General features: G+C 33.5%; 13 protein-coding genes across 14 annotated transcripts; 10 read left to right on the top strand and 3 right to left on the bottom strand.

The window, feature by feature from the left end:
• The first annotated feature begins 7,084 nt into the window (after nt 1–7,084).
• LOC106770782 (histidine kinase 4) lies at nt 7,085–15,618 on the top strand. Its single transcript, XM_014656584.2, has 12 exons — nt 7,085–7,870; nt 8,622–8,982; nt 9,136–9,369; nt 9,458–9,627; nt 10,160–10,378; nt 10,453–10,639; nt 10,738–10,789; nt 10,893–11,122; nt 11,305–11,403; nt 11,603–12,318; nt 12,715–13,212; nt 14,136–15,618. Exons 2-12 carry the CDS (start codon nt 8,686–8,688, stop codon nt 14,431–14,433), a joined length of 3,000 nt encoding a protein of 999 aa, XP_014512070.1. The 5' UTR covers nt 7,085–7,870; nt 8,622–8,685; the 3' UTR covers nt 14,434–15,618.
• A 1,275-nt stretch (nt 15,619–16,893) lies between these two features.
• Nucleotides 16,894–23,702, bottom strand: LOC106770706 (26S proteasome non-ATPase regulatory subunit 1 homolog A). The gene is made up of 13 exons (XM_014656505.2): nt 23,377–23,702; nt 22,809–22,878; nt 22,416–22,521; nt 22,155–22,266; nt 21,892–22,060; nt 21,030–21,502; nt 20,790–20,925; nt 20,438–20,686; nt 20,133–20,353; nt 19,804–20,062; nt 19,466–19,698; nt 18,877–19,393; nt 16,894–17,622 (listed from the first exon to the last, which is right to left on the bottom strand). The coding sequence occupies exons 1-13, from the start codon at nt 23,520–23,522 to the stop codon at nt 17,293–17,295; spliced, it is 3,021 nt and encodes a 1,006-aa protein (XP_014511991.1). The 5' UTR covers nt 23,523–23,702; the 3' UTR covers nt 16,894–17,292.
• A 1,423-nt stretch (nt 23,703–25,125) lies between these two features.
• On the top strand, nt 25,126–27,887 carry LOC106756134 (receptor protein kinase TMK1-like). The gene is made up of 2 exons (XM_014638414.2): nt 25,126–27,268; nt 27,400–27,887. The coding sequence occupies exons 1-2, from the start codon at nt 25,153–25,155 to the stop codon at nt 27,885–27,887; spliced, it is 2,604 nt and encodes an 867-aa protein (XP_014493900.2). The 5' UTR covers nt 25,126–25,152.
• A 2,535-nt stretch (nt 27,888–30,422) lies between these two features.
• Nucleotides 30,423–50,977, top strand: LOC106769610 (THO complex subunit 2). The gene is made up of 32 exons (XM_014655297.2): nt 30,423–30,753; nt 30,898–31,023; nt 32,879–32,920; nt 33,052–33,111; nt 33,252–33,314; nt 34,218–34,298; nt 34,504–34,575; nt 34,665–34,712; nt 34,813–34,881; nt 34,975–35,108; nt 35,747–35,822; nt 36,197–36,390; nt 36,900–36,980; nt 38,801–39,008; nt 39,107–39,343; nt 39,420–39,500; nt 39,594–39,713; nt 39,814–39,873; nt 40,615–40,742; nt 43,260–43,356; nt 43,460–43,588; nt 44,182–44,285; nt 44,358–44,538; nt 44,711–44,892; nt 45,052–45,658; nt 45,755–45,859; nt 46,755–46,910; nt 46,989–47,069; nt 47,142–47,564; nt 48,039–49,202; nt 49,703–50,007; nt 50,393–50,977. The coding sequence occupies exons 1-32, from the start codon at nt 30,619–30,621 to the stop codon at nt 50,460–50,462; spliced, it is 5,619 nt and encodes a 1,872-aa protein (XP_014510783.1). The 5' UTR covers nt 30,423–30,618; the 3' UTR covers nt 50,463–50,977.
• A 139-nt stretch (nt 50,978–51,116) lies between these two features.
• On the top strand, nt 51,117–53,396 carry LOC111241851. Its single transcript, XM_022782159.1, has 2 exons — nt 51,117–52,302; nt 52,398–53,396. Exons 1-2 carry the CDS (start codon nt 52,250–52,252, stop codon nt 52,891–52,893), a joined length of 549 nt encoding a protein of 182 aa, XP_022637880.1. The 5' UTR covers nt 51,117–52,249; the 3' UTR covers nt 52,894–53,396.
• Nucleotides 53,397–55,421: 2,025 nt separating this feature from the next.
• On the top strand, nt 55,422–56,341 carry LOC106765327 (40S ribosomal protein S16-like). Its single transcript, XM_014649910.2, has one exon. The coding sequence runs from the start codon at nt 55,495–55,497 to the stop codon at nt 55,939–55,941; it is 447 nt and encodes a 148-aa protein (XP_014505396.1). The 5' UTR covers nt 55,422–55,494; the 3' UTR covers nt 55,942–56,341.
• A 3,238-nt stretch (nt 56,342–59,579) lies between these two features.
• LOC106764513 (40S ribosomal protein S16) lies at nt 59,580–60,286 on the top strand. Its single transcript, XM_014648795.2, has one exon. It carries the CDS (start codon nt 59,649–59,651, stop codon nt 60,090–60,092), a length of 444 nt encoding a protein of 147 aa, XP_014504281.1. The 5' UTR covers nt 59,580–59,648; the 3' UTR covers nt 60,093–60,286.
• A 2,529-nt stretch (nt 60,287–62,815) lies between these two features.
• On the top strand, nt 62,816–68,103 carry LOC106766578 (mitochondrial import receptor subunit TOM40-1). The gene is made up of 11 exons (XM_014651326.2): nt 62,816–63,066; nt 63,152–63,233; nt 63,319–63,421; nt 63,510–63,605; nt 63,951–64,001; nt 64,188–64,253; nt 65,650–65,751; nt 66,066–66,134; nt 66,213–66,296; nt 67,461–67,556; nt 67,729–68,103. Exons 1-11 carry the CDS (start codon nt 62,958–62,960, stop codon nt 67,783–67,785), a joined length of 915 nt encoding a protein of 304 aa, XP_014506812.1. The 5' UTR covers nt 62,816–62,957; the 3' UTR covers nt 67,786–68,103.
• A 3,840-nt stretch (nt 68,104–71,943) lies between these two features.
• On the bottom strand, nt 71,944–74,085 carry LOC106765986. Its single transcript, XM_014650750.2, has 4 exons — nt 73,955–74,085; nt 73,238–73,501; nt 72,406–72,597; nt 71,944–72,318 (listed from the first exon to the last, which is right to left on the bottom strand). Exons 1-4 carry the CDS (start codon nt 73,955–73,957, stop codon nt 72,100–72,102), a joined length of 678 nt encoding a protein of 225 aa, XP_014506236.1. The 5' UTR covers nt 73,958–74,085; the 3' UTR covers nt 71,944–72,099.
• Nucleotides 74,086–77,663: 3,578 nt separating this feature from the next.
• Nucleotides 77,664–83,267, top strand: LOC106763791 (vacuolar fusion protein CCZ1 homolog B-like). Of its 2 annotated transcripts, XM_022782131.1 has the most exons (10): nt 77,664–78,037; nt 78,137–78,230; nt 79,144–79,327; nt 79,428–79,466; nt 79,577–79,686; nt 80,864–80,959; nt 81,058–81,516; nt 81,888–82,043; nt 82,260–82,489; nt 82,966–83,267. In XM_022782131.1, exons 1-10 carry the CDS (start codon nt 77,868–77,870, stop codon nt 82,994–82,996), a joined length of 1,569 nt encoding a protein of 522 aa, XP_022637852.1. In that variant the 5' UTR covers nt 77,664–77,867; the 3' UTR covers nt 82,997–83,267. The 2 variants fall into 2 exon arrangements, with proteins under 2 accessions (XP_022637852.1, XP_014503435.1); XM_014647949.2 differs by lacking the exon at nt 79,428–79,466.
• Nucleotides 83,268–84,627: 1,360 nt separating this feature from the next.
• LOC106763873 (small nuclear ribonucleoprotein Sm D2) lies at nt 84,628–87,408 on the top strand. The gene is made up of 6 exons (XM_014648041.2): nt 84,628–84,763; nt 86,048–86,097; nt 86,220–86,238; nt 86,684–86,764; nt 86,847–86,951; nt 87,026–87,408. Exons 2-6 carry the CDS (start codon nt 86,093–86,095, stop codon nt 87,140–87,142), a joined length of 327 nt encoding a protein of 108 aa, XP_014503527.1. The 5' UTR covers nt 84,628–84,763; nt 86,048–86,092; the 3' UTR covers nt 87,143–87,408.
• A 569-nt stretch (nt 87,409–87,977) lies between these two features.
• On the bottom strand, nt 87,978–91,240 carry LOC106763748 (aspartate-semialdehyde dehydrogenase). Its single transcript, XM_014647912.2, has 7 exons — nt 90,594–91,240; nt 90,261–90,347; nt 90,081–90,125; nt 89,908–90,003; nt 89,707–89,808; nt 88,442–88,596; nt 87,978–88,349 (listed from the first exon to the last, which is right to left on the bottom strand). Exons 1-7 carry the CDS (start codon nt 91,152–91,154, stop codon nt 88,268–88,270), a joined length of 1,128 nt encoding a protein of 375 aa, XP_014503398.1. The 5' UTR covers nt 91,155–91,240; the 3' UTR covers nt 87,978–88,267.
• Nucleotides 91,241–96,911: 5,671 nt separating this feature from the next.
• LOC106772846 (TMV resistance protein N) lies at nt 96,912–104,210 on the top strand. Its single transcript, XM_022782114.1, has 5 exons — nt 96,912–97,458; nt 97,928–99,005; nt 99,155–99,451; nt 101,521–103,743; nt 103,868–104,210. Exons 1-4 carry the CDS (start codon nt 96,968–96,970, stop codon nt 103,660–103,662), a joined length of 4,008 nt encoding a protein of 1,335 aa, XP_022637835.1. The 5' UTR covers nt 96,912–96,967; the 3' UTR covers nt 103,663–103,743; nt 103,868–104,210.
• The last annotated feature ends 2,141 nt before the right edge of the window (nt 104,211–106,351 follow it).

Raw genomic sequence — 106,351 nt, 5'->3', positions numbered from 1 at the left:
TTTCTTCTTCTGAATCTCCAGTAACAATGAGATCATCCACGTATAGGCATACAAGAAGCTTCTTCTGTGATGCGGTGCCTTTCACATACACACCAAACTCAACAGAACTCTTTTGAAAACCAAGCTTAATCAACAAACAATTGATGTGGTTGTTCCAAGCTCGTGGCGCTTGCTTGAGTCCGTAGAGAGCCTTATTTAGCTTATATACCTTGTGTTCTTCACCTTGTTTCTCGAACCCAGGTGGCTGCATCACGTAGACCTCTTCTTCTAAAGGGCCATTAAGAAAGGCAGATTTTACATCTAGCTGCTGAATCTTCCAGTTGTTCTGACTTGCAACCGCTACCACGAGTCTCACTGTCTCAAGCCTTGCCACTGGTGCATAGACATCTGTGTAGTCCACTCCTTGCTGCTGCAGAAACCCCTTGGCAACTAGTCTGGCCTTTAGCTTAGCAATCTCACCACTCGGTTTATACTTTGTCTTGAAGACCCATTTTACATCAATTGCTTGCTTATGCTGAGGTAATTCAACCATGTTCCATGTTTTGTTCCTCTCGATGGACCTTAGTTCTTCAATCATTGCTTCCTTCCACTCTTTCATGTTGATGGCTTGTCTCCAAGTGATAGGCTCTGCATCTGCCAAGAATGCAAAATGAACCAAGTCTCCAGAATCCAATACCTCACTGTCTGCAAACACTTCGTGCCCTGACAACCTCGTTGAAGGAAATCTAGCTCTCTGTGATCTTCTGTTGTTGTTTTCATTGTCTCTAACTACTTGTTTTTCTTTATCATGGCTGTCTTCTAGAATGCCCTGCACAACGTCTGGTTCGGTTTCTATAGTCTTCCAATTAAACGTGCTTTCTTCATCTACTAAAACATCTCTGCTTACAATTATCTGATTTTTCCTCGGACAATACATTCTATATGCCCCTGTTGAATGATACCCGACGAGGATGAGTTTCTCACTTCTATCATCTAATTTCTTCCTTCTTTCATCTGGTGTGTGTCTATAACATACAGATCCAAAAATACGCAAATTCTTCACTGTAGGTTTCACTCCTGACCAAGCTTCCTCTGGAGTGCAGTTGGGCAAAGACCTGGTTGGGCTTCTATTCAACAAATGGGCTGCAGTAGAAACAGCTTCTCCCCACAAACAATGTGGCAACCTTTTAGCTTTGAGCATGCATCTTGTCATATCGAGCAACATTCGGTTTCGTCTTTCAGCAAGACCATTATGTTGGGGTGTGTACGGTGCCACAACTTCATGCGTGATACCTTTGCCAATGCAAAACTCATTCATTTCAAGTGAGTTAAATTCTCCACCACCGTCTGTTCGAAAGATCCTGATCTGCAAACCAGACTCTCTCTCCACCAAAGCGCAAAATTTAACAAAGTATGAGTATACATTCCTTTTCTCTTTAATCAAATAAACCCACATCTTCCTAGTCCACTCATCTACAAAGAGAAGAAAGTATTTATTACCTCCTATCGTCTCCACATCGAATGGGCCGCATACGTCTGAGTAAATGACAGCAAGGGGTTGCTTTGCTCTCTTATACATGGTTTGCTTGAACTTTGATCTGGTTTGCTTCCCAATAGCGCATCCTTCACATATTTTGTCGGGAATTTGTATTTCAGGAGCTCCTTTTACCATGTTCTTACTCTTCAACAGCTTCAGACTTCTAAAGTTCAAATGCCCGAACCGGTAATGCCATAGCCAAGCATCTTCCCTGAAATCAACAGCAGTCAAACATTGAACAGCAATGGCATTGAGATTTACCTTAAAAGTTCTGTTTCTTGCAAGCGGAGCTCTAAGAATAAGCCGTTGTCTTTCATCAAAGACATCTATGTGTTTCTGACGCATCGTCATAGTATAATCCTTTTCAAGCAGCTGCCCTAAACTCAACAAATTACTTTTCATATTAGGAACGTATAAAACGTTATTCATGTAGGCAGGTTGTCCATCCTTTCTTTTAATCAGAATTCTTCCAGCTCCTTCAGCCATGATCACACTGTCATCTGCGAATCGCACGCTGCTTTTGATACTCGGATCCAAGTCTAATAAAAGATCCTTCCTCCCGGTCATGTGATTGGAGCAACCTGTGTCAAGGTACCAGCAGGATTCGTCTTCTACATGGTTCGCTTCATCAGCTAACGACACGCGTTCAATCTTGCAACATCTGTCCCGTGCGGAATCACCATTCTTGCTACACGTGTTGTTACATGCAGAATCTCTGGTCTTGTACCCACTGCACCTGTTATTGCTGTATGCAGAAACACCAACTTTGCATTTGTCTCCAGTACCCTCGACTGTGCTCATCAGTAACACGTGGTCAGAGTCAGAGTTATCAGCATCTTGTGCAAGATTAGCCTCCTCTTTGCCTTTATCCTTCTTTACATCCTCGTTATACCAACATTCGCTTGCATAATGTCCGAATTTACTGCATGTAAAACATTGGATATTTCTTTTATCTATTTTACCTCTTCCTCGTCCTCTCGGAGGTCTTCCACCTCTCTTGCTTCCGTTCTTGTTTTCACCATTTTCATCTTCATCGTTTTGGTCTGAAGTACTTGAGTTTCTTCCCCCTGTTCGACCTCCACGAGCGCGGCCTCTGCCTCTTCCATTACCACGACCTTTAGATTTGTAACTGCTCTTGGCCTGTAGGGCTTGGTTTGTACCTAGACCCACTTCTTTCTCTGGATTTCTCCTTTCAATTAGTCTCTGTTCGTGTGCCTCTAACGAATTTTGTAGCTCCTCTACCTTCATTTCCTCAAGATTCTTGCTTTCTTCTATCGCAACGACGATATGATCAAACTGGGGCGTCAAGGTTCTGAGGATCTTCTGAATTAGTTTCCTGTCTTTCACAACTTTGTCGCAGGATCTCATCGCATTTACAACAACTTGAATCCTTCCAATGTATTCTACAATGGTTTCTTGGTTGTTCATACTAAGAAGTTCGTATTGACGCTGCAAAGATTGTAAACGAACCTTCTTTACCTTGCCAGAATTACCGTAACCCTCCTGCAAGATGTCCCATGCTTCTTTTGCTGTTTTCGCTTTCGAAATCTTCTGGAAAATGGCAGCCGACACACACTGATGTATAAGCATTCGTGCCTTGCAGTCCAAACGTTTACTTTCTTTATACCGCTTTGTTTCTTCAGAGTCGCCTTTCACTGATTCAATCTTTGCTGGCTCTTTGAAACCCTTTTTTACAATCTCGTCAACTTCTTGATAGCCAAGAATGGCTTCCATTTTGACGCACCAATCGTCAAATCCTTTGCCGTCGAACACCGGAAGGTTGCTGTGCACTACGCTGGCCATTTCTTTAAAAAAGCCCTAATTTCCCAGTTTCGAACCTTGCTCACTGATACCACTTGTTAGCGCAGCTGTGATGAGAAGGTGCAGAGGGGTAAACGTGTAAATCAGAGAATGAGAGTGAGTGAGAGAGAGAGAGATGAAAGTGAAAACTGAGTATTGTAATATTATTAAGAGGTGATACAAATCAGAGTATTTAAAGAGTACAGGATGACTGACTTTAAGTCAGTTTAGTAGTTATGTTTATAACAACAAGGCATTCAAGTCCAATTTATTTGAATGCGATGCAATAAATGGTGGCTTTTGAAGAGGGAAATGTGACAGAAAAAGTACACTGAAGTGAAGAAAATGAAATATCAAAGTATATATGTATAATAATAAATAAAAAGGTCCTTTGGTGACAGATATTGGAGGTTCATGCACATGTTTAGTCAAAAACTACTTCTGCTGTTGTACTTATAACTTCTTTTAAACAGTAATAGATAACTTATATCTTAAAAAGTAATTTTCGTAAAAAAAAAATTGGTGTGGTTCCAATTAATGGATAATTATAATTGATAATTATTTAACAAATTTAAATTTTGAGAAATGATATTTTTAAATAGTATTAATATTAATTTAAAAAAATATCATATATTTTCTATAAAAACAAGAACTTAATTAAAAAAAGGTATAATAATCAAAATAAATCAAAAGTATAAATGTAAAAACTAGATTGTTAATTAAACTTTAAACTTTATATAACATTATTTTATAGAGATTAGAAGAAGTAAAAAAAAAAGGTATTTGTTTGGATATTTTTTGTTTAAGTAAAAGGGAGGAAATAAATTAAATTAAAAATAAACAAAAATTACTTTATTCTTGTATATATTGTGTAACACTAACCCGTATCATATGTTAAAAAAACCATAGATTGATTATGTAATAATGGTTATTAATTAACATGATGAATCATATCAACCAATATAATTTAATACTTTTAAATTATTTTCACGCACTTGTTTTTCTCAAATTTTCTTTTAATCATAAATTTTCGAATATTAAAGGATTAGACTGATCAAGTTGCAAGTCTAAATTAAATGTATTACGCAGAATAAATTAGTGGATAGAATCACGTCTATCTATTTTAACGTGTTTTTACACTTAAAATGTATTTTTTATTTGTTCGCATCTTCCAAATTCATTGTAACCAGTTTATATACAGTTAATAATGAAATGACAAAGACAGTATAGAAACAAATTAATCCAATTATTAAATTCTATCCAAAACAAGTTATAAGCATTTGCTGTTAACATATTTTTTTTTCCTTTTTTATTAAAAAAAATTGCATTTTCATATACCAATTGTAACCATGTTATACATTTTTGGTATTTTTTTTTCTACAATGGTATGCACTAGTTAATGTTTTTAAGGTTAAATATGTTTTTAGTCTCCATACTTTGAGACGATTTTGATTTTAGTTTCTCTTTCAAAATAAGGTACAATTTAGTCCTTCAACTTTAGAAAACTCTGATTTTAGTCTTTTTTATCAAATTTTTTAAATTTTATTTGCTCTTTCAAAGAGCGTTTCTCAGTTAACATTAAAGCAAAAATGTGTAAAACAGTTTAAACAATCCAAATGCTTCAATGTTAAGCTTGAAACAATAAATAAAGTTAAAAAAATTTGGTAAAAAAAAGGCTAAAACCAGAGTTTTCTAAAGTTGAAGAACTAAATTGTAAGTTTGAAAGAGTGACTAAAACCAAAATCACCCCAAAGTACATGGACTAAAAACATATTTAACCCATATTTTTATAATGATTTACTATTTTTTTTATACTTGTATTTATTTATACACGTGAGTCATAGATTTTTAAACTCATGATGGAACATATAATTTTAATGTCAACTCTTAAATTTATATTTTAATCACAGCTCTTAAAAATTAAACTATAATTTTATTACAAAAATGTAAAAGTAAATTACACAGTGAAAATTGATCCCAAATTTTTCCAAGAAAATCAATAAAGAATAATGATTTTATTAATTATTATTATTATTATGTGAAATGAGATTGTTGCCAGCTAGTATCTGCATTTAGAAAGGGATATAACATGCTAATTTGGTCGTATTAGAGGCACATGCACGAGAAGATCAGAACAATAAAAAAACTATAAAGTTCTGTAAAGTAACATGTAACCAAGCTTCTATTAAGGAGATGAGAAAATTAAAAACTAATTAACAACCTTATAATTATCATTGTTAATCATGTGAATCATTTTGCTTTGGTGAGACATGCTTTTATTATTTATAAGCTTCCCATACTTGTTTACAACTCATTCTCAATAATATTTAACTATAATAACTATCATTAATTTTTGTAATTTTGTTAAATATGAATTAAATAAATAATTGAAACACAAAAGAAACTTAAACTCAGATCACGATGACTATAAAATGTTTTCAGACGAAGAAATTGTGTACAAATATTTATATGAAATATCTAATACTAGTATTAATCTAAAACTTTATAATAATAAATTTATGCATTGTTTTACTTTATAAAAAAAATAATCCAGAGTTTCGATACCAATAAATCGTCTATATAAAGAAATAAGATGTCATTTTAATTTAAAACTTTAAAAAGTTAGTATATAAGTAATTTAACTATTTTTATTTTTATCTGATGTAAAATTTTCAATTCCTAACATAAAAGCTTAAAGGGACTTTATATTTTATTTTTGATAGAGGTTTTGCAATTATGTTAAAGAATTTGATCTCCTTTATTCTTAACTTGTTTTAAGATTAAAAAAACAATGAAAAAATGAGAAAAAAGAGAGAAAAACAAGCAAAATAAACGCTTAATAAAACTTAAAAGAAACATAATTCATGTGTTAAATTTCTAAAAAAAGAACGAAAAAAATTTTATGCAGAAAAATATAATTAATTAATTAGTGCTCTCAACAATATTTTAATAAATTTTAATTAATATTTACGTTTTTTATTATGATAAGATAAATAAACTAAAAAATAAATGTATTTAGTTTTTTTTTTTTAATTTTCATTCACATTTCTTAATCTAAATAATTTTATTTAATATTTTTCTTTTGAAGTCTTTTACTTTCTGTCCTCTGGTCAAAATAAAAATAAAAAAAAATCGAATTTCATAATTTTATTATTTTATTAATGAATTAAAATTATGATTCATTAATAAAATTATGATTCAAATAACAACAACCATATTAGTTGACTTTGAGAAAGTTGATAGTGTAACACAGTGGTGGAAAAAGTACATATTGTACCAACCAATTAAACCGATGTTCACGGGTAAAGACTCTTTTATTTTGATTATTAGTTTTAAAAAATAAAAATATTATTTAAAACAAAATAAATTTTTGACAAACATACAATTTTAATGTAAAAAGAAGGAAATAAATATTACTGCGCCTTTGATTTATTTTTCAAACAATGGCATTTAAGCAAAAAGTTAAATCAAATAATGGGCAAAGTAGAAATTTAGCAAAAGTAGAAGGAGGTAAGGGCAACACATTTTCATAATGAAACATTAACTAATGTAGTGTTAGTTTGAGAAAGAAAACCTAAAAAAATAACTAAAATAACTGCTTGTACTGTGTGAAGGTAACATTGGCTTATTAGTCTTCAAAGTCACAATAAGAGCAAAGACAAGCGAACTAATTAATTAATTAAGTAATTAATATGGTGAGGGTATTTCCGGTAATTCAGGCGGGAATAAGATCCGCGCCTTGTCGCCATGTCATTATCGCTCAGATTTGTGATTGCGATTTCCAGTTTCTGGTTTTTCTCTCTCCTCCTTTTTGTTTCTCTCTCTCTCTTTGCCGTTTCAATTTCTAACGTTGGAACGCAAAAGAAGTACAAGAAAATGGTGAACTGAGAAAGACCCAGGTGAGGGAAAAAATGAAAATGATTCGGGTTGCATGAAAGTGTCGTGCTTGAAGTGAAGATAGTGTGGAGACTGTAAAGTTTCAATCTTTTCTGTCATACAGGTTCCAAAGTTGGAAAAAACACCAAAAAGGTAATTAGTTAGCACTTCATTCACTCACTGGTCCACGATCCATAATAGTTCATACCAAACGCTTCGTGCTTCGTGGTTCTTTGAATTGGGAGGTTGAGTTTCTGCTAAGCCTGTTGAAAAAGATTACCAACTTGGGGAGCAGACAGCGAGACACAGATGGTGTGAAAAGAAATTCATTAGCATTGTTGCAAAGAATGAATGAGTGAGAGAGAGAGAGAGAGAGAGAGAAAAAGGTCTTAACTTGACTGATGTACTATATTTTTTGTGTTGTGTGTGTGAACTGTGAAGTGGAAGGGGGACAACAGCGTATCTGGGAAAATCGGGAAAATTCGATTTAGTTTTGTTATGTGCTTAAATTAAGCCAAGAAAAAAAGTAAACAAGAGAAAAGAATAAAAAAGGGTATAAAAATTGAACAAGTACATGGTGTGAGAGAGAGAAGGGGGGCACACTCAGATCAAGACCAAACCAAATTGGTTCCAATTGTTCATTGTACAGCCACCTTGTTCTCTTTCCTGTACAGACAGGTAAACATGGTTTTTTATTTTCTTTCTTGCTCTCAAGTCTCAACAACCCTCTTTACCATCTCTATCCCTTTCTCATTGGGTTGTGTGCTTCGCTGTGTGTGTATGGTATTTTTGAGGTCAATCTCTGGCTTTGATTATTATATAGAGGAAAGAAGGTGAACGTGCTGTTCTTTGTCCTTAAGCAAACACTAGTTTCACGCCTACTCAGCATGATTATTGATTATAGTTCACTTTCATTTTTTTTATTCTGATCCTTAAATCCTAAAACGCTGTTGAAACACAAATATTGGCTGTTGGGGGAGGGGAAGGTGGTTCTTTGGAAATTGAGCTTCTTCTTTTTTTTTTTTTTAACAGCTTTTGAGACTCGTGCTTGTTTATCAGATATTTTTCTTTTAAATTCTGGGTCTGTGTGTGACATTTTTTTCTTTTTCCTTTTTTGGATGGTGGATTTTGAAATAGACTTGGTTTCTTTAATAAGAGATAAAACAAAGAAAATAATTTACCCAATTGGTCAATCATTCATTGTGCTTGGTTTGCTTTTGCGTCTTCTTTCTGAGTTTTGAATCGCGCAAAACAATGCCGCAATGATGCCGTACATAGAGTTTTGATCTGTGACCTTTTTGTTGCAACCATCAGAGAAAAGTGTATGATTTTTTGCCAGCACTTTCAGCTTTCAGCTTTAAACAAAGTGTAGTCCTCCTACATAAGCACTAACCACAATTATTTTTGGGTTTCTTCCAAATTTTTATAGATAATGAATAGGAAAGAAAGATAGGGGCAGAGAGAAATTGTTGGTGATAGGTCTTGGTTTGAAGATGAAGAGTGAGCAAGCAGGGAGCAATGGAAAGAACACTTTCATTCAGGCACATAGGGCATGGCTTCCCAAGCTTTTGATGCTGTGGATCCTTCTCATGGCTCTAATTGGTTGGTGCATCTATACTAAAATGGATGCTGACACTAAAGTCAGAAGAAAAGAGGTGCTCGGCAGCCTCTGTGATCAAAGGGCAAGAATGCTGCAAGATCAATTCAGTGTCAGTGTCAACCATGTCCATGCCCTTGCCATCCTTGTTTCAACCTTCCATTACTACAGAACACCTTCTGCAATTGACCAGGTTTGTGTTTGATCTTTCATTGTGCTCTGTGCTTGGAACTAGTTATGACATGTTGGGTTTGTTTTTTTCTTATTTCTGATTTCTTCTAATGCAATCTTGTGGTTTTTCTACTCAGATTTTTACATATCTTGACTATTGTTTGTTGCTCACCAGGAAACCTTTGCAGAGTATACAGCCAGGACAGCATTTGAAAGACCATTGCTCAGTGGAGTGGCCTATGCACAAAGAGTGGTTAACTCCGAGAGAGAATCATTTGAGAAGCAACATGGATGGGTTATAAAGACAATGGAAAGAAAGCCTTCTCAGGTTAGAGATGAGTATGCACCGGTGATATTTGCACAAGAAACTCTTTCTTACCTCGAATCTCTTGATATGATGTCCGGGGAGGTAAATTGCAAACCTTTTCAACATTTTTTTTTGCTTATATAATCAGTCTATAACTTTCTGACTTTAGTTTATCTGATGTGTGATGCAGGAGGACCGAGAGAATATTTTGAGGGCTAGGGCCACTGGGAAAGCGGTTCTCACTAGCCCTTTTAAGCTGTTGGGTTCTCATCATCTTGGTGTGGTTTTGACATTTCCTGTTTATAAATCTAAGCTCCCTACAAAGCCAACAATGGAAGAGCGCATTAAAGCAACAGCAGGGTATGTCCTTGTGAATTCTTTTATGGCTTGTGCCAAGTTTGTTTTCACAACATTTTGCTGTTTGTCATGTGGCTCATATGAGTAGTAAGAGGATGAGGGATGGTTAAAATCTGAGGTGGATTAATGCCTAAGTGATACATTTTTCTTTATATAGTTGATAATAATTATAATTCTACTGAATATCTCACCTATTTCAAGTTCAAGACTCAGTTTGTAACCCTTATAATTCCTCTAAATGTCAATACATGATAAAGGACAGACTTACTCCGGCTACTGTGTCCATTACTACTGCATTTACCTGTAATGAAGACCTAAGACATGATACTCACTTCTGTTTCATATCCATTGTAACAGTTACTTTTGTGCTACTGGTCTTTTTTTTTTTTTTTCTTTTCTGGTTTGTGGTTGGATTTCCATAATTCCTCTGTAGAAAACCTGTAGAATTTGTTAGTTTTGGTTCAATCTGATGGCTTTATGTTATCCACAAGCTTCTGAATTCCATGGTGGTGCTGAAACTTTTAATTGGAAGCAGATATGTTGGAGGATCCTTTGATGTTGAGTCCCTCGTGGAGAATTTACTTGGTCAACTTGCTGGGAACCAAGCAATTTTGGTGAACGTATATGACATCACAAACTTTACTGATCCCTTAATCATGTATGGGAAGCAAGATGAAGAAGGTGACATGTCTCTTGTCCATGAAAGTAAGCTTGATTTTGGAGATCCATACAGGAAACATAAAATGATATGTAGGTAGGTGCCTCTGGCTGTTGTACCTTTTGTAAAATGTTTGGTCAGCAGATGCTTATCATCAAGTTTTTAAACAGGTATCACCAGAAGGCACCGACAAACTGGATAGCACTTACCACGGCATTCTTATTTTTTGTGATTCTTTTATTAGTGGGTTATATTTTGTATAGTGCTGGAAATCGTATTGTCAAAGTAGAGGATGATTTTCATAAAATGGCAGAACTAAAAGTCCGTGCAGAATCAGCTGATATTGCCAAGTCACAGGTTCTTTTCCTTGCTTAAGTTAGCACAGTTTATTAGTTCCTTTTATGGCTCCATGATCACTAAAATTGTTTTTATTTTTTATTTTTCTATAATATCAGTTTCTAGCCACTGTTTCTCATGAAATCAGAACACCCATGAATGGCATTTTAGGTAACATCCGAATTTTCTCTGCCCCTAAAAAGTAACATTTCTTTTTTTACCAACTTTCTCATTACTATTAGTGATGCTATCTTCAAACTCCATGTTACTGTAGGAATGCTCGGTCTGCTTCTAGGCACAGAATTGAGTTCCACTCAACTAGATTATGCTCAGACTGCTCAAGCATGTGGGATGGCTCTGATAGCATTGATAAATGAGGTGCTTGACCGTGCCAAAATTGAAGCTGGCAAGTTAGAGCTGGAAACAGTTCCATTTGACATTCGATCCATACTTGATGATGTGCTTTCTCTTTTCTCTGAGAAGTCTCGGCACAAAGGTTTAGAGGTATGTCTAGTTGCTAAATTGTTGTGAAGGTCATTTAACTTTATGAGTTGCAGAATTTCATAATCTATTTTTGTATTGAACTAATGATCTCATTTCGTATGTCTTTCGGTGGCAATGTGGCTACTGGGGTTCCTATTCACAATTCTTCTGGCTTGGACATAATATGGTTTTGGGAACCATAGCTGGCAGTATTTGTTTCTGATAAAGTTCCAGATATTGTCATGGGAGATCCTGGAAGATTCAGACAAATAGTAACAAACCTTGTTGGCAATTCAGTTAAAGTAAGTGAATTTTTCAAAGTTAACTTCTCTAATGTTATGTGCATATTTGCATTACTAACATGTATGTGTGTTCGGAATGTGTTTCTAGCATAACTTTGTTCAATTTTTTAACTGTAGGGAGGATGTTTGAATCGTTATTGTAACAAGTAATTTATTAACACGGTAATTTGCTGTAACATTACTGATTATAATCTTGCAGTTCACTGAGCGAGGACATATATTGGTAAAAGTCCATCTAGCTGAAAATAGGATGTCCACAATGAATGGGAAAATGGAGACTTTTCTCAATGGAAGATCAGATGAAGTTGTGCATGTGTCTAGCGGTGGTTATAATTTCAAAACTCTAAGCGGACATGAAGCAGCTGATGAACGGAACAGCTGGGACAATTTTAAGCATCTGATTGCCGATGAAGAATTTTTCTTTGATGATTCAGTTAAAAAGGTGGCCAGTGAATCCTATGAGCAAGTCACCTTGATGGTGAGTGTGGAGGACACTGGGAATGGAATTCCTTTCATAGCTCAAGATAAGATTTTCATGCCATTTGTACAGGCAGACAGCTCAACCTCAAGACATTATGGTGGTACTGGGATTGGCTTGAGTATAAGCAAGTGCCTGGTTGAACTGATGGGTGGTGAGATCAGTTTTATAAGCCGACCCCAGGTTGGGAGCACGTTTTCATTTACTGCAGATTTTGGAACAATTAAGAAAAATTCAATAACTGACATGAAGAAACATAACTTGGAAGATCTACGTTCCAGTTTTAGAGGGTTTAAAGCCATTGTGGTTGATGGAAAACCTGTTAGAGCAGCCGTTACTAGATACCATCTCAAGAGACTAGGGATTCAGGCCAAAGTTGCAAATAGCATCAACAAGGCTGTTTCTTTATGTGGGAAAAATTGGTCTTTGACCTCAGGGTAAGATTTTAGTTTCTGTTATAGTTGTCAATTATGAATGAACTGAATATGAACAGAAACAGCAGTATCAACATTTTAGTAATTCTCATTAGCTTTATAGCATGTGCTTATGAATAGTGAGTTTTCAATTGTCATGGATGTTTTTACAAGCTTAACGTGAATTTTAACATTTCAAACATTCTATTTCAAGTTTCACATGCACTTGTTCTGTGTTGTTTTAAGCTCTAATTTCATAAAGAAAATAAGAAACTGCATGGACTGGTTTTCTTTAATTACTCAAAGATAGTGATGTGGTTTTCTCTAGTCAATAAATGTTGTTCTAGCTAGATTGCAGTTTTGTTTAAGATATTGATGTTGTTCAGTTCATTCACTGCGTAAACTGGTTGTATATGGCAGAATATTTCAGCCTGATATGATTTTTGTTGAGAAAGACTCGTGGATTTGTGGAGAGGATGGGATCTTCAACGTGTGGCAACTGGACTGGAAACAGAACGGGCACATGTTTAAGATACCTCAAATGATCCTTCTTGCAACCAACATTACTAACACTGAATTTGATAAAGCTAAAGCAGCAGGTTTCAGTGATACAGTGATCATGAAGCCTCTGAGAGCCAGCATGGTGGCTGCATGTCTTCAACAAGTTCTGGGAACGGGGAAGAAGAGACAGCTAGGAAAGGACACGGGTTCATCTTTTGCACGAAGCCTTCTTTGTGGGAAAAAAATACTTGTGGTTGATGACAATAGGGTAAATAGAAGGGTCGCAGCAGGTGCATTACAAAATTTTGGAGCTCATGTAACATGTGCAGAAAGTGGCAAAATTGCTCTTGAAATGCTTCAATTGCCTCACAATTTTGATGCTTGCTTCATGGATATTCAAATGCCAGAAATGGACGGGTACGTTTCTTATCATTTCCCTTATAGTTACATATAATGTATACTCAGGGGCCAAAAAATATAGTGCTTTTACATCATCGGTTTTAATTTCGTAGCAGTGTTAAAACAATTATAGTTAAGCAAGATACTAGACAACTGAACTACAGTTAGAACAAAAAATGTTTCTGTGAAGACTAAAACACAGTTTCTTGGTATAGGGACTAAAGCAACACATTTGGCAAGTGTAAAGACCCTAATATTAAAAAAGAAAGTTGTTCTTGTATAGACTGAAACATAAACTTCTATTTCGTAGGATCTTAAATAAAAAGGGTTGTGTTAAATACATGGACTGACTGAGAATTAAATCTGCTTATAGTCATGCAGCATATGTTGTATGATACTATTTTGATATTTTTTGTTGTATTATGAGCAGATAACCTAAACTAGATTGTGTACATTTTCTTTTATCAGACACTAACCAATTAAAAGTGTTAACATGATAGCTGCTGCATTAACATGAAATCTTTTTTACGATTTATATGCATTCAACTTTTCTAGTTGAGGCATCTTGACTGACTGACTATCATATCTTATACACATGCCGAAGAGTATCATATCTTGATCCAGTATACCATCAAGCACGATCTATATTCAGGGTTGAGTTTAAGTTATAAAAAAGATGCATAACATGAGCCAGGTTTTGATATGGTATGAGATTTAGGTACCAAACTCAACTCAATAATACTAGACGTAGGAGATTTATTAAGAAAAATTCAAATCTTATAGTATATATAAGTGGGGTAATTCTCATAAGCCAAGCGTGGAGACTTAACTTTTGTGTAGCATGTGATGAAACTTGTTATTGAATCTTCCATCACCAACTCTTGATATTGAGAAGGATTTGATGAAGCATCTAAATATTTATATCATCAAATTATTTGCAGGTTTCAAGCAACTGGGAAAATTCGGGAAATGGAGAGAAAGGCAAATGAGCTTCTGATGAATGGTGAATGTGGTGAAGGAAATGGCTGGAAAAAGGAGTACCATTTACCTATATTGGCCATGACAGCAGATGTAATTCAAGCAACGTACGAGAAGTGTGTGGAATGTGGAATGGATGGTTACGTAACAAAGCCTTTTGAGGAAGAAAATCTGTATCAAGCAGTTGCAAAGTTTTTCAACCCCAAGCCTACATCAGACAACTCATTACAGAATGGCAACAGAACTGGGAAAGCACCTTAATTGAATTGGACACACTCTCACTACTGGCATTTTTCATAGTTTGCTAGTGATCTGAATGTGCTTCAACATACAGAAGAAGAGCTTCAGTTGGTTTGAAGACATCTGAGATTATGCAGCATGCATGCAACATTATACACCCATATGCAGTGATCATTTCTAACCACCAGCTGAACATGATTTCAACCCAAAAAGATGCATACCACTACTACCCCAACTAGTGTACAGATCTCCCAAGGGATGAGAAAAATCATGTAAATTCAATATTTTTCTTTGGCATCTCGATACTCCCTATCAGAAGGGTTTCACTATAGTCTCTATTTTTAGTTTTGAAATCCTTTTTTTCTGTAAAATTGTCTTGTATAAGATTTGGTTAGTCACTACTGTTATTGTTCAGAAGGAAAAGGTTGCCATATGCTTTTTCCTACACTTCCAATTCCTTCCAATGACGTTCGAATAACTCACTTCATTCACACAATGGAATTATTCATCTCCTATAGTAACTTCGAGAAGCAAACTTGAGAAAGTTTATATGTATTGTTTTGTGAGGAAAGAGAAGGAAAAATGTACACGTTCAGCATGGTGATGGTGGTGGTAGCCACGTGGCAACCACAGAAACAATGTGAAGCAACATTTGTCAAGAGCTTGTAGCAAGCATAGTGAGGTGGCGACCTCTCTATATGACATGACATGCATATAGAAGGAATGAGTTAATGTCTGTTATCAACTGCATACATATATATAAATTAGGTAGGTAGGTATGAAAATGGCAGAAGTTTGAAGAAAGAAATAAAAGAAATGAATATGGAACAGTATCAGAATCAGTACGGTGCAGCTCCTACCAGTCAGGATCCTCTCCAGCGGGAAATGGAGACCACCGGAGACACCACCGGAGTTGGCTTTGGTGGTGGTGGCGGTGGTGGCAGTACACAAGTCATAGCTGAAGATTATGTTACCAGCAACAGCGACAGCAGTGGAGAGAAGCAGAAGAAAGGAATCATAGAGAAAATAAAAGAGAAGCTTCCTGGGACTGGATCACATCAACACAAGTAGCTCTCGCAATCATCAAAACTGTAAAATCATGTGACAAATGTTACGCATGTTGTCTTTCCTACATAATGCTAAATACGATTATGTCCTTCCTTCTCTCACCAAATTAATAATTATGTTCTGTTCTGTTCTGGTTCATTAGTCTTTATGGTAACGTGATTAAGTAAATAACAGTTATATCAGTCACTTAATAATTACATTACACAGTTAAATGAATATTTTGTACATCATAAAAATTTTGTTTAGATTATTGAATACAGACTATAAAATTAAAACCTCGATTAAAACTTTTTATCTTTATTTATTAGATACCTAAACTTTAGTTAAACTTATTGTTTACTATAACTTTGATGAAAAGAAGGTTTTTAAAATTAAAATTAATAAAATGTTGAGTTAAAAAAAAAGGATTACAGAATTCTCACACAGTATATTTTGAGTTTAGAAGATGAGAAATTGAAATGTATACACATTTGTTTTGGAAAATGATGACATTGTTTATAAGACTTTAAATTTTTTAAAACAAAAAAAAAAAGTTTAGTTTTTCTATATTCTCAATATTGTATTATCATAAATACAAAAACTTTTGTTTTTTTCTTTAGAAACCAGAAGCACTCATAGAAACATTAAGAAAATACTGCAAACATCTAAAGTTTAAATGTTATATAAAACAGATAAATAATTTTGGTATAAACACTGTAAACATATTTAAATTAATATTTATTAAAATTATATTATTGTCTATCATTTATTTTTTATTTATGAAAAAACACGTCTGGATAAATATCTACTTATTTTAGCATAACAGTAAAAAAAATTGAAACAATTCAAATTTCAAAATGGATTACTTTAAATTCTTGAAATATCTCAATTAAATTTTATTGAGTTAACATGAATGGTATATTTTCTATAGTCTTAATTTATTTGAAATATTATTTGTGCTTTTATTTTATTTTATTAAGTACTCTAAATATTTTATGATCAATTACGTGTTAGTGTTACAATGAATAAAAAATGTGACACTTTCTATGAATATTACGACCCTTTAATGTGTGAACTTTTTGCGAGATTTAGATTCTTGTGGCCATTCTGGAAACTCTTTTTCTTTTTAATTTCTTAATAAAACATTCCATAATGTGTATTTTTAAAATGGTTACAGAAATCTTATTTCCTAATTATAAAATTTATTATAGAATGTTCTTAGTTTGATCAATCTTATTAAAGAACGTTCTAAAAGGTTTTTAATAAATTCCAAGTTGCATTTAAAGGGTCATTCATATTAGTCGATTTACTGAACTATAAAAAAAGTTAAAGAGTAGGACTTGATCCGATAGATTTATTAGCCGTTTAAAAATTCTAATTAATTCTAATTCCTTCTCTAATCTCACAACTATATGGAGTACAATTAAGAAGAGATAAGAGAACTTAAATCAATTTTCAGAAATTCGTAATCTCGTGTTCTTGATAGTAAATATTAAAGTTTAAGAGAAAAAAACAGAGCCACTACTCTAGAAATTGGAGTTCGTCGAAAACAAATCGGAGAGGATAAAAAACAAATTAACACATCAGGTTGGCCGCACGCTGCTTCTGCGCCCCACTTTAGTATGAACTGGTTCAGATATTAACTACATATTTGGAGCAAATACCACAAAATAGTGCATTAAGGAAAATTGAAATTTATAGCCCCAGAAATCGACTTAAAACAGGCAACAGTGCAGTTGAGCTGAACCATTCAGGTACCTACTCTTCTCGGAAGAACCAATTTATCACAAGCACCATGATGAATATTTGAACTTTGCGGAATCAGGATCAAACTCATGAGCTGTATTCAAATGGTTGAGGAGGTTGGGGTTCCTCATCCACAGCCATGGCTGATGAAGAACTCTGCAATCCAGTTGCTGACCCACCAGCAGCTGAAGTGGTGGTTGATGAGGGCGTATCAGTGAGAGCAAGCACTTCTGGCTCAGTAGGACGCAAGTCTTTGAGAAGCACAAATCCTGAAGGTGCCAACTTAACTGGAACATATCTGCTGTCCTGCAAAAATTTAATAACCTTCTCCTGCGCAGGAACCACCCTTGCAGGATTAGTCAGAATCTCAAAAGATGACTCTGGTTCTGATTTCTTCTCCGTCGTTGGGCTATCAACCTACAGAAAAGTGAAATTTTAAAAGGTCATCAAGCAAACATATATAAATGTGATATGATAAGTCATGGATCTAACATTTTCAAATCAACATTTTAACAAGAATTTCAAGTATTCGTAAAATATAGATTTTAAGTCATATTTGTAGGACTTGTAAGGTCATTTTATATTATAAATTAGTAATATATCTAATTGATGTGAGCTGTCAAACATGTAGAATATTGCCTTTGCAATGAAGAAAAATTTATGCTAAACTCTGCCTACACAAAAAATAAAAAGACTCCAGCCAAGAGCTTTCAGGGTCCATTGGATCTCCAGGACCAATCATAGTCCAATCATTTCCTAATAGCAATTTAGCTACATTCCCCATCCTTATATACCAAGTTCTAGACCTACTTCATAACCACCAAATAAATAAAAGCAGTTTCATAACTGCAATCCACAATCCCTATTCCCTTTACTCAAAAGCTACGAAACACGGATAATGACCCAGATACCGGACACGACACACACCCGGACACCACAACGTGTCATCTCCAAAGTGTAGAACTAGGGGACACGGATCATTATGAATTATTTAAATTGACAATCAATATTTATGTACTCAAAATTACCTATAAACATGATTAGTTACATATAATAATCTAAACATATTGTCACCTAATACAAAAATGAATTTAATTCATCTATATAACATCGAAAAAGTGAAAAGAGGATATAATTTATAATTTAAGATATTTCATCCCCTTCTTGGTCATCATTATTGGAAAAAAAAAACACTTTAGTCGAGATGCATTTAAAGACAAATTAACAACTTTAAAACCCCACATTGTATGGAGATATGGTAGGAGATTAAATAAAAACATTCTCTATAATGCATATTTGTGATCATATATAATTTGTTCTTATTAAAATTGTTATGGAACCATGTCAAAATTATGTCAAGGACAAAAAAAAATGTCTATCGAATTAAACACTTCACCGATATAAGTGTCGCATGAGTGACATACATGTGTCGGTGTCAGACATGAGGACATACCATTTGAGAGGTGTGTCCTAGACGTGTTAAACATAAGGACATACCATTTGAAAGGTGTGTCCGGGCTTCATAGCTCAAAACTGTTAACTTAATGCTAGTAAAGAAAACTTCTACTAAGTCCGCACACAATAAAAAATAAGTTACAAATAGTCAAATAATGCTTTGAATTCAGAAATATGAAAGGAAGGCCTTCAATAATTAATTAAAAAATGCATTACCTGCATTGAATCTCCATCCTTTTCACTGGATGACTTCCCTTTTCCACCACTCGGTGCAGATGAAGAGTCAGTAGCAGATGAAATTTCAGCATTTGCCTTCTGCTCTTCAGCTTTCTTAGCCCTTGCTTTAGCCTTAGCTGATGTTGACAGAACAGCAGTGGGAAGCTTCACCGTTGAAGTAGTGGTAGGAACGGTAGTAGGCTTAGGATATTCAAAAAGTGAAGGCTTTGCATGTGACAAGAACTCAAATTTAGGAGATTTCAGGTCATAGTTCAGACCAATAAAGGCCGTGGGCGAAAAAGCCAGGCTTACAAAATAGATAAGAGGGTACCAATACCAAAATTGGCTAAAAACTGCAAGACCAACCACTGCAGTAATTTTATCATGTTTTGTCTTAGAAAGTAGCCTTATGGTCACATTTCTGCCACCAGCATCAAGGATTCCTGAGGCCAAAATTGCTCCCATCTTGCTCATGGTATCCTCGTGCTTGTCAAGGATAATTTTCTCCAACTGTCGCCTAGAGTGCAGGGTATGTCAGAAAACCACAAAATTATTGCCTTGCTGTACAAAATAAATAGGGTGGACTTACCTAAATGTTCCAACTCGTGAGTCACTAGCTTCACTGATCTGAACCATGACCATAGCCATTGCTATAAGAGCACCTTGACGAACAAAATCAACAACATCCGAAGTTAAAGGCTCCAATAAAGAGATAGCCTCACTGAGACCAGTACCAGCACAGGAAATACCCACAGCAAGTGCTGCCCCATATCGAACATGTGGATTGTAAGACTCTGATAGGAGGGAAACAATTCGTGGAGTCTGAAGTAGATAGACATTGCAAATATCAAAAAGATATCCAAAACAACAATAAAGCCACAAAAAAGCAATTCAGAACAAGGGAAAATCCAAAGATATAGAACTAACCTGTTCCGGATCAGAGTACAAAACAAAACCTAAGGCTAGAACTGCAGTCCTCCTAACATCATCACTCACATCAGATACAGCGAAATGCAGTAACTGGCGAATTGCCTTATTGTTTGCTGTTCCCCTGTACGCCAAGGCCAATGCATACATGCCACCATAACGCAATATTGGATCCTGATCACGAGTCATCTGCTCGATCAAAGTATCTGCTTCCTCTTCTCTCCCATAAACAGTAAGTGCTATTCCCAAAGCTAGCCCCCTGAAATTATTGAACAATCATAAGCAAGAGAACCCACAATTTCACACCTTGTCATGCAAAAACCATTTACCTAATAATCTTTTCATGCTGGGTCTCATGTGCATAAGTGAGCATCTCATTTGCCTTGTCACTACCAGTTCCAACCATGAGTAAACCCATACTGATACCAGCAGCCTCACCAGCAACAGCACTATCAGTGTAGAGAACGTTCTTTATTTCTTCATAGATATCCTCATCAGCAGTTCCCAAAGATGCCAATCCAAGACCTAAACATGCACCATGTTGAATGACCTGCCCATGAAGCTTGTGTTAATTATAACCACAGGTTATTTCTTATTCTACCAAAAGTACATCATAGGTTTTATTAATGAGCACCTCAACACTGGTACTGCGCAGGCTATCACGAAGAAATTGTTTGATGCCCTCTCCATGGTTAGCATGAATAAGACCAAGGGCATACAGAGCACCGCCTTCTGAATATGGACTACCACCACCTCCAGTCCCACCCTGAGGTAAGTAGGGTGCCATCAGTGACCTTCCCTGCTGCAAATGGCCTCTATGGATAACACCAAGACCAGCAGTTGCACTAAATTTGGCCCAGTTAGTAGCTCTGCTCAACCAATCCTACAATTTTCAAGGGACGATATTCTTAGGGATGGGAAGCAATAAAGATATATGGAAAACACAAGGAGAGGGGATAAAGAGAAAATTAGCCATAATAACCAACCAGATTTTCCCTGAGGAAAGTATCCACAGTTGTTCCAGCATGCATAATTGCATTGGCATAAATTGTGGCACTGTGACAGACACTATTCCTCATCTCCACAGACTGCTTTATTGTCTTAAGAATAAGCAGGTCAGACCTAAATGCAGATTACATAAAAAACAGAATAAGAACAAAGAACAATAATTCAGTGAGACTAAAACCAACCACAAAATGAAGATATGACCATACAAACTGCCTCACTTGTTATGACTGTAAAGGAACTGCAGAGTCAGTTGTATTGAAGTCTCCCCAGACAAAATTCCCTTTATTTTGTTTAACCTCTCAGCATACAGGGTTTCAATTGGATCCTCTGGCACATCAACTATAGGCGCAGAATCACCATCCGTCATTTGAACATCATCCTGTCCATTTGCACTAGCATTTTGAGCAGAATCTGCGTCACTGGGTTTTGGCTGTGCAGCTTCTGAAGGCTGAGACTTAGGTGGTGATAGGCGATCTCTAACATTTAGAAGAAAAGCTTGGTGCTCATTCTCTACCAAATCAAAAGCAATTTGAAATGCCAAAAGGGCATCATCTTTGCTTTCAGAACGTAAAAGTTTCTCTAGTATGCTTGCAACACCCTCCGGCTCATCCAAGAACATAAGACACTGACAAATACTCAGATAATCTGGTGAAGGAAGCTTTTGAAACACCTTAACAAGTAGACGAAGAACCTAGACAACAAGAACAAGGAATCAATATAACCCTTCCATCGTAAAAACTATTATTCACATTTTTACGAGTTGGGGGTCATGCCACAAAGCAACTAGTCGTTAAAGAATAAATTTGATCAACTCAACAACTTTTTCAGTTCATTTTCAAGTACTATTCAGCTGATCTTCCTCTTACTTGACCATATAAATTCATGCAGGAGCAAATATTCATCCCATTTGAGTACACAAATCATAAAGATGTAAAATTCAAATTATGAAACATAGCCCAGAGAGATATTTCAAAGATAACTAAAACCATAATCCATCTCAATGAAATACAACCCTCCAAATTCACCAGATACATACAGTGCTTAGTACTTAACAAAGCAGAAAACTTTCAATTCCCTTACCTCCTGTCTGTATTCCCTAAGGTTAACAAAGGAATGAGAGACATAAATGCAATATGATAGAGTTCCTTGAACATTGTCACTCCTTGTAATTGCCTCCTCTAGTTTATCCAATCTCCTGCATTCAATAGCAGTTCCCATAGCTTGCTGGTATTTTCCATCCACGATACACCTAAATTAGACAAAGCAACAAAAAGTGAGGGATTCCCAAGGGTTAAGATACATTTGATTTACAGAAACCAGAAGAATGATTATGGCTCGCATACTTATCCAACAGTCTCTCCACAATGGCTTCCAACCTTGGGTCCACTTTGACAGATTCATCACTTGACTCAGCTGCCTTCGACTTTAGACTAGCATATTCATCTATGGCCTTAGCTGAAGATAGACGAAAATAAACAAAACATACATTGGAACTTAGGATGGCATGATTAATCATCGTTAGTTATATTCACAGACCACACTTTATATGTTGCCTGCCGAGGGCCATACAGTTGTCTTATAAAAATAAAGATTATAACTCTCACCAAGAAGTGTGTGAACATAATCAGAATCCTCTGAGACATCAAAAAGAGGACCAGCTCCGAGGGCATAGGATAACGAGTCATTAAGTTCACCCAAGTAATAAAAGACCTGAAGAATATGGAGTGATGCATACATAGATCATTAAGATAGGCAATGAAACTGACTTCAGTATCTAGGGATGAAATTTTCCAGATAGGAGAATGAAAGCGTGTCCTTTTGGTGACTGCTTTAAAAATTGAGAAAGATAATAAAGAGATGAAAGCCAATACTTATTTTTTACATCTCAAATATTGTGAAAAGTTATCCATTTCAAAGAAAAGAATTTTGCAGAAAAATTGGTGTCCCGCTAATTTTCCATTCGAAGTTGGTTCAAGATATTAACAGATCACAGATACCTTTGACACCAGAAGAGCAGCAAGTTGCCTTTGATGTTGATCAAACTCCTCATCTTCATGCAAACTCTCTCTGTTCGACACCCATTACAAACAAACAGTTAAATCTTCTACATTCCCACTTCTAACCACGCACACTAAATATTCAATTCAAGCAAACAACAGCAAAGCAAACAACTTAGATCTTTGAGCAAAATAAGGACCATAAGCATCAATAACAAAGTCTACAAATTGCAGCACTAAGAAGATGCAGCTAAAAACATTCCCCTTCCTAGAGAAGCCACGCTTTCAGGACCACGTTGACTCATGGATTTTATCACTATATAAGGAAAGGGGGAGCAAAAAAAAATACCCCTTTGACTACTAAACCGCAATTAATTATAATACGATTGAATTACTACGATTAACCAGTTTTTTGTTCTTCTTTATTGGTCAATACACTAAGAGAAACTAAAAGCGCGCAGCAATTGAAACCATATTACTTTCGTGTAAACAAAAAGCACACGAAAAACCCAAATCCAAATTCGCAAAAAAAAAACAGAGATCGAAGGAAAAAAAGGAGAATGCTCACATCTTAGGCAGACTAGTGGAGATCTCGGGCCAGAAGGTGTCGACCAAATTGTTGAGGTTGGAGAGCGCGTGAAGCTTGAGCGAGAGATGGGGCTCGTTGAGCATCGCCAGCATCCCACCTGCGGAACTCACCAAAGTCGTAGCCATGGTTGCGCGAATAGGAGCTGAATTGATGAATAATTGCAACAGCTAGGGTTAGGGTTAGGGCTTGAGAATGGTACTTAACGGAACGAGCGATCTGAGAGGGTTGCAGAAGCAATTGCGAAAGGGTTTGGGTTTGGGTAGTTTTGGGAGTGAAATTGAAATCTGTACTATGCTTTGTTATATTAGGAGCATCTTCAATTCTTATTCAACACGAAATGGATCAATTAGTCATTTTTTTCTGTAAAATTTCAATTATTTTTTATCTTTTTATTCGAAAAACACCTAATTAGTTAATTTCAGTATATGAGACGAAATTTTGAAAAAGTGAGTTAGGCCGTTATATACATTTCGTGATTTAATTTACTGATAATTTTTTTTTTCAAATTTCCTGATAAATAAATATTTTAAAATTCATTATAAATATCTTAATATCTTAAAACTAAAAAATGAATGAGGAAAAGAAAAAAGATATGTTATTATAAACTAATTCACAAAAATATTGTATACCCAACACGTGTAATATAATTTAACAGACATTTTTAATAAATGGATCTCCTGTTTAATAATTTCAATTTATAAATATGCATTATAAAACATAAAACGTAAATTTAAAAATATGTAATCAAAAGTATGAATTAGAATATAAATATATAGAGTACTTTTAATAAGAGATTCTTAGAAGTATTTAGTCTGTTTAATACAGAATATATATTATTTTATTTTCAAGTATATAAACACCTTTTTTTTTCAAATATTGTATATAATCATCAAAAAAAATATACGAGAAAAGTGAAAGGATTAAAAGTAAAAAACTGTTTCACAATAATTTATAAATGATTTGGAAAGTTTTTATATTGCATCATTGAATTTAAGCTCAAAAACTGATATACTCATCAATGAATGTCCTATTTAAAGTGTTAAAAATAGAATAATTTTACTTTAAACATAAATATTATTTAATCTCCACTTTTTGTAACAAAAGAAAATAGAATAAGCATATTTAATAATTATCTATAAACTGTTATCTTAAATATAAATATAGGTATATTAATTGAAAACCGATCTGTTTGTTCATTTTTTTTGTTATACTTTAGTTTAACAAAATTAAGTATTTAACATCCAAATTAGCTTATGTGTATAATAATAATAAAATAATAATTAAAAAAAGAAATATATAAAAATATGATTTAATTTATTTTTTTTAATGTGGGAATAATTTACTACAAACATTACGTACAGTCGGAAGAGTGGAATTAAAACACATGCAATGCAAACCACTGATTTTTGAAACTTCCAGAGAATAGGTATCCACACATGCATGAGTCTTCCACCATTTTCTCCATTACCTAAACAAAACTTCGTCTGCAATTTCTTTCCTTCTGCATTTCGCTTCTTTCTTTGGAGGGCTTCTCCTCCTTGTCCTTATCAGATGCAATGTGATAAAGTCCCCCTTAAACCCTTTTGGGATTCTCCATTATCATTCCCACCCAGCTTTCTTTTTCTTCATATGATTTGAAAAAGGTGATTAGATATGAGGAAGCATGAACTGGGTTTTGGAGGTCTCTTCTTTTATGATCTTCTTTTTCTTCTCTCTTTCTTTGTTATCTCGATTACATGTCAAGAAGCAAACGTAATGGGAATTTTAAAGAGCACCATCAATGCCCCTCTTAGCTTTGAATGGATTGGTCAAGATATATGCAAATGGAAACATGTTGTGTGTGATTCATCAAAACGTGTGAAAGCTATTCAGATTGGGAATCAAAACCTCCAAGGGACTCTCCCCAAAGAGCTTGCCATGTTAACGGCATTGACCCGTTTTGAGTGTCAAGACAATAATCTTACAGGGGTATTCCCTTACCTCTCAAAATCCTTGCAGAGGTTGGTAATCCATGACAACAACTTCAACTTATTTCCCAGTGATTTCTTCAAGGGCATGAGCAGTTTGCAAGAGGTGACAATTGACAACAACCCCTTCTCTCAATGGAACATTCCTGACAGTCTCAAGGACTGTGTCGCACTCCAAACTTTTAGTGCTCAGAGTGCTGGCCTTGCTGGGACAATCCCAGATTTTTTTGGCAGAGATGGTCCCTTTGCAGGTTTGGTTTTCTTAGATTTGTCTGATAATTTTCTAGAAGGTGGATTGCCTGCAAGCCTTTCAGGTAGTTCAATAGAGAATCTTTTGGTGAATGGACAAAACGGCAACTCTAAACTCAATGGCACCCTCGAGGTGTTAGGCAAAATGAAATCTTTGAAGCAAATATGGGCTAATGGGAATTCCTTCACTGGTCCTATACCAGATTTGTCACACCATGATCAACTTTATGATGTTAACTTGAGGGATAATCAATTGACTGGTGTTGTTCCACCCTCTTTAGTTGCTTTACCAAGTTTGAAGTCTGTGAACTTAACAAATAACCTTCTTCAAGGATCCCCTCCTAGGTTCAAAGATGGTGTAGCAGTGGACAACAACATGGATAAGGGGAGAAATCAGTATTGCACAGACGTGGTGGGGCAATCGTGTAGTCCCCTTGTAAATGCTTTACTATCTATTGTACAACCTTTGGGGTATCCTTTAAATTTTGCTCAAAGTTGGCAGGGTAATGATCCGTGTGCAAATGGATGGACAGGTGTAATCTGTTCTGGGGGAAATGTTTCGGTCATCAACTTTCAAAACATGGGTTTGTCTGGCACTATCTGTCCATGTTTTGCTGCTCTTACTTCGGTGACAAAAGTACTTCTTGCTAACAATAATCTCACAGGTACTATACCAAATGAACTTGCTAGTTTGCCTCATTTACAAGAGTTAGATGTTTCCAACAATCATATATACGGCAAAGTGCCATCATTTCGTGAAGGTGTGGATGTTAAATATGAAGGGAATCCTGACATTGGAAAGAATGAACAAACTAATCCAGGTCATGTAGGTAAGGTAAACAACAATAATACTGCAATAATTGTTGGAGTTACGGTAATGGTTGTTGTTTTACTTGTTGCTGGGGTTTTGATACTTGTTATGTTTAGAAGAAAGGCAAAGCGTAAGCTTCAAAACCAAAGCACAATTGTGGTACCTCCTCGTTATGGGGATGGAAGTGTTGCAAAGATAATCAGTGGAAATATTAGTTCATTATTAAGTCCTTCACAGAGTGTTTATAAAGGAGAAGCAAGTAACATGTTAATTCCAATTCAAATTTTGAGAGAAGCAACTAACAACTTTAGCGAGGGAAACATTTTGGGAAAAGGGGGATTTGGCACAGTATACAAAGGGGAATTGCATGATGGGACAAAGATTGCAGTGAAAAGGATGCAATCAACAGGATTTGTAGATCAAAAAGGGCAGAGTGAGTTCACGTCTGAAATTGCTGTGCTCACCAGGGTTCGACACAGAAATTTGGTTGCACTCTTGGGGTTTTGCTTAGATGGTAGTGAAAGACTTCTTGTGTATGAATGCATGCCTCAAGGTGCTCTTAGTAGACATTTGGTAAACTGGAAACAAGAGGGGCTAAAACCACTTGAATGGAAGACAAGACTTGGTATTGCATTGGATGTTGCTAGAGGTGTTGAATATCTTCATGGTTTGGCACAACAGATTTTTATTCACAGAGATCTTAAACCATCCAACATTTTGCTTGGAGATGATATGCGAGCCAAAGTATCAGACTTTGGACTCGTTCGACTTGCTCCTGAAGGGAAAACCTCGTTTCAAACTAGACTGGCTGGAACTTTTGGGTACATGGCACCAGAATATGCAGGTTGATTTACACACTTGTTAAACATAACTTTGTTTCTCATGCATCAAAATACAACTAAAAGATACTCAAAATGTCTTTCATGTGTAAATATTCAATGCACTAATATGAGAATATCATGAATAATTATGCAGCTACTGGGCGACTTACAACAAAGGTTGATGTGTATAGTTTTGGAGTTATTCTTATGGAGATGATAACAGGAAGAAAGGCACTTGATGACAGTCTACCAGAAGAAAACATCCACCTCGTTACATGGTTTCGCAAGATGTTAATAAATAAGGATTCATTCCGAACAATCATTGACCCAACAATTAAGGTTGATGAGGAAATGTTACTGAGTATTAGCACTGTTGCAGGGTTAGCAGGACATTGTTGTGCAAGGGAGCCTCACCAACGCCCTGACATGAGTCATGTGGTGAATGTGTTGTCTTCTCTTGTTCAAGTGTGGAAGCCTTCGGAAACAAATGTTGATGAAGCATATGAAATTGACTTTGATATGACATTACCAGAAGCACTCCAAAGGTGGAAACAATTTGAGGGGAATAGCCACACCATTGACATTGATGTAACTTCTTCAACAAGACATCTTAACGCAAACAACTCATACTCAGATCCATAAACTCACTCTTTTGTAACTGCAACTTTTAAGAGTGATCTCAAATAAGCTGTAATATCAACTTTGACTTTAATGTAGTTACTCACTTTTTTCTAACCTATTGTTTCTCTCCTCTCACTCTCTCCTTATCACATTCGAGAAACGATATGTTAAGATAAATATGTTCTTTTTTTCAATTCAAATATCTTAGAACTTTTAAAGTACACTTTTTGTTTTCATTTTATATCTCGCAGTAACTTCATACAATGCATTACACATTGTTTTGTATTTTAAGGTTTTTAAAAGTTCACTGTGTGACATTCCATTTTAATACTACACAACTACTAAAAGAAACATTACACACAAACTATTACATAAAAACCATTGAAAGACAAACAATTTCCAAAAAAAGTATACATAAAACTATTCCAGTTATCTCATGTATAACTATAACAACAAATATATACACATACCATTGAGAGTTCTCATACACTAAAACCAAGAGCGTGATACTAGAGTTTTACAGAGGTCAAATCTACAAGGAAACTGGAATGTCATACTTTAAGCTTCTACTGCGTCACCAACTACCATTTGATCCACCTAAGATATGATTTTTTACTCATACCATTCAAGTGATTATTGTAAAAAAAAAACACAAACACACAGACACACAAGAAAAAATGATAAGCTAATATACCAAAAAGAATCATATAATTTATATCAATAATATATCAATTTCATTTTCACCAAAACAACACACTGTAGGGTTTTATTTACCCATATAACATGCTTTTACTGTGCTAGTTTAGAAATTGAGTTTTGAACATGTTCTTGAAGTTTTTGTTGAAAAATATCTAATGCAAAAACATGTTCAAAATTGATCTGAATTATGATCTAGAAAAGTAAAAGTGTGCTATTTTGGTTTGGTAAAATAAAGTTGCCAGTGTGCTATCTGTGTGAACAATTCACAAAGGTAGCCTTGTGTGGTCTCCCTTTTCAAGATGTTATCTTTTCCACTCAAAATGTGTCCTTTTAGCAAAAATAGGGGTGTGATGAGCACACTCCCTCGAGTTAGGCCCTTCATTCTTATATAAACTAACAACCTAAAAAAGGGGGTGTCATCAGTAAATCCACGAATTAAACACCAAACTAGAAACTAATCACAAGGGGAGATGGTGAAAAAACTCAAAGAATGTGAGAAAGAGGTCCTCCTTCTAGTCATGCTCACAATGATCCTCCTAAGAATAATGTCTCTAGCCTCATGAAGTGTCATTAACTTATCAATAAGCAAATATGGATTGTTGAGGTAATCTATTAGCAATATCATTGATCGAGGGATTATGCCATCACCATACCATTGATTGGCAAATTATGCCTCGTAACATCATCATTTAGCATATCATAATTCATTTATGATTATGTCAATTTTGTTATTTATCCTATATTTTGATTGCGTATTTTGTTGTCCACACTAAGTCCTGAACTTTGTTAGGATAAAACGTGTATCAGTTCTATGTAGTAAATGATAAATATCATTATCTTTTAAGAGACTTATATAACACATGTCACCCTTCACAATTTACAACTCAACTAAACAACAAAATTCATCAAAACACAAAAACTTTTTTTTCATCAAACAATTGAAATGCAACAAAAAAGTTAACATTGAGTATGTACAAATGTCAAAACTACATTTCAATCACTTCATTTTTATGTATTCACAAACACTTAAATTCCGTATTCAAGTCAAAATCAACTTGCAAATATATTCAAAATACTATTCCTTGTTATTTTGAGCAGGTGACAACTCATCAAGTTCCAACTCCTTAAATTCTTAAAAAAGAAAACATACATAAAGTTCTATAATCTTAAGATTACTAATGAATTATGTTTTATACCAAGATACAAACTTCATTAAGTATTCAATTTTAGTTTTGGTTCAAAATGTATTTTCCAACACCTCAAGAACCAAAAACGAAGTAATGAGATCAAACCACAACAAACATTAAACACATAAATCAAATACTAACTTGAATTGAAAAAAACATCTACTTGTGACTAGTTATGTTAATACTTCAATCTTGATATACAAAATGATTAAGAGAAATCAAGATAGATTTCATGTATCAAAAGAGTAATTACATTTTAAGAAAAAAAATAAAATTTTACATCAAAGAGTTTTTTTACATAAACACCTCCTTAAATTATATTTTCTTGTATAACATTCAATTTGATTTTAAAACATATATATTTAAAAAAAATTTAAAAATAAATTTTGAGAACACCAAGATGAAAAATCCTTTATATATAGACATGTATAGATATAGATACATTTTGAAATGGACGCCTATAACATGTTCTCATTGATTCTTTTTGCTTTTTTGGAAGAAATGGACGTCATATAATTATATAAATTAATTATAACTTTAATTTTATTTTTAACAATATTTCGCTAAACTAGTTTAAATGACAATGGTCGAATTAAAAAAACGCGAAAGTTTAACCGAAATTATATAAATTCATAGTTAGTTTTTTTTTTTTTTTTTCCTTTTGGTAAAATAAAATTTCAATCACAATCCACGTTGTTGTCCCAAAGGCTAACCCCTTCTTCCTTCTTTCTTCTTTCTTCTCTCTTCTCTGAAAACCCTAAAATGGTCTCAATTTGCATTTGGTCCATGGAAGCATGATTCTCTCTTAAACCCTCCCTCTCGATTCATTCCCGAACCTCAAATCTCACGCTTCCACCTTCGTCCAAATGTCTCTTCCATCCATAGAGTGTGTATACGTAACAGAGGAGTGTGTTCGCGAATGGAGGAGTGGCAACCCTGCCCTCAAGGTCTCCCAAGCTGTCCCCATGCTGCGCTTCCTCTACGAGCTCTGTTGGACTATGGTACTAACTAATCACGATTTTCGTTGTTTCTTTATTATTTTATTTGGGGTTTACATTGAAATTTTGAAATTCGGGTGGCGACTTCAATGCTACGATTGCTTCATTTTGGGATAATGGACTGATTTTTTGTTCTGGTTCTACCAGGTTAGGGGTGAACTGCCGTTTCCCAAGTGTAAAGTTGCGTTGGATTCTGTCATATTTTCAGAACAAGCTTCCAATGACAAAATAGCTTCGAATTTTGCTGATATAGTGACCCAGATGGCTCAAGATGTGAGTTATGCTGCTGCTTTGCTCTTGTGATATAGTTGATTGTCAGTCTTCATTTTTTTTTTATCTTCCTTCTTTTTTCCTCCTAGCCATGTCTTATAGCTTATATTCTCTCTCTCCCTCTCTCTCTCTCTCTCACACACACACACACACACTTTTCTTTTCCGTATCAATAAACTAATAGTATATTAACAAAGAAACGTGGAAACATCTGAATAGTAGCCGTGTGATGAGCAACACGAAATCTGCAGGGACACTTTGAAAGTTTTTTGTTTTATAATTATGTACTTATACATTTTAAACTTTTATAACTCTAGGATTGAATGCTGTAATAACTAAGAAGCAAACAGTAGCGGCTTGTATTGCTTATATGTTGCTTGGAAAGGTCAAATACACCTTTGGAAATGTCAAATACACCTTTGTTGCATTTTATAAGTTTTTGTTTAATATATATTTTAACTTTTGTGTCAATAAGATTGAATGGCATAATAACCAAGAAACACAAACCCAAGGTTTCATTGTGATCCTTATCTTGCGGGATATTGTGGACAAATGTGACCGAAGTCTGGTCACCAAGATCCCCAAATGTGAATGAATTTATTGTAACTGCGGTCATGGAGAATTCAAAAATCATGATGCTGGGTCACAGCTTTTTTGAAATGTTACATATGTTACATTAACCTTTTTTTTATAGTAGCTGTGTTGTGTTGGACTTGTCAATTGCTTTAGTTTTGCTTTTGTATGTTTTTTCCTTTTATTTATATTTAAACTTTTGTGTCAGTAACACTAAATGCTATATTAATTAAATAACTGTTACCATTTTATTATGTTTACTATGTCTAGTTCTATTTCAAAATATAAATTCTCTCCTGATTAAAATATTCTTTTCTATGTTAAATTTACATTGATTTTAGTCTATAGCTTTTAAATTTGCCCCATTATTTGGTCCATGTTGCATCTGAATCATGTGTTGTATTTGTGCCTCCTATAGAATTTAGGTGGTTATAACAAAAATGGTATCAAGGGTAATTTGTAACCCAAATTACTAATCAAATTCAAAGGGAAGTTTTATAGTATTGCTATACAACCAATTAAATTCTGATAGTAAATGATTGACTTTTGAAAGGTGAGGGTTGTAGAAATTAAAATGTTAAATGGATTTTGGCCCACTTGAAAAGGGCATGATGTTGAATGGCTCTATACAAAAAGATATTGGTATGACAAGTATCGGGTAAAGATGATAAGAACTTGGTTAAAATGGTTTGACCACATGCAGAGTAGGTCACTGGTTGAGAGTTCAGTGTACTTGGTTCTTGGCATTAATGGTGTCGAAGGAGACTAGGAATAACAATGGTAGAATTATTGAGCAGGGGATCTCATGGTGAATACTATTTGTAGGAAGTTGGTTTTCATCTCTGGCCAATGATGTAATGTAATACGTTTAGCTGATTTGCCTTAACGGGATAAGGCTATTGTTATTGCTGTTTCATGTTTACTGTGACTTATTTTCATTTTTAAAACCTTAATTCACACCTGTATCAAGGAGAGTAACAAAATTGCAATGAAAAAAATTTCCCTGAAAATACCAATTCTTGTTATGAAATCGCAGTTGTGTCTTAGATATATTATATATTATATATTATTCAAGATTTTGAACGTTTAGTTGTGACAATGACTTTTCTTACTTTTGATTAATGCCTTTGATTTTGAATGTTTGTAAATGTACGAGCTCTTTATGTGTATTGTCGGTGTCATTTGTGACTGGAGGGAGACAATGAATACTGTTTCAATTTCTTACTGTATTGTTTGTAGTAAACCCACTTATTGTAATTATGTGCTACTGTCTCCTTGGTTACAGCATACAATGCCAGGAGATTTGCGTTCTCGTCTCATCAAGCTGGTCAGTATTTGATCCTGTATACTTTATTTGATGAAAACATTAATTTGTAAATTTTCATCTTTTTGGAGTAAACATTATGCCTCTCTTTCCTTTATAATTTACTATTGATTTTAAAATTTTCATTTTTCCAGGCAAGATGGCTTGTGGAATCTGAAATGGTTCCAGTTAGGCTACTTCAAGAACGTTGTGAGGTTGGCTCCATGTATCTTCTGTTTTTCCTGGCTTCTGCTTAGTTTGTGAGAAACTGAGCATAGGCAGAATATTTAGTGCATAGGTAACTTATGTTTCTTGCATTTGCAAAATATTATTTATATGTGTTGTGCATTTGTAGGAAGAATTCTTGGGGGAGGCTGAATTGATCAAAATTAAGGCTCAGGACTTGAAGGGTAAAGAGGTTAGCTATTAACTTCTTTATATGATTGCTATAATACCAGAGACTTCTCTTTCTTTCCTTCTATTATTCCTATTTCTTGTGTTTCGTTTTTATTCTTAGACACTCAAATTTATTTTTAAAAGATGGGAATACATTTGGCCACAAGAAAAGGTGGAAGCTATTAATCTTCACAAAAGGAGAGGAGGTTATCCAATATGTAGATGGAAAAAAATGTTATAATTAATGAAGCATCATTTGAAAAAACATCAAAGGAAAATAATGATAGCAAAAAAGAAAGAACTAACTCTCTGCATGACAAAACAGCTACATTTGTAGTCACACTCTTGAACAATCATGGACAGAAAGCAGGAGATATGCTAAAAATGCGATCCTATTTGAAAATATATTTAAAACCATGGCAACAGTCCCTGATGTATTTTTTTCAAATACCACCCAAGCTATGCACAGAATATTATCAACTGTATGCTGCTTGGAAATTTGCCATCTTTCTTTTCATTAAACCAAATATAATTAATAACCCAGCAAGAACTTCTACGTAGTAGCACAAACCCCTAGTTAAGAACCCCAACAGATTATTCTATCATAATTTAGCTGACTTGTATTTCATAAATAAGTTTTAAAGAGTGTTATACAAAGTCCTCTGTCTGTATCAATGTAAGTAGCATGTCAAAGTTATCTGCACATCTATAAATTCTCATAACACAGCTGAGGAGAGCAGTAAGGAAAAGCCATATATATACAGGTGCAAGTAAGGCATCCAATTGCATAAAATGCACCCACATAGTTGATCTTATGTTTATTTGTATTTGGTACTTTATGTTACTTGCATCAAACATCAATAATCATGTATCACCTTGAATTTCAATTCAAATGTATTTAATTAATTTGTGCTGCTGATTTCAGGTCAGAGTTAATACTCGACTTCTCTATCAGCAAACCAAATTCAACCTTCTCAGAGAAGAGAGTGAGGGTTATGCAAAGCTGGTATAATCATAGTCACCAATATCTGGAATTTTTAGGATATTTTCTATGAATTATTGATCACTTATTACAGCCATAGTGATTTTTGACTGAAGACCATGCCATCTTCAACAATTGTTTTTTAGTTGCATGAATTTATTTTACATACGTTGCATTGATCCAGTCAGATGCTTTTGTATGTTTTTATTGAATTTAGTTAATTGTGTAGGTGACTCTTCTTTGCCGGGACTCTGAAGCAACTACACAAAAATCATCTGCAGCAACCATTGGCATTATTAAGGTTTTGATGATTTTAAGTACTATGACTACTCCAGTATTGTTTTTTTCCCATAAGGATGATCATGGTACTGATTTATATTACTTCTGCAGTCATTAATTGGCCATTTTGATCTGGATCCAAATCGTGTTTTTGATATTGTAAGTTGGATGTTTTTAGTTGATTTTTTTTTATTAATTCACATTCTTATGTATGTTTCATTTCATGTTTTATCTAGCTACTGATGTATATTTTTCTCAGGTCCTAGAGTGTTTTGAACTGCAGCCTGATGATGATGTGTTTATAGAGTTGATTCCTATATTTCCAAAGGTGGACAATATAAAGTCCTAGGTGATTCCTTTATTTAGTTTGTGAAATTTAAGGGACAAATTTTTGTGTGATGGTTTTCTCTCTTCTATGCAGTCTCATGCATCACAGATTCTTGGGTTCAAATTTCAATATTATCAACGCATGGAAGTTGTCAGTTCTGTTCCATTTGGGCTCTATAGACTCACAGCCTTGCTGGTGAAGCAGGATTTTATTGATCTTGATAGCATGTAAGATGTGTTAATGCACCACTTCAAAATCACATATAGCATTCTTGTATAGAAGTTTATACTAACAGTAATTCAACACTTAATCAATTTTGTCATCAGGCTGCATCCGAGGTTATTTGTAGTTTCCCTTCTGGTGATCTTGTAATTGACAAACAATAATTACCGCTCTTTAATTGGAGTTGTGCTTTTAATTTTTCTGGGAAAATGTTGATGTATAAAATGGTTGTACCATACAATAGTGCCAAAGTCTAAGTGGTAAGTTGTAGTTGGTTGGTTGGGATCTTTTGGGGCATTAAGTTTTTTAATAGCATATAAGTTCTTATGTTTTTTTGGTTATTTTATCTATCTCAAAAATAAATAATGCATTTGTTTTCCTAGCTGTTGTGATCGTTTGATACTTTCTCTGTTCATGCATACTGTTATGGTATATTTTTCAGGTTGGTATTCCTTTTGTTTAGAAATGGAGATGTTTGTATTTGGATATTTAGGAATGGGAGAACTAAGCTTGTTGTTTGGGAACTAAGTCATGCTTTAATTAATCTTATTTGTTTGAGTTACTAGGGCACATGATGATTTCTGGACTGGAGCTATATATCATGTAATATTTGAGGAATTTTCTGATTATCATTTTAATGCAGATACACTCATCTACTTCCCAGAGATGTTGAGGCATTTGAGCATTACAATACTTTCTCTTCCAAGCGACTTGATGAGGTATTCATGCTTTTATTGAATACATGGTCAACTTTAATTACTTGAATTTTATTATTATTTCGGGATGAAAAATGTTTCTTGTTAAGTATTTCTGGCTCAAGAGTGTGAAATTTGTTCTATAAGGAAAAGTGGAAGGAAATGAGCCAAACTGTCTCGAGATTTCAACAAGGCTGTCTATTTTCCTTTATGCTTCTGGTTCAGAACACTATTTTTCTGGTGTTTTGAACTACTTGGTTTTGGTATTTGAGGAAAATAATTTTCACAAGCATAGTAATTTCGTTGCTTGAATTGAAACATGTCAGTGTTGAGTGTTGATCTTGTATAATATCAAAATATATGCGGCATTTTTAAGAGGTTGTCAATGTTAACTATAGGCTAATAAAATTGGAAGAATAAACCTTGCTGCGACTGGAAAAGATCTAATGGATGATGAGAAACAGGGGGATGTCAGTATAGATCTCTTTGCTGCCCTAGACCTTGAAACAGAAGCAACTGAAGAGCGGACAACTGAGCTTCAAACCAGTCAGACTTTGGGCTTGCTCACTGGCTTTCTTTCGGTTGATGACTGGTATGCTTGATTTATGCATCTACTATAGCATGTGATGGGAAAGACTCTTATTACCTCTAGCTATCTTGTTTTTTCTCTTTTGACCTGGTTTGCTAATTGATGTCTTCACAGTGGATAAATTTCCACCTTCTATCTTAGTGATTAATGTTCAAACTGCTTTGTATGGTGTGCCAAAGCATACTAAATATATAAATCTATTTGGACAATGAAAATAATGGAATTTCTTAACAATGAAATTTGGTTCCGTGTGGTGGAGATATTTACCATTCTTCTATAACATCACCTATTTATCAGTATGTTTTCTTACATGGTAACTTTGTCAATATCAGCTACACTTATTAAGATATATTGCAGCTCTCAAACTATATAGTTTTTACTGAAGTTTTGATTTCACTAGTCCATAAATATTGATTTATGGCTCAAATAGTTTATGTATAATATAACGTGTTCATATAATTGCTTTCTAGCAAATGTATGTTTTTGAAATTTTCTGCTTTTCCCCTCCCTAGGTATCATGCATATCTATTATTTGAGCGCCTTTCACCACTCAATGCTGTGGAACATATTCAAATATGTGATAGTTTGTTCAGGTAAAGCTGATGTATACTATTTCTCTTTCCCTTTCCCTTTACATTGAAAAACTTCTATTTGGGTACATTTTTGGATTTGTGTTTCCAATTTCCATTGAATGTATTTTTTAGAAAGTGAACTTTAAGTCTTAGTCTCACAAAATCAATTATGCATGGTAAGGCTTGCAATTACTTATAAACTATAATTTGACTTTATCTCTATTTGATGTGGGATGTTTGACACACCCCTTCTTGTTGAGGACTGGACATCTCAAACGTAAAACTAAATATTTATTGATAGTTTGATGACTGTCGAAACCTTACTAGGATAGATTTTGATACCATCATACTAATGAGTTTTAAATCTAATTTAACCTTTAAAATCGATTTGTTAGGTGAAGTTTGTACTTATATACTATAATTTGGCTTTATGTCTAATGAGATTTCCAACAGTATTGATGATAAAGTGTTCTTTTGGGATATTGGATTTTCTTAAAAATGTGAACCCAGTTGAGGATGTTATTTTTAACAGGGACCCGAAGTCTAAAAGAAAAAAAGGATAAGTAAGCCATAGGGTCTGAAAGACCAATGCTATCATCCCAAAATTGCATCCTTGCTGTCTAATGCCTCTGCATATTAGAAACTTAAAATATGCTGTCAAAATTGTAATCCTCTCTAGGATCAGAGGTGTAGAAGAAACAAAATTCATGGGATCATAACATGGATAGTAAAATGATACTAAAATACAAAATTATACTTAAAACACACATGGATATAAAGTAACATACAAGAAATTAATCATTAAATCTCAATCAACACTTAAGGTTGTGCATAAAATTGTCTAGTACAAGTGCAAGCATTGAAAATTATGGATTAAAACTCCAAGCAAATGGGGTATCAAATGTCTCGAACAACTTTCCATTTTTTGGACAGTAATCAATGAAGTTTCAATGGAAAGTGAGAGATCAGGAGAAAAAATTACACGACTTTGGCATGGGATAAGAACCACAACATAGGTATGGCCTTGTGGGAATTAACAACCTATACCCAAGAGAGGACACAAAAATGTTGGGAGAGAAGAGAGAGAAGTCTGGTATAAGTTGAGTGAGGGAAAATGTGAATTGTGTAGAGAGTGATGAAAGAGGAATTTTTGGGGAGACCTTTTTTGCTCTTTTCCTTCATTAAGTCATGTGATCCAGATCTGATTTGCCAAAAAGCATGAACGCTGGTTAGAGGAGAGTGGCAATCATGTGTTTTAGCTAGTGAAATCAATAATCCTACACTTATCTTATTTCCACTGGATCCTGCTTAAACTTGAGGACCCTCTAGCTCCTAAACTTATCGGACCGTTTGTATGATCCTATGAGTAAATGCTCAATCTACAACCTTGGGAAACCTCATTTGAAACTGCTATGAATACTGTGCACTTAACGGAAGCCAGAAAATCTATCTTATCCTGAAGTGAGGCCAAATGGGATACCCTTGAAGATGTTATCTTGCATACCGATAACTTATACCATTGAGTTACATAACAGAAATGTCATTACTTTCTTCCGAAGCTTTCTGAACTGGACCATGAGACAGCATATTTGGAACTGTGATTAAGCCAATGTCAGTGAGTGTTGGATGTTGAAACTGACTGGAGATATTAAACCATTGTCAAACACATGACCTATTCCAAATTTACGTCCAATGTTCATGGGAGGCTTAGGTGTTTATGCGTGTGTGTGCATTTAATGCCCTCTATTATTAGGCCATTTACGTTTGAACTTTTTTGCGGCTAACAATTTTTCTGAATGCCCGTATTTTCTCTGATCTTATAATATTGGGATCTCATCCAGGCTTATCGAGAAGACCATCTGTTCAGCATATGATGTTGTCCGTCAGACACATCTTCAAAATCCTGGATCATCGTCAGGAGGCACTGATGTTATGGATGTTGATAACACTTCAGGATATAATTCTTTCATAGATCTTCCTAAGGAACTTTTTCAGATGCTTTCTTGTACTGGACCTTATCTCTACCGTGATACTGTACTGTTGCAGAAGGTGTGTTAAGTTCTGTTAATTTGTGAACTTTGTCCTTGCTATTTTTTTTAATGCTGATAGGACTTCTCCTCTTCCATTTTCTCTTAAAATATGAGTAGGTTTGTAGGGTCTTGAGAGGTTATTACCTTTCTGCTCTTGAGCTTGTCAGTCGTGGCAATGGTGACTTGAATCCTCAATTGCATTTTCCCGAAAACCCTAACTTACATCTTAAGGAGGCACGGCTAAGGGTGGAGGATGCTTTAGGAGCATGTGTACTTCCTTCTCTGCAGTTAATTCCTGCCAATCCTGCTGTTGGGCAGGAGATATGGGAACTAATGAGTCTTCTTCCTTATGAGGTTCTTTTTATTAATGTTTATCCTTTTACATGTTTTGTTTTTAGCGAAACTTGGTTGATGAATGTTATGTATTTAGGTGCGATATCGATTGTATGGTGAATGGGAAAAAGATGACGAGCGCATTCCTATGCTCTTAGCTGCAAGACAAACTGCCAAGGTGTGCAGATCTATACATGTTATGTACCATCTGCACTGAATGTTGCAAGCTTGATTCTTTGTTATTCTCATTTTCTTTATTCTTTCTGTACAGTTGGATACTAGACGTATTTTGAAAAGGCTGGCAAAGGAAAATTTGAAGCAGCTAGGTCGGATGGTTGCAAAATTAGCTCATGCCAACCCAATGACTGTCCTCCGAACAATTGTTCATCAGGTGCTAATTTATTAGGACGTTTATACTTTGAGATGACCTGATTGCTTTCAATGATTTCCATTCTATGGTTGTAATTTTTTTCAAATTATGTGATGTGCAGATTGAGGCTTACAGAGACATGATTACTCCTGTAGTGGATGCATTTAAGTACCTGACTCAGGTGTGCACATGTTTTTGCGTTTTTCTTTCCTTTGTGTTTGCTGAATCCATTAGTGACGTCTTAATCTGTGACCTCATAATAAGCAGTAGGACACGAAACCTATATTCTATTTGTGGTAACTAAGTTCCATTAGTGAGTATTTAGAATTTTATGGCCCTCAACTGATGAATTAAATCTTTGGAAATTGATTGTATTGTATTTCTGTACTCTTGCATCCAATGTAGATTCAGATTTCTTTTGTTAAATTTTCTTACTACCTTTTTAAGTGTAGATACTAAGATGTTAGGAGTTTCTAAGGACACGAAACGGTGTCTTGGGGAAGATAGTTAGTTGTAGTTTGCTCCTTTTTTTCGAATGTTCTTTTCTAATTTAATCATTTAAATTGAGCTGTTATGCTTTTGTTTTGTTGTGGTCTTTTTTCTAAATATTTTTTAATAGACAACAGGAAAAATCAGTGGTCAAAACTGACTGACAGAAGTGACAAATGGTGAAAATAAGGACACTATTATTATCCTTTTGACACGTCCATTAGAAAATTTCACAATGACTAGAGTGAATAATATTTGTAAAAGTTTTGTTTTTAGTTGAACATAGGACGAAATAGTATTATGTGATCCATATAGCCGATTTCACTTGGGTGGATAAGGTTTTTGTGCATTCAGTATTTTCTATCGTTTGAAGTTGATTTGAAATTGGAAGATAGTTCTCCACCTGGAACCTTATTTACTTTTTTCTTAACAGCTTGAGTATGATATATTGGAATATGTTGTGATTGAGCGCTTAGCACTTGGTGGACGTGATAAGTTAAAGGACGATGGCCTTAATTTGTCAGACTGGCTTCAATCTCTAGCCTCATTTTGGGGCCATCTGTAAGTTATTTGTTTCCTTGCCACTTTTATTATAGAATATTGAAATTTGTGGTTTGGTTTCTCTTTTTCTTCACATTTTTTCCTGTGTATCTGGATAATTAAAGGAAATACGCATGATCCTTCTGGAGTTGGCTATTTTGTTGGCATGTGCATATTATTCTGCTGATTAAACCATCAATTTAATAGCAACGTGTTGTCTTTGCAACAAATTTAGGCAGTCTACAATCTGTTAGATGATTGTGTCTTTCTTTCTCTTCCATTTTGTGCAGACTCTTATATAATTGGAATTATGTATGATGCTTAAGTAATAATGTTGATAATAACATTTATTAGTCATATTTGTACATTTATGTCTTCCTATAGAATTTAGATATATGCGGGATGCCTTCTATCAAATTCCAGGTTGCAGATCAACCTTAGCAGATGCCGGATTACTGGACATAGCAGCATTTTTATGTCCCTGAGTGGTACTGTCAGATCAAATTCGAACCATTTGCTAGTTGGTGGGCGTGCACAGACAGCTTTATGGTGTTCAATTTCTGGTATCTGCTGACAGATTTTTCAGAATGGTTATCTATTGGATGAAAGGGGTGGACATTCTGTGTTGTGGTTCATTTGTTACGTATAATTTGGTAAAGGAGACTGACAAGGTTAAGAAGTGTCATTTATGATATAGAAGTGACATGTGAGCTGCGGTCACTGTACCATGATTGATGGAGAATTATCTCATTTGAATGAGTTGTTCATTAAGTTGGATCTTGGTCTTCCATATGTATCTTGGAATGGTCCGTACTGATGCCATGTACAATTAGTTGATGGAGATGAAACAATGGGTACTTACAGAATGCAATGACATCAGTCGGAAGTGTTCAAGGTTTATTATGTGAAGATGGCCTGTGTTGTATGCACGATAGGTTTGCTGCACAATGATTTTTGGATCATTTCTAATGTTAATGGCGGGATGGTCAGTTTAGTTGCATTTACGCAGTATGATGTGAAGGAGGGGGGCTGGTGCGTGTAACTATACATTACCGTTTTGTCTACACATAGTTCATGATGATTTTCAAAGTAATAAGGATACAGATTCATAAGTTGTTGCCCATGTACGGAACCTGAACTGTTTACCGAGTGATTGCAATATGATGACTAGTCTTTCTTGCTTAAATCCTACTGTTAGACACGAATGGTTGGTCCTTGTTGCTGGGCTGATAACATGTAGGTTTGGATCCTTCTGATGAGCCTTCGGTTGTAGTAGCATTCTTCTAAGTTGTCCTCTCCATTAGTTTACTTTCCTCTTGTGATGCAAATGGTGATGACAAGATGTCAAGGAAACCATTTACTCTTGTGGAAACTGTTCACTTCACAAATGAACCCAATGGACGACTAATATTGATAGATAGTGTATTCTTTCTTCAGAAAAGAGGATGATTGAAATTACGGCTTTTCATTTGACCTAATCACCAGTAGTTTACTTGATTGGTCAACAATAGTTCATTGCATCAGGATGTTTGATTATCATATTGACTGTATAGCACCGAGATACCCATCTTCTGATGAACGGATAGCATGACATTTCTAATATCTGGTCTTACTTTGCCATATACCTCAGTAATGAAGAATGATATGCCTGTGGCCACACTATTTTTGCTGGGCATACTTGTTAAACCCTGACCAACTTTGGGTGCAAATATTCTGCTAGGAATTTGTTTTGCCTTGGAGGGATGGGGATTGAAATGCCTGGAGCAGTTTGGTTTGGTTGTTCTCTTTCTCTCTCTACAGTGTTCCCTTTTGTTGAATATTATATTGAGTGTGTAATAATATAACAAAAAATTTGTGTGTTTATATTATGTATTAGCTTTTCTGAGTTCTTCTTGAATTAAGTATGGTTTTAATGGTCATCTCCTTCAAAAGGTGCCTTAATTATGTAATTAGTGTGTCTCTCAGCTGGAGCTGTTTCCTACTGTGAGCAACACTTGGAAATTGGAGGAATGTCTCCAATCTTTGACAATGCAGAAAAAAATGCAAGCGATCAAAGAAATAATTAGCAACATTTTTTCTAGTTAAAATAATAATCAAATTATATAAACTTAATCAAGTAGCGTACAAACAAGAAAAGACGAAAAATTAATTTGTTGATGTTACTGTTAAAAAATGCGAAGAAATGTAGGATCCAATTAGGATAACGTCTTGAGTGAATATGTCATAGGTTACATTGTTGAGTTCATTCATCTTTTGTGGGTCGTAAGAGAACTTGATTTCCTTGACATATGATTCTGCAATTTCATCCTATATGTTGGTATAATTGTCTGGTCTGTGTGGAAATTGATATATACTGACAGATATATGAAATTGTGCTTTCATTTTACTTTAAATTGTTTTCTGTTGATGTTGGTGTTAACTTGTACTTGTTAGTTTGCCTATGATTGCTTTTATGTTCTATATTGAGTAGGATTTGTGTGATTACTGCTTGAAGAACAATTTTCTTTGAATGTTTTCATAGTCATTTTTTCATTATAGGTGTAAGAAGTACCCATCAATGGAATTACGGGGCCTCTTCCAGTATCTTGTGAATCAGTTAAAAAAGGGGCAAGGAATTGAGCTTGTTCTACTGCAGGTGTTTCTTCTGTCTCTTTTTCTAATAATGTATAATCTGAGCTATGGCTCGCAAGAAAAATCAAATGCTGGCTGCTAATGAATACTTTTGTGGGTTTGTTTAGGAGCTTATTCAACAAATGGCAAATGTCCAGTACACAGAGAACTTGACTGAGGAGCAGCTTGATGCAATGGCAGGGAGTGACACTCTCAGATATCAAGCAACTTCTTTTGGTGTAACTCGGAATAATAAGGTACAAAATCTATGTCTTAGAAGATTCTCTAAAGCAAGACATTAGTGACATTGCTGTTTGTATGGATTGAAATTCTACTCCATATAATGGACAGTTTTTAAGTGTGGCAAATGTCAATTCCCTCTGTTAATTTGCATTGGCCTAGTTTTTTTGCATGTACTGATCAGGCTGGTTAGTTAACATATCAGATTATATTTTGGTTTTTAGAAAATTGTGAGACGTATGCTGAATGAAAATCACTTGATTTATCCATGATAATTGGAGGTTTATAGATTTAACTTCCTGAAGTAGAGAAGTGTGAATTAGTTGGATGATCTCTTTTCATTAATTTCCTGTAAAGAAAGCAAACTAGTGCAGTATTTTATTTAGAAGTATGCTTATGATCTCTTTATATTATTTTAGTGTACAGAAAGCAAAACCAGTGCAACTGCTCTTGTTTGAATGTTTTTTTGATTGCATTGATTTTGCTTTCGTTACAGCAAAATAATGAATTTTCTAGTGTTAATTAATTTTAGTTACTACTTATTTATAAGTTTCAACTCTGACTTGGGGTTGGCATAGTAAGTTGCTTAAGTTTCGGCTAATAAGTGCAGGCATTGATAAAGTCAACTAGCAGACTGAGAGACGCATTACTTCCAAAAGATGAACCAAAGTTGGCAATCCCACTGTTACTACTTCTTGCTCAACATCGATCTCTGTAAGCTTGTAAACTTAAAAAATGTTATAATTGTCTATCAAAATTCTTTTCTCAAAATTCAATGTTTTGCAGAGCTGTCGTAAATGCAGATGCACCCTACATTAAGATGGTTAGCGAGCAGTTTGATAGATGTCATGGAACTCTGCTTCAGTATGTGGAATTTCTTGGTAGTGCAGTCACCCCATCATCAAGTTATGGCATTCTTATTCCCTCCCTCAATGACCTGGTCCACCTTTACCACCTGGACCCCGAGGTTTTGTTTCCCCTCTACCTCTATTATATGAACTTCCTACATGTTCTATGGTAGTTGCTACATTTTTTTTTTTCTGCTCTTGTGTCATGATTTTCTCTTTATCTGCATCGGTCTTCCTACATCATTCTTCACTTGAATCTGTATTTACTGCCATTCTTTACCCCTGGACTAGGTTGCTTTCTTGATATATCGTCCCATAATGAGGCTTTTCAAGTCTCAGAGAGATCCTGATATTTATTGGCCCTTGGATGATAAACGTGGTGCTAGTGATGCATCTTCTAACTTTGAGTCTGATCCTCTAGATAATTCCGGTAGTATGGTACTAAATCTTGGCTCTGCCCAAAATCCTATAAGGTTATGACCCTAACCTTTTCATTGCAAGATGTTTTAGATTCCATAATAGTTAAATCTGAAAATGTAAATTACTATCTGTTTCTGATATGCAATAAGATGTGCAAAGTTTATTTTCTCTATGTTGTGGATTAGTATTTACTATTTTATTATTGTATCCAGTTGGTCGTATCTTCTTGATACTGTTAAAACCATGTTACCTCCAAAAGCATGGAATAGCTTATCTCCCGATCTTTATGCAACATTTTGGGGTCTTACGTTATATGATCTGTATGTCCCGAAAAATCGATACGAGTCAGAAATAGGCAAGCTGCATGCAAATCTTAAATCATTGGAGGAGCTTTCTGACAATTCTAGCTCAGCAATTACAAAGAGGAAGAAAGAAAAGGAAAGAATTCAAGAATCTCTTGATCGGCTGATTAGTGAACTTCATAAACACGAGGAGAATGTTGCATCTGTTCATAGACGTCTTTCTCGTGAAAAAAAAATATGGTTAAGTTCCTGTCCTGACACCTTAAAGATCAACATGGAGTTTCTTCAGCGCTGTATTTTTCCACGCTGTACTTTCAGTATGCCAGATGCTGTTTATTGTGCTATGTTTGTCCACACACTTCATTCCCTTGGAACCCCTTTTTTTAACACAGTCAATCATATCGATGTTTTGATTTGTAAGACCCTACAACCTATGATATGCTGCTGCACTGAATACGAGGCAGGCAGGCTTGGTAGGTTTCTGTACGAGACTTTGAAGATTGCTTACTATTGGAAGGTACTTTTGTTTTTTTTACCGTTTTATTTTTCTAATATAATTTTAAGGAGTTAATTTTTTTAATGTTTGCTATGTTTTCAATTCCTTCTTTTTCAGAGTGATGAATCTATTTATGAACGTGAGTGTGGAAACATGCCAGGCTTTGCCGTTTACTATAGATATCCAGATAGTCAACGAGTTACATATGGGCAGTTCATTAAAGTAAGTTCTAGTCTGTACTGGTTTTAACTGCGATGAATCTCTTTGCTTCCTTTAAGTAGATCTACTTGCTTTTCCACTCTATCTCAACTTGCATATCACCTGCGCATTATACGGTAGAAATAATTACAAATATAAAATATTATTAGAAAGTCATTTTAATTGTGGACGCTCTTAGCCCACTCGTACTTGAGGATCGTAACTCAACTGGTAAGAGTTACGACTAAATAAAAAATTATAATCATAAATAGTTGCATCATTTAAAATAATATAAATCATAAAAATAACTCATACATAATTCATAAAATGAATTCATAACAATTAAAATAGGTTCATAAGTTTGGAGAAGCATAAAAAATCTAATAAATTGTTCAACGTTTAATGTAAACTATCCAAGGAAATCTTTTTATCAAAAGCAGGATAATCATTGCTGTCCTCTCTACATGGTCTTCATTTTCATCGATATTCTCTCCTCCATGACCTTCTTCATTATCAATAATTTGAGGAATCTCCAAATCATCCATAGGTGCAACAACACCACTTCTACTATTGTATTCATTCTCTCCAACTTGAAAATAAGATGTCTTCATATGGAATAGATATGTATAAAAACAATTATAAGATATTTTAATTTTTACTAATTATTAGTATAATTATACAATTAAATTATGCGTAATTTGTTTTAGATGGGTCATTGAAGATAATGAGGGGTAAAAGAGGTAAAATAAATATGTACACGAAAAAACAGTTGCAAAATCCAATTCCCATTATTAATTGTTATATGTTATATAGATTCTTTCTTAAGGCTTTGACTTATTTAATTGTGATCTATTATTAGTCTACCGAATGTTAGATGATGCTAAATGATAGATTTTGGTATTTGCTTTTTGGCGGATAGGTACACTGGAAGTGGAGTCAAAGAATCACACGTTTACTAATTCAGTGTTTGGAATCTAGCGAGTACATGGAAATTAGAAATGCACTTATAATGTTGACAAAAATTTCTAGTGTTTTCCCAGTTACCCGGAAGAGTGGGATAAACCTTGAGAAGCGAGTAAGATATCCTTATTGTAAATTTGCTTGTACTAGTAATTTATAATATTACATTTAAGTCATTGCATCTTCCATGCAGGTAGCTAAGATTAAAAGTGATGAAAGAGAGGATCTTAAGGTGTTGGCAACTGGGGTTGCAGCAGCATTGGCTGCTAGGAAGGTATGTGTGTCACTTATTACAGGTTTACCTTTATATTTTGTTCCAACATACTAATTCTAACTCCTTTTGCAGCCTTCTTGGGTAACTGATGAAGAATTTGGTATGGGTTATCTTGAGTTGAAACCTGCACCAACTGTGACTAAATCTTCAGCTGGAAATTCAGCAACTGTGCATGGTGGGATGAATCTCAATGTTTCACAAAATGAATCTGCCAGTGGCAAACATGTGGACTCTGGAAACACTGCCAAAGATCAGGTAATAAGAACAAAATCTGCAGATGGAAAGTCTGAAAGAACTGAAAGCATGACTGTGACAAAATCTGATTCTGGCCATACAAAAGTCAAGAGTGGTTCAATGGTAAATGGATTAGATGCCCAAACATCCTCGATCTTACCTTCTATACAATCTGGGGTGTCAAAGTCTATGGAAAACTCAAAGCAAGTGGAAGAATCGATGAATAGATCATCAGATGAACATGGAACAAGAAATGCTGAGGTAGCAATTAGTATTTCAGTTTTAATAGTTTAGTGGCAAGGTTTCTTGCATGGATTTTGGGATTAAAAGTATAATATCGTTGGGTTGAAGAGTAACATTTAGGACCGAAGTTGGATGTAAGTATTGATTGGTTGGCCAAATTGTCCAATAGTCAGCGAGAATTATTAAGCTCAAGAATTTTTAATACTGTATTGCAAGAAAATTGGGCCAGAAGGTGATAATAATGTTATCATCATAAAGACTTGATTAATTTAGCCCCAAGTTTTATTACATGATAAGAAATCTAGGACTGAAGTTTAATATTGAATAAAATAATCAATCATTTGCTAAACCTAATTGTTTTAAAACAATCTGTTTCTTAAATTATATGATAACAGAAGATTCCATTTTATCCTTTCTCTTCTAATCTTCAATATTATTATAGTTTTCCAATTTTATATTTTATCCAGAATAATTTGGTTCCCATATTTTCAGTCAAGAGCTTCAGCAAAGCGTTCGGCGCCTACTGGTTCACTTTCAAAACCATCAAAACAAGACCCTGTAAAAGAAGATAGTAGGTCTGGAAAACCTGTTGCTAGAACTTCAGGCTCCTTGAGTAGTGACAAGGATCTACAAACCCATGCGTTGGAGGGAAGACACAGTGGAACTACCAATGTAACTTCTTTAGTCAGTGCTAATGGTAACACCATTTCAGGTTCTACTAAAGGTTCAAACCCACCAGTAAGGATTTCATTGGATGGTCCTGGTAATGAATCAAAGGCCGAGGCTGGAGTTGCCAAGTCTTCTGATAGTAGAGCATCTGTGGTGAAGGATGAAGGAAATGATACTACTGATTTCACTAGAGGATCCTCTTCTCGCGTAGTTCATTCCCCCAGGCATGAAAACACAGGAATCACTTCAAAATCAAATGAAAAAGTTCAGAAGAGAGCCAGTTCTGCTGAAGAACCAGACAGACTAGGTAAACGACGAAAAGGAGATGTTGAGGTAAGAGATTTTGAAAGTGAAGTTCGATTCTCTGAAAGAGATAAGTTGATGGATCCTCGCTTTTCTGATGACAAATTGGGACCAGAGGAACATGGTCTGTACAGGGCAGGTGATAAGTCACTGGAACGGCCAAAAGACAAGGGCAATGAAAGATATGAGAGGGACCACAGGGAAAGATTAGACCGTATGGACAAGTCTCGGGGTGATGACTCTGTAGCAGAAAAACCTAGAGATAGGTCCCTTGAAAGATATGGAAGAGAACGATCTGTTGAGAGATTGCAAGAGAGGGGTAGTGAGAGGAGTTTTAATAGACTCCCTGAGAAAGCTAAGGATGAAAGAAGCAAGGATGATAGAAATAAGTTACGATACAGTGATGCATCAGTAGAAAAATCACATGCTGATGATCGCTTCCATGGTCAAAACTTGCCTCCACCACCCCCTTTACCTCCTAATATGGTTCCTCAATCTTTGGGAGCTGGTAGGCGTGATGAAGATGCTGATAGGAGGTATGGAGCTACGAGGCACTCTCAAAGACTTTCTCCAAGGCATGAAGAAAAGGAACGGAGACGATCAGAAGAGACTGTGGTTTCTCAGGATGATTCAAAACGCCGAAAAGAAGATGATTTTCGAGATCGAAAACGTGAAGAGATTAAGGTATGGATAAATATTGGTTATCAATTCTCACTCTACATTATCTGCTACTAAACAAGGATTTGTACTTTGTGACTTATACACGTTGTAGCCCTATGTATTAGTGTGAACGTTATAATAGTTTTGTCAATTCGATAACAAATAACTGACTGTTATATTTTTAACAATCATGGGTTTCTATGAAGAACTATCGATTTCTTTGTTGAAGTCTTAATGGGTAATATATTAATTATCACTGGAAGCTGAAAGGGAGTGAAACAAATGAAAACATAACTCATTTTGAAAGAGATTATGATGATTTTGAAAGAAAACATAACTCATGTCTTGCATTGGCAGGTTTTTGCCCTTTTCTATTTGACTTGATATTTTGCTAACTAGTACTAGATTGTGCTTTTCAACACCATTTAGTCTCTTCTGGTGTTTGGAAAGACTGGATAAATGTCAGGTGATTAGCCGTTCTTTGTTCTTAAGATGTTAAATAGTCTTTGTGATCTCTAATGCAGGTTGAAGAGAGGGAGAGAGAAAGAGAGAAAGCTAATGTGCTAAAGGAAGACTTGGATTTAAATGCCGCATCCAAGAGACGGAAACTTAAGAGGGAGCATCTAGCAACTGGTGAACCTGGGGAGTACTCACCAGTGGCTCCTCCACCTCCTCCCCCTGGTATTGGTATGTCACTGGGGTATGATGGAAGGGACAGGGGAGACAGAAAGGGACCCGTCATCCAGCATCCAAACTACATAGATGAACCAAATATCAGGATTCACGGTAAAGAGGTGGCCAGCAAGTTGAATCGCCGTGATTCAGACCCGTATCCTTCACCTGTTGATATGCACGCTTATTATTTTAATTCATGATTACGTGTCTTTCAATATATCTTTTGGTGGAGGACATCACTAGACTGTTTACTTATGTGCCCTTCCTTTGCATGTATTATGTCCACTACGTTTTACATCCTTCACTTAGGGAATCGTGGTATGGAGTCCTTGTTTGATGAATTGCCTAAACATGCATTATATTTTATCATTTATGCGTGTTTGAATTGCTTAATGTCCATTCACATTTTCATAGAAAAGGAGAGCTAATTTGAAATCCTTGAGTTTTTTGCGTTACTTTAGTTAAAATAGATGTTTTGGTTGGATGTTGTATTTCCATTATTATATTTGTTCAGTACTGTGACCTTAATTGAGTATTAGCTTGTATGATCGTGAATGGGATGATGAGAAGAGACAAAGAGCTGATCAAAAGCGGAGGCACCGGAAGTAGCAAATCAAAAGGAGCGATTTCGCAACTAAACTTTTTTGAAGGTTGTTTCATTTCATGCACGTGCTATAATGCTAACTTTGTGCGTGAGTTGAGGTGGTGGGTTCACAACACTTTTCACTGTCAGCCCTCACTTTTTTGGTAACTTTTGCCAGATTTCGGCAGAGTTGGAATTGTTTAGTCTTTCGAAAATGAGCATGAAATGTTATGAATTCTCTTATAGACTTGTATATAGTGTTGTATATTCTCGATAGCCGGTGGTCGTCAAATGTACTTCAGAAAATGTGATTATTTCTTTTAAACCTTCATTTACATCAATAGACAAAAGTAGGAAACATAGATGTTGTAGACTTGGTGCAGCTGTTCGGTGGTCTTTCATGAAGATGGTTTCGTTGCACCTGTGGTTACATATCCATGCATTTAAATTGTTGAACCCCCAATACCGGATGTTTGTTTGGTTATTAAAACCAAGCTTCGGAAATTGAGCCTCTTAACATGATTATTCTGTTAGCAAGTTCTATGGATGTGTTATATATATTATCTATATTTATACATTCGTATTTGTTACTACACATTATTATTAAATTAAAATTTATTGACATAAACGCAACATGTTTTAATCAATGCGAGTATATGTATGATGAATTCATAAATACATCTCTACTCAAATTATAGTTTCCTTTGTCAAATTTATTTTAGACCCCCTATTTTTTTAGAAGGTACACTTAAATACATGATTATTTATAGTTATCATGGAGTTTGTTCTCTATATAATTAAACACTACTAATATAGTAGAGTTGCTTTGTGAAAGTGACTGATTTTAGGTTTGCTTGCCATTTGTTAGTAGGTTTTCAACTTCGCTCAAAAAAAATATTATATATAACCATCCTTATTTACCTAGTCAATATAGAGGATGATGTCTGAAGTACCTCTATTACCGAAGATAACTGATTTTTTTTAAATTGAATGCATGGCAGACCCTGAACGAAAGGTAAATCCAATGATAATGGAACTGCGATTTTAATTTCATGAATACAGGACATGTAATGCATTATGGACTTCATGTATTGCCAAGGGCTAGAGTAATCTCTAAAAAATATCTCATTAAACTTGAGGGGAACAGCAATATAGTTCGGAGAATGGGTTGTGAGTAGCTGTAGGAGACTTAAGAACTGCGATATTTATTGTGTCATATGCATGCTCGTGCTTGTGATCTTCCTTCGCATTAAAGCTATGTTGCTCGATGCCATATCCACCTTCCCATCCCAGCTGATAGAAGGAGCTGCATAGGTCCCTCTGATAAGCATGGCTAAAACTAACAGAGGATTCCAAAAGTGTCTCCCAGCTATGGTTCTCGTCATCTTCTATTTCTGGTTCAATCAAAGGCTTCTCTTCGGCCTCGATCACTTTTCCTTTGATGTCATCAGTATCTCTTCTCGTCACTACTTGTCTTTCAGTGAAATCCGAAGGAGATGCCGCAGAAGATGATGAATGGCTAGTTATTGGGGACGAAGACTCCGTTAACTGCCACATTCCACTCAGAAAACTTTCCAAAGCCTTGATTTGTATGTATGGAATTGGCTCCACCGAGGGATACTCGTACAGTCCACACATACCCTTTACCTTGCACCACTCATAAAACTCGTAAAGTTCATTAGTTTGAACTGCAGCTTTCTTGTATATATTGAAAGCGGCTATGCAGTTTCTATACGGCATCTCAAGCAGATTGTCCAAAACCCCAACTATTTCTCTTCTGAATTTTGTGTAACAAACGAAGCTGTCACGAAGTATGAGTTTCATGGCACACTGCACAATAAAACTTCGTGATGCAACCCCTACTGGGTAACATTGCATCACCCTATCTATAAGGCTTTGTAATTGTGGCAATATTTCAAGCATTTCACTCAGTCCCTTCATTTTCTCTTGAAAACTTTCAGTTGCAGCCGTAGGTTCCTCTTTCTCATCTACTTCCTGTCCTTCCATTGTGTTGTCATCAAAAGCAACGCAGTTAAGGGCTTCATCCAGAAGGTGTGCGTAGGATGTGACAAAGTTTGTGAAGGAAACCGGACAAGAGGAAGATTCATCCCTGAAATGGCAAGGGTGGAGAGAAATCAAGGCATTGGAACGTGTCCACAAGAGTTCATTCCAGAGGGTGCTTTTTCCCGGGACAGAACGAAGCAAACGGTGAAGAAGAATGAGACATTTGAGTGCAACACGCCAGCTACGAGTGGTTCCAAATCGACGAGTGAAGCTAACTGCGAAGGAGTTGCAGGTAGTCGGAGAAATGGAGAAGAGTTTCAAAAGCTGCTGTATGTACTTTTCTTGCAGAGGCACGTCATCTGGGGTTGTTGCTTTTATGATGATGATGTTCATGTCAGAGAAGCCACCCACTGCAACAAACTTTGCATAGCTCATGAAGCTGCGTTCTTTTAAAGAAGTGCAAACTTTCCTGAACCGCCTCTGCATTGTTTTTTTTTTCTTTATAAGCTTTTTTGGTGTATGAGATGAGACGGTGATGTGGGGGTGGAAGAAGAGAAGAGAAGAGAAGAGAGAAAGATGATCGTTTTCAAGGGTAAACCTTAAAAATGGTGTCCCAAGATTATTGTGTTTTGTTGTCACTCTGTACTAAATTGACCTTTTTTTGGAGTGGGGTTTGGTCTTTGGTCCTGTCGGGGCTACAACTACGAGGGAAATTGTTGTGTAGCAGTTCACAAATGCCGGATGGAGATGTAAACTAATACCTCTCGAAAGAGACAGAAAGCCTGCAAAATTTTAGCCTTATGCTCAAGGTAATTTGGGTCAGTTTAGGAGTTATGCTATGGAAATTCGACGAGGGCCCAAATTGAAGAACAATTACAAAAGTCGAAATAAAATCCTAATACTTTTTGGTATCTTTTATGGGAAATATATTCATTCCTGTTCGAAAATTTACTGAAGTGGTGCAAGTTTCTTTTCAAATGGTTTTTTTTTTAACTATTTATTTTCACACAAAAATTATGTATGTATGATACGACTTTCGTACAATTTTTTTAAAATATAAATCATGTTTCAAATGCACGAATGCTTAATTATACTTTTACTTTGATTATAAATATGAACATTGTTGTGTTATCTGTTAAGGAGAGTGTTACTGCCAATCTTGATATCCTTCACAATCCCATCATGATGCCAATAAGTTAAAGATATGTGATAATTGTTTGAACCGATTGAGTTATTGATATTTGTATGTGTTTTGTAAGTGACAACAAATTGAATGAAAGTAATAATGATAATAGTGACTGCGAAAAGTAAACTAGATTCATTGAGTGACTAAATTAGTGACTCGAGTGAGGTTGAGAATAGTCTAGTTTAGTTACTAGTAAAGATGTTGTGTTAACTTTTTAACAAGAATAACAAGTCGTTTATGTGATAATCACAAATATGAAATATAAATTTTTCAAGGTTCACGTAATATTAAATAATTATACAATTAATAACATGCTTAGATTAAATAATTTATATTTTATTTTGATTTTATGAAGAAAAAAAAGTAAATTTGTGCTCAAAAGATTAAAACACTTTGGAGTTAAATATGTTTAGATAATGAACAAAATTATAAATGATATGAAATGTTACTATTAGTTATACACACATGCATATGCATATGTTCACACACAAACATACACACACTCACTCACAGATACAAGAAATGATTATTTTCACAAGCTCTAACACATCTTCAAGCTTTCATAAGAGTATTTTTGCGTCCTAAAATATCAATGATGTATTTAAAATTGACTTATCATGTAAATATAAATGGTGTCCAACTTATTCAAAATTAGAAAAAAGAATTGTTTGTCAAAAACTGATGCTCAACACCTCGTGTGTAGGGACAACAACAGGTCGAGTTGGACACGGATAGTGTTTATCCGCTATCCAACCCGACAGAAAAAAATTCACCCGTAACCCGATCCGTTACTCACACGGATATCTGCTTAAAAAATATTCGCAGATATTTTAAAACTCGCGGATATCTGCGGATACCCGTAAATATTTAAATATATATATATATATATATATATATATATATATATATATTTATAAATTATTAAAATAAAACTTAAATAGAATTACAAAAAAATATAAAATATAATATAAATATATATTAAAATTTAATTTTTGTTTCGGTTGAATTGGTCCGCGGGTTAGTCGTCCTTCTTTGTTTTGTTCTCTTTTGATCTTCAATCCTTCATGAGAAGGTCATCCACTCCAATGGGTTGTTGATGTGCAGAAGATGCTTCGACGCTCAAGATATAAAAATGTCTAAATTTTATTAAGATAAAAGAGGAACATTGTACCTAGACATTGTACATTTATATAACTAGTGACAAACAAGTCTATTGATTTAGTACATTTTTAGGCAATCAAACCCAATAGTCAATACCATATATTTGGTAAAGAAGAAAGCAATCTGACCTATCAATACCTGTTAATTGTCCACAAATGACAATCCGATCGATATCCTTCTTATAGTACAATTTTAATTAAATTTAACCTTGTAAAATATAAATTAATGTTAATTCTAATTAAATTTAACTTAATAAAATAAAAATAAAAATTTTCTTTTTATTTTTTGCGAGTAGCGGATATATGTAAAAAATTTTAATGATATAAACTATACCATAATGATAACAATTTTTTAATTTGTAAAATAACTTTGTAATTGTTTCTTTAATTGTAAATTCATAAACTCCTAGTCTTTTTTTATAAAAAGATATATTACAAATTTTTTTTTTTTATTATTATCAAGGGGCAACATTAAACCAATATATAGAATATATTAATATTTTTACATAATTAAAGCATACATTATATGACCTATTAATATATTTATTTTATTTCTTCCATAACGAGATGATGTGGAGGGGGATAACGAGGGTATTTCCGCAGCCTAAAAAACCTTCGATGAATATATAAAGCCATAAACATTAGAAAATTGCAGATAGGTTACCTGAGTGAGGCGCTGTGAGAGAAACCCAAACCCTAATTGCGAAGATGGCGCAGCAGACACCACCAGCATTAGAGCAGGTCCAGTGTTTCGGCCGCAAGAAGACGGCGGTGGCAGTTACTTACTGCAAACGCGGCCGCGGCCTAATCAAGATCAACGGATGTCCTATTGAGCTCGTCGAGCCGGAGATCCTCCGCTTCAAGGCTTTCGAGCCCATCCTCCTCCTCGGCCGCCACCGTTTTGCCGGAGTTGACATGCGCATCCGTGTCAAGGGCGGTGGACATACCTCCCAGATCTACGCCATCCGTCAAAGCATCGCCAAGGCTCTCGTCGCCTACTACCAGAAGTACGTCGATGAGCAGTCCAAGAAGGAGATCAAAGACATCCTCGTCAGGTACGACCGCACACTCCTCGTTGCTGATCCTCGCCGCTGCGAGCCCAAGAAGTTCGGTGGTCGCGGTGCTCGCGCCAGGTTCCAGAAATCCTACCGTTGATTTCAGTCCCTTTTCCCCTTTCTTTATATTTTATCGAAATGTCTTGATAGTACTCTCTGCTTTTTGTGTTTCGCAGAGTTTTTAATCAGATTTTGGATACTCTTATATAATGTTTTAGCTAAATTTTAGTTCTGTCGTTAATTTCAATATAATTGTTTGAACTTAGTGAGTTATCGATATTTGTAGTGTTTTGTGAGGAACAGTAAATTGAATGAAAGTTGCAATAGTAATAGTGATGGGGAAAAATAAATCAGATTTGTTGAGTGACCAAAATTAGTGAGTCAAGTAAGGTTGCGGACAATTTAGTTCAGTCTTTAGTGAAAGAGATTCATCTGGTTCTGATTCTGATTCGTTTATAAGTGAGTTTGAGGAAGAGAATGGAATTGTCGTATTAATATAATAATTGTGTGATATGTTGGGTTGGGTGTGATGAAAATATTCTTACAATGGATGAGCTGTTATAAGCAATGCAATACTTTAAGAGTAGTGGTTGGAATTAATGCGAAATGGACATCAGGATTGTCATATAGTTGTTATTGACCACCTTGATGATGATGATGTTAATTAGACCTCTAATGAGTTGTTCTTGAGAAGCTTGATGATGTTAATTAGACCTTTAATGTTGTGTTTTTTCTACATTACTTTGACAACAACACCAAAATCGTGATTAAGAACTATAATTTCTATATAATTTTTATTCTAATTTCAAATTGACTTAGGTACTAATATACTTACAAAATGATGAATTAGTACTTTACGTTGATGATACGATATGGTAAATTGAAAAGTAAATTTGTACGAATTTTGGAGTCTTTTTACCTATTTGATATCACTATGCCACTAAACTCTTCTGTAGACGATGTGATAACTTCTTACTAAGTGTACCAAGTCCTGTATGTAGTAATTGGAAATATTAGATATCACTTTTTAAGGTTTTTGTAATACTAAATAATTGTACAAGTAATCATATGTGTAGATTAAATAATTTATTTATAATTTTGATTTTATGCGACAAAAGAAGAAGAGATTTGGAAGTTAAACACGCTTAAAAATGAAAAAAATTTTTAAATTATATAGAATGTTATTAGTGGGATTAGATTTTGCTTACTTCCTTCTCATAAGAGTCAATTTCTTAAACTACTAATAAATAAATATATTTTATGAAAACTCCTAATAAACAAATATATTTTATGAACTAGGGTTTACGATAATTAATGAGTTAATCCTATTTCTTAAATACAAGTTTTATCATTTATATAATTTACAAGAAAGTTTAGTGATTATATTTTCTTTCAACAAAAATGTGTTTAGTTCTTCATTATCTTGTAAAACCTAATAAAGTGGGTTTAGTTTTTCATTATCATAAAAATTCTAAGATTCTAAAATAAAATATGAAAGAAGATAAAGATACAAAGAAGAATAAATAATTGCTTTCTCGAGTTCTAACACACCTTTAAGCTCTTGTAAAAGTATTTTTTTCATCCCAAACTGCCAATGATATATTTACCTTAATCAAACACGAAGAAATATGACTAATTTGGCACGTCAGAATAAGTTATGTCTAACTTGCTAAAAATTAGGAAAATGAGTCATTTGTCAAAACTGGTGTCCAATGCCTCTGAATGACGTCGGACAATAAACTGTCACGTATATGTTATAAAAAAATTGTAAAAAATTGTAAAAAAAAAAATTGTTTAAGAGACTTTTCTCTTATTATATTTCATATTCTTCTTGCTTCTAAAGGATGCAAAGCATGTTTAAATCAAGACAAAAATATCATGTTACGAAGTTACATATAAAATAATAAGATTGGTATTATAATTATACTAGTAAATCCTAAATATAATTATGTACAAAAGCGAAACAAAATTGAAAATTAAGAAAGTTGAAAATTAGAAAATAGTTGATTTTGTTAATAAAAGATAACTAGCATAATAGTAAAAATTATCATGTTAAAAACAACATTTTTTTGCTATAAAATAAAAAGTTCAAAAGAATAAGTATTATATAATGACTCTTAAACGTTCCTTCAAAGAGATTCTTTTAAACATTATGGCAAAATTAACAAATTAGGTTACCAAATGACACATGTCTAATTGCATAGTTCATAGTCCCAATTCTATATAGTCATTCAACATTTCAATCCACAATAAAATAGTAAAAGTTAAATTTAATTCAATCAATTTCAACTATTAACACTTGAAATTATTTCATAAATTATATCAGTTTGTTTTATCATGTCTAAGTAATAGATATGATTTTTAAGAATATATTCTTAAAACATATTCACCTTGTGAATTTATTAACAAATGTGATTCTCTAACTCATTAGAATTTTGTGTCTATTATTTTAAGCAATTTATATTTCGATTGATACTTTTTTTTAATGTATTAAAGGACACGATCGTTAAAAAGTTTGTTTTAACCTTAATATTTACCAACTAGGACATTGTGTAGCTACTTAAGTGCTATTATCATAATTCGTTAATTTTTTGTTTAAAGGTATCATTACTTATGCTTCAATTTTAAATTAAAGAAAACTGAATTAATTTACCGCCTATGTATTCCCAAATCAATATTTATACTATGAACATTTAAAGTATTTTTATCAAGTAATGGTGATTTTTATTTTTTTATTGACCCAATTTACTTTGTTCTTATACTTTTCCCTTTCACTCAACAAACGAGATATTTGAACTCTGCATTATTATTTTATTTTGTTTAATATTTATCTAATAAAAAGTCTACAATTGTCAATTTATCACATCCAATTGGTTTGGATTAAATAATATTTTAAATTTAGGCCAAATTATTTAGATAATGATTTAAGAATTAAAATATTTGTATTGATTTTTCTTTTCAATTAATCCAATTCAACCATAACTTATTTGTTGTACATATCAATGCAAGAAATTTAAATTTTTTAAGTATTCAATACTTTGATTCAATATTTATCTGGTCAAGATTATTTATGGTGGTTAACACAGATTCCATTATATACAGAAGCAAAAAAATTACATATATTTTCGTTAATAATTAAATTTATATTTTTAAATTAATAAATTTGGATGTCAATTCAAAGTAATATTATGAAAGGTAATAATTCCAAATTAATATGGAAGTGCGATTGATCATTTTCATTTTCATGATTTTCTTTTATATATTTTAAATGATTCTCTTAATGAGTGATTAGAATAAACAAATTTTATTTTCATTCCACATGATATACCTAATAATCTAGCTACGGTGTCTAGATAATCAAATTTAGTTTCCATGTTAACTAAATTTTTATATGGTTCAAATATGACAAATTTTATAAGAAATTTTTAACTATATCAACTATATGATAATAATAACAATTTTTTAACTTGTAAAATAACTTTATAATTGTTTCTTTAATTGTAAATTTATATAAACTCTTACTCTTTTTTTTTTTGTTTATAAAAAAATATAAATTTAGTTTTTTTTTTCTTTTTTTATCAAGGGTAAGATTAAACCAATATATAGAATATATTAATATTTTTGCATAATTGTAATATATATTATTTCTTTTATAGTGATGATGTGGAGGGGGGCAATGAGGGTATTTCCGCATCCTCAAAAACCCTAATCGTGGATGAATATATAAAGCCATAAACATTAGAGAATCACAGATAGGTTTCCTGAGTGAGGCGCATTGAGTGAAACCCCCAAACCCTAATTGAGAAGATGGCGCAGACACCACCAGCATTAGAGCAGGTCCAGTGCTTTGGCCGGAAGAAGACGGCGGTGGCAGTCACGTACTGCAAGCGCGGCCGCGGCCTTATCAAGATCAATGGATGTCCTATTGAGCTTGTCGAGCCGGAGATCCTCCGCTTCAAGGCTTTCGAACCCATCCTCCTCCTCGGCCGCCACCGTTTCGCCGGCGTTGACATGCGCATCCGAGTCAAGGGCGGTGGTCATACCTCCCAGATCTATGCCATCCGTCAAAGCATCGCCAAGGCTCTCGTCGCCTATTACCAGAAGTACGTGGATGAGCAGTCGAAGAAGGAGATCAAAGACATCCTCGTCAGGTACGACCGCACACTCCTCGTTGCTGATCCTCGCCGCTGCGAGCCCAAGAAGTTCGGTGGTCGCGGTGCTCGCGCCAGGTTCCAGAAATCCTACCGTTGATTTCAGTCCATTTTCCCTTTTCTTTATATTTTATCGAGATGTCTTGATAGTACTCTCTGCCTTTTCTGTTTCGCTGAGTTTTTAATCGGATTTTGGAAACTCTTATAATGTTTTAGTTAAGTTTTAGTTCTGTCGTTAATTTAAATACAATTGTTTGGATGCTCTATTTTATATTGTTTATTTTTGATTGGAAATAGCTTTGTTTGTTTGCGTTTCTGCTTCTATTTGGATGCCTCCGCTCTACCGGTTCCCAGGGATTACGAGTTTGGGCTAGTGTTTACGTTTTCTCTAGTTTTGTATGACTTATGTTTAAATTGTTTTGGATTTTGATCGATTTGCGTACATTTGGTTCTTGTGTCATGAACAATTTCGTTGTGTCTTGACCAATATTTCATATAAATTGATGCAATACATAATGCCCTGAGTTTCGATTTGGAGATGATGTGGCATGCGATTATGCCCTTGTTTAATTCTATTGGGAATCAAGCGTGTGTTACTATGGTTTATAAATGTGGTTTCTCCCAAGATGAACGTTGTAGTTTTGGGCATGATTGTCTCAAGTACCACTTTTTTATGAATACTACATAGCATAGACAACAGCAATATTCGATGGGATATTTTTTTTTTGTTGTTTTTGTATTTGTTTCTCCGAACAAATTTCAGATAACATGGTTTTTAACCGATTTTGATTTTAAACAAATTGGATTTTAAATTATGAAATTTATATTACTAATGTTTTTTAGTATTTGAAATATAAAGATATTCATTTCATTTCAAAATTACAGTTTCTTCTCATTGTTTGTAAAATTCTTGTTAGTTTTGAGTTTTTTGTACCAGTGCGTCTCCAAAAACAGTGTAGATCATTCGATGAAATAAATACTACTGATGTGCTATCAATGTTTAACCACGATTCATTTAGAAAATTAATTGTTGAGGTTATTTCAATGTTTTTTTAATAAAAAATGATTGGATTTAATATAAGTTACCGCACCAATTTCTTGAACCATTTGCTACTAAATACCAGGCTTTTACTGCTACATTGTTGTGGAAGAATATAAAACTCCAGGGGAACGAAATCTTTAAAGCGAGAAATTATGCCTAGTATAAGCCACCATCGAATTCAAGGTAGAGAAATTATGCCTGTTTTAGCCACCATCGAATTCAAGGTAGAAATGGATCCGTTCTCTTAAATATTTACAGGGTAAATGGAAGGTAAATAGAGGTGCTTAATTTTAAATTTTGAAATGTCTACAAATTGTCAGGTTGCGATTTTCATGTTTATATTTTTTGAATGTGATATACTTCAGTTGGGCATTCGCATATTTTGATAATAGATAAAGTTTTAAGAGTTTGTTAATTTGGGAACTATTTTTTGTTATTATTTAGAACCTGTTTTTAATCCAGAATCCTAATTTGGGGTTCTAAACCAGTTTCGCACTTTTTACTTCATATTTTTTCAAAACTTGAAACCATTATTTTCACAGAAAGGGAATTTTGATAAGGTTTTGCAATTCCTCCTTATATGTAATGGTTAATGGCAGACCAATGTTCATTACAGTGAATCCGTTAAATCGAAGGAAGTCGTTTTAAAGCATATATTGTTTAAAAAAAAATATAGGAAGGATACGAAGAGATTGAGAAGGAAAGAGAATTTTTTACGTTATTAAGATATATTAATTTTAGTAGAAAAATATTTTAAACGAAAATATTTATTTAATTTGGTAAGTCACTAAATTATATTTGATACTTGTGTATTATAAATAATTAAACAATAATTTGAGAGTTTTTAATATGAATTAGAGTTGTGTGGAGTTATACCTACATAGAGACATATACATGGAAATGGATTTTGGTTTCTTACTATTAGAAATGCTAAATTCTGACTGAATCGTAAAAGAGGAAGAGATTTTCAAGTTTGCAGTTTTCCATTCAATTAGATTTAAATTAGATTATCTGTCGTACATATTATTCACCATCAATAGTGCTTTCAGAAGTGCAAAAATTTTAGTATTTGCTGACAATGACTAACTGAGTGATTTTTAACATGGCTCTATTTTGTAAAAAAAAAAAACACGAGCTTTGAGTAATTGTAAAACCAATCCTGAAAAAACTCGATATTCGAAATTAAGTTGCCTAACTTAAAGTATGAAACATGCAAGATAATGTTAAAGACTTTAAAATAACGAAAAATTATAAGCGTCTTCAAATGTAAAGACTATTTCAAATGTAAACTAAAAAAATAAAGGAAATAAAATATAAAAGAATAACTATAGTTGTATGTGTAAGTGTCACAATGATTTTGTATAAGAAATGGAATGAGAACTTTTCTAATTAACTCTTTATAGTTTGTAATATTAAATGTTATTTTTTACATTTAAGTGTAACAATAATTTAAATTAAATTATTATTACAATATTTCCATTACATCAATAACGCCGAATGAATAATTTTACATTACCAAGTTAACCTGTGAGTCATCTTGCTGAAAAAATAAAAAACATAAAAATAACAGAATAAAAAAATGCCCATACACTACTGGACCAAAGAGTTAATTAAGTAAAAAAGATAGTTATTGGTAATTTGAAAATGGGTTAGTAATTCGGGTCAACCGTGAATAATGGCGTGTTTCGGAGGAAGTAAACTGCTAGGTATGATTGAAAATAGGTCGGGTCGGTTCGGGTCGGGTTAAAGTTTGAGATGAAACACAATGTAGTGTAGTGTGAGTATAAGCTTGTCCTACTCGGAAAGTGAATTAGGGTTTTAGCAGTGGTGGAAGGTTGTTGAGGACTGAGGAGGGTTTTAGAATCAGATTTGTTCGTTCCTTCTCTCTCTCTCACTTTCTTTCACTCTCTCTCTGTGATTCCAATGGAGATTCCTGTTCCTCCTCCTCCTGCCGCCGCCGTCGACAAAGTGGTGGATTACTTCAATCTTCCATGTCCAATTCCCTTCGAGGAGCTTCATCGCGAAGCTATGAGTTAGTTCCTTTCTTCGTTTCAATCTGCCGGCTCAGTTTTCTTTTTACTAGTTTGTAATGTTTTAGTTTCTTCGTTTTCCGACAGTGTCGTTGAAGCCAGATCTTTTTGAGGGCATGCGTTTTGATTTCACCAAGATGCTCAATCAGAAGTTCACTCTCAATCACAGGTTTCTTTACTTTTCTCTTCTTTCTTTATATTTTTATTTTAATTCGATTTAGTTGTGTAAAGCCTGTTTGTTGTTGGGTGATCAGCGTGTTGATGGGACCTACTGAGATTCCCTCTCAGTCGACGGAGACAATTAAGATTCCAACTGCTCACTATGAGTTTGGCTCAACCTTCATTGATCATCCTAGGGTAATTGGGTTTCGTTCAAATGGCCTTTCAGCTTGTTTTTTTTTTTTTTCTGGTATGGTACTTTTTCATTGATGACGCTGTTCTGCAGTTGTTGCTTTGGGGGAGGATTTTGACTGATGGGAGGCTCAATGCTAGAGTCAAGTGTGATTTGTCTGAAAATCTCACCTTTAAAGCCAATGCTCAGGTACGTCTGTGATCCTTTCAAGTATGAGTAATGCTGCCTGTAATTTTCCTGTTTTTCGCATCCTTTGTGCTTTGCTACTTCTTTGGTTAGTTAACATATATTTTTTAGATTCTATCGTGAAAACAAGAGCTTGTAGTATTTTCTGATTTCTACTTTCGAGCGGTGCTACTTGTGACTTATTAGTGCCTGGAAAAGTATGTAGAAGTGCCGTTGAAATTCGTTCTATTTATTTGCGAAGTATTTGGTTTATTCGACCTCTTACTCCTGCCCATTCTCATGTTTTTTCACTTTTTCTTTCCTTTCGTCTTTTCTCACTATAATCTTCTCTCTTGATTGCATGTACAGCTTACGAATGAACCACATATGTCTCATGGGATGTTCAACTTTGATTACAAGGTCAGCTAGTTTACCATTTCTTGACTAAGTCATTCACTGCCTCCCTACTCTCCTAGCCATTTTTTTGCACGTTCTTTTCGTTAAATTTTGTCATTTGATAGACATTCATTGTGACCTAGTTTCTAAATAGATGTTCTATGTATATCTTTTCCCTGTTTTAAAGATTCATTTTATTATATTTTCCAGGGAAAAGACTATAGGACACAGTTTCAACTCGGGAATGGAGCCTTACTTGGAGCAAGTTATATTCAGGTGTGGAATCTCTATACCTTTTGCAGTATTTTTTTCTAACAAATAAATTGTGAAGTATTTGTTTATTCTGGTAAATACACTGATTTGGTTCTTATACTATTCTCTTGTTTAAATGCATATGGTGAAGTATGTGCTCCGTGTTGTCTTTTTTATCTTGTTTCTGAAAATTCAACTTTTTGCAAGCAAAATGGTTGGTGAGGCTAGGTATATTTTAGCTTTCCGAGTGATCCTGAATTGGGTTAGTCTCCACCCTAAACAATACCACAATTGGGAGGTTTATTTTATCAGACATATTATCATGCATTATGCTGTTATAATAGTATCAAAGAAGTACTGTACAAGACTTAGGAAATATTGGAAATATATTAATATGTAATTGTTGTGTATTATATTACAAGCCAAATATCACATAATATTTAAAAAATTATGAACACAATGTTACAAATAAAACACTATAATTATTAAATCAATTAGTATGTATATTAGAGTTTGGCTATATTGCTATTCTGCTAACCACTACAGCAATTTTTGGAGGTGGCTGCCCATGTAGCTGCCTACTATTAACTTTGGGAAATTGGCAATCAGTCATCAACATTTCTTCTAAAAAAGTGCGTTAACATTTCCTTTGAAATGGTTTTCTTGTTTAGATCTTTAGTTTCATTCAGTTCCTGTGGACATTATATGCTTCCTTGGAAATAATTTTGCTTGTCATTTTTTATTTTATTTTTTTTGTTTCCGGGGAAGGGGAGGGGTTAGATAATCTATAGTTAGTGACATTAGATTTAACTAGCTATTAATATCATCTGGGTTTTAAGTAGCACCTCAATAGCACCGTAGCAATCCCTGGCTCCTATTGGTGCTGCTGTAGTGAAGCTGTTCCTTCCTGCAGATGCTTTGGGGATAGTAGAAATTGTTTGCGATAGCTCCATTCCCACAAGTGCCGTGCCTCGCACTTGTGCTGTTTTATTTGCCTCAATTTTACTTTCTCTATTTTGCATTTTCGTTTAAAGCATAGTATAGTAAAATAATAAGGATTGTAATAAAAAAATTCAGAGTAACTACTATATTGCTAACAAGATTTTGGGAAGACCACTCCGCACTGCTTCTCCTGATTTGACACTGATCGATATTTAATATTTGACAGTTGTTGCATTTCTCTCATCTAATTGGCCTATTGTTGTGTGAGATGCATTTGCTATTGTGATCAGTTTCCTTCCTTCTGCTTTGCATTTATGCAATATTTACATTAGGTCTGCTTTTGAGCATTATTCTTCTAAGAAATTGCTGAGCATTACTCTTTTAATTTCCTTAACCACCTTCTATTTTATAAGTGCTACAATTGATACATGTCTGTGAACTTGTTTAAATCATTACTGAAAACATCATCTTTGTGCAGAGTGTGACACAGCACTTATCATTGGGTGGGGAGGTATTTTGGGCTGGTCAGCATAGGAAGTCCGGTGTTGGTTATGCTGCTCGCTACAACACTGATAAAATGGTATGCTTGTGCAAGACTTAGCCCCGTGTACAATATTGCTTGCGTGCCCATTTTCCTGTTCAAACTCTTTCATATTTGCTTATTGATCCTTAAATTGCTATATTATATTGGCAAATTTTAATAGTTTGTTATTACAAGCTGCCTGGACAAAAACACCTATACACTTGCACAAATTATTTGGAGGATATGCTATGTTTTTATTTGTCTACGTGTGAACCATTGGATATATTGCATTGTATCTTATTCTATTTTTCAGTGATTCCTTTTCCCTTAGTGATTACTACCAATTCTTTCGTTTGCTTTCCTACATTTAGGTTGCTACAGGCCAAGTTGCTAGCACTGGAATGGTTCTTCTAAGCTATGTTCAGAAGGTATCTGAGAAGGTAAGTTGATAATCACATTGTAGATTTGTGTTGTTTTCAATTCAAATTTTTAGTTTTTACACAAAATCTTCCTTTCAGGTTTCTCTAGCATCTGAATTTATGTGCAACTACTTGTCAAGAGATGTCACGGCTAGCTTTGGTTATGACTACATCCTTAGACAGGTAGTTTTCTCTTTCATGAATTCAATCATAGATTGGTATTTGAATGTAATACAGCATGAATGTGATTATGTTAACTTGTGAACCCGTTAGATGTTATATTTGACATTGGTTATAATAGAGATTTCTTGTGCATCTATATCCGTGCATTTGGGATTAAAACTTGCAGGAATGGAAGGGCTTAAGGAAAAATTGATATTTACCAACCCCTACATCACATCTAGATACCTTTTCAAGTTTCACCCTCCCTTGCTGTTCGATTCAATTTAACAGCAGACATAATAACACCATCAAAACTTGCAAACTTAATATATGCCTCATTTCATTCTCCAATTGTCAAGAGGCAAATTTTCCACTTGAACAAGTGGCCATTAGCAGTAGGTAGTGCACTAAATGTGAAACTTTCCATATTATTAGTTTACTTTTTGATTCTATCATCAGTCCATTCTTTTTTGCATCTTTAAAATATTTACTATATAGAGTCAAGGCCTAACGTTTTTTGCATTGTTTTCTCATTCCCTGTATATTGTGTTGAGAATTAGTTTTCGGGTTTTGTACTTGTCAACAATTTTACATCATGATTTTTATCGGGCAAGATGGAGCTTTGCACTCGGGTATTTGCTAACTTGAGACATAACTAGTCTTGAATTATTAATTTCTTGTATTAGTTCACCTATTGTATTTAGAACATTGCTAATTTTTCATGTTATAGTCGCTACAAATGTTTGAACTATGCAATGAACGACATGTTTGTTTTCCTTGGCCAATTTTAATGAGCCCAAAACTTGTGTCTTTTATGAAATTTGATGGGAGTTTATTACTATTCTTTTTCAAGTTTGAAGAAGAGGAAAAGGGAAGAAAATGTTGAGCTGAATTTCAGAATATGCAGAAAAAGAAAGTGAATTATAAAACGAAAAAGAAATTGAATTTTTTTTTCTGATGCTTCCCCGCTTCAAAGGTGATTAGGATTATACTGTGACAAAAATGTTTCTTACAAGAAATCATGTGGATTATTTTGGATTAGTGAGTTGATTACTTGACTGTAAAGCCATTTAAAGTTCTACTTTTGAACTTCGATAAGAATGATGCCTTGGTAATTGATATTGTCCACTTTTAAGGTAATCAGGTTACTTATCTACTTTGCACATCTTGCCTTGGTTATTGTAGTGCCGCCTTAGGGGAAAGATAGATTCCAACGGCTGTGTTGCTGCTTTTTTGGAGGAGCGATTAAATATGGGTCTGAATTTTATTCTTTCTGCAGAGGTTAGCCTTTTTCTGTACTCGTTTTTCCACTGCTCTTTTGTTCATGTTTGTGCGTAGGGATATATGTAGTAGTAGTATGCATGATAATTTAGTTTGGTAGGGATGTTTCATTAACTGCTCGTTTCAGATTTTTCATTTTGTCTTGACATGGTTTCATATGCATTCATTTCAGCTTGACCACAGGAAAAAAGACTACAAATTTGGGTTTGGTTTGACCGTTGGAGAATAAATAAGCAGGACTAGAGTTGTGTTTCATTGCTTTAGGCAGCTTAGCAAGCTTCCTTGCATCTTTTTCCTTGTTGGAGATTTTTCTTTCCAAAAAAGAAAAGAGGAAATATCGTTTGTGTCGGGAAACACTATTTTCAATCCACAAGTAGCTGCAGAATTTTCAGTAGTCATCAATTTATTTGGAACTTGGGCTGAAACAACTTCATTTATTTGGAAATATTGCCCTGTTTTCCCTTGAGGGGGATGTAGAGTGAACCAGATTAATGCATATTGTGAGATTCAATTTCAATAATGATTCTAGTGCTCGTGTCCATTTCAATATTGTGACATTCTTGTCCATTTCTTATACTTATGTTTAAATGACCCATGCATTGGTGCGCCATTTTCAAGGTAAAGTCATTGCATAATTAACCTAATTTGCCATTTACATCTTATGGAATAAAACTGTATATTTATTAGGCGTTTGAATGTAATTTTAGATGAGTGATTCTTTAGATTTAAAGTTGCTATGGTTGATATTTTCTTTTTTGTATGATTTAGGAGAAAAAACTTACGGGATATCTTATCTTTAGTTTATCCCATTACTATTATGTTTATTCTATTTTGTAAAGCTTCTATAACATAGTTTATTCTTAGCCGAAGATGCCAGTTATATACGAGAATTTAGGAGAGTATTAAGCCATAATTTTTAGGCTAAATCTAAGAATATTGTGAAAATACACTCATATTTCTTATCATTATTACTAAATAATTTTTTACGTATTTATTTAAACCCTAAACATGTTTACTTTTTTTTTTCAGTGCTTTTATTTTCACAACGGTTTTGATTTAAGTTTAGACTTTTTGATAAGAAACAAACACATATTTAAGTAGTGTTGTCATTTCTCTTTAACTTCAAAAAATCATTTAAAAAGCAATGATTAACTAAAAAAATCATTTCCAATCAAAATATCTATAAGCCTTTTCTAAAAACATGTTTCAAAACATAATTGTTTTCACAAATTTTACACAAATAGAAGTCTAACACATTTAAAAAAACTGAAAAATTATTTATATATTTATTTCGTTTTTTCTTTAAAAATATTAATATTTGAAGTCAAAATACAGTAACTCCTTCCGTATTCACCTTAAGCAAATTAAGAGATAGACTTTGACATATCACGTTCATAAATGAAGTTACTTTTCACTTTCGATTAGTTTAAATATTAATAATTTAAAAACAAAATAATTAGATATAATATTACTTTTGATATTAAATTTATTCTTGGCCAAACATATTACCTTTTCAAATGAAAAAATAATAAAAGAAAAAGCAATTAAAATATGAAATCTATTACAAAATTTCATCCTCTAAATCTGAAGGGTTTTTAATTCTAAATCAAATTATTACATCAATCACAATTTCACTTTTAATATTTGCTGTAATAAAAAATAAGAAAATATGTGCATCAACCAAACAAATTTTAGACGCTTCATATTTCATCCAAAAGTTTTGTTTAAAAATATGTGTAGTTCTAAATTATAATTAATATACATAAACACGTTTTAACATATTTCATTTCGAATATGTCCGACAATCCTTTTGAATAAATTTCTTAATGATTTTATAATTTGCTGGTACTTTGTTTTTTTATCTTCTATTGTTCTAAAACTCTGTTTTATATAACAACAGAATAGATATAAATTTAATTTAAGGAAAAAATATAATTTTTTTAAATAATTTAAAAATAACATCACATTTAACCGTTCTAACTATCTCCTTTTATTACTAATACTTGAATTTCGAGTTGTTATTTTTTATCTTTTTACCAGACTCACCAATAATTGTATTACATTAATTATTTTTAGATTAAAATATCCTAACTAAAAGATGAAAGGTTTCATTAAATAAATTACAAGAAGTCCTACTGAAAGATAATTTTAAGGTAACTTTAAAATAATTTACTCACTTTTTAAATTGTAGTACGATGATTTTTCTTATTAAGAAGAAAGGGAGGATGTTAAACAAAACGAGAATTTAAATTCGTTAGTAGTTTTGAAAAGCAGACCAAATATAAATTATTAATACATATAATGGGTGTTTATGATTATAAATATAACAATCAAATCTTTAACATTTATAATAGTCTTTTGTTACTTATTAGGTAGTAATTAACTCTAATTATATGTAGTAATCCTTTCAGTTGGGATTAGCTTAGATTTTTTATTTTCAATTCAAAATCCTAACTAAATCTGTTATTAAGAAGAGAAACAAAAAAAAAAAAGGTAAAACGAAGTTTGATTTTAATCCATTTCTTGCTATTTTTTTTATTGGTTATAATTTGAAGCCTAATAATGTAGAACAAATATAAGATCACACCATTATTAAAAAATATAAATAAATGAGTATTATCTAATTTTGATAGTTCCTACAAATAAAAACATATAGAATATGTCAGTAGTTTGAAATGCATCAATTTTAAGGTATAAACTAGAAACAAGTGTCTTGAAAACATGGGTACGTGGAAGGTAATGCTATTATCCGACAAAGCTTTCAATTCATCATCCACAAGCCATACATTTTGACCCATTATCATGCAAAAAGTTGCACACCAACTCTTTTTTATTCAATTTTAATACAAAAAAATCATGCTGTGTTCTTCACTTGTTTTTTTGACCATGCCTTCAATCTATCAATTAATTGAACTTTTCTCAATACCTAATTTTTTGCTGATTTTCCTTCTTTGGAGAGTTCTCCATAGATCTATTTTCTTATAAAAGGTTGATTTTGAAAATAGAAAGAAGTCTGAGACCCACCTAACAGAACCAAATGCAGAAACATAATGAATGTGTCACTGCTTCTGAGTATTTCAGATATCACCCCATTCTCATCTAACATTTCTTCCTTTTCCCATCTACCCAATTTAAAGCTACATTCAAATTAATCAATGTGTGAAAACAACAGCTTTCTCTGCCAAATCTAGCTGATGATGACTTAGGGATACCTTTCAGACTAAGCATTTCACAATTGTAATTCCATTCAACTTTTCAACTCAGTTAAATTTTAATTAATTGATGGTTAGATAACACATTAATCTAATCTTGAAACTTGAAAACAATTTGTAAAAGAAAACTTTACATCGACTCCCTAAACCAAAATAATTGTTAATAAATTCATCTCATCCAATTTATCTTTTTTCTTCTGCAAAATTTGGGTTTGAAAAGGAATCTTGATTATATGTACCAAGAAGACTTTCACTTCTCACCTTAAGTGAATGTAATTTTTGTAGAATTGATCAAGCTAAAATCTTAATAGGCTGAATTTTATTTCCCACTTTTTAAAGATTTGAGTTTGCAGTTCATTATAGGTGGGGACACCAAATCTTTGCCACCCTATTTCTTTAACGACCTTCTTGCCTGCCACATTGTACAAAAAATAATATGAACACAAGTTTTTGCTTTGCTTGCCCATTCTGGGGACATGCTTCATTATAAAAATATATAAAGGATCTAAAGCACATTTTCTTGCTTATAATTTCTTTTACTATATTCTATTTTCGAAAGGAAATTGCAACAATTTTAAAGTACAACCATTAAAAGCACGTTAGATTAATAATGCACTCACTTATAGACGCAACACAACACAACATTCCATTACTTATGTCAGGGGAAAACAGTGTCACTGTTAAATTATTTTGTCAAGTAGAAAAGAAGCACAAATACCAGAAAATGACACAGATCGCTAATAAAAAAAGATATAATAGAGCCTTGTTGAAAGAGTCATTTATCATAAGACCAGTCAGCCAACTATTTCCAACTATTCCTTTAATAAATAAATAGCATTAGTGTTGTGTTAATGACATTGATTTTTACAGGACCAGTGTTGGTGAAGTATTTGTAGTTATTCAAAGTAGTCAAATTCCAATGATGCACCATCAGAGAATGGGAGTTGAAAACATCACTAGAGTTCTGTGATGCACTTTTATCTATATAATAATATAATAATTCATTATTAAGTGATGACATAAGAAAGCTTATGAGTATACTTAAACATTAGTGGTAAGGGAGTAGAATAAGACGCTGAAAACTATACAGAAAGTAGTAGTATCCCGAAGAGTGTTAGTAGAATATTACCCTTGTGCTGTACAAGCTGGGCTAGTTACTTTGCTAATGGCAACTGTACCTCAAACTACCATGTTATATACTTTAATCCCAATATGGGGCACAACGGGGTTGAGCTTCCCTCAAATGTTCAAGAAATATTATTCTTCAAAAATGGAAAATTAAAAAGAAATAGGAGAAGAAATGAAGAAAACCACAATAGTAGTGATATCTTCTATGAAGTGAAAACGAAGACTGGCCTCTGAGGCGTACTTTTCCTTGGACGCTTTCTGAAATTCACAACTTCAACCCACCCATATGGCTCAGCTTCAGATATTGATGACTCTGGTTCTGAATTATGATTATCGTTCATATTGAAGTCAATGCCTTCAGATTTTGGAGTGAGCATGCTCCTACCACTTTGGTTTTCAGTCTCCATTGGAAGCACTGCGATCTAAAAGAAAATTGCACATGACAGGAGTCAACAAATGATACAAGTAAATAACAAAAATTTAACACTACATCAAATCAATGTTGCTACCTTGCATGTAATGGAGCAGAAACGGTTGCGTTCATCTTGCAAGTGTTTTCCACATTCTTCACACTTGCCTCCAGTTTTCGGTCTTATGCTGGGTTCTTTGGATTTAGACTCGGGACTTAGATCAGATTTAGATTTGTTGATTGAAGGCCGAGGTTTGAGGTGCACAATCCTTTCATTATTTGATATGTAAGTCTGTCAAATCACATCACCATTATAAGCAGAAAATTACATTCATTAATCAGTTTTCAGATAAGAAAATTATGTTCGGAGCTTCACTATTGATAGGATTGTCAGATTTAATGAGTCAGATATACAAATAACCGATGGGGATCAGATATATTTCGACAAAGTTCAATAAAAAAAGTACAGTGCAGTGGAAAACTAAAGAGCTTATCTTGCAGATAACATCACTATAAAATCAATTATCTCATTGGTTAAAGCTGATAGAGGATTTCAGGAGCCGAAGTCAATGATAGAATACTTCCTTCATTGGTTAAAAATCAATGTCCGACTACTTCATTCATTGAATAACCCATATGGAGAACTAGATCATTGTAAATCCAACAAGTAATCACATCATTAATGCTAACTTGGACTAAAGAATAGCTTTATCATGCCATCATTCACTAGAAAATTTAAAACCTGCATATAATTTTCATCAGATTATTAAAGGTTGGGCTGCCCTATGTGAGGCAAACAAGTCAAGCACAAGATAGGAAAAATGAACAAAATTAACATGGAGATATTTGAGTTGATCCAAGTCGGCAGAAAATTAATCATTTAATCGACCCCCAATAAATTCATTACTATCTTATGACCAAGAATCGATAACCTGAATTTTAGAGCAGTCAAAATACTTCTGCAATTCCGCATGGCGGAAGACATCCTGATAGGAATATTTGTAAATCTGAAACCTTCTATGTAGGGAATGAGCTTCCTTACAGTGCCTACACATCCTAAGTGCACAATCGACGCAGAACACATTCTTCTCATTAGATCGAAGGTCATGGTGGTAATCACAATAACCAAAGGTGCTGTTCATAAGAACTCCAACCCAATCTTTACTCCTTTCCTTGGGAGAAAGGTTCTCGCCCCCCTGAAAAATCCATTGCAAAGGGAATTCAAGAATCCTTCAATTTAAAAGCAAAACACAGTTCAACAATCAAGGATAAAAATGGTGATCTTTCCTCAACAAGTTTGCAGAATATTACTCTCCAAGAAATCCAACCCTACCACCGTAAAATGGCACTCAAATGGCAATATTCAAGATGCAGTAACAAACTAACCTAATCTAAAGACACAATTTGCAAATTTGATGGAAACTTACTCTAAATTTATGATAAAAAGATTAACATAATGATCAGAGTGAGTTTATACTAAACGGAATCAGCAAGAATCACACTCATCCAAAATGCAAGGAAAATTAGTTAGCTTTAATGATCATAAGACTAATTGCAACCAAATCACAAGGAATCATAGAGAAAAATCAAAACTTTAGGAAAACCCATAATAATCAGAGTCCAAAGGACATAGATTTCATCACTCTTACCATATCTTCAGCTTCAGATTGGATACACAGTAGCAGTTGCGGCTTGTGAACAAGTGAAGAAACAGAGACCTTTCTCTCTCTTTCTATCACTGTGAATGTGAAGGGATTGAAATAAAAAGGAAAAAAGGGTATTGTGGCTTTTAGAATTTTAAAAAGTTAGATAATTCAATTAAAAATTAAATTAAATTAAAACTTAAAATTTAAACCAAATGGTTTATCTTTCTTTTTCTTGTTCTGCAAAGAAGCGTTTCCGTACAATCGGCGGGAAGTGAGCGCGGTGGTGCCGTTGGATTAGAATGTGATCGTGCGGTCAGAATTTCTTCAGAGTGAATGTGACGTGGGACCATACGAGTAGAAAAGAGTGGAAACCCCAAAAAAGTCGCTAGCTGCCCCCCACCCATTTCCCGCCAATTTAACCGAAATTCTCGGAATCCCTAATTTCTTTATTTATTTACGTAATTATTTATTTAAAATTTTGAAATATAATTATGTGGTGGCCCAGCGAATACGATATTTTAATTATTATTTCTTACTCTGATATTATCCCTAAGTGGTAGTTCGAAGTGATAAAAGCCTTCACGGGAAGCGAGTTTTCACATTCAATTGTCAGAATGTGAACACTGTTTAGGAGGTGGAATTTATTTATTTATTTATTTTTGTTTTTCATCTGTAAATTATAAAATTAATCTTTAGGTTATAGTATAAATAAACTTTCCACATAATCTTCGTTTCAACGGTCAAATTCTTGTCCTTCATTACTCATTAAAATCTCTCTCTTTCTGTTACTTTAATATATATTTAATGTCAAATTAGTTAGGAAAAAGGACGTTGACATAGTAAAAAAAAATTGATAAGTTTAAATACGACTTTCCGTAAATTAATTAATATTGAATTTTTGTTTTTTTATCTTTACTTTCATTAACACTTATTTATCGTGTATACGATTAATGAAAAGTCTAAAGTTTATTTTAGATAACTTTTCCTTGTGTGATTACATTATCAATATTTGATTTCTCAAAACACTTTCAAATTTCAAAAACGAATATTAAATATTATTTATTTACCATAAATGAATTTTAGGAACCAAAATTTGTAGCTTTATATTATATATTGTAATGAAATTTAAATCAGTAGAAATATTTTACCTTATCCGAAATAAAATCTTTGCAATTAATAAGAAATAAAGTCGTTAATTTAAATTTTTTGAAAGATAAAATTATATATATATATATATATATATATGTGTGTGTATATATATATATATATATATATATATAAATACGTTGATTTTATAGAAACTAAAAATTAAAATATTTTATTGGTACTCAATATTTCTTTATGGTGGATGACATTCAGATATTCTTGATCCTGTGAATCAAGGTATGCTGCTTGTGCTTCTTATCCGGGCCGGGCCGAAAGAAAACGGATCTATCCAACTATGTTCGGTTTTGAACCGAAACCTCCAAAAGAAAAAGGAATAAAAGTAGGGTTTTCAGTCTATAATACCGAAATCTCAACTTTGCACACTCCGACCTTCTGCTTCCTCTGAAAGATACGCAGCTTTTGCTTCTCTTCGGGGTTTCTTCCAGAGATGTGCTGCTGTGTCTGAATCAGTTCTACTATGTGTATTTTCGCTTTGATTCTGCACATGCTTCTTTCTTCGACGAGGCTATCATTAAGCTGAAATAGTTTTTCCAACCAGTTGTTTCATTATTTCTATATGTCTTGCATTCGATTTAACAAAAGAAAAAACTATGCCTCTTCAGCTTGAGATTTCTAGGGTTTTTGTGACATTTATCTATTGTAATTTCTAGGGTTTTTGAAAACCTAGTGTGTGTGGGTGAATGTTGAAACAAGTAATTGGCCTCTGAGGATGATGAAACGTCTACTGATTTTTCTATGCGGAAAATGTATGGAGACCTGAACTGAAGAGGAAATTTCTAAAGTTTGTCTTAATATTGCCCATCAGTCCCATAGAGGGTGAACTGTCTTTTGTGAACATTATTCAACTGTTTTTAATTAAACCAGGTAGCCGAGGACAGATTATTTTGCTCCCGGTTTCATTTATGGACTCCATTTTCTTGTATGTGCATTGCACATCCTGTAATCTTTGAGGTTTTATTCCGTATTATTTTTTGAAAACAATGAATTAGCATCTGAGCATGATGAAAAATGTAACTTTCGTTCTCTGGTATTTTTATGTCGAAAATGTATGGAGACCTGAACAAAAGAGGCTTTCATATGATTGCCTTGTAATGTATATTCTCAATATTCATAGATTTTTGTTTGCTCACAACCAGAGGATGATGAAAAATATATAGAGACGTGAACTGAAGAGGTAATCTAATGTTTGTTTTGTAATATATGTCCTCAATATTCGTATGCTTAAGTTATGTTGTAGAGAATAGTGTTTGTTCTCTCAAATAATGTATAATACCATCTTTTACTTGTGCCTTCTTAGTCCAGTTATTCTCAAGTCTTTATTTATAAGAATACTTTGTTTGAGTGTACTGATGGGTTCATTTTTCGTCCTTTAGGGAAAAAATCTTGACTATTTCTCATAAAATGTAGATCACTGTATCTGATTCATAATTAATAATAGGCACAAATTACCCAAAACTATTCAAGTAGTCGCATATAATAAAAAGAAAAACTTATATCCTCAACTAACATTAACAAGGGTTTTCATTTCATATGTACAATAGATATAACTTTCCATTCAAATCACAGTTACAGGAAAACTTCATTTTTAGTCAACTTTAATCAATCACGTGATGAACACAAGTTTACATTAAAATAATGAGATTAAAAACATTAATTAATTTAAATTAAAGAGTATTGATTTAAATCAAAAAGCTACTACTGATTTAAATTAAATACTTGAAACTATAATTTTAATTTTCTATAATGTTTCTACATTAAAAATACTCATTTTCTATGACAACTGCAAGTGAAAATATGAAGCAAGTATTCTTGCCACATATACGCCAATAACTTTCTCCTTGGAATTGAAAATTAACTTCACAAAATTTCATATACACTAAACATACATTTTCTATAATTTTAATCAATAAAAATACACTCACGACCAATATATATGTTACATTTTTTTTTTGTCTGCAGGTTCTTAAAAAAAGAAAACAGATCATTTTTGTGTTAGAAACAGAGAGAAAATAATGCATAAAGTTATTAAGACCACAAAAAGTTTGTATAATAACTTCTAATTAGGATTAAAAGTTAATAATATGCAAATTTTATGAATGAAGTATACACAACTATAAAATAATGTGTTTTTATTTATTTTTTAAATTAAATGTAAATAAAACAAGTTTTATGACAAAAAAGAATTCAAACGTACAAATACTTAGTAAAATCTATGTATGAAATCTGTTTTGCGACTAAACTCAAATTTTCTAACATCAAATTAATTGCAAATTATGTAAATTTAATGAATCAGTTAAAAAAACTCAGTAGAATATATTTACGTAATATGGCGTTAAAAAAAAGAATCAAAAGATGTTGATAAAAAATAAGAAAAAGTTGTTGAAAAAATACATTAAATTTTATACGTAAGATTTTGGTTTATATTTTTTTAATTAAACTTATATTTCGACTTAACTATTTTTTTTATTAATACAAATATTACCTTTTTTTTTTCATTTGATAACATTATTTAGTTGCGTACCTTTTTATTTCTTACATTGCATAGCAAAGAGAGACACTAAATTGCAGTAACAAACAAGTAAGAAAATTGTGAGAAAAATTGAACCCATAGTAGAACACACACGAGGTTCATTAATGGTTGAATGCTCAGTGGTAGCGGTTGATTCAGTTGAGTTGACTGTTAGTTGTTGATTAGAGGGAAGCGTGAAATAGGAGAAAGCAAGGTTCTTTGTGTTACGATTACTTACCCATGGGCGTGTCTTCAAACGAATCGATACAATTATGCATTTTTGATCTGAGGAGAGGCCAGAATGAAGGTCAAGAACTTGATAAGATCCTCTTCTTCTTCCCCGCGGGCTTCCCCTTTTCCAAGCAACTCTCTGTCATTGGCCTCAGCGAAGGACTCATCACCTTCACAAGGTTAGGTCATCTTTCCTTCCATCTCTCTGTCTATTTGCTTTTTCAATTATTCAACACATTAATTAATTGATTCATTCATTTGTCTCAATTAATTTGCAGAATCTTCTCTCCTGAGGCTGCTTGCGAGGTCATCGAAGCTGAACTGCATTCTCATGTTTTCCACGAGGCAGAACCTGATATCTGGATGGTCATGGTCCGTTTTTTCATTTTCAATTTTTCTTTTCATTCACATTATTTGCAGTTGAAGTATGTATGTATGTATGTATTCTATCATTCATTTCGGTCGAAGACTCTGATTCGGTAGCCTAGCCCCAAAGGGTCGACTAGTTAGTTGTACTGTTGAACAGATTTACTAATATTAGTGAGTAAAAGCTTGCAATCCAATGCATTATCCAAACGAATAAATATGTGTTAATTTTTAATAATTTTATACACCAAGAAATGGATTCTTTTTCTTCTCTACGACATTCAAGAGATAATAGTTTTGAATCTTTGTGGGGTATCTTTGTTTGTTAATGCTGAGGTCACAACAGAGATGACATCCAAACCTCTTCAAATAACTCACTGTTTTGAGGTTTATTCTGTGATTACATTAGTTACTACACTGTACATACGAAATACTGATTGCTTCCGACACTGCACTGCCTATGAAGCTAGCTCATCAAATTAGCCATTTTGTCAATACAAATAGTGGGACATTGCTCCCATCTGATGGAGTCCTTCATTATCCAATCAAATTTTGCAATGTCAGAGATGTAATTCGTCTTGAACCTTTTGGGTTTAACCGTCATATTAATGTGAAGTTTATACACAGTCAACCATTTATAATTCACCCTTGGAATGACTTTTAAGGTAATTATTATAAAAAATCCCCAAATTTATCATATATGATGATACGTGATTGAATGAAAGTACAGAAAACTTTTCCCTCGTCAATACATTTCAATTAAATTCATAGGTTAGGACTATTTCATTCATTGCATTTTTGTTTCTTCGTTAAATATTTAACTGGACGAAATTCAAATTTCTTAAGGATCATGTTATTGAAGGGCAATGTTGCTTCACCTATGTACAATTTGGAGTAATATGAGGTTGTTACCTTGTAGGTGGTGGAGAAAAGCAATGATTCAGAGCCTATCTGGAGAGATGATGCATTAAGAAAAGTTCTCAAGGAAATTCACTCTCTTTTTGTAATGTTTCATGGATCTATAAGAGAAATGCTGGAGAAGGAACCCAGTGGAGGACTAACAAGACGGCATTTATATTCCTTTATTATGGATTATCTGAGGGGTAAGTCATCACACAATTGCATGCCTATGAAATTGATAAGTTATTATATTTTCATTAGAGTTATGATTCAAAATATTTCATTGTAAGCCATAATTGTCAGCATGTAAAAAGCAGTCTCCGTGGGATAATTGCTGCTGTGGTAATGGTGAAGTTGCTGTGTCAAACGGTTTCATTTGGCTCTGTGCTACCTGGCTGATGCTGAAGTAGCTGTCTCTCAAACCTTAATTCTTAATTTTCTCTTTGAGGCAGATTTTCTTGCGGGGAAAAAGCTTCTTTTACCATCCTTCCGTGATTGCTTAAAGGAACGTGGAACTGTGCAGATGCTGACAATTAGTCGGGAGGCTGCAATTGAGGTTCAGGTTAGATATATTTAAAGTTGTAGTTTGAAAAACTACCAAACTTTTCCAAAACTAGGACGGTAGCACTTCAGAGTTTTTAAGTTGTAAGTTTTTGATAGCTATTTCACGTGTTCCTATTTGTCCTGCCCTTGGGTCTGTAGTTGATTTGGGTATCATATATTGCAATTTGCCTCACTGTTTCTCTGTCCCTCTGCTTCATCCTCTTTCATCTTATTTTCCAGGTTACTTATAGAGTCTGTTTGCTTTTATATTTTATTATTGTTCTTTGGGAATGACAGACTTTTGAGTTTAGTTTGATAGGCCTCTTCGGAATTTGGATTTTCATTTGAGAGGGAAAATTGTGGTGTTTTAGTTTTATACTAAAATACATAGAAACATTTGGAGAGTCTAAGTTGGTCTCTCTGTCTGTCTAATTTAACTTAGCAATGCTGTTTCTGAATCACAGCAATTCTAAAAGGGATAGGATTATGAGTTGTACAAAGAACAGAATTGTTAGTGCAGAAGTTTTGTGCTTGTCTAATTTCCTTTTTGTTCCACTTACCCTTTTATTCCACTTACCCTTTTATCTTTTTCGTCAACTTCCTTATTAGCCTGCAAAATAATTGACTAGTGTTTGTCGATAAATATTAGTAACAACTTTAAGTGTAAATATGAAATGAAAAAGATGAAATTACATACTTTATTGCACCTGTTATCATTTTTTATTCTTATATATTATTTTATCGCACCAGCTGTAAGTGTTAGCATATTTACAATGTTCTCAAAGTAGATTAAGTTTATAAAGTTAGACCCAAGAAGAAAAATAGGTGATGCTTTATGTCATCACTTATTTTTAATTTACAATATATTTTTAAAAATTATAAGTTAATGTTCATTATTATATTATACTAAAAACCTATAAATGTCAAATTTATCTAAATTTTAATGTACATGAACGTCAAGACAATATTATGTAATCCAACAAATAGATTTGGTTTAATTCATGTTTAACAATTACCCAGCAATGATTAGGCGATCAAGATTAAACATGCTTGAATATTTACATTTGATGTATATGTTTGTGTTACGATACTATTTTTAACTTTCCATGTGTTATGAATTTTGTACGTTTTCATTCCACCCTTGGGACGGAAAAGGAAGTTTGAAATGTTGATGTTGTTCTCTCTTGTTTTTGCAGTCCCTTGCCAGAGTGCTTGAGTCTTCAGCTGGGAACACTCTCTGTTACTCCTTGATTTTATTTCAAGACCTGCTGGTGTCTACTACTCTATCTCCTGTATGGTTTATTACTAGAATTTTTTATTATTGAAGTTGAGTGGACAAAATGATTGGTCATTCATTAAGTTACTTAATTATCCTGGACCATGTTATCAGGATGACACCATAAATTTATTCACATATGCGGTGCTAAGGTTGACTCCCCATGCTCTATCTTCTGGATCAAGTTCCTGGTCCTACGTAAGGAAAGGAATTACTGCATCCAATGCTGCCTCTGAGTCTAACATGACCCATCCAAACTCTATGTCTGAAAGTTTTTATGGCTCATCTGATATATCCTCTGGCGAAGATGACCACTATCATGTTGTGAGGCCCTTACAGAGTGACAAATGGTCTAAAGGAAAAGATGGTTATCTTGTTACTGATTTATGGGGTGCAGAAGTTGGTACGTGGGTGTTTGCCACTCCAACAGTTTGGCTTCAACAGACAGGAGAGAAAATGTATCTCTGTGTTTACCAGCATAGGAGCCTTACTTTAATGCTTATGATTCCTGTATCATCTGTACCTAATGGGGAGCAAGGTGTGGCAGAAGTCAGGCAAAGAATCATTGAAAATGTCAGTCTTATACGGTTAATTTTTTGTTTCCTACTGATTCTGTTGCTTCTGCACATAATATGAATTGACTCATCATTCTAGTATTTTCTACTATCATGTGCTCATTAAGCAGAATACTTGTATGACTATTTTAAACCAATCAAAAGTATTTAATATTTTTGGATGCTCAGTTTTATATCTGCTGCTAAATATTCATCGCTGAACATGATTCCACTTTGATCTGCTTGATGTCTGATAATCTATGTTTGATTATGCACTGTGCAGCTTCAGTTGGAAAGCGCATGAAATTGAACTCGGATATTTAGCAACTGTATCTTTTTCCCTGATCATTATCTTTTTTTTTTTTTTTTCCTTTTGGCTGAATACATCAGGCATCACTTAAGATTTTGAAAGTTGAAGAGAAGCTATCCAAAGGATGGGGCGGTGAGAATGCATATCACGTTAGTGGGTACCGTTACTTACTAGTAGATGGTGATAGAAATGTATCCAGGGCTTCTCCGGCAACAAAAGTTACAACTTTAACAAAGGTGTGTGTTGGCATCTACTGTGTTTTTATTTCCTTTTCAGATTCATTTTTATCGATGTGATATTAGTTTTATAAACTGAAAGATATAATTTGTTATTCGTATGACATTTTTCTGTGTTCGGCAATATAATGGTCATGTCACCAGAGCTCTCATTTTCCTGTAGCTGACTGACATGCAAAAATTTTGAAATTTGGTTCGTTTTTGTGTCTGGAGCAGGAATCCTTGCTTGCTATGAATAAGCTTAGGCAAGAGGTGGAGTTGGAAAAGAGTAGAGCGAAACTGGATAGGTGTAATTTTGAAAAAGATTTAGAGATGTGCGTTAGAGCAAAAAATAATGCATGGGTTATTTCTCGAGTCACAAGAGGGAAGGAGCTATACATGGTTCTAGAGAAAGCCAATGAAACCCTTCTATATGCCTCAGATGCTGTTGAGAAGTTTAGCGACAGGTATGCTATTGGTTTCCTATCTTTAGTATGATCAATAGTGTACTTCCATGCTCAAATTACTATCCTTATTGAGAAAACAATTTTTTCTTTGAATGAAAAAGTTTTTCTGAAGGTTTTATTCTATTCTATTTTATTTGGGAATCCAAGATTATACTACCCAAAAAACTTTAGCATAGAAGTAACTTCTAAGCTTAAAATCATTATATATTTTCAAACAAATTTAAATTTGAAGCTTGTATTTTAATTTTAACTTTAGAGTTTACGTTCTAATATGAGTATACTAGCATAAAATCTTTAAAATTTCAAACATTTATTTTTATTACCTGGATCAAAAATATTCTTTCCTAGATTAATTTATTTTACTTTCTATTAGATATTAATCTGCAGATTATGATAAGTTTGATGATAACAACAAAATCCCATTAAACTGGCTAAAAAGACGAATTGTAATGTTCTTTCATGGTTGAGCATGGCAGGTATTGCGATGGAACATTTTCACTGGACTAAAGAAAACCGAGTATACGCATCCTGGAAAGAGCACGTTAGATCTTCTAACTAAATTCGAGAAAGTAAGAAAGAATACTGCTGTGTGTATATCTCTATGTATATTCAAGTGTAATTCGTTTATACCACCTTTTTTTCTAATAAGAAATTTGATCAGTTCCCAGAGAAATAGTTTTACGTGATGTTTTCTAATAAGAACTGCTGATAAAAATAATCAAATAACAATAATAACTCTTTTGTTTAGCACAGTATTTATAAGAGGCTCTACTTCTAAGTTGCATTTGAGATCAATTCTTTATTCTGTCTCTCACTTATTATTATATGTGTTAGTGATAGAATATACTTACAAAATTATTATCACATTATGTTTAGAATAATTAACTAAAAAACCTAGTTGAAAACTGAAAACTGAAAAAGTAGACCATAATAATGTTTTGTAAAACTAGCTAAAGTTGTGAAATGGTAAAGAAACAAAATTAATTATATTTTAATATTAATATTATGTACTTACACATTTTTAATTATAAATTTATATTTTTTAGTTTTTTTAAACCTTCGTAATCCATTAAATTAAAAGAAATTAAAATTAAAACTTGTGTAAAAACTTATTCTTCATCATAATTTAAAATAGTTATATTTCTAATAAAAAATGAATAATTCACTAAAATAAAAAATTGAACAATTAAAAAAATAATAAACAATTATAATATTAAATTAATAATGCAAAATATAAAACACTAATTAAATAAATTCTCTAAAGTGAATATTATGATAGCATAGCTTCGTGGTTCACTTTGGGAATAATCAGCGGCACCTTCCGTCCATACGAAATGGGGAGCTGTTGCTCACCGCCACCGTTCCCGATCCACCGCGGCAGGCCGGACTACTTGCTGATGGAGGCGTCCGCGCTGAAGACCGCGATGTTGATGCCGTCGATGCTCTCCGCCTTGGGCTCGAAAAGTGAGACGTGGAAGCAGTGTGTACTCAAACACGAACAACGACGCCACAAGCACATACAGAACCTCCATATTTTATCATTTTCCCCCTTGGTTTGTGAGGAATAGTTTTCAGCCGTGGGGACCTTCGGTTCTGGGAGAAATCGGAGAAGGAAAAGGTGAGAAAGCTTGAGTGCGGTGGGAACGGTGTCGTCCAGCTTCCGTTGTCGTGTCTCTCAACACAAAAGAAAGAGACGGTGCTTTAGTATAAAAGGAAGTGTAATCAGTAATAGCCTAAAAAGACTTATCAAGTAAGAGCAGACCGGGCCGAATGAATATGGGCCTATTCAATTATGTTTGGTTTCAACTTAAGGCTGTTGCTTCCTGCACTAATTGAAAAAAAAAAAAAACTAAAATATCCTTTATTACTACACTGCACGAAAAAAGCACATTCCAAACTAGCTATTTCCTAAATACATTTTAGGTGAAGTAATTTATTCAGAAAATATTACATGCATCCCGAAAATTTTATTCCAAAAATCAAGATTGTTTTAGGATATGTTTCGTGAAAATTTTGTTTAAGAAATTCTGTTCCAAATATCTTATTTCAAAAATTTAGAAAAAATTGTAGAAAAATTATAGAAGATAAAATAGTTGTGTTAAAAATTTGGGGGTGTGTCAAGATATTGTCGGGGTGGAGGAAGTAAAAGCCTCAACTAAAACCTCCATAAAATTCGAGGGAATATAATTAGGGTTTTCAGTATAAAACCAGCTGGGTCTGCATCTTCACTCTCTACTTCGCAACTTCAGATCTTCTTCGTCGTCTGAATCTAAGGTAAGCTGCTTTTGCTTCTCTTTGTTGTTTCTTCGAGATATGTGCTTCTGTGTCTTAGTCTGTTCTACTATGTTTCCGCAATTGATTCTGGACATGCTTCTCTCTTCGACGGGGGGTCTTTTGAGCTAACATTATCGTTTTTCTAACCGTTTTTGTTTCATCATTTGCATTCGATTTCAAAAAAAAAAAAAGGAAAAACTAATTCAGCTTCTAAGCCAGGAACCTGAGATTTTTAGGGTTTTGAAACTGTGATTTTTTGAAAAATCTTGTCTGTGTGCATTGAATTTTGCAAGCATCTAATTGGCCTCTGAGGATGATGTAAAGTATAACTTTCGTTCTACCGATGTTTCTATGGGGAAACTGTATGGAGACCTGAACTGAAGAGGCTTTCTAAAGGTTTTTATTTATTTTTTTTAATATTCCCCATCAGACCTTTCGAGTGTGAACTGTCTATTGTGCACATTATTCAACTGTTTTTAATTAAACTATGTTGCATAGGACAAATTATCTGCTCTCAATTTCATTTTGTGGACCGTCTATTTTGTTGTGTGTCTCAATTGCCTGTCCTTTAACTTTCGAGTCTTTTGTTCCATATCTTGAAAACAATCAATTAGCCTCTGAGGATGATGAAAACTATAACTTTCGTTCTCCTGAATTTTTCATGTGGAAGAACATGGAGACCTGAACTGAAGAGGCTTTCTAATGTCTTTTTTCTAATACATGCTATCAATATTCATTTCTTTCAGTTGTGCTGTAGAGAATGGTTTTTGTTTGATTACTTCATGTATAGTTGCACCTTTTGCTTGTGCCTTTTTAATCAAGTAATGGAAATCTATCCCTGATTTTATGCTTGAAATCAATCAAATTAGTCTATAAGGATGATAAACAAATGGATCTAGATTCTCTTCTAGGTTTTTGGTGATGTCCCTTTAGTGTGCCATCAAAATATAGTGATGTTGACATATTGGGGCTTATAGGAATTAGGGCTTAAAATTTCACTGATTTTGATATATTAAAAAATTAGTATATCAAAATCAGTGTATTCTAAAGGCAAAAAAGAGGGACAACATAAAGAATTCGGCAGAAAATCCTAAACATATACTTTCTGAGTTGTCCATGAGGGATTTAAATGGAGACCTGAACTGATGAGGCTTGCTATCTTTTTTATTGTTATTACGTTGCAGTATTTCTTATTCTCTGCTTTTATTTTAGGTTTATGTTACTGTTTTATTCGATTCACGTTTTAATCTATCATTTAATTTATATATTTTTTTCTTATTTCAGTTTTGACTTCATTTGAAGAGTTTCTGGACTGCCATTCCTTCCAAAATGAGGTAATGATTGTCTAACTCATCAACTGTGAATTGACATCATCATTATTATTACTATGAATTTTTCACATTTTTTTCTCAATTACTAACAATTTGTGTTCTTTTCCGTTTTTTGTCTTCTCAAGCCGGCCAATGGAGGAAGATGTAAGTTCTTTTAACATTCATGCGTGTTTGGCTATATGCCTGTATGATCCCTTGAACTCAAAAGTTGTTTTTGTTCCGTATACGTTTTTCTTTGATTGTATTTATTTGAATATATAAATCTGTTTATGCAAATTGAATCTCTGTTGTGTCATGATAACGTTTCAAATTTGGTTATAAGTAGCATGTCTTGTTGTCAACTAGTAAATGTTAATCTGTTACGTTTTGAAGCTTTAAATTTAACAGCGACCTTTCTTTACCATGTTATTACTTGTCATAAGATGACATGGATCAAACAACGTCTTCTGTGCCAAAATTATTACCGGTTTCTTCTCAATTTTGAATGAGATTGGATTTCATGATGTAGTGTTGTTTATCAATTTTTTCTAGGGGCTTAGACTAGCTATGGGTTACTATCTTTGCCAAGCTAAGATACCTTCTTTTACAGACTGCAGCTAAGAATGAGGAAGAGGAGTTCAACACTGGACCACTATCTGTACTGATGATGAGTGTTAAAAATAATACCCAGGTATATGTTAATTTTAAGTATTATCTACTATTTTCTGGGGCAGCCGTGGAGGTATATTCTATCTAACTCAACTTTACTGAAGGTATTGATAAATTGTCGGAACAACAAAAAGCTTCTTGGTCGTGTTAGAGCTTTTGATAGGCACTGCAACATGGTTCTTGAAAATGTCAGGGAGATGTGGACAGAGGTATGGTTTTTCTTTTAAATTAACTTCCCTTGCATTTGTTACACGAGCTTAATGATCTATGCGCGGACAATCAGGTGCCCAAGACTGGTAAAGGAAAGAAGAAGGCCCAGCCAGTGAACAAGGATAGATTCATCAGCAAAATGTTCCTCCGTGGAGATTCCGTCATCATTGTTCTTAGGAACCCTAAATGAGATTGTGTAATCATGTTGTAGAAGGAAATGGCTATGTAGTATTTGCCTTTATTATCTCTTGAAATTCTTGACAACCTTATATGTAGACATTCTGCTAGCCTTAAAACTTTATTTTTTAGACATTGACAGAGGATGTAGTTGGTATTTTGATGAGGGCGCCCCAGAACAATTTTACCAATATGCGGATGTACCTATTGACGTGTACATCTAATGCTTTGTATTGTATGGGATAGTTTTAAAATGTATAGTTCGTTTTTTTGTTCTTTCTTTTCTTCTAATATGCACCATACGTAATTATACTGTATTTTATTTTATATATTACCTATCAATATGTTAATTCCCAGTATTTTTCCTTTTATGTTCTTGCAATAAAATGGTATTTTTATTTTTTGTATTATTGAAGACATTAGAAAATTTATTGCGTTGAATAGTAATACTTGTTCATGTTGACAATTTATTAGGTGATTATTGTAGTTTGTTTTTCTCAAGGGAACAATTTATTGATGGTAACAAATGAAATTTAACATTTTATTGGCATTTGTGTCATTACCGATACATAATCACAAACATTTTAAAGAAAAGTAAAATAAAGTTGGTTTCTCCATAAACTAATAAAACAAATTTAAAAAATTTATATTAAAGATATTTATTAACTTTTACATGTAATTTTAATTTATGAAAAACTAATTTTATTACTATTACTATTTCTTTTAACTTCGTGCGTCTATGTGGAAGTTGCCACCCACATAACTAATTGATTTACTAAATAGAAGAGTTCTGGATTTCCATATTTTGATTAGGAGGCAGGTAGTGTCTTTCTAAGTGAGAAATAAAGTAACACAAAATAAAACTGATCATCAAATTCTTTATTCAAAAGATCAAACATCAGATGATTCTCCTCTGTCATAATCTATGGTTGTTCCCTGAAAAGGATTTTCATAAATTAGGCACGAAGACCTTCGAAAAATTGTTTCCAGCTAAAGTACTCCCACATTGTTAAAAATATCCTTGGACTAGTTAAATGTCCCAAAAGAAACTAATAACCTCATAAAACTAGCAGATACAAAACTGTTTCTAAAGACGCGTGATCTTTAATTTAAGTACCACATCCTTGAAGCGTAGAAGTCAAAGCAACATCTCAGCAATCTGGATTGCGTTAAGTGCAGCTCCCTTGCGAATTTGATCCCCACATACAAAAATGTCCAACCTGTGTGTATATATATGCACCACTTATGTAAAATGCTAGTGAGAAAGAACAGTGCCAATTGAAAATTGATAATTGCCATGGAAGAGATTTACCCTTGATTCCCATCTTGAGACAGGTCCTGGCGAATCCTACCAACAGCAACATCATCCTTATTCGACACTTCCAATGGAGTGGGAAAATGATTGGACTCACGATCATCAATAACCACTACACCTGGAGCATTCTTTAAAATATCTCTTGCAGTGTCCTGGAATTAAAAAACAAATGAACTCATACATGAAATATTGTCTTTTGGAGAAGTTTTCTGACTCAATTCAAAGTGCATTTTAATTTTTCCCGATATAATCAGGATTTGGGGCATGCTAAGAAAGACGAGATCTTGCATGTTCCATATATCGGTGAAGAAACAGAAACAAGATCCTCCAGATATAACAAAATGCAAAAGCCAACACATTATAATCAAGTTAATGACTACAGAAAGAATGATCATCTATAGTAAATGATTTTTGTGATGAAAGAACAAAATAATGCGTAGCATGATATTTTTCTATATCCAGCATCAGAAAGCCCACATGCAGTTTGTCATTGCTGGAATAATCTATCAATTGTAAACCCAAAGACAAACAGACTTAGATGCTTCAAGAAGACCAGTAACATGAGAGCTTTATAGGAAGTTAGGTTATACACTTTCCTATCTTCTATTCAATCCTGACTTTGCATATATTATCCTATACATATGATATTTATAAATGATAATCCTATATTTAATAATGATAAAATTTTAGCCCTGCTGAATCATTTTTTATATAATAAAATAATCAAGGTATAATCCTAAAACCAATTCTAGCAACCCCTAGTATGTGCCATACACTTCAGATTTCAAAATGCTAATCAGTTTATTATTCTGAAAAATTAACTTAAGGCATATGTGAACTGTGGGCTAGATCTCAAGTCTGATCTCAGCTTCCTAGGTCAAATTCACTAAAACACGGTAGCAGAATATTGCTAGTCATTGGTCTGCAGAACTTCAATAAAGTATATCAAACATTTTAGCTAACGAATTATTATATGAAACAATAATATGCAAGAACTTTTATGTGCAAACTGGCAACAATGAGATTTGAAACAACAGCCCATGCAAACTATCAGAACCTCCCACCATTACACCAATCTTAGTGGATTGCTTAATGTGCATGTAATGCCGTATCAATTCAAATCCAGCAGATTAAACAACAAAGAATGCAAATTGCATTTAATGGATCTGGGATACAATTATCTACTCGGATATGGTGCCCCTAAAGAAGACAACTAAAAGTTTGGCAAAGGCATAAAGACACAGCATGACAGCATGAAGTACCTCGTCAAGTGGATTTTCAAATTGAAGATTCACACTCTCAGCATGAGCCCGCATGACAGGAACTCGTATGCATGTGGCAGTTACTTTAACGTCCTTGTCATTCTGTAAAAGAGTAAGAAAAATATAAGTAAGTATTACATAATGCAAAATAAAAATAAAAAAACCTAATAAACAGTTTAAAAAGATTCAGTTGCAGCTTACCCAGATTTTCCTTGTCTCCTTAACCATTTTCATTTCTTCTTCGTTATATCCATTTGAAAGAACAGATGCATTATGCGAGAATAAGTTAAAAGCATACTGCAAAACAACAACTCCATCAGGAAGTAATTCTGGAAGCATCAATCACAAGAAAGGCATATCAGAATTGTGCTAACCTGTCGATTAAATATTTTACACGTGGGTGGTTTTCCTTCCAACACCTTTCAGTCAAAAAGCCCAAAAGAAAATCACTATTAAATACCATGAATAAAACCACTTTCTTCTTCACACAATCTCAATGGTAGGTACAGCTCAAACCAAGCTAACAAACTACACAGACAAAGCTTAATCCAAACCTCACGAGTTTGCAGCTCGAGCTCTTCCATTGCAGCAGCACCAGCACCACTGGCAGCCTGATAGGTACTGACAACCATTCGTAACACCTATAGTATTCAAGCATAAAAGCATCACAAGACAAAGCACACGATTACAAAAAAACATATAAATTTGTATTATAATAAACTAGTATTCTTTCTAAATTTCTAACCGCTGTTCAAAAATCATAACAAATAAACACTTTTAATCAAAAATCACTTTTAACAACTAACAATATCATTTTAAAACATTATTGAAATTGAAGAATATTCTGATTTACAATATAAGAGTAGATTGAAAAGGCAAAATTTGACCTTAGCTCGTCGATGAAGTGGGGTAGCGGCCATCAAGCAAATAATGGTGGAGCAATTAGGGTTCGCAATGAGCGCGCCTTTTCCCGTTCCAGCTTTGATGTGCTGCATCGCTTCCGGGTTCACTTCGGGAATAACCAGCGGCACCTTCTCGTCCATCCGAAAGGCAGAGCTATTGTCCACCACCACTGTCCCCCGATCCACCGCGGCGGGGCCGAACTTCTTGCTGATGGACCCGCCGGCGCTGAAGAGCGCGATGTCGACGCCGTCGAAGCTATCCGCCGTGAGCTCCTCCACGACGTAGTCTCTGTCCTCAAAGTTGATGCGGCGGCCGGCGGAGCGCTGCGAGGCCAGCATTTTGATGGAGCGGTAGGGGAAGTCGCGGTCGGAGAGGACGGAGAGGAACTCCTGGCCGACGGCGCCAGTGACGCCGACGACGGCAATGGAGGGGCCATCATCGCGGAGGGACATTCGGACCCTGGTGGGCCTTGAGGTGGGCTTGTGCCGGGCCGGAAGGAGGCCCGATAGGAGGTGGTTGTGGCGCGAAACGGAGAGTGAAGCCATAACGCGGTTTTGCGTTGGTGTGGGTGAGTTTTTAGGGTGAGCAGATGTATGTTGTTATTTGACGGCTGACGGATGAGTAATAAGTAACTATGGTCTCCACTGAGGTAAGTGCTGTTCAATTTTGAAGCAAAGTTCAATTTGTGTTTTAAAACATACTTTATAAATATTTAAATCAAAGTGTTATATTTTATAAAATCTAATAAAGTTATTTTAAATGTTAGAGAAATAACCTATCCACAACGACATCATTCAAGATAATTACAGTACAGTATTTCTGAATAGACAGATGATATCAAATTTATTCAGAAACATTAATGTTAATATCTTGTTATCAGTAGTAATGTTATTTTTGATATTCTTACAAACATTTAATTAGAGACACTATCTTTATTAATTTAGTTAGATTAACCTAATTTTATATTGACCTGTCATTCTTTAAAAAAGAAGCTAAATATACAAATTATTCTTTTATTAATAGAAGTATTCTATAAGTATAAAAATTAAATAATCAAATACGTATTAATATCTAATATTTTATCTATTTATCAATAAAATATCTGATTTATAAAATAATAATATTTTTATAATTATAATAATTTATATTAATAATTTTAATATATTTAATTTAAGTTTAAATTTATATAATAATAATCATATATATTTAATATCTTTTTAAGAATTATATATTTTTCTATATGTATATATATTATGGTATACTATTATTTTCCAAATAAAAATACTGATGTATCGGAGGTGTCCTATCTGATACACATATTTTATCTTAGTCATAGCATAAAACCATTCATGCATATAATATAGACGATTTTCAGATTTTTTAAATTAAAAACTCAATATCAATTACATGTCTTTATTGTCAAAATAAATTATATAAAGATGGTAAATAAATTATTAATAAGGGAGATTTTTTAATTTTATTTGTTGAAATTCTATTATAAATCAACTAAAAAATGCTGATTTTTTATTATTTAAGATGCAATTTGTGGTTGTTAAAAAATTTGCTTGATAGAGTGCTTTTTTACTTTATAAGAGATATTTGTGTGTGGGTAAATTCTAATGTATAAAAGATATCGAAATGTTGTTTTTTTCTTTTGTATTATTTGAAACGTCCATATTTAATATAATCATTCTTGCTTATAACTACTAGATATATTTGAAACGTCCATCTTATTGTAACTTTAAATTCTCAAAATTATTTAAATATAAATGTACATCACCTATCATAAGTATATATTTTGGAAAATTCATTCTCAATTTTTTATGTCAAAATAGTTCTTTCCACTTATTCTAACTTCATAGTCAAACCTTCTTCGTATATTATTTTTTGTGATTATATCATTATTGATATATAAAATATATTTTTTTTATGATAAGTTTTGTATTTAATATTTCGGTCATAATACAACCTTAGATATCCCTCGCCACATGCTTATAAAATGATCAAAGCATACCTATAAAAGGCCAAAACACACCCATAAAAGGGCAAAGTGCACATAAGATTACACTACAATGTTCTTCAATAAAATCACATTACAATATATAACCTCATGTATATCATACATTTGTGTATACATAGTCATATATCTTATAGTCATCATCATCTCATAGAATGACCTTGTTTCCTAATCCAAAAGGAGAATTTCTTTACTTCAATGATCACATAATTTGAGTACAACAATTGCAAAAAAAAAAAAAAATTAATACAAACTCTCTCTTGGTTGAACCTTTTATGACTTGAATAAATATTTTTAAAGGAGAGAGACTTCAGCCTCTCCCTCGTTGGAGCGGTTTAGTAATGCTACTTGTTGTAATATCTAATAAGTTCTTCAAGCATATGATGAATTACTTTTGAGAGATATGAGGAAGGAGAAAACTAAGTGGCTAATAATAGCTACGTAGAATATGATGAATAGCGTATACAACTTAGTAGAGGTGTGTCCTTAAACTTTCAAAGTCTCAAGAAGCTGTGTTTCATAGTTCTCTCAAACTGTTATTCTCTTACAATATTTCCATTTGACCTTTCTGAGATTAAATTCCTAAAGCAACTTTGTCTCGCTGGTTGCTCAAAGTTGGATAATTCCCCAAATTGAGGACACGATGGAAGAAAGATCTAGCGGTGCTCATCTTAGACAGCACATTCCTTATACTCTTTTACAACTCCTCAATGGAGAAAGTAAACGTTAAAAAAGCTTTTTCTAACCTTTTAATGTACCAACTTGTTGTATGGAGCTGTAAAACCAGAAAATTTTATTTGGTTAACGTGGAAGAGTGAAGATGATAAGAAGTTATTTGTTGTTCTTTGTTTGTTCACTTTGAGACACCTTGTTTCATTTGAGTGGTGAATTATAAAAGCTGTTGGGGAGTGATGATTAATTCTTTATAAGTATAGTTTGACAGTAAAGTTGAAGATAATTTATTTGAATTTATATAATATACATACGATTTTTTTAAGGCTATACAAAATATTTAATAATAAAATTATATGAAACCCATTATACTTTACAAGAAAAAAAAGTGTAAATTAAAAACTCAATCTCAATTACATGTCTTTATAGTAAAAATAAATCACATAAAATTGGAAAATAAATTATTAAATAATTAATACCCTACTCATAATTTTTGTAAATATTAAATGTAAGGACTTATTAAAAAAAATGAATCAACTTCGATATGGTCACGTGGCAGCGCAGGGTAGGTTGGTCAAATATTAGTAAATTAATACAGACTTAATACACTAAGTTTACTCATTTTCTGAAGAACAATCCTTCCTTTCTCAACGTTTTCCTTTCTCTGCTGTCTCCCCTTCTCAACTCAAGTTCTAACCATAAGCTTGTTAATTTGAAGTTGTCTAGGCAATCAGAATTTCAAGATCAACACTTCTAACCGATCAAATCATTCATTCTTCAACTGGTAAGGAAACCTCCTTTCTTCCCATTCACTTAGGGTTATGGTCATGCAACAATCTGGTTGCATGTGCCCCATTTCACTTTCTTCAAATTTTCCAATTCTAATAAGTTCTTAAATTTTGCATTCTATCACCCAATGGTGATTTGTAGGGTTTTCTAATATTTCCAGAGGCAAGAACGTATAGTTGAGGGTCCTAGAGTTGAGCTGTTCCACGTAAGAGGTAAGGGAAGCTAGGATTCTTATTACTGTTTTGTGTAATCTTTGGTTGCTTGAATTGGGTTTTGTGTATTTATGTTGATATAGTGCATGAGAGGCTGTTTTGATGATTTTACTGTTGTTTGAAGTGGAAATCTGTGGTTCTTATATATATGAACACGTTGTGATGGTTGATTGTGGTATGCACTGTGAAATTTATGTCTTTGAACTACTATAAGGTCCTTGAGATGATGAAATTGAGTAACTGAATGCATGCAAATCTGTTTAGTGGCAAAAAGGGGCTATTTAATTGAGTTTGTACTGATTTAAAGAGGATTGAGAGGAAGTGAGGTGGCCAAATTGGATAAGAAGGATTGAAAACTGTTTTAGGTATTTAGTGTAGCATAGGTATGGTACATATGACTTAGTAAGAGTGTCAGATTAATCAAAAACAGTCACAAAGTAGTGAATCTATTTTTGAATCCATAGGTTGATGAAAGTTCAGTCTTAAATTTGAATTCGATGCATAATTACTAGAAATTGTTGTTACGAACGTTCTTGGACACTTAGGTAAGTTAAATTCATCGTATACTTCTAATTAGAGGTGTTAGAAGTTAGGTTAGAGGGTTGGAAATGGGTTGGAGGGGCGTGAACTGCAAAATTATGCAGAATTCGTGCTGCAAAGTCTTCAGATTCGCATAGCGCACCAGGAGGGTGCGCTAAGCGAAATTTTCTGGGCCTCCCTCACTGCTTAATTCGCACAACGCACCAGGAAGGGTGCACTAAGTGAATTTTGTGCGGCAGATTGAGTGTTTTTGGTGTTTTTTACGTTTTGGGAGTTCCGGACGTTCTTTAGGTCGTTCTGGGGATTTTTTACCCTTCCAGAGCCATGGGTGAGGGTCTTCAAGTTGTTTGAATCACTTAAGTATTTGTAATTAAAGGTTATAAAGAAATTTGTGTTAATAAGTGATGTTTCTGTGAAAGTATGTAATGTATGAGTTATTTTTATGACATGGTTGATGTTGTATGATGTGTATATGACTTAGTATAGCATCGGATGTACTTATACAATTTTAACATGGTACATTATTGTTTCAAGAGGAATATCATGTGATTTAAAGTGGTTAGATTGAATATGAAAGTAAGATCTTTAGGTGAGATCATTTAGTGTTTAGAATGAATGTAAGAGGCTTCCATATGGGGGGTTATCCCTAACACTCTAACGGTTTTTCATTCTCACTTAGAGAGGATTAACGCGTGTGGTGAGAGTTGTGGGAGGTCCTAGTGATAGGCGCTACCACTGTAGGTCTGTCGCGCGGTAACGGACTTACACTTGTGTGTGGTAAGGTGAAACCTATCGGCAATGGCCTTGCAAGGCAGTAGAGACCACCACAAGTGCATAACCCGTCCCAGCTCTACATACATTCTAAGTTCGGTCGAGTCTAGAGGTCTTAACATGGTAGGATAATTGATGTGATTACTGATAATGTCTTGTATGCTGATATGTTGATATGTTCTGTATTGTATTGATTCGACTTGCATAAATTGGTTGGTTTGTTTATAGAAACCTAGCTTACCCTTGCATTCGTATGTGTTGTATGTGTTTGCCTTCTTCCTTGCGATGATCATCCAATCCTTTGAATGTGAGCAGAAACTAATGATGTGCCACTGGAGCAAGCATTGGAGACTAAAGAGGACCCAACTCCTAGTTCTTAGGACATCTACTAGTTCTTATTTTAAATAGTCTTCCTTATTTTGAAAAGCTTCAAGCTTTTATTTAATCATGATCTGTATTTTGAAATACTCTTAGATATCCTAAACCTTTATTCAGTTATGTATTTTGGACAACTATTAAGCTTGTACTTAAGTTTTAAAATGTCCAGCCTTAAATTGATGACTGTATGCACCTAATACTGTTATCTAATACTTTAACTATGTATATATGATATTTGGGATGTCACATTAAATATGATTTGTCTTTTTAATATTATTAAAGTATAAATTTAATAAAAATATGATTTGTCTTTCTAATATTATTAAAGTATAAATTTAATAAAAAAATATTTAACTTTTATGACCGTTTTTTATTTTAATTTTTTATACAACTTTTATATAATTTTTAATAATATTTTTTATTATAATAATTATTATAATATTTAATTTTTAGTTTTATTTATTTTTTATTATCATGAAAAGAGGATACGGGTACAATGGGGACATATGTCCCTTAGTTTCTGCATCTATTAGTGATATAAATTTAGAGTCATAATTATTGTGTAAATTCTTGACTCTTCAATTGATTCAATATTTTTTTTTTCTCAGTTGCTAGAGAACTACTGCTATATTTTTTTCAAAAAGGATATTTCCAACTTATTATTATTTTGACAACTTTTTATAAAAGTAAAATGATTCTATAGAAAGAGAATTTTTGTATTTTAAAACAAGAAAGATGGTAAAATATAGTGAAAGGGAATTTTCCTTATTTTTTTTTTTTATCTATGTAGAGATATTTTGAGAAAATTAAATGGCTTCTCCAAAAAGTTGGTTTGCTATTTATTATGTGCCAGAGCAGCAGAATTGACTTTTGGGTAGAAATGGTAGAAATATATACTTTGGTTTCTATCTGAGAGTATACAAATTTTTAGAATCCAGAGCATTGAGAATTGCAGAGAAAGGAGAGAAAATAGATTTCGATGGCAGAGAGTTCTTCATCATTCGATGTGTCCACTTCTCCCACTAGCTACGATGTGTTTCTCAACTTCAGAGGAGAAGACACTCGTGAAAACTTCATTAGTCACCTTTATGCAGCGCTGGAGAGGAAGCACATCGAAGTATATATTGATTACAGACTAAAAAGAGGCGACGAAATTTCACCTGCACTGCAAACTGCAATAGAAGAATCAAAGATCTATGTTCTGGTTTTCTCCGAAAACTATGCATCTTCAACGTGGTGTTTGAATGAACTGATTAAGATACTGGATTGCAAGAAGAGATATGGAAGGGATGTGATACCAGTTTTCTACAAGGTGGATCCATCAACTGTCAGGAAGCAGGAAAAGAGATACAAAGAAGCATTCAAAGAGCATGAACTGCGGTTTAAGGAAGACATGGACAAAGTGCAAGGATGGAAGGACGCTCTAACCGAAGCTGCTGGACTCTCTGGCTGGGATTCAAACGTTATCAGGTCATTATATTTCTTACATCCACTTTTAAGATAATCTGAATCTCTTTTCATTTACTAAAATTGTGTTGATCTCATCATAGCTTAAGTGTTTCTTTTTTTTTTCATTTCTCTTAGTCGGTCATAGATCTCTGACCATATTCCATGTTATAGTTTAACTTTGTACATACAATACAAGTTTGCTCTCTTATATCATAAGTCAGAAATACTTATTGTAGAATTTATGTGATCTTGATTTGAAACTTCTAAACCAACCAAACTAATACTCCAAGATAAGATCAAACCCTTTAATTAGATTCTTTTAATTTATTAGATATTTAATTTATTTATTTTTATCTATAACTCAAAACTTAAATCCATACATGAATCTATTCAATGATGTTCACTCTTTTCACTCTCTAAATTTCTTTTTGTAATTTAGTTTAGTTTTTATGTTTGAATACTTAAATTTTATTTCCTAAATCATCGTCAGGCTAGAATATGTTCTTGTTGAAGAAATTGTGGAAGATATTTTGAAAAAATTGAATTGTTATTATGTCACTTACGATCAAGGAATCATCGGCACTGAAAAACATATTGAAAGAATTCAATCCTTGTTGCATCTTGAGTCATCAGATATTCGGATCGTAGGAATTTGTGGCATGGGAGGAATAGGAAAAACTACCATTTCTGAGCAATTATATCACACATTGGCAAAGCAATTTGATTCCCACAGCCTTATTTTAGATGTTCAAGAAAAACTACAACGAGAGGGAATAGACAATATCAGAAGAAAATATCAGTCTGAACTTCTAAAGGAAGCATCATCCACTCGTTTATCATATTACAATGAAAGGATCAAACGATCAAAGGTCCTACTCATTCTTGATGATGTGACCGATTCAACTCTACTTAACAAATTAATAGGAGAACGTGATAGCTTTGGACAGGGCAGTAGAATCATTATGACCAGTAGAGACAGACAAGTGCTTAAAAATGCTGGAGCTAATGATATCTACGAACTTAAGGAGTTGAATTTTTATGATTCTCTGAAACTTTTTAATCTACATGCTTTTAAACAAAATTCTTCAGAAGAAATTACTTACATGGACTTGTCAATAAAGGTGTTGAGATATGCAAAAGGGATTCCGTTAACTCTCCAAATTTTGGGCTCATTGCTTTATGGAAGACAAAGAGCAGAATGGGAAAGTCAGTTGCAAAAGTTGGAAAAGGGCCAAGATGTTGAAACTTTTAATGTATTAAAATTAAGTTATGATGGGCTTGATGAGGAGCAGAAGAACATATTTCTTGAAATAGCTTGCTTTTACAGGGGACACAACGAGATTGTGGTAGTAGAAANACTANANGANTGTGGTTTNTCTTCTNNNATTGGAATGNATNTTCTCAAAGATANATGNCTNATATCTATCTTGGATGGTAGAATTGTGATGCACGATCTAATACAAGAAATGGGTCAAGAAATTGTTCGTAAAGAGTGTCCTCAACATCCTGGAAAACGTAGCCGATTATTCAAGGCTGACGAAATTCATGAGATTTTAAGAAATAACAAGGTATGTTCTATTGTTACTCAATTGAAAGAGTCACGTGGATTTATGTTATGATAAATTGATAACCATCTAGATGTTATTAAATAGCTTGCAATGCAACATTTATGTTTAGTTTTTTTTTTTTCTTTTTCTAATTGCATTGATACTTTCAGGGATCAGATACAATACAATGTATATTACAAGATATAGACGAAATGGAAGGAGTTAAAGTACATGCAAAAGCTTTCAAAAAGATGAACAATCTTAGGATGCTTATGTTCTATTCTTATTCTTGTTCTTGGTATCGAGATGTGTTTCTTGAGTCATCTCTAGTAAGTCTGCCAGACACTTTGAAGATTCTTTATTGGTTTGGTTTTCATCAAAAATCTTTATCACGGAATTTTTGCTCACAAAATCTAGTGAGACTCGAAATGCCATATTGTCATCTTGAAAAACTGTGGAAAGATCAGGTATTTTACATTATTTATGTTCCTTTGTATTTTAGGCTTTTAAAGATAAAAATAAATTCTAGAATTATGTTCTCTACTTTGTACATCTACATGTTTTCACCATTCCTGTGTGCCTTTCACATTATTCGTTTTATATTGCTTTTATTAGAACCACACAATTGTACTTATATTATTAGAATCATGTTAGCATGCTTCTAAAAATAGTAATAAATCAAATAGTATGGAGAAGAGTTTGCATACATTTTATGCATATAGTCTAATGTTCCATGATTGTATATCTACCCATATTATTGATGATAGATATCTCCCCGTATGGTCTGACATGCATTAGATAATTCTTTTCTAAGTTTTTTTGTCTGTTATATGTTAGGGTCTTTCTATAGAATGTTTTCTTACTTTATAAGGGAGATATGTGGGTAGTCTCTTCTAATACATAAAATCTATGTTTTTATTTTATTTTATTTGAAATGCCCCCATTAAATATTATTATGCTTGCTTATAACTACCATATACATTTACTAAAAAGAATTATCATATTCTAATTCTAAATTCTCAAAATTATTTATATATAAATATACTTCACAAAAATATTAGTAAATACAATATTTATAATTTAGTTTTGTACAAAGTACGATTTTTCACACATTCACACTGAACTAATAATTTAAGTAATCACACCATATGGGATATAAATTAGTCAAATTATACTCTCACACCAAATCACATAACAATAAATTACACTCAACTTTTTCTACAAGACTTATTAAATTTGTTTTACGAGTCACTAACACTTAAACATATTATATATAAATCATCCTTAGTTTCTATGTCAAAATAATTCTTTATAATAATTTGATAATCAAACCTCCTTCGACTTTTCGTTACTTCATGCTTTAAGTTTTAATTGTTGTGATCATATTACTGTTACTATTGATGTATAAAATATTTCTTTCTAATGAGTTCTGTATTTGATACTTAGACTTATTTGGGGTCCCGATACCATCTTAGAAAAAGTATAAGTAATATTTATTATATGTAAATAATTATAATTTAGTTTATGTAAATATCAGTAACAAGGCACGAATAATTTATATATATATATATATATATATATATATATATATATATATATATATGTGTGTGTGTGTGTGTATATTTTTTTTATTTTTTTTTCAAATTTGATTTAATACTATTTATGATTTATGATTTGTAAGTAATATTAGTGGGGGATTTTAAAAAAAGATTTTAACGGTGTGAAAATTGATGTAAAATGCTTGAAATGCTAAATATAAAAACTATACTAAAATTAAAATAAATTATTTTTATTTATATATTAATTTGTATTTAAAAAAAACATTCGTAGAGCAAGGCCCTCAACGATTGACATAGAATCTACCTAAGGTTCAATTTTAACCCTGACAACCATTTTACTTTGTCAATTCGTTGTTCGGTTAAGATGTTAAGAGTAATGTCGTTCTCATTAAAATTCTTACATATATTTTTATGAGAAAGAAGCATAGAGATGTAAGAAGATAAATAAAGATAAGGAAAAAGTTTCTTTTTTTTGACAATTTTTTGACAACGCATATATGACAGTTTATGATTGGTCTATTTCAAATATTTTTTTAAACATAAATTCAGACTAATAAAATGATGATACGCGTCCTGTTATCAAAAAGTTGTTAAAAAAGAGTTGTGAAAATATCATTGTCATAAAGATAAATAGTTGATACATACATGATATAAAATATTTCCACATTCTCATCTATTATTATAAATTACAATCATTATCAATCCATAATAAGTTTAGGTTGAAATTATTAGGATGTAAATTTAAATAGGGAACAAAACATGTTAATTTTTGTGAATTTTTATAATAACTATCAAATTATATAGCCACCCATAATTTGGCTAACTCAGAGTGTGATCTTTATAACAGTGGTATTTATGTAAAATACACAGTAAATAGATACTGTAACTAAGAGTTTACCTAATAAAAATAGATAAAATTGCTTAAAACTTCATTTTAGTTTTACTTTATTACCTGATTCATTTCCTTTCTGTGGCAGAGTTTACCAAAGTTGAAAAGGCTCAACTTGAGTTATTCTCAGAAACTTACTAGAATACCAGACCTTTCCATGTCACCAAATATTGAAGAAATAATTCTGAATGATTGTTCAAAGTTGATTAAAGTTCACTCTTCCATATTACTCACCAAGCTCACTTCTTTACGTTTAGATAAATGTTATGATCTCAATAGTGTAATTGTTCCCAGCAATATTCTATACAGATCACCAGGATTGATTCTTCTTTCATCGTGTGAGAAGCTTAAAATGTTTTCAACCAGTGTACCTAGATTTCCTCATGTGAAACTGGAGCGTCAACGTGGAACTATCTCAAGATCCCTTCTTATGAAACCGGAGTATAAACCTGGAACCGTCTCAAGTTTCCCTCGTTTGATACGGCGGTCAAATAGACGTAGAGCTTTCCCAAGATCCTCTGTTAGGAATGGTCTGGGTGAAGGTACTTGCTATTGGCCGTGTAATGATACACATTATCCTCTCTCAAAAATATCCTTTCTCAGGGAAATTTTCTCAATTATTTTTGTGAAATATGAAGAAGAAAAAGAAGTGATTAATGATAATATATACGTATATGATGAAAGTCCGGTACAACTCATTGGAGGTGTGCCCTTAAACTTTCAAAGTCTCAAGAAGCTCTGTTTAATAGATCTCTCGCACTGTTCTTCCCTCACAATATTTCCATTTGACCTTTCTGAGATTAAATTCCTAAAGAAACTTTGTCTCAGTGGTTGCTCAAAATTGGAAAATTTCCCCGAGATTGAGAACACGATGGAAGATTTAGCGGTTCTCCTCTTAGACGGCACAGCCATACAGGCACTACCTTCATCCTTGTGGCGTTTGGTAGGGCTTCAAGAACTGAGTTTGCACTGTTGCAGGAATCTTGAGATAATTCCATCTTCCATTGGAAGCCTCACGAGACTATGTAAGTTAGACCTTACCTTCTGTGAATCACTTCAATCTTTTCCAAGCACCATTTTCAAATTGAAGTTGAGGAAACTTGATTTCTGTGGTTGCTTGAGGCTGAGGACCTTCCCAGAGATCATGGAGCCGGCACAAAGTTTTGCTCACATAAACTTAACAAAAACGCTTATCAAAGAACTCCCTTCCTCGTTTGGCAATTTGGTTAATCTTCGATCCCTGCAGCTCAACAATTGCTCTGATCTCGAGTCACTTCCAAACCCTATTGTTAATCTTAAGCTTCTCTGTAAACTTGATTGTTCCGGGTGTGCCAAATTAACAGAAATCCCAACTCACATTGGTCGCTTGTCTTCATTAATGGAAATGTCACTGAGAAAGAGCGGAATCGTGAACCTTCCCGAGAGCATGGCTCATCTTTCAAGCTTGAAATCGCTTGATTTAAGCGATTGTGAGAAGCTTGAATGCATCCCACATATTCCCCCATTCCTAGAACAACTGGTGGCATTGGATTGCCTATCCATTAGAAGAGTGATGACAAATTCTCTTGTTCCAAACCTCTCAGATTCAAAGGAGGGTGTCTTCAAATTTCATTTCACCAATGCCCAACAACTGAATTCAGGTGCTCGTGCAAGCATTGAGGAGGATGCTAGGCTTAGGATGACCGACGATGCATATGAGTCTGTGTGCTTCTGTTTTCCAGGGAGTGCAGTTCCTCATTGGTTCCCTTTTTGCAGCGAAGGACCTTCACTGACTATAAATCAAGATTTAAGTTTCTGCAGCGATGACAGACTCATTGGTTTCGCTTTGTGTGTGGTTTTTGGAGTGTTAGATACGAATGATATCAAAGGCAGGCGCGGTTCTTTTGTTTACAACCTAAAATTTGAATCTGATGATAATGGCACACAGATAATTCCAAATAATGATGTGTTAAAAAACTATTTCACATGGGATTGTAATCACAGAGTCCTTGATAAAGATCACACATTTATATGGAAATTTAACTTGGAGAGTCTAAGGAGGAGCGGCATGAACCTTAGGCTCAGTGATGCTTGCAGCTTCACTTTTGAGATCAGTCCATATGATTATAACTTTCAGTGGCCAGATTACGACTCAGTTTTGAATGAGTTAAGATCAGTTGTGACAATAAAAGAATGCGGAATGTGCCCTCTTTATAGCAGCCGAAGCAATGTTGCAGAATCTTCAAGCTAAACAAAGGAAGATAGGAAGAGGAAGGCAGAAAGGTACTTAGTGGGCTAGTCTCTTGCTCTTCTGCTAATTGGTCTTCAGTTGGTGAGTGTGGCTTATCACCGATACTTGTTAATTACAAGTTTCAAAACGTTCAACTTTTATTATGAATTTCTCATTTTTAATTTTTAATTTTTATTTTATTTACATTTTCAATGGCATTTTGCAGGTGGGTTCCTTCAGTAGTTGACAAGATTTCTAAGATATAGTTTGATGTCCACGTTGTGTTGATCCGTTGTCCCAAAGTTGTATTTTCTTGAAACTGTTCATTTATCGGCTTGGTTAACTTCTTTAGCATATTTGGCTTTCATGTGCAGCGAAGGCATTATGAAATCTTGAGGAGCTGCATTGCATTTGAAAGGGTATTTCGTAAATGGAAAATGTTTCTTTTACACTCCAAACTTAAAAAATTCCAATTTTACGACAGCTACTGTTTATGTCAATTGAATATCATATCATAGTATTTGGTTTGTGCATGGAACTGTAAAACCATAAAATTGTTTGCTTGGTTAACGTGGAAGACTGAATATGATAAAAAGTTATTTGTTGTTGATCTTCGTTTATTCACTTTCAGGCATCTTCTTTCATTTGAGCAGTAACGTATAAAAGCTTCTAGGATGTGATGGTTAATTCTTTACATATGTAGTTTGACAATAAAGTTGAAGACACCATTGCAACTCCATAAACTAATATATCATAAAATAATATTATAAGAATACCAATCAAATAACAATTGTGATAACTTCATATAATATATTATTATATATCATACAAAATCACAAAACTGAACTAAAACCAAAAGAATTCCTACAGCGTACGTAACACTCTAACTTTTTTCATATTCAATGTATAAATCATATCATCAATTTACTTTTCTAACATCAATCTTACAATTATTTTTCAGTAAGAATAACAAGACTTTATACCAATATCATAATAGCAACCAACAAGCATTTTATGTAATTTTTACAGTCATTATAGCAAGTACATTATGTCATATTTACAATAATTACAACAAATATTTTATATAATTTTTTTTCTATAGCAATTATAACAAATATATTATGCAGATTTTTAACCCAAAAACAACAAAACTTTAAGATTCCAAACAGCATTTTCGTTCAATCAACTAACAGCAAGTTTTTGATACAATATTTTCATTCAAACCGCAATATTTTCTGGTGCATATAAACTTTAAAAACAACAACATTTTTTTTATGACAGAAACAAAGTAAAACAACAACCATTTTTCTGCAGAATTTTATTTTAACAACACAGCAAGGAATTTACACAATTTATAACAGCTAACAACGAGCCTTTTTGACAGCAACCAGAAAATGATTTAGTGCAATACATCATCTAGAACAACACCAAACAGTAAGGTTTTCTAGTGCAGAAACAATAAATAAAATAGTGTAAAAAATAATAATTAAACTTAGGCGTTCTTTCACATTTTTCACAAAACTCATCTCATGCATACAAGGATTTCACATGGCATAAATAGAAAGAAAACCGAGCTCCTCTTACCTGAAAAGTTTCACAGTTTAACTTGACAGGAACGCTCTAAACAATGCTTCTCACAACAAATTTCAAAGACACCCTATAAATCACCCAATGATGATAGAATTAGCTTTTTAGGTTAGAAATTACCACAAATTTGAAATAGAACGCTTCTGGTGGCATGCATTCAGTAAAATAGCATGCCCTAGGTTTTAGAAACAGCGGAGAAAAGGAGAAAACTACTTACCAGCTACGGAAAGTATAACCAATCGAATGGTTTGGAAGCTCTCTATGGGGCGGTCGCAGGGGTACCACCAAACAAAACATGCACTGAGTCAGTGAAATGGAAAGCTAGAAAGAAGACAGAGCTAGGAGAAGAAGAAACTGTTCAGAGAGAGAATGTTTTCAGGAAAAAATGACTTCAACTTTGGCAGGAGGTCCAGCAACAATATTAGAAACAAATTTTCTTTTTAATAAAAGACCCCTCTCTTTATTTTTATTTTAGCTTTCACCTATTTCTTTTAATATATACATATACTATATTTTACTTATATATATACAGGTTCTTACATGCAACAACAATCATGTTTTTAGTTTCTATAAAATTAGATGTGAAATTTAAATGTAAACCTGTTTCAAATTTTAATATATCTTAATTTTTTAATTAAAAAAATATGTTAATAAAAGTAATATTTTTAGGTTTGCTGAAATGATCTTTTGAATTGATATTAAAACAAAAACATATTAAACGATATAAACAATTTAAATCTAATTAATCTAAAATGTATTTGATACATTAATTTTTTTTAATATAATTAAGTTAAAATCAGTACATTTTATTATTTTTTAAATTTAAAAATCAAAATCTATCCTAATTTAAGATAAAACAAACTATAATCTCACATAAAAGTTAATAAACTAACATTCTTCTTATGCTATATTTAACTTACAACTAGTCACAATAATTAATTAACAACACCAAAGTTGCTCAGTTTTTTTTTTTTTTATCTCTTTGATAATTTCAAATACTACACGGTGTTAAACAGTCAAATAATTCACATAAGTAATTGGTTTTAGATTGTTAGAATGGTAGAAAAGTATATAATTAAATATTTGACTCTGAATTATAAAATTCATTTTAGTATCTTGTTAT

This window comes from Vigna radiata, chromosome 1 (genome assembly GCF_000741045.1).
Source record: "Vigna radiata var. radiata cultivar VC1973A chromosome 1, Vradiata_ver6, whole genome shotgun sequence".
NCBI classification, from domain to species: Eukaryota; Viridiplantae; Streptophyta; class Magnoliopsida; order Fabales; family Fabaceae; genus Vigna; species Vigna radiata.
Note: the sequence above shows the minus strand (reverse complement) of the source record. Positions and strands in the feature narration are given on the sequence as shown.

Coding starts and splice junctions, on each gene's coding strand:
- LOC106770782 (XM_014656584.2), top strand. CDS start 8,686: ATGAAGAGTGAGCAAGCAGGGAGCAATGGAAAGAACACTTTCATTCAG. Junction 11,404..11,602: donor TTGTTGGCAATTCAGTTAAA/GTAAGTGAATTT, acceptor ATAATCTTGCAG/TTCACTGAGCGAGGACATAT. Junction 12,319..12,714: donor AATTGGTCTTTGACCTCAGG/GTAAGATTTTAG, acceptor TGTATATGGCAG/AATATTTCAGCCTGATATGA.
- LOC106770706 (XM_014656505.2), bottom strand. CDS start 23,522: ATGGCTACGACTTTGGTGAGTTCCGCAGGTGGGATGCTGGCGATGCTC. Junction 22,061..22,154: donor GTGGAGAGACTGTTGGATAA/GTATGCGAGCCA, acceptor TGTCTAATTTAG/GTGTATCGTGGATGGAAAAT. Junction 19,394..19,465: donor TCACGAGTTGGAACATTTAG/GTAAGTCCACCC, acceptor CCTGCACTCTAG/GCGACAGTTGGAGAAAATTA.
- LOC106756134 (XM_014638414.2), top strand. CDS start 25,153: ATGGGAATTTTAAAGAGCACCATCAATGCCCCTCTTAGCTTTGAATGG. Junction 27,269..27,399: donor CATGGCACCAGAATATGCAG/GTTGATTTACAC, acceptor ATAATTATGCAG/CTACTGGGCGACTTACAACA.
- LOC106769610 (XM_014655297.2), top strand. CDS start 30,619: ATGTCTCTTCCATCCATAGAGTGTGTATACGTAACAGAGGAGTGTGTT. Junction 30,754..30,897: donor ACGAGCTCTGTTGGACTATG/GTACTAACTAAT, acceptor TGGTTCTACCAG/GTTAGGGGTGAACTGCCGTT. Junction 34,576..34,664: donor CAACCATTGGCATTATTAAG/GTTTTGATGATT, acceptor TTACTTCTGCAG/TCATTAATTGGCCATTTTGA.
- LOC111241851 (XM_022782159.1), top strand. CDS start 52,250: ATGAGTTTCATGGCACACTGCACAATAAAACTTCGTGATGCAACCCCT. Junction 52,303..52,397: donor CGTGATGCAACCCCTACTGG/GTAACATTGCAT, acceptor GAAAACTTTCAG/TTGCAGCCGTAGGTTCCTCT.
- LOC106765327 (XM_014649910.2), top strand. CDS start 55,495: ATGGCGCAGCAGACACCACCAGCATTAGAGCAGGTCCAGTGTTTCGGC.
- LOC106764513 (XM_014648795.2), top strand. CDS start 59,649: ATGGCGCAGACACCACCAGCATTAGAGCAGGTCCAGTGCTTTGGCCGG.
- LOC106766578 (XM_014651326.2), top strand. CDS start 62,958: ATGGAGATTCCTGTTCCTCCTCCTCCTGCCGCCGCCGTCGACAAAGTG. Junction 63,234..63,318: donor AAGTTCACTCTCAATCACAG/GTTTCTTTACTT, acceptor TTGGGTGATCAG/CGTGTTGATGGGACCTACTG. Junction 64,002..64,187: donor TGTTCAACTTTGATTACAAG/GTCAGCTAGTTT, acceptor TATATTTTCCAG/GGAAAAGACTATAGGACACA.
- LOC106765986 (XM_014650750.2), bottom strand. Junction 72,598..73,237: donor TTGACTGCTCTAAAATTCAG/GTTATCGATTCT, acceptor GTGATTTGACAG/ACTTACATATCAAATAATGA. Junction 72,319..72,405: donor TCTGCTCCATTACATGCAAG/GTAGCAACATTG, acceptor ATTTTCTTTTAG/ATCGCAGTGCTTCCAATGGA.
- LOC106763791 (XM_022782131.1), top strand. CDS start 77,868: ATGGGCGTGTCTTCAAACGAATCGATACAATTATGCATTTTTGATCTG. Junction 78,231..79,143: donor CTGATATCTGGATGGTCATG/GTCCGTTTTTTC, acceptor GTTACCTTGTAG/GTGGTGGAGAAAAGCAATGA. Junction 80,960..81,057: donor TGTCTACTACTCTATCTCCT/GTATGGTTTATT, acceptor CCATGTTATCAG/GATGACACCATAAATTTATT.
- LOC106763873 (XM_014648041.2), top strand. Junction 86,765..86,846: donor GTGTTAAAAATAATACCCAG/GTATATGTTAAT, acceptor ACTTTACTGAAG/GTATTGATAAATTGTCGGAA. Junction 86,952..87,025: donor TCAGGGAGATGTGGACAGAG/GTATGGTTTTTC, acceptor GCGGACAATCAG/GTGCCCAAGACTGGTAAAGG.
- LOC106763748 (XM_014647912.2), bottom strand. CDS start 91,154: ATGGCTTCACTCTCCGTTTCGCGCCACAACCACCTCCTATCGGGCCTC. Junction 90,126..90,260: donor TCGAGCTGCAAACTCGTGAG/GTTTGGATTAAG, acceptor TTTGACTGAAAG/GTGTTGGAAGGAAAACCACC. Junction 88,350..88,441: donor TCTCAAGATGGGAATCAAGG/GTAAATCTCTTC, acceptor ATATACACACAG/GTTGGACATTTTTGTATGTG.